Source organism: Alligator mississippiensis, chromosome 14 (genome assembly GCF_030867095.1).
Source record: "Alligator mississippiensis isolate rAllMis1 chromosome 14, rAllMis1, whole genome shotgun sequence".
Lineage (NCBI taxonomy): Eukaryota > Metazoa > Chordata > Crocodylia > Alligatoridae > Alligator > Alligator mississippiensis.
The window spans coordinates 18,833,647-18,970,397 of record NC_081837.1 but is presented as its reverse complement, the minus strand read 5'-3'; the positions used below and the strand labels follow the sequence as shown (position 1 = coordinate 18,970,397).

The following is a 136,751-nucleotide window of genomic DNA, read 5'->3' as shown; positions in this document are numbered from 1 at the left end:
GGGAAAGTTCAGTGTGCGGCTCCTCCGCTCACCCCCGGGAACAACCACGGGGTAAAGGAGCATCTCCCCAGCAGGGAGCAGGATGTGGCTCTGAACGTGGCTCAGCGGGGTTTCTGTCCCAGCAGGCCTGGCCTGGACCATAGCGCTGAGCTCAAACCTTAGGGCCCAGAGGTGGGCAATGAGGGGCCAACTCAGGAGATAGCCGGTCTGTCCGGGGCACTAGGGCCCTGGCGGAGGCAGGACAGGTCATCCTGAGCGGCCTGGAGGCAGGGGGCACCCGGTCATCATGTGGGCTGGTGGAGGGGCAGCCCCTCAGGCCTGGGGCTGGCTGGGGTGCAGGGGGGACACTCAGCTTCTGGCTGCCCCCGACCTTCCCCTCCTCCCCTCCGCCAGTGTCAGGCCTGGGGGTGGGAGGCAGAGACACTGGTCACCTCGCATTCACCCCAAACCACCAGGCTCCGGCCACTGCCGCCACCCCATGCCCAGGCCTCCCCTCTCTCCATCGCTGCCTCCGCACCAGGGACCAGCCCTGGGCGTCCTATCACATCCATCTCCCTTCCTCCCTATGCTGCCTGCGCCTAGCCCTGGTTCCTGCCTGCCATCTGCATAGACACAACTGGACTAACTCTTGGATCTGGCTCATATGTCTTGGAACAGAAAACATTTTTTAAAAAAGGCAAAACAAACTAGGGAAAGCATCGTACCTTTCACGCTGTCCCGGTTTTTTTGGACCTTGAAATTCAATTGTCTTCACTGACAAGTGTGGCGGGGGGTCACAGCCCACATCTACCAGGCAGAGGGCCCTACACTGGGTGGAGGTGTCCCCGTGTCTAGGTGTCCTCTGCCTGGGTGCTGGCCTCCATTGTAGGGGGAAGAGGAGCGGTCTGTGTCCCCTGCTCCATGATCTTGGAGGGGCGTTTCCACCTGATTGCACAAGAAGCAACTGCTCAGAGATGGGTCATGGACTGAATTCAAGACCAACAGGCCCTCCCCGACCTGCAAACACCCTGGATCCCAGCCCCGCCAGCCTGCCCTGCAGTGGAAACACTGTGTGTGACACCCCCAGTGCCCCCATACCCTGACAACATGAAAAGCACCATACCTCTCCCTGTGTCCTCCTGGATTTGGACAGCGAGCCTCTGTGCACCCACATCACCCAGGCAGAGGGCCCTGGTTTGGGTGCTGGTGTGCACCAGGTGGGGGCCCTCTGCCTGGGTGCTGGCTTCTGGTCTTGGGGGAAGGATGGTCTGGGTCCCAGCATGCACTTGGGACCCTGCCCCCTTGTCCTGGTGGGTGCTAATGCTCCTGATTGCACAGAAAGGAACTGGTCAGAAATGGATCCCAGACTGAATTCATCCCCGCCAGCACCCGGGAAGGAACAAGCCCCCAAGATGTGAGAAGCACCACTTGCAGCACTGCAGAGCCTGCCCCACCGCCCATGAGTTACCCATGAGGGCCCCGCACCTCACACTCCCCTCTCTGTGCCCCACTTATGCCTCCCAGGCTGGGCAGCACACCTCCGCTGTCCCCTCCACGGGAGGCTGTTGCAAAGGAGAAAGCATACGGCAGTGAGGACAAAATGCAAGCCCCTGGCCCAGAGCTGGCCCCTGGCAGAGGATGGGGGGCGGCTATGGCAGGGGACAGCCATCCATGAAGCAGGGGAGGTCGGTGCAGCACAGACCTATCACCCCACCAGTCCTACAGTGTGACACCCGCAAGGCTCACATGGTGCCCAGCACTGCACACACAAGACCTCCACCCACAGAGCCAGGGCAGCACCCGGCCCCTCGAGTGCAGGCCTGGTACAGTGGGGCACAGCCTTCCCTGGGCACACACAGGCACACACACACTCCCCCTCTCCCTGGGCAGGGGCATACAGGGCAGGCTCACCTCCATGGGGCGGTCCTCCATGTCATGGCCCTACTTCCTCTGCCCCTGGAGGGCCAGCACCAGGGCGCAATTCTCCCTCCTGAGCTCCTCCACTTGAGTCTGCACCAGAATCGCCCCAGCCCATCACATCATGCCCATGGCTGCACCGAGCATATCAGGCCTCAGCACCCAACAGCGACACAGCCTGAGGCACCAGCCAGGCCCCACCTGTCCCCACATGCAAGGTGCCAGGACTCTGTTCCCTGCTTTCACATCCTCTTGGATTTACCCAGCTGGCCAAGCTCAGCCTCAGCCTGCTCCCTCCCTTGCCCCACGGCCCTGCCGGCCTCAGCCCCACCAAACTCACCAGGAGCTCCTCTTCCCTTTGCCAAGCACTGTGGTGACAAAACACATTTTTGGGCTCAGGGAGACTGACGACGCCGTCCCACAAAACAGCCCTTCCCCAAAGAGAGAGTCGCGCAGAAGCAGGGACGGGCCCTGGGTTCAGCCCCAAGCCCTGCGCCACACCCCGGGAACAGCCCGGTCCCTCCCAGCCCCACACCTACCGGGACAGGAGTACCTCTGTGTCCTGTTCCTGGGCTGCCAGGTGGGCCCGCAGCACCTTCAGCTCCAGCTGCAGCAAAGGAGACCGTGCAGGTTAGAGAGGCCTCACGCCACTGCCCATCTGTCTGCGATGGAGCCACCTCTTGCCCCATCTGTCCCTCTGTCCCTGCCTTTGTCCTCCATCCCCCAACCCCAGGATTGTCCCTCTGGTCCACCCCGCCATGCAGCCATCACCTAGCCCACATGGTCTCCTCACAGCCCCCCGCCCCACTGGAACCCACTCACCTGCTGGTGCCGGTACCCGCAGGGGCCTTTCAGCTCCTGGGGAAAGAAAGAGCGTCTGGGGCGATGGGCTCCCTTGGGCAGTGTAGGGGAAAACTTCGTCCCCTGGTTCGTTGGGTGGAGGCTCAAATGAACCAGCCGATTGAAATTTAAAGACTTAGTTTAATAAAGAAAGCATTCCTGGTCAGTGTCATACACGAATTCAGAATTTTGCCATGAGGTCTGACTCTGAGCATAGGCAGTGAGGCGGTAATATAGAAAACGTGACGTCATAAGCATAGCAACAGTATAAACCAATCAACATTAGCCATCACTCAGACAAGTCTGCACATGTCTTCAACTTGTTACTGGAGAAAAAAAAAAACTAGTTTAAACCAGTCTGTAACAGCAAGGTCATGACCTGGCTACATGACTTGCTCACAAACAAAATGGCAGACTGGAACCATTTTGTTTTTCCCCTTCATTTCACCCATTTGATCCTTCCGAAGGAGGATCACTCTATTTCTATTTGGCACAGGTCTGTCCATAGTTTCTCTTGCTTTATTTGATTATTTCTTAGTTCTAACACCATGTTTTTAACCATTTCTTTAGATAGTTTGTTCAGCCTTTTTAAGACACAACTTTGTGCAACATAAAACTAGCTGCACAATCACATACAAACTTAACCCTAAAATTAAAACCATACACAAAGCAGACATTATTTTCCCAAGCAGACCTTTGAATAATCCCCTAGGATCTAACCAAGCAAACCAATCTACTGAAGAAACTTTGGGAACGAAGGCTGCTTCAGCGGCTTTTGCAGCATGAACCATCGCATTATTAACTTGGTTTTCTACTAAGTCAAAGGTACTATTTACATAAGTGCAACACTCTTGGCCTATTACAGCACAGGCACCCCCTTCAGATGCTAAAACATAGTCAAGGGCTAATCGGTTCTGCATAACCATTAGTCGTAAATTATCTTGATTTCGGGCTATGATCTTTATAGCGTTTCCCAGACTGGTTATGGCAGTTTCAGTTTCTAGGGCCAATATTTCAACTACCGCTTGTAGTTGCAGGGTATATCTTCCCAAACAGGAGACAGCTGGACCGGTAACTAGTGGAAATATTCCTGCTACAGAACACCCTATTCATTTTCCCACGGTTGAAGGATTTTTATAAGTTTCAAGGGTAGCTATCGCATCTCGTTCTCAATCTGCTCTCTCGGGGCTTTCTCTTTTATTTCGGTGATGCCCTGGAGGCAGAACTTTTGTAACTCTGACTGGAGGGGTTAGCCAGGCTAGATAACAAGATGCGAACCAATTTGGTGGTAGCTGATGGTAGGCTTTAGTCCCGCATACCCAATAGGTTCCTTGCAGGGCCTGGTTATTACTAAAGGAGCCTTCATACCAGTCTAGGGTAAACCGACCTCCAATAGGAGATGGCCTTCCCAAACTGTCAGGAGATGCTGACTTTATGGTGCCATCTCTATAGCAATGGCCTCCTAAAATAAAACATTCCCATATGGTGATACGTGACCACTTCATTGGTTTGCAGGATATTGCTCCAGTTCCGCTAATCTGGTTATTTGGGCTATACCATCCATTAAAACTTTGGCACCATGTTCTCTCTTTAGTATGATTGTTCATCCACACTCCTTTTCCCATATCATAATGTTTACAACTACTATTTCCCACTGAATAAAAATTTTGTTGGGAGTAGTTGTGTACCCAACACATTTCTCCCTGTAAAGGAATCACCGTAAGGTACCTTGCATCAGTCCAAGTGGCATTATTTGGGTCTGCCCACCGCACAGTTAAACTTTCTAAACTCAAGGGACGAGGTATCATAAGAAATCCTTCGCTATGAGCCCTAGGACTAAGACCACACACCCAGCAATCTGAGACGTTTAGGGCTATTGATACCTTTTGTAGCAGACCAAGGTATGTGTTAGGGGCACCTAATACGGCTACATTAAGTAGCACTGTAGCCATAATAAACTTAACAGTCATGTTGGCAAGTATTGTTTGGTTTGCCTCTGCAGGCAATTCTTCTGGGTTTCGTTGTCTGAGTTCACCTTGGTGTTAATAACACTGATTAGTTACCTTTTCTTGGCTTGTCTTCTAGGACGAAGGTTATAGTTGTGAGGGGGTGCAACAAGGTGAGGGGTATCTGCACTCGTTTCTTGAAGACCTTCTTCCTCAGTTTCCTTTTGAGTGGGATCTAATTCCAGCTGGGCTGGTTCTGGGTTGATTTGTTCTTCTTTCTTTGGTGTTAATGTCCTTTTGCAATGAGATGTGTGTATCCAGGCAGATCTTCCATCAACCTTTACGGCAGTATGGGTTGCAGGCAGTCTTTTCGGCAAAATTCCTTTACTAGAACCCATTCACCAGGTCTCAAAGCATGGCAGGGAACATCAGTTGGAATGGGTAAAGCTGCACTGACCTGTGGAAATAAAGCTTTGAAAGTCTTCATGAGTCCTTTGCAATAACTTAACACACTTTCATGACCTTCTAACAGATCTACTGCTTTAATCTCTATGATAGGGTTTAAACCCACGTTCATAGGTCTACCAAATAAAATTTCATATGGCGTAAGTCCATGTTTTCTATTAGGCATGTTCCTGAGGTGCATTAGCACAATCAGAAGAATGTCAGGCCAAGAAAGTCCAGTTTGTTTACAAAGTTTGGGTAATTTTGATTTAATATCTTGGTTAATGCGTTCTACCTTCCCTGAGCTTGCTGGATGATAGGGTGTATGAAATTTCCATGAAAATCCTAAAGCTTTACTAAGAACCTTTTGGATTTGAGAAGTAAAATGCGGTCCCTGATCTGAATCTAATGTAAGTGGTATGCCAAATTGTGGAATCAATTCGGTCATTAATTCCTTTGCTACAGAGACTGCATCTGCTCTTCTAGTGGGGTAAGCTTCTGTCCACCCACTGAAGTGACACACGATAACAAGGACATGCTTGAACCCTTTGCTAGGCAGTAAATCAATGAAATCTACTTGTAAGTTTTGAAATGGTCCATAAGACCAGGGAGTGGCACTAGCCTGGACATATGTGGGTTTGCTAATTCCATGTTGCAAGCATATCGCACAAGTTTGTGAGATCCTTTTCGCTACTGCATGTATAGTGGGTGCGTACCAGTATCTTAAAATGTTTTCTGCTACCCCCCTTTTGCACACATGTCCCATTTCATGGGATGCGCGTGCAAGATGAGGGACAAGGGTTTTAGGGGCAATGATGCTCCCGTCAGGAGACTTCCACAAGGTATCAGAATGTAAGATACAGCCGGCAGAAAGCCACGCATGTTTTTCGGATTCTGGAGCTGCATCCTGGAGAAGAGAAATGTTAGAGGTTGAAAGATCAAGGACTAAACAAAAGGGACTGGCAAGTGGGGTACCATCAAGGGCTGCATGCTGCGTATGTTTATCTGCACAAGCATTTCCTTGGCTCACATCATCAGAACCTCCTGTATGAGCTTTACAGTGCATAACGGAAATCTGTTTAGGGAGTAAAATAGCATCCAGCAAGGCATTAATTAAAGGAGCATGAGAAATAGGAGACCCAGAAGAGGTAAGGAATCCACAATGCTTGTTGCGCGCTCCGGATACCAGGAAGACTGTGAGCTTCAATGACTGCATGTGGTGAACATACGGCAAACCCAGCACGAAGTTGCCCAGTCACGTCTCTTTTGCATGAGCCGTCTACAAAAAAAAATACAATCAGGGTTAACTAGAGGTGTATCTCTGGGATGTGGACGCGGGGTAAATACCTGATCTGTCTGAGTAATGCAGTAGTATCTCCATCGTGCGGTAAAGGTAAAAGAGAAGCAGGGTTTAAAACATTACAACGAACAATAGTAACATTATTAGCAGCTAGAATAGTGCGTTCATAAGAAGATAACCTTGGAGAGGACAAGTGTTGAGTTTTCCTGCAATTTAACAAGGCAGAGACAGCATGGGGAACAGCAAGGGTAAGGGGAGACCCTAACACTATAGCTGCTGATTTTTCTAAAAGTGATGCACCAGCAGCTACAGCACGCAAACAAGGTGGAAATCCTTAAGCAACAGGGTCAAGCAAGGAAGAAAAGTAAGCAATTGGTTTGTAAGAAGAACCAAAAGGTTGGGTTAGGACTCCAGTAGCAACACCTTCTCTTTCATGACAGTATAGTGTAAAGGGTTTATCATAGTCAGGGCGTCCCAATGCTGGTGCAGAGGCTAGTGCAGTTTTTAGGTTAACAAAGGCTTGTTCATGGTGCTCAGTCCACGGGAGAGGGTTATTAGGAGAACCATCCTTTGTAAGCTCATTTAAGGGTTTAGCTAGTAAAGAAAAGTTAGGTATCCATTGCCGACAATAAGATGCAGAGCCTAAAAATCCTTTGAGCTGCTTCTTAGTAGTGGGTCTGGGGAGAGAAAGAACAGCAGAAATACGATCTGCAGTTAGATGTCTATGTCCTTTGGAGATTTCGTGCCCTAGATATATAACTTTTGGCTGACAAAACTGCAACTTAGCTTTAGAAGCTTTATGACCTTGTTGGGCTAAACATTTCAGGAGCTGAATTGTATCTGTAACACAGGCAATTTCAGTTTCCGAGGCAACTATAAGATCATCAATATACTGAATAAGTACTGAGTTACAAGGCAAAATTATAGTATCTAAATCCTTTTTTAACGCTTTAGAAAATATAGAAGGGCTTTCAGTAAACCTTTGAGGCAAACATGTCTACGTATATTGCCTTCCTTTGTAGGTAAATGCAAGAAGAAATTGGGAGTCAGGGTGTACTGGGATGGAGAAAAAAGCAGAACGTAAATCAACAACAGAAAAAAAAGTAGCAGAGGTGGGAATCATGCTAAGGATGGTAGAGGGATTAGGCACAACAGGATGAGAAGGGACAACAAATTGATTAATTTTTCTTAAATCTTGTACAAAATGATAAACAGGTTTTCCATGCTCATCTGTTTTCCCTGGCTTTTTCACGGGTAGGATAGGAGTGTTACAGGGAGAGCGAGTTGGGATTAAAACACCCTGTTGCAAAAGAGCATCAATGACCGGGGCGATACCTTCTTCAGCTTTGCGGGAAAGGGGATACTGTTCTATTGCAGGAAAAGGTTTGCATGCATTGTATGTTAACTGAACTGGCTCAATGTTCAAGAGTTTCCCCGTTTCATTGAGGTGGGAAGCCCACAAGGACTCTGGAACGTCCAAAAGAGATGGAGAGTTGGAGGAGTCTCCATCTATTTGGTTATTCTCAGGGTCTGTAGAGAACAAGAGCATTAAATTTGGGGTCTGATCAGAAGGCAGATCTAAATATATACCCTCAGGGGAACAGTAGATTGTGGCACCTAATTTACACAGCAAATCTCTTCCTAACAAGTTTACCAGAGCAGTAGGACTTAACAAAAAGGCATGTTCAGCAGACAGAGGTCCTATTTTAACTAGAGCAGGGTTAGCGTATACATGTGGAATGACCTGACCCCCTAGTCCAATTGCATTAACTATTTTAGTTGTAGGCACAAGTTCCTTAGCTTCCTCACACTTTATAGTGGACATAGAGGCTCCCGTATCTACTAAGAAATCATGAGGTTGTTCATTGACCACTATGGTTACACTAGCGTCTTCAGAGGCTTTTACAAGAGAATTTAGCAAGGCACAATCAGGAGATACAGAAGTCTCTGAAAACCGTCATTGGGGGGGGTTTGGAGAGTGGAAAGCTAGAGAGCGGACTGGTTGAGGCCGGTTTGGGCAGTTTGTTTTCCAATGTCCTCTTTGCTTGCAATAATTGCAAATATCATCTGGACGCAGTCCATGTTGGGAACGCAGCTGAAAAGGAGGTGCACTTGGTCTGAAGCTAAAATTTGGGTGAGAGCTCTGATTGGACGTTGGGGCCCCAGGATAAAAGTCTTTGTGAGGTTGGGCGTATGGGCGAGGATCAGTACGCCGTTTTTGTTCTAAATTTTGAATTTTCAAAGCCATTAGGTTAGTCTTAAGTTCTTTTCTTTTTTCCTTTTCCGCCTGCTGTTGTTCCCATAAATCGATACATGCCTGAACAATTTCAGTCATTTGTTTTCCTTTCCAGCCTAGAACCAACTGCTGTAATTTTTCTTGTAACTTCGGCTGTAAATTCTTTACATAGGTGGTAACAATCAACCCTCGCATGTTGTCTGCAGCAGGATCAATGCTGGTATGTCTTTGGATTGCTGCACAAAGTCGAGTTTGAAAATCTGCTGGATGCTCGTCAGGATTTTGTTTGCCAATTTCTACTTTTGTCCAATCTACATGAGTCTGAGCTACTCTGGTAATGGCGTTTAGCAAAGTAGCTCTAGCATTTTGCAAATTTTGCAGTCCTTGATTTTCTTCATAATTGTAATCATTTTGTGGCCAAAGGGTGCCATCCGGAATATTCCTAGTTTCTGCAATTCGGAGTCATTTTTGTTCTGGATTTAACAGACTATTTAAGAGCCAGTTTACATCAGACACAGTGGGACTGTAAATACTAAAGACCTGCTGCAATTTATCTTTAAAATCAGTAGGGCTTTCTCTGAGTTTTGGAAAGGTATTACAAAAGGTAGTGATATCACTAGCAGTCCAAGGGACATGAACTACAGTCCATTGGCCTCCTGGTATTTGAGGCGGGTATTGTCGCAATGGGCAGAGAACAGTTGACTTAAAATACTGCGGGTCTCCGAAGGTGGTCACAATCAATCTTCCTCCCTCTTGGGCATATAGGGTTATTACAGTCTGCCCATTTGAACCTCTTTGGATATTCTTCACCTTGTATAAGGGTCTTAATTCAGCCTTTAAATTTTTCTTAACTTCTCGCATACTAGGTAGGCCATCATCATCGGAGTCTAAATTAATTGAAGCTGGGGGAGAAAGCAGGCTTGCTGGCGGCTCTGTGGGTGAACAGCTAGCTGCAGCAGCAGGAGGAGCAGGGTTGACTATTTGGGCAGGAGGAGGAGGAACAGGACTAGGTACCTAGGAATCTAGTAGGTCTTCTGTATCTTCTTGGGTGCGGGTAAAGTTGGGCGCCGGCATAATAGGGTAAAGGTTTTTATATGTTGGAGGGCCATTTGGAGCTGGTGGAACACTAGGGTTTTTCTCTTTTATAGGAGGCTGAGCCAATTTTTCCTCCTTTAATGTAGCCAATTGCCTTTTTAATTTATCATTAGAGTCTCTGAGACTAGTCTCAATAGATTTTTGTTTTCTTTTTGAAGCTTCATTATCCCATAGGTACCAATATTTCATCTGCTTTGGCTTAGGTATCTCTAAGAATCCCCTCAGGTAATTTAATTTATCGGGATCAAAGGTTCCTTTATCAGGAAACTGTAACCCAGGGTTTTCATAGGTATAACCATTCCAAGCATGTGCCAATTTAACTAAGCGCTTTTGCTTCTTTGGACCCAATTTAGTTCCATACTCCTTACACATATACCCCAAAGGTGTTTTTGGGTCTGGGCAAGAGGATCTTTGATCCATTGCCAGGATAATATAACAGAACCAGGAGAGATTTACCTGAGACACAAGAGGAAGGGGAAACGGGTTCATCAGAGCGATGCCCGGTGCCAGAGACACAAAAGGATGCACAAACTGGAACACGAGCCCTTGCTTTCAAGATTGGCTCGCAAGCGGCCAACTTGGGGTGGCTGCCCATGAACCAGACACAAGGGAAGGACACAAGACAATCTCTCAAATATAAATCAGAGTTATCAGGACAGACTGTTAGAGGCCAGTAGCAAAGGGATAAACAGAGAAAAGTCTAGGCGTCCCCAGACAAAATCAGAACAGTCTACCTGTCAGGATCCCAAGTCAGTCAGATTCAAATCTTTAAGTCAGTTTCAAATAAAGTATCTTTCAGTCAGTCAGATAAAATAAACTAAGTCTTATACTTATAAAAGTAACGTAGGGAGCGCTTACCGCCGAGAAGACATTACTTGTCCAGACTAGGGAACACTGAGACCCGTTAAGTGAGATTTTTTTAATTAGGATCTCTTATCTCTGAGTTTTGGTGCCACGGGTGTCAGTTGTATCACCAGACTGTTCAAGCTGCCAACCCGGTGTTCCGCCGCAATCGCACTGCTGACACCAGAAAACTGTAGGGGAAAACTTCGTCCCCGGGTTCGTTGAGCGGAGGCTCAGATGAACAGGCCAACTGAAGTTTTAAGACTTAGTTTAATAAAGAAAGCATTCCTGGTCAGCGTCATACACGAATTCAGAATTTTGCCATGAGGTCTGACTCTGAACATAGGCAGTGAGGGGGTAATATAGAAAATGTGACATCATAAGCATAGCAATAGTATAAACCAATCAACATTAGCCATGACGCAGACAAGTCTGCACATGTCTTCAACTTGTTACTGGAGAAAAAAACTAGTTTAAACCAGTCTGTAACAGCAAGGTCATGACCTGGCTACATGACTCGCTCACAAACAAAATGGCAGACTGGAACCATTTTGTTTTTCCCCTTCACTTTCTTGCACAAGTAGGTGTATCACAAGTAGGTCCCGGGAGCTGATACTTCCGCTCTATGTTACATTGGTCAGGCCCCAGCTGGAGTACTGCATCCAGTTTTGGGCACCGCACTTCAGGAGGGATGTGGATGGCCTGGAGAGGGTTCAGATGAGGGCCACTTGTCTGGTTAAAGGTCTACAGAAAAAACCCTATGTGGACCGATTGGGAGACCTGAATCTCTTCAGCCTTTGCCAGATGAAGCTGAGAGGTGATCTCGTGGCTGCCTACAAACTCATCGGTGAGCGGGGCTGTGGCGGCCCAGTAAGGAGTGCTCCTGCATTGAGCCACCCACCTCCCTTCACCCCACCACCTTCCAGGCTCCGAGTGCCTCCCTGGGAGTGCGTCACGTCTGGCCAACCCCCTTCCTGGAGCACACCCGCTAGCCTGGGGTTTCTGCTGCCACCACCCAGAGCTCTGGACTTAATTCGGGCTCTGCGCACTCTGGGAAACACAGGCCTAGTAGCCCTCAAGGGGACCTGATTCACTTCAAGAAGTTGGGATGCTTCCCTCAGTCAGAAGCACAAGTAGTGGTCTCCCTTAGTCAGCCGAACCAAGGGGACCCAAGGCATAATCTAGACCCACTCCCAATAAGTCTCCCACCCTAGGAACAAAGGAGAACTTTATTGGTTACAGGGGTAGGGTTAGATTAGGGTACAGGGTAGAGCATTGACAGAGAAATCCCATTGAGCAAACTCCTGTGGCTGGGGTAGCCTTTGATCTCGCATCTGAGTTACAGCAAACTATATATCTTGGTGGAGCTCAGGTAGCTTACTCACGAGTGTGCAGGCCGGGAGCAGTCTGAGGCCCTCGGGGGCGCGCGGCAGGCTGTGGCCAGCAGCCCTGGCATGCGGGTTGGGGAATGCAGGCCGGCGGACTAGAATTAGGCACGGATGCATAGCGGTTGATTAAAGATTATTTTACTTACACCGTAGATGGTCACGGTGCAGGCAGGAAAACTTGCTTGAGTTGCAGTTACAAATAGGAAAGAAGAGTGGACAAGAGTTCTAACCTCGTGAACTCTAGCCCAATCCGGCTGAAGGCTCTAAAATCACGAGCCCATTGACTCAACCGGAGAAAACAACTCGGAGAAGAGCTCTGGATACACACACACACGAAGTTTGCTAGGCTCCGTGGAATAAGTGCGCAGGGAAGGGGTTCATCGAGGGATCGCGCTCGGCGACGGGGAGAGGCCAGAGGTTGATCAGACCCCTATAGCCTTCTTAAGGCACACGCTGGGTCCGTTAGGCTCTGCAGCGCTTAGAGTTCTTCACGAGACGTGAAGTCCTCCTCCTCCACGAGATGGTTGTGGAGTCCTCCAACTTGGGTGGAAACCGCTCAAGCCTCTTATACGGCTAGCAAGCCAATCGCTAGCCACCACGTGGGAATAATTTAGAACTGGCCAATAGTGGGACACAAATTTGCATGCGGGTGGCGGGAACTCCTTTGCACCGTGCACTTCTCCTTGCAACCGAGAAATGCACCCTGCAAAGAAAGCTCCTCATGGTGGGAAATAATTTACCAGTGCCGAAGAGCACACACACAAAATCACACCCTTGGGTTGTGACAACGAGTATCATCCAGGGGCAGTTGGAGAATCCCTCTGGAGGCAGGCGGTTCCTTCATCATGACTATTGAGAGAGAGAGCAAGTTTCAGGTGGTACAGCTCTTCTTTGTTCCTGAGTATCCCTCAGGGCTGCTGCTCTCTTCCTCCCAGGCAGTCCTTAACTTGTGACCTCATTTACCTGGTCCAATGGAGGTCAGCACCTGTTGGCCATCAGCCAACCAATTTGAAATACATCACTAGTTGCCGGGCAGACTCTAGCACACCAGGAGGGAAGCCCCTTACCCAGGTATGTGATACTAGTCACACAGGCAGAGAGAGGTTCCCCCCTCCCTCAGGAATGTATCCAGCTTGGGTTACCTAAAGAGATAAGGTAAGGATGTGTCTCTCTGCTGGGTCCATCTTAATTAAAATTGTCACAGAGCTGAGTTTCTGGGAGGGAAACAAAGGTGGCTTTCTGCCATAGAGGCCAGCAAGAAATAGTGGATCCAATATTTTCCATGGCACCTATTGGGTTTACTACAAATAATGGCCACAAACTGGAAGACACAAAATTCAGATTGGACATCAGGAAAAAAGTCTTCACCGAGAGGGTTGTCAAAATATGGAATACGCTTCCAAGGGAGGTGGTGCTGTCCCCTTCCTTGGAGGTGTTTAAAAGCAGATTGGACACACACCTGGCTGGGGTCACCTGACCCAGCACTCATTCCTCCCCGGGGAAGGGGGTCGGACTCGATGATCTAATAGGTCCCTTCTGACCCTAACATCGACGAAACATCTATGAAACTATGAGAATCATGAGAAAATGACCTTCTGCCAATTGTCTTTTCCATGACAAAGCTCCACCAATATGTGTGTGGCACCCAGGTACAGGTCCAGGCAGACCACAAATCCCTGGCAGCGATTTCTGCCAAGCCCGTAGGACAGGCTCCGGCACGGCTCCACAGGATGCTGGTGCAGCTCCAAAAATATGACCTCTAGATTCACTGTACCAAAGGCAAAGACATGTTAGTGGCTGACATGCTTTCTAGAGCCACAACACACACTCCTCCTCCTGAACCTGATCTTTTCCACTCAGGAAAGGTGATTCACGGTCTGATGGAAATGGAGCCACTCAGTGAGCAGTGACTCCAGCTCTTACAGGAGCACGCGCAGCCTTGCAAGGACCTCCAAGCCCTTACAGCGCAGCATCTTAATGGATGGCCGAGCAGGCAAAAACGAGTCAAACCTGAACTAAAGCCCTACTGGCCTCTCAGAGACCAAATCCGAGTCAGGATGATTTGCTTAAGATTGGTCCAAATATAATAATTCTAAGTGGTGTGAGGACTCATATGTTAACATTGCTTCACCGGCCCCATCAAGGCATAGAAAGGTCAAAAGCGCGAGCTGAGCAAATCATGTATTGGGCTAAAATGAATGCCCGCATCGAGCAATGGATTGTGAGCTGTGCACCTTGTCACGAGCTCCAACCCAGGAATCAGAAAGAGCCTGGGATCTCACAGCAGACATTTTTGACCTATGGGGAGAGTTTTATTTGATCCTAGTCGACTATTACTCCAACTATCCTGAAGTTTTGCACCTGCCAGACAAACCAGCTGGCATAGTGGTAGGCAAAATAAAGTCTGTTTGCTCGTCATGGCTTAACTAAAGGAATTGTCTGTGATCACCTGCCATTTGCCAGTCACACGATGAAACAATTCGCCTCCGACTGGGGCAGAACCATCGTGCAACAGTCAGAGTCAGGCCAAACGCACAGTTCAGAACATCAAATCAAAGTTTCCAAAGACTTTGTAGGACGGCTCTGATCCATGTGGGGGGCTCCTGTAAGAGTGTAAGGAATGGGAGCTTTTTCTCTCTGACAGAAGCAGGGGTGGAGGGTTCAGAGGCCTTTGTAACTCTGCATTTGCAGATGGGGCAGGGCGCATGTGTTTGTGTGTGCACCTGGGTGTTACTGCTCTGTGTGTGTGCACGCAAGTGTGACTGGAGGGGTGTAGTGGGGCGGTGTGCATGTATGTAAGCTCTATATGTGTCACTGCTATGTACAGCACGGGGTATTGTCCACATTCTCCACTGGGACCAGGCCCAGCAGCGCTGGGCAGGGGAGGCCGCATCAGAGGTAGGTGCATGCTGACCCTTGCTCCGGCCGGCCTGTTCTTCCCGGGATCCTGTCATCCTGCTGTGCATAGAAAGGGGCTCGAGCCAAGCTGGGCCCTGTGTTCCCAGCCCCAGGCACTGCCCTGGTGTGCCCTGACCCCACAGGGCAGTGATCAGAGAGGGGCTGAGATCTGGCACCAGGGGCTACTGTTTAACCACGACCCCCTTGTCCAGGCTGCATTCACCCGCCAGCCAGGGCGGTCACTGCTTGGGCCACACGCACAAGGACGGACAATGCGCCCAAAGAGTTTAGGGGCTCAGGTCATCGCGGGCTGGGAGCACCCCCAGGCCAGGCCAGGCCAAAGGCGCCCGCAGCCCTCGCACTCAGCACCTTGCCCAGGGGCCCTCTGGTTGCCATGGCAAAAGAGCTGTTATGCCTCGTGACATCACAATGCCCAGCCTCGCTCTCAGGTACCGGCTCCTCCCAGTGCTCTCCTGCCCTTCGCCCACGCCACTCGCCCGTCCTCGTGCCCTTAGTTCCTGCGTTGTTTAGAGATAGGTCGTTAGTGCAGTGGTAGGTTTATTAGGTAGTTTGTGTTTTCATTAGGTAGTTTGTTAGCTTCTTAGGTGATTAGTTGGTTAGTTTCTTAGGTGATTAGTTTGTTATTTCATTAGGTAGTTAGTTTCTTAGTTTGATAGGTATTTAGTTTCATTAGTTAGTGTGTTATTTCTTTAGTTAGTTCTTAGTTGGTTCAATAGTTCCGTAGTTAGCTAGTAATTTCCTTTATTCATTAGTTAGATTCTTTGTTGTTTAGTTAGTTGATTAGGTTTTTAGATAGTTAGTTATTTAGGTAGCTGTTGTCCAGTTACATCTCCGGGTGTCAGATGCCAGCGCCGGTTGGGGCTGTGAGTGCCCTTTCTCACTCAGCCATGGGGGCAGCACTGGGGACATGGCGCGGGCCCGGTATGGGGACTTTTGGGAGATGTGGCAAGCTGTGAGCAGGGGCTCAGGCTGCGCCAGGGCCCAGCACTCGGCCCCGGGTGTCGTCCCTGCTCTCGGCAGTCCGGCTCCTCTTTCCCTCCAGCTCAGGGCTGTGTTTCTTTGCAAATGCTCCAGCGGGAGAACCTGCCCCTGATACAACGGCGCTCTAGCAACATGTTTGAGACCTGGGGACCGTGCACCCATGGGAGCGACGAGGGCTGGGCAGCGCGAGAGGCTACAGGGCTGTGTGGCCTCCCGTCCCGGCAGGGTTTGGCTTGCAGGCCAAGCCCACGCTGTCCCACCTCCAATCTGGACACCCCTGACCCGTGCCTCCTGCTCCATCTGTCACCCCCTGCTCTTCACCAGCAAATTCCCTGGGGATGGGCAACAGGACCGTGCCCCATGGGCTCCTCATGCTGGGCCAGGTCCTGGCCCTGCAGCCCCTGCCCATGCCCCAGCCCTGGGAGTCTTCCCCCTGCCAATGGCCCTGCTGCCCTCTGCTCCCTTGCAAGGTGGGGCCCACACGGGCTCTGGGATCCCCATCCTAAAAGTGGTGCTCAGTCCCACCCAGCCTGATGCTCAGCCCTCATGTCTCCTCAGCACCAGATGCCAGCTTGGGTGCAAAATAGGTTCTGCCCCCCATTAAAGGATCCCCACCTTCCCCTCCATTGGGGAGACCCTGCACCCGGTGAGTTTGGGTCCGGCATAAGCTGTGGAGGGACTTGGGCGCTTGCATGGGGAGTGCGTAAGGTCTCTGCATGAAGGCACCTCGCGCTCCCTCCTCACCTCCTTTCCCAGGGCACCGAGCTGATCCAGCCAGCAGACCCCTCCCCAGCCTTACTGCTTTGCATCCCCTTGCCCCCAGCACCCACCCCCTGCCAGGGGCATTTGCATCCCAGGGGACCTGCCACGTCCATGGGGTCTGTCCCCACCCTGCTCCCTGGAGGGACTCCCACCCGACCCCAATGGAGGAAGGCCCTGCCCTTGCAGCGCGCAGGACTCCTGGCAGGTGCCCCCACATGTTACATCGCAGAGGGGCTGGTTGCCCTGCTCCGTGGCTGATGTGTGGCCCCTTGTCTCCCCACAGGGCTGGGAGCTGTGCTGGGGGCAAGCGACGTGAGGGGCCAGACGTGGCCACCGCACCTCCCCGCTGCCGTGAGTCTTTCCCCTGCCTGGGGAGTGGGACGGGTGGGTCTGTGGGTGGGGGTCTCGCCACAGGTGCCCTGTGCCCCTCCCAGCCCCACGCAGCACACAGGACCCTGGGGACAGTCTCCGTCTCCTGCCAACTCCAGGGGCCCTCCAAGGAGAAGGGAGGGTGTTGGGGTCATCCCTCAATCACAGGGACAGTCCTTCTCCAGTCCAAGTGTCTGGGGGGACCTGGGACCTGGAGGTGGGAGGTGGGGACTCCCCTGGGACAGGGGGGAACAACCAAGCCCTGGGATCCCCAGGGCCCAGCTCTAGGAGCCCTGCCCGGCCCCGGGGCTCGGGAGGCCACCAGCCCTGCATCATGGGGAGATGGGACCTCACTGCCCAAGGGAGCCCATCGCCCCAGACGCACTTTCTTTCCCCAGGAGCTGAAAGGCCCCTGCGGGTACCGGCACCAGCAGGTGAGTGGGTTCCAGTGGGGCGGGGGGCTGTGAGGAGACCATGTGGGCTAGGTGATGGCTGCATGGCGGGGTGGACCAGAGGGACAATCCTGGGGTTGGGGGATGGAGGACAAAGGCAGGGACAGAGGGACAGATGGGGCAAGAGGTGGCTCCATCGCAGACAGATGGGCAGTGGCGTGAGGCCTCTCTAACCTGCACGGTCTCCTTTGCTGCAGCTGGAGCTGAAGGTGCTGCGGGCCCACCTGGCAGCCCAGGAACAGGACACAGAGGTACTCCTGTCCCGGTAGGTGTGGGGCTGGGAGGGACCGGGCTGTTCCCGGGGTGTGGCGCAGGGCTTGGGGCTGAACCCAGGGCCCGTCCCTGCTTCTGCGCGACTCTCTCTTTGGGGAAGGGCTGTTTTGTGGGACGGCGTCGTCAGTCTCCCTGAGCCCAAAAATGTGTTTTGTCACCACAGTGCTTGGCAAAGGGAAGAGGAGCTCCTGGTGAGTTTGGTGGGGCTGAGGCCGGCAGGGCCGTGGGGCAAGGGAGGGAGCAGGCTGAGGCTGAGCTTGGCCAGCTGGGTAAATCCAAGAGGATGTGAAAGCAGGGAACAGAGTCCTGGCACCTTGCATGTGGGGACAGGTGGGGCCTGGCTGGTGCCTCAGGCTGTGTCGCTGTTGGGTGCTGAGGCCTGATATGCTCGGTGCAGCCATGGGCATGATGTGATGGGCTGGGGCGATTCTGGTGCAGACTCAAGTGGAGGAGCTCAGGAGGGAGAATTGCGCCCTGGTGCTGGCCCTCCAGGGGCAGAGGAAGTAGGGCCATGACATGGAGGACCGCCCCATGGAGGTGAGCCTGCCCTGTATGCCCCTGCCCAGGGAGAGGGGGAGTGTGTGTGTGCCTGTGTGTGCCCAGGGAAGGCTGTGCCCCACTGTACCAGGCCTGCACTCGAGGGGCCGGGTGCTGCCCTGGCTCTGTGGGTGGAGGTCTTGTGTGTGCAGTGCTGGGCACCATGTGAGCCTTGCGGGTGTCACACTGTAGGACTGGTGGGGTGATAGGTCTGTGCTGCACCGACCTCCCCTGCTTCATGGATGGCTGTCCCCTGCCATAGCCGCCCCCCATCCTCTGCCAGGGGCCAGCTCTGGGCCAGGGGCTTGCATTTTGTCCTCACTGCCGTATGCTTTCTCCTTTGCAACAGCCTCCCGTGGAGGGGACAGCGGAGGTGTGCTGCCCAGCCTGGGAGGCATAAGTGGGGCACAGAGAGGGGAGTGTGAGGTGCGGGGCCCTCATGGGTAACTCATGGGCGGTGGGGCAGGCTCTGCAGTGCTGCAAGTGGTGCTTCTCACATCTTGGGGGCTTGTTCCTTCCCGGGTGCTGGCGGGGATGAATTCAGTCTGGGATCCATTTCTGACCAGTTCCTTTCTGTGCAATCAGGAGCATTAGCACCCACCAGGACAAGGGGGCAGGGTCCCAAGTGCATGCTGGGACCCAGACCATCCTTCCCCCAAGACCAGAAGCCAGCACCCAGGCAGAGGGCCCCCACCTGGTGCACACCAGCACCCAAACCAGGGCCCTCTGCCTGGGTGATGTGGGTGCACAGAGGCTCGCTGTCCAAATCCAGGAGGACACAGGGAGAGGTATGGTGCTTTTCATGTTGTCAGGGTATGGGGGCACTGGGGGTGTCACACACAGTGTTTCCACTGCAGGGCAGGCTGGCGGGGCTGGGATCCAGGGTGTTTGCAGGTCGGGGAGGGCCTGTTGGTCTTGAATTCAGTCCATGACCCATCTCTGAGCAGTTGCTTCTTGTGCAATCAGGTGGAAACGCCCCTCCAAGATCATGGAGCAGGGGACACAGACCGCTCCTCTTCCCCCTACAATGGAGGCCAGCACCCAGGCAGAGGGCCCTAGACACGGGGACACCTCCACCCAGTGTAGGGCCCTCTGCCTGGTAGATGTGGGCTGTGACCCCCCGCCACACTTGTCAGTGAAGACAATTGAATTTCAAGGTCCAAAAAAACCGGGACAGCGTGAAAGGTACGATGCTTTCCCTAGTTTGTTTTGCCTTTTTTAAAAAATGTTTTCTGTTCCAAGACATATGAGCCAGATCCAAGAGTTAGTCCAGTTGTGTCTATGCAGATGGCAGGCAGGAACCAGGGCTAGGCGCAGGCAGCATAGGGAGGAAGGGAGATGGATGTGATAGGACGCCCAGGGCTGGTCCCTGGTGCGGAGGCAGCGATGGAGAGAGGGGAGGCCTGGGCATGGGGTGGCGGCAGTGGCCGGAGCCTGGTGGTTTGGGGTGAATGCGAGGTGACCAGTGTCTCTGCCTCCCACCCCCAGGCCTGACACTGGCGGAGGGGAGGAGGGGAAGGTCGGGGGCAGCCAGAAGCTGAGTGTCCCCCCTGCACCCCAGCCAGCCCCAGGCCTGAGGGGCTGCCCCTCCACCAGCCCACATGATGACCGGGTGCCCCCTGCCTCCAGGCCGCTCAGGATGACCTGTCCTGCCTCCGCCAGGGCCCTAGTGCCCCGGACAGACCGGCTATCTCCTGAGTTGGCCCCTCATTGCCCACCTCTGGGCCCTAAGGTTTGAGCTCAGCGCTATGGTCCAGGCCAGGCCTGCTGGGACAGAAACCCCGCTGAGCCACGTTCAGAGCCACATCCTGCTCCCTGCTGGGGAGATGCTCCTTTACCCCGTGGTTGTTCCCGGGGGTGAGCGGAGGAGCCGCACACTGAACTTTCCCTGACTCTGCCCTTCTCCCGCAGGTTCCAGCTCACCTGGCTGCTCCCCTGCTGCTTCACCCAACGGAGGTGAAGCCCTGCACTCCTCCCCTCCCCGCCCACCCCTGTTGTCCCCTCCCTACGTCCATCGTCCCCTGCCTGATCTGGGATGGGCCCAACTGGACTGGCTGACGTGTGGAAGAGAGACGTATTGGTTCTGTGACATGATTCTCTTCTCCTGATGCCAAGAGGAACCCCTCTCCAGGAAACCTCTGGATTGCAGGGTCTGACCCAAGACTGGGAGGAGATGGCTGCTCTCCACAGTATGCTCTCCCTGCACAATAAGCAGGGCGAGGGACTGGAGTCTCCAGTAACTTGCATAGGTTGTCTCACTGCACCAGGGCAGCTTTGGCTTTCACAAGCAGCTTTGAAGGTCCAGTCATCAGTTGGGATGCCTCTGTCCCTGCAGATAGCCCTTGACATTCCGAGCGCTTTCGAAGCCAAGCCCCAAGTGTCTTCCATGGGAGAAAGACGCAAAATCGCCCCAAGCCTTCCAACAGATGAATGAGTCTGAAATGTGGTGTTGCACTTCCATGGTACTTGTAAGATCCTAGAAAGACCAGCAATGAACTGCAGCATACCACAAGTACCTGAAGACTGGGGTTGTGAAGGGAGCAAGAAAATGGCAGGTTTTGTGACATGCACAAGGGAGAACCCAGATGTGATTTACTTGCCTAGTGTGCTGGTGTGGGAAATATGCTAAGATGCATGCCAGCTGTGGGGTTCCCTCCTGGGGAGCTGCCTTTCCTTCAGGAACCTGTGCAAAACACCAGCCTGCCAAGAACAAGACTACCCAGCTAATCTGTCATCGTTACGGCGGTGCCAAACTCTGCCTGCAAATGCGTGCGAGTAGTTCCCGTCACTTGTCTCTAATTGTGATCTAGTCATCTTTCCCATTTATAGCTGTTTCCACTGTTTTCAGATGCCTGTTTTCTTGCTGGGCTTGCCAGTTTTTGGAGGATGGCCTGCAGCTTTAGACCATTTGTCTGATGGTGTTGTGACATAACATCAGTACATTAGGCCAAATTTAGTGCTGCTGTGCAAGACCACCATCACGTCCCAGGACAGGTGTGCCTGCGTGACATTCTTTGGCCCTGAAATCATTCTGCAGTTGGTAAAATCCTCAGGGCTGTTCAGAACAGGATGAGCAAGCCTCTGTTTTCATAATCCTTGTATGCTTCTGGCATCCCATGGGTACAGCCTGGAAGTCTGTAGAGCTCCTTAGCTCAAGTGTCTTCTCACAGTTACAATCCACCTCTATTTGTCTCTCACCTGAGATGCTAGTACTGTCCAGTAGAAAGATGATGTCATTATCCATAAGAGTCTGCCATAGTTTAAGTCACAAGTGCTAGCTGTACTATCAATTATTATCTGATCTGTACATGCTAGTTGTAGACATGGATGCGCCACATTACATCAGATATATTCTAACCCTATGTTTCTATTCAGCGATATGCCTTCATCTAATACTGCAATTTCTGTCAGGCCTTGTGAGCTGAGCAGTCACTTTTTGGGTGGGAGCCCAAGGATGCCTATATACTGTAGGAAGCAGTCTTGGTAATTCAGTCGGCGGCAGTCCTAGTAAGCAGGGTTGACCTAGGTGCCCTTCATGGTGCCAGGGGGCATTGAGCTGCTGTTGTGAATTGTGGAGCTGAGCTACCACCTGTGTGGCCATTAAAGAGCTTTTGCCGGTTTACGTGAGAGTAACCCCCATGCCATGGCCAGGCTCTGCTTTGGGTAACTACAGTCTGAAACCTGGGTCCCCCAGGAGTTTCAGTTTGATGCAACATCCTTTTTCCCTTATTGTCCCTTGTCGCTGAGCTTTGTATCATTGCAGTTGGCTGCATCCACAGGGGCAATGGTAGCTCGCCAGTAGGTGATGCGATTCATGTCTGAAGTTGGTGAGCCCATATCATCCTGAAAATGATTTGGGATGAACAACAGCTGTTTAATTGTAAAGCTCTGCCCAGTGCCCCGAGTTTTCAAGATGACTTCCTCTGGGATTCGTGCACAGAACCCACATCTCGCGTCAGAGACAAACTGCAGGCCTATAATGACACTGCCATGGAAGAGGTTTACCCTTTTGTGTTTTTCAGCTCAGTTATAAGTATAAAAAGATCCAGGCAAGCATTGTGTCCTTTTACCACAGATAACTGTCCCCTTAGTCAGGGAATGCGTCACACACTCAGCTGAAAAAAAAGAGTACTGTTTAAAATGATATCCAGTAGATTTGAATTAGAAAAATAGATTTGTACTAGAAAACCCAATAGATTTTTATTAGAAAAATGCACCCCAGAAAGTTAACTTGTTTTCCCTCTATTTTTATGCTTTTATGCCTTTGTTTATGTAAAGGGTCCTTGGCATAGGTGAAGGTTGCTGGCTTGAGAAGTTGGGGGCCAGGAGAGGCGGGCTGGTCAGCTGAGCAGCCACGTTTCACTTTTGGCTTGGAATGGTTTTTATTTGACAAGGCAAAAATATGCTGTCGCAGGGCACCTCGGTGCCTGCTCCTAGAGAGTGGAAACTGCCAGGGAGAGAGAGAGCGAGCCCTGGCAGGACATAACGAGCCCAGCTGTGGGTTGTCAGGGATAGAGCACCGCTGCGGGTTGCCGGGGCATCTAGGGAGGGCCAGCTGTCTGCAGGAGGCAGGGCCTGGTCCTTATAAAGCCCAGGGCTGAGGCCAGGCTGAGCAGCCGGAGGGGCAGGGGCAGGGGCAGGGGCAGGGGCTGGGGCTGGGGCTGGGGCTGGGGCTGGGGCTGGGGCTGGGGCTGGGGCAGGGGCAGGGGCAGGGGCTGGGGCTCCTGGAGCTAGGATGCGAGCATTACAGGAACCGCTCTAGCTGGGTGAAGGATGGCAGCCTGGAGAGGTTTGAGCACCATGGTTCTGCCAGGAGGCTTTGTGTTTGAGTTATAGCCAGGAGGCTCGAGTTTATGTTCGGCTTTGATATTACACCGGTGGTTTGGGTGAGGCTATAGTAGTAGGAGGAGGCTTCATAGGGACCCACAGGGGGTGGGACCCTGGCGCCAGTGAGGGCGCAGTATTCTAAGGGGGAACCCCAGTGGTATGGGAACCCCGGCACCAGTGAGGGCACAACTTGCGGGGTGCGTAGACCCCAGCCCCAGAGAGGGGCGGCTTTGAGAAGCCCCAGCACGGGCACGACAAGCCCCAGAGGGGGGGCAGTGTTATTAGGAAGCCCAATAGGGGCCCAGCGAGCCCTAGAGAGGGGGCAATATTATTAGGAAGCCCAGTGCGGGCGCAGGGAGCCTCTGAAGAAGGACTAGTGCGGCAATAAACCCCGGAGCAGGGTGGTGCGCTGCGGTTGCCCCCAGCGAGAGGGGGTAGTGGCGCGGTGAGCCCTGGGAGAAGGGGGTAGCAGTGCGGTGGGCCCGAGAGTCAGGGGGTGTTGCCGAGAAGTCCCCAGAGTGGGCGCAGAGAGCCCCAGACAGGGGGCTGTATTTTAGAAGTCCGAGTTCGGGCGACATTGCAGGGAAAGCCCCAGGAGGGGGCACTATTGTAAAGGCCCCAGACAGGGGGCAACACTATAGAGAAGGCCCCAGAAAGGGGCAACATTACAGGGAGGCCCCGAGTGGGCTCAGAGAGCCCAAGAGAGGGCAGTACAGCAGAGGAGGCCCCAGAGAGCGGGCGAGAGTACGTAGAGGAGGCCCGAGAGACAGGCAGTATATATAGAGAGAGAGACATACCAGCGTCTATCCCATCAGCGAGGCTTGGGGCGTGGTATTAGGGGTTGGTAGGAGCCACGCGTAGCCCATAAGGCTAGGGTGCCTGGACAGCACCCAGTATACACGGAGACCCCTGGTGGGTCCAGGAGAACGCAGGGACGGAGGTCCCAGCTAACCGTGCCTAGGAGATGTAAGGCAGCCTCCCAATATATACTGAACATGAAAGACGTGGTGGGCGAGAATAGAGGGTGCCCTTGGGCCAAATAGGCATGGAGAGGGGGCCTTAAGGAGACCACAGCCCTCCTGGAGGACCCCGCCGTGACATATGCGATGAATAAAATAAAGGCACATGTGGTGCTGTCGAGGGGATCTGATGGGGCAGTTGTTTTTATTTCAGTAGGCTGCAGTCCTGCCTCAGACCCTGCCCGTCATTGCCTCTCCAAGCTCCTGGGATAAGGGCAAAGTCAGTGAAGTGTATAGGAGTGCATCTTGGTCCCCCTAACCTCTATGGGAAATTTTCTTTTGACTCTGTAAAAACATGACCTTTGGGTTTGTCCTCAAACAAAATCAGTCCCTTCTCCAGTTCCTGCCCAGGATTGTCTCTGAACCCTCCTGCAGATAACCTGGGCCTTCCTGCGCTGTTGCATGTGAGGGCAGGCTGGGCAGCTTGCTGGGAAAACCTGCAAGGCCAGACACTGGGCACAGCACAGGTAAGTGAAGGAAGACCTGCTGTTCTGGATCAGCACATGAGAGCTCAGGTGGCTCTGCTTGTACGTGCTGGGCCGATATACCGCACATCCGGTCCTTCTCAGCTGGTTGATATGATCACTGCACATCTGCCATAATAAACTCCTGCAAGTGTTTGCAGCCATGTCATTTGCACCCGTGTCGTTTTATTGGCTGGTGGAGGGCCTGGGGGCAGAAACAGGTAATCTGGTGGCCACGCCAGACAAGAAAGCAGATATTTTCAACAGTTTCTTTGCCTCTGTTTTCCTGAACAGGGACCAGGATATCCCACCTACCAGATGTAGGGACAATCTTGGGGATAGCTTTATCAAGCCTTCAGTCAGTGCAGATGTAGTTAGGGATCTTCTGGAAGGGCTTAAATCTGCAGGTCCAGATGCCCTCCACCCAACGGTGTTGAGGGAGTTGTCATCGCGGAGCCTTTGGCCTGGCTGTTTGAGCATTCATGGTCATCTGGCCAGGTGCCGAGGGATTGGGAAATGGCTAATGTTGTCCTATTTTTAAGAAGGGGAGGAAGGAGGACCCAAGTAATTATAGGCCAGTAAGCCTCACCTTGGTGCTCGGGAAGCTCTTGGAGAGAATCATCAAGGAGCACATCTGTGGGGGCCAGCAGGGGAGATCATGCTCAGGGGCAATCAGCATGGCTTCACCAAAGGCAGGTCCTGCCAGACCAACCCTGATTGCCTTTTATGACCAAGTAACTAAATCCTTGGATGATGGTGTCATTGTGGACGTAGTCTTTCTGGACTTGAAGAAGGTCTTTGACACTCTCTCACCCCATTCTCATCTATAAATTAAGTGACTGTGCATTGATGCATGCACAGTTGGATGGGTAAAACATTGGCTGATGGGGCGCACCTAGAGAGTAGTGGTGGACGAGTTGTACTCAAACTGGTAGATGTGAGCAGTGGGGTACCCCAGGGCTTGGTCTTTGGGCCCGCACTGATGGGGTAATAAGTAAAGGGCCTATGTGGTTCTTACTTTCAGGAAGCAGAAGGAGGAACGGGGTAATTATAGGCTGGTTAGTCTCACCTCTCTCCTTGGCAAGACCTTTGAGAATATTGTTAAGAATCCCATTTGTGAGGGACCAGCAGGTAAAATAATGGTAAGGGGCAATCACCATGGGTTTATAGCAGGGAGATCCTGCCTGACTAGCCTGGTTTCATTTTATGACCAGGTCACAAAATGCTTGGCTGAAGGAAGAGAGGTAGATGTTATTTACTTAGATTTTAAAAAGGCCTTTGACACAGTGTCACAGCCAATTCTGATAAATAAACTAAACAGTTGCACTGTAGGTTATTACACAGTTCGGTGGGTAGAAAATTGGCTTATGGGACACCCCCAGAGAGCGGTGGTGGCCGGGTCAGTTTCTACCTGGAGAAATGTGGGCAACGGAGCCCCCAAGGCACTGTCCTGGGACCAGTACTGGGGCCCAGACCATCCTGCCCCCAAGACCAGAAGCCAGCATCCAGGCAGAGGGCCCCCACCTGGTGCACGCCAGCACCCAAACCAGGGCCCTCTGCCTGGGTGACGTGGGCACGCAGACAGAGGCTCGCCGCTGTCCAATTCCGGGAGGACACAGGGAGAGGTATGGTGCTTTTCATACTGTCAGTGTGTGGGGGAACTGGGGGTGTCGCACGCAGCGTTCCTGCTGCAGGACAGGCTGGCAGGGCTGGGAGCAGGGGTGCAGAGAGGCTGCTCCTGGCAGGGGAAACATCATGTATCTGGGTCCAGGAAGGCAGTTTTCCTTAAGTGTTTCAGGGGGAAACTGTTCTTCTGGTGTGGTTTAGTACCTGCCAAGGTGTTGGGGCTTAAAGCCCACTTTATAGAAATGGGAGGCTCCTCCCTTGCATGCTTCTGTGGTCATATGGCTGAGGGCAGGCAAAACTTGGGGGCATCCAACCCCCAAGCCTCTGGGCTTGGGCCTGCACGTAGGATAACTGCCAAAAGACTTTGGAAATATCTGAAGCCCTTGGTGAGGGTGGAGGATGTTTGCCGGTGTAGGGCCACTAATGGGTCTGGGCTGACTCGCTGATCTGTACTTCATTTGGCTGATTTGGCTTGGAATATAAAAACATTCTTTAAAAAAGAAAGTGTGCCTCAAAGAATGCTAAAGCGGTTTTGTTGACATGGCCTTTTGCCACAGCTAGCCAGCGCGGCAATGGCTTTTCTCATGCTAAACGCTTCCTGCCATTTTTGTTGGGATCTTTCTGCTTTGTAAAGAAATGGACCATATCTACATCCTAAGTTAGGCCTAGGGCCAGGGAGCCAAGGTGCTGTGGAATTGTCCACATATAGACAGGCCCCCAACCAAAAATATTAAGACAACTGTGTCCTAGAGAAGGCAGGCAGCCTGAGTCTCATTTCCTCCCTTACTGTGTTCCCTGTATCATGGAGCCATGCAGGTGCTTTCCCTAGCCTTGGTGTAAGGCAGAGCAATATCCAAGCTATAGTAAGTGAATGAGCTGCTTCCAAAGGCTCCCCTAGACCCAGGACAGAAGGTCTTGCCTACAGCATAGGAGATTCAGTGGGAGCGTCTACACGTGCCTTTCGGGGGCAAAACTCCTGGGTGCATGTGTGCAAGCACATCCAGATGACAGCACACTGAGCCAAGTCACAGCAGCACTAGCTGGCAGGGCCAACCCGGCTCTGGGGCACCTGGCACTGGGCACCAGGGCCCTGACTCTACCCCTGCTGCCAGCCCCAGCCCTACCCCAAGCACTCATGTGTGAGCAGGGCCAGGAGGAGCAGGGCCCAGACCAGGGCGGTCATGGTGCACTGGTTCTGAGCACCCTAGTGTTGCACAAATGCTAGTTTCGTGCCCCTGGAGGCTTGTCCAATTTACCTCAAGGAGAGAGTCACACACTCAGGCTGGGTCCAACTCGAGTTTATTGTTTGCAAACAAGTTCGACAGAGGAGCTCAGCTGCTCAAAGCAAAGTCGACCCCGAGCCGTGCCCGAGGTTCCATTTTTATAGCTAACATGAACAATAGATTCCAGCGTGGCAATTTGTAATTGGTTACATTTTTCTGCAAAGTTTAGTACATGCGTAGTCCTAACACGGAACTGCGGCAAAAAGGCCTGCCGCATGCGCAGTTCAAAGAGGAACTGCAGCAAAATTAATGCCTTTTAGTAACCTTGTATCTTGGTGTAACTCTAGGGCAATGAGCAAGTATGATGGTTGTAACATGAGTTATGTGCAGAGCAAGAGTTAATTTGTGTGTTCCAACAGGAGGCCTTGAGACTTATCATAAGCGAGCGTTTAGCCAGACTGTTCCTTATTATGACACTGCTTTTCTACTGTAGGAAAAAAAGCAGTTCACAGTTTAACCATTAGACCTTGTGCAGTTTGCACAAAGGATCATGAAACATTTTTACCACACTAGGGCAGGATCGAACTAAGCAGGATCAAACTGGGATTTTCCTAGAGGGAGTGTGCCAGGGCCAGGCCAGGGGAGGCTGGGACAGGTGAGAGGGCACGTGTACCTATCTGTCCCTGGGCTTACCCTCCCTGTCCCTGCTGGGGAAGCCTGGGCAAGTTCTTTTGGATTCGCCATCACGCTCCTTTGGATGTGAGCACAGTTTGTGGTATATGGCATGTACCTTCAAGGGGCAGCAATGGGACCACCCAGTCTCTCGCTGTGATGCCCTGCGGGTGCAGTTTGTGGTGGTGGGTAGTTGTAGTTCTCCCTACATGATGTAAGCATGTGAGTTGATGACTCCTGTTGCTAATCAAGACAAAGCTGTTTCCCACCCCACCAGTCTCTGCTGAATGGTTACTTGAGCAGGACCCCAAAGGCATGGAGGTCTGAGTGAGTCCCCCATCCCTGGGAGCCAATGGCATATAACAAACCACTGGGAATGAGTGGTCATTCCTTAAGAAGATGATCCTCCAAGCCCAAAGGGTGACAGCCCCAATGCGAATCAAAGGGGGCAAGAGTGCTCAAAAGCCCCCATGGCTCACCAAAGGCATTCAGGAGCATCTGAAAGCTAAAAAGGAGGGCTACACCCAGTGGAAGGGAGGGGCCATCACCAAGGAGGATTACACCTCCATTGCTCGATACTGTAGCGGGGCTGTTAGGAAGGCCAAGACGGAGACAGAACTAGCAAACCCAGATCAAAGATAAGAATTAGTCCTCTTTTAAATACATACTGGGTAGAAGACGGTACCAGGTAACGTGGGGCCCCTGCAGGACACGCTTGGCAATCTGGTGCTTGCACCAGATGATAAAGCTGACCTCTTTAACAAATTCTTTGCCTCCATTTCTCTGAGCAGGGACTGGGACATCCCCCCACTGGGATCCCGGGTGGACTCAGGAGAGGCACTGCCAGGCCTAGGGTCAGGGAGGACCAAGTTAGGGAATTTCTGGAGGGGCTGCACATGTTCAAAGCAGCAGGTCCAGAAGATCTCTGCCCCAGAGTGCTGAGGGAATTAGCAGGGGTCATTGCGGGAGCCCTGGCACAGCTTTACGAGCACTCGTGGTGCTCTGGCCAGGTGCCAGAGGATTGGAAAAGGGCCAATGTGGTCCCCATTTTCAAAAAAGGAAGGAAGGAGGACCCAGGAAACTAGAGGCCCATTAGTCTTACCTTGGTCCTCAGGACGCTCTTATCCAGGAGCACATCTGTGAGGGACCAGTAGGGGAGATTATGCTTAAGGGCAACCAACATGGGTTCATTACAGGTAGATGCTGTCAGACCAACCTGGTTGCCTTCTATGTCCAAGTCACAAAATCCTTGGACGCAGGTGTCATAGTGGACATAGTCTTTCTGGACTTTAGGAAGGCCTTCGACACTGACTCTCACCCCATTCTCATCCAAAAATTAAGCGACTGTGGCATTGATGCCTGCACAGTCAGGTGGGTCGCAAATTGGCTAGAGGGACCGCACCCAGAGAGTGGTGGAGGACGGGTCATTTTCAACCTGGAGGGACGTGGGCAGTGGGGTCCCCCAGGACTCGGTCCTCAGGCCCGCACTGTTCAACATCTTCATCAGCAACTTGGACAAGGGGGTGAAAAGCACCTTGTTCAAATTTGCAGAGGAGACCTGGGACCTGGAGCTGGGAGGTGGGGACTTACCTGAGACAGGTGGTAACAACCAACCGCTGGGATCCCCAGGGCCCAGCTCTAGGAGCCCTGCCTGGCCCCAGGGCTTGGGGGGCCGCCAGCCCTGCATCATGGGGAGATGGGAACTCACTGCACAGAGGTCTGAGTCAGTCCCCCATCCCGGGGACCCAGTGGCATAGAGCAAACACTATAAGGTGTCACAAGTGACTTGTCTCTTGGAGGAGTCATCAGCAGCCTGATTAAGGGGCTTAAGCTTGTCGTTCAAAGAGAAAAAATGGAGCATTTCAAACCTCCCCCAGATTTTTCCTTTGCTGGAAATCTTGGGGAGAATTGGAGGAGATGGGAACAGAAGCTTAGGTTACACCTTGCAGTCACAAAGGCTGAGGAAGAGGCAGAGGATTATAAAATTGCAGCCAGGCTTCACTGCATTGGGATAAAGTCCTAGGTATTTACGACAGTATACAGGGCGTGTTTGCAGACTCTAATAACAAAACCCTTCCAGAGGTGATGGCAGCATTCGAGAACTACTGCCAACCTGGGAAAAACCCTGTCTTTGAAAGGTAGCAGTTCTGGCAACTTAGGTACAATGGGATGCGGAAGGATAGATGATTTTGTTTCAGAGCTCAGAAGCAGAGCACAGCATTGTGAATTTGCACTTGCTGAGGATGTTACGTTGAGGGACTAAATTATCTTCAGCATAACTTCCTGCAAACTCAAAGAAAAGCTGCTGGAAACCCCTCCATCACCCTACCCCTGGCTGTGGATATCTGCAGAGCAAAGGCTCTCACAAGTGCTCAGGCCCGAGTTATGTCTGCAGAAGCAAGTGTGCACACAGTGGAGCAAAAGCCAAGCTGCCAGAGCACTTTGCAAAAATGAAGCAAGCCATCAGTGAAGTTTGCCGCACAGGTGCTGTTGTGTCTTCTTGTGTTTTTGTTGTACTGTCCCTTGAAGGCCAAAGCCCTGCTGTTCAGCACTGTAGGATTCAGTGACTTTGGGGCAGTTTTGCAGCTCTGGGGACTCCCTGCTCTCTGCCATGAGGAGCCAGAGGCTTTCTTGGTGCCTCTCCCTGCACAGGACTGGGCTGGGTCATGTCAGCGGCAGAGCAAGTATACGTTATGCATATATCTACTGAGGGCAATTGTTGGATCCATCTGGATATGATTCAAGATAGTTATCATAATAAATTACTATTAGTTCAACCCAGAAGTGTCCAGAGCATTGACGCTGAACTCACAACATAGCATCTGGCAATGAGCATGGGATCCTTTGCTGAAAAGGCCCCCCTAGATTGTGGGATGACGTTCTGAGACCAGGCTGTGTTTTGTGATGAGAGGGAAGTTTTCTTCTTCTTCTTCTTTTCTCCCTATTATGGCTGATGTTAATTAAAATGGTCACACTGGGGCCCGTACAATTGATGTGAGCAGCCAGCTCCTTGGGGCTGTCCAGCGGGAAGGCTATCCGATTACCTGGAAGCCAACGTACTGGAAAATCCAGCACAGAAGCGCACGATCCTCCGGAGAGTCTGCGGTGCCAAAATATTTGCCATTGTCCGTTCCCCCCCAGTACCTGCCTTACCAAACACTAAGTCTTATGCTGAACTAACTGCCCCACTAAAGGCCCATTTTTGCCCACGATCATCTGTTACCCTGCAGAGATTTCATTTATTAAATGGGACCAAAGGGCAAGCGAAGGCATAGCAGATCACATGGCTGAGCTCCACCCCCTTGCCGAATTTTGGGAGAGTGGGGGTCTCCTGGATGACTGCTTCATGACTGTCTTGTCTGTGGGGTTCAAGATAAAGCAATCCAACGTTTCCTGCTCAAATTTGACTTTGGCTACTGAACAAGAAAAAACCTTGGCAGCTGAAGCAGCATCCCATAATGTGAGAGAAATTGGCCAGGTGTTCTCCAGTCATGTCCGCTTCCTCCAAAAAGATCAAGAATCAGATCACCACCAGCAAAATCAGTGCATCATACCCTCACCAACTGCATCACGTAAGCAGATTAATCCACAGACATGTTTCAGTTGTGGCGGCCAACATAGACGAAGGGAGCCAGCATCAGGAAGACGGAGTATCGTGCCTGCAAGAAGAAGGGCCACGCAGAGAGGGTTTGCTGCTCGAGGGCCAGTTCCAGGAGACAAAAACACTGCGGCAAAAGTATTCACTGCAAAACCACTCACACATTAGACTTGTCCCCGCTAAATGAATGGAAAGGCAAGCAAAATAGAAGTGGACTCGGGTTCAGGAGTATCCCTTATAGGTGAAAACACATTCTTCCAGTTGTTTCGACACCTCTCCCCAAGTTACTGAAACCTGAGCGTCACCTGCGTGACTGTAATGGAGAGAGCGTGGAAACGTTGGGGAGCTGCAGTGTCAATGCCCACTACGGATCTGTTCGACAGCATCTACCCGTCATTGTCAACAAGAGTTTAAAGGGGAAAAAGTAAATGGTTCCAGTCTGCCATTACCTGTAAGTGAGCGAGTCACGTAGCCAGGTCATGACCTTGTGGTTACAGACTAGTTCAAACCAGCCTCATCAGGCAGTCAACAAGTTATAGACATGTGCAAATGTACTTGTATCGTGGCCAGTGCTGATTGGTATATACTGTTGCTCAGCTTATGATGTAACGTTTCTTATACTAACCTGCTTTGTTCAATGTACAGGGTCAGACTCCTGCACAATTTTTGAAACTAGTGCATAACTCTGTCCAGAATGCATTCTTCAATACACTAAGTCTACAAGTTCATATTCGACTGGCCTGTTTCAGCCTCCGCCCAACGAACCAGGAAAAAATGTCCCCAACAGTGAGACAAAACAGCTGGTGCGTCTCCTTTTTCAGATAGGCGTTACTCGAGCTGGGCGGGGCTCTGGCAGGATGTGGAGGGCAAGCCAGGTGGAAACTGAGGAGGCCTGGTCGGCGGGACAGGTCTTGGCGGTGAGTGGGGCCTCTGGGGAAAGCCAAGAGGGGAGTGTAAGGGCAGAAGCAGGACGCCCAGCCGCAGCCCTGGTTTGGGGTGGAGTGGGGTGGGGTAGGGTGCGGTGAGCAGCACAGTGGGGCATATGACCTGGTGGGCCCTACACATGGCCTTCCTGGAGCTGGTGGATGTAGCGGGTGGTAGTTGGGGGAGAGCAGCGCAAGGCTGGCAGGTGCGAGTGCCAAAGAGACCAGGGCTCACCGGGTGGCAGGGCAAGGAGCAGAGGGCCGAGCGGGAGGGGACGGTGATGGTGGCAGGAGTGCTGGGTCCTGGGTGGGTGAGCCAGGTACTTTTGGGCGTGTGTTACCTGATGCTGCAAGAGCGAGGGGGTGTTTTTCTTTCGGTAGCTCAGCTGGTAGAGCAGAGGACTGTAGAGCGTTGGGCAAGACATCCTTAGGTGGCTGATTCGAGTCCGGCTCGAAGGAACGCCTCCCTTTTGGGGCTTGCATAGGAAAGCTCTGCACCTGAGGGTGGCAGGGGCAGCTTGCGTGGAAGGTGAGCGCTGCTGAGTTGTGCAAGGGCACACCAAAAGGGCCTACTGCCTGCCTGGGAGGCGCTGCCCCTGCGAAAAAGTCTTCCTCTCTGCGAGCGCAAGGGGATTAGGCAGCAGGGGTGAGGCTGGCCCACGGGTGGCCAGGAAGCAAAGGGGGAGCAGGCTTGGGTAGCCAGCAGCAGCCAAAGGAAGACCCGAGGGCTGCCGAAGCCCGGGATCGATCCAGGGACCTTTAGATCTTCAGTCTAACGCTCTCCCAACTGAGCTACTCCGGCTGCCAGGGGGCCTGTGGTGGCTCTGGCTGGGCCTTCCTCCCCAGGCCCTGAGCCCAAGGTGGAAGGCTGGGCTTGGGGCTCTGGGCTGCAGGCGCCTGGGCCTCTTGCCTGGCTCCGGGACCTGCGGCTGTTTGGCCAGTGCCCGTGCTTGACAAGGGGAGCCAAGAAGTGGCAAGGCCTGTGGCACAATTGCCACCGTCTGTGTCCCTCTCCAGAAATCTGTCTCTGCCAGCGTGAGAGGCTGGTGTTGAATTCCTCAGGGCGGGGGATCACAAAAGCCTGGTGCCTCCCAAGAGGATTCTCTGGTCGGTGGGGAGGGGGAGGGAAAAAGCCCCTTCAGGGGCCCAGGTGACCCGTGATGCTTTGTAAGTTGGTTGGCTAGTGGCCAGCACTGGCAGCTTCGATTGGCCCGGGCTGCTGAGGTCAGAAAGGTTATTTAAAGGCCCGGTCCAGGAAGAAGGCAGCCATTAGCCATGCGGTCATCGAGATGCATCTGAAACTGGCAGAGGAGCTTCACCATCTGAAACTGGCTTTCTCCTCAAAGAGTGACCTGCCTCCAGAGCAAAACTGCAACCAGCTCTGGATGATGCGGGTGAGTAAGCTACTCGAGATCCAACTAGATCCGTAGCTTACAGTAACTCAGATGCGTGATCAAAAGGCTACCTCAGCCGTGCTGGTTTGCTCTATGGGATTGATCCCTGTGATATTTCCATGACGCTGCTCTACCTTTTACCCTGTTTTCACCCTACCCCCTGTAATCAATAACGTTCTCCTTTGTGACCGGTGTGGGAGACTTGTTGAGGGGTGGGTCTAAGTTATGCCGAGGTGGCCCCTTAGGTCTGTGGACTAAGGGACACTTTCCTATTAAGGCCCTGACTTGGGAAAGTGCCCCAAGTGCCTGTATTGGGTGTAGTGCCAAGTGGACGATCAGGCCTGTGTTTTCCAAGGTGCGCAGAGCCAGAATTGAGTCCAGAGCCTTGGGTGGGTGGTGGCAGCGGGAAGCCCAGGCTAGCGGGTGTGCTGCAGGGAAGGGGTCGGCCGGACGTGAGGCACCCCAGGGAGGCACTCGGAGCCTGGAAGGTGGTCGGGCGCAGTGAGGAGGGCGGCTCAAGGCAGGAGCGCCCCCTACTGGCCCGCCACACGGCCTGGGGAGCCTGCGGCTGCCAGACTCCAGGCCGGCTACATGGCAGGGGCTGGGCTTGATGGCCAGCAGCTGTGGCCTCCTTTGGGAGGGCACTGGCTGGCCTTGTGTGGGATGTGCGACCTGGCGGGCCCTGCACCTGGCCTTCCTGGGGCTGGTGCATGTGGCGGGTGGTAGTTGGGCGAGAGCAGCGCGAGGCTGGCAGGCGCGAGTGCCAAAGAGCCCAGGGCTCGCCGGGAGGCAGGGCAGGGAGCAGAGGGCCGAGCGGGAGGGGACGGTGATGGTGGCAGGAGTGCTGGGTCCCTGGTGGGTGAGCCAGGTGCTTTTGGGTGAGTGTTACCTGACGCTACAAAAGAAGGGGGCTGCGTTTCCTTCGGTAGCTCAGCTGGTAGAGCGGAGGACTGTAGAGGGTTGGGCAAGACATCCTTAGGTGGCTGGTTCGAGTCCGGCTCGAAGGAGCGCCTCCCTTTTGGGGCTTGTACAGGAAAGCTCTGCACCTGGGGGTGGCAGGGACAGCTTGTGTGCAAGGTGAGCACTGGAGAGTTGTGCAAGGGCACACCAAAAGGGCCTACTGCCTGCCTGGGAGGCGCTGCCCATGGCAAAAAGAACCTGTCTCTGGGAGCGCAAGTGGGTTAGGCGGCAGGGGTGAGGCTGGCCCACAGGTGGCCAGGAAGCAAAGAAGGGGCAGGCTGGAGTAGGCAGCGACAGCCAAAGGAAGACCTGAGAGCTGCCGAAACCCGGGATTGATCCAGGGACCTTTAGATCTTCAGTCTAACGCTCTCCCAACTGAGCTACTCCGGCTGGGCCTATCTCCCCAGGCCCTGAGCCCAAGGTGGAAGGCTGGGCTTGGGGCTCTGGGCGTCTTGCTTGGCTCCCGGACCTGCGGTTGCTTGGCCAGCACCCGTGCTTGACAAGGGAGGCCCAAGAAGTGGCACGGCGTGGGCAGCCTGCGGCTGCCAGGCTCCGGGCCGGCTACAGGGCAGGGGCTGGGCTTGATGGCCAGCAGCTGTGGCCTCCTTTGGGAGGGCACTGGCTGGCCTTGTGTGGCCAGGGCTGGAGGCAATGCAGCCGTGCCAGGCAGGCGAGACCAAGCCTAGACGGCTAAGCCCAGCCAAACCCTGCCCAGGTCGGCTGCGGGCGAGACCCGTTTGGGGTGGGCAGCGAGCGCGTTCCCTGCGCGCTCAGGCCGTGGGACGCGGCAGCTGGTGCGTCTCCTTCTTCAGACAGGCGTCTCTGGAGCCGGGCTGGTGTCAGGCAGGCTGTCGAAGGCAAGGCATGTGGAACCTGTGGAGGCCTGACCCAGAGGGACAGGCGTGTGGTCTTGGCGGTGAGTGGGGCCTGCGGGGAAAGCCGAATGGGGAATGTAAGGGGAGAGGTAGGCGGCCCAGCCGCAGCCCTGGGTTGGGTTGGGGTGGGGTGGGGTGGGGTGGGGTGGGCCGCCCAGTGGGATGTGCAACCTGGCGGGCCCTCACCTGGCCTTCCTGGGGCTGGTGCATGTGGCGGGTGTTAGCTGGGCGAGAGCAGCGCCTGGCTGGCAGGTGCGAGTGCCAAAGAGCTCAGGGCTCACCGGGTGGCAGGGCAAGGAGCAGAGGGCCGAGCGGGAGGGGACGGTGATGGTGGCAGGAGTGCTGGGTCCTGGGTGGGTGAGCCAGGTACTTTTGGGCGTGTGTTACCTGATGCTGCAAGAGCGAGGGGGTGTTTTTCTTTCGGTAGCTCAGCTGGTAGAGCAGAGGACTGTAGAGCGTTGGGCAAGACATCCTTAGGTGGCTGATTCGAGTCCGGCTCGAAGGAACGCCTCCCTTTTGGGGCTTGCATAGGAAAGCTCTGCACCTGAGGGTGGCAGGGGCAGCTTGCGTGGAAGGTGAGCGCTGCTGAGTTGTGCAAGGGCACACCAAAAGGGCCTACTGCCTGCCTGGGAGGCGCTGCCCCTGCGAAAAAGTCTTCCTCTCTGCGAGCGCAAGGGGATTAGGCAGCAGGGGTGAGGCTGGCCCACGGGTGGCCAGGAAGCAAAGGGGGAGCAGGCTTGGGTAGCCAGCAGCAGCCAAAGGAAGACCCGAGGGCTGCCGAAGCCCGGGATCGATCCAGGGACCTTTAGATCTTCAGTCTAACGCTCTCCCAACTGAGCTACTCCGGCTGCCAGGGGGCCTGTGGTGGCTCTGGCTGGGCCTTCCTCCCCAGGCCCTGAGCCCAAGGTGGAAGGCTGGGCTTGGGGCTCTGGGCTGCAGGCGCCTGGGCCTCTTGCCTGGCTCCGGGACCTGCGGCTGCTTGGCCAGTGCCCGTGCTTGACAAGGGGAGCCAAGAAGTGGCAAGGCCTGTGGCACAATTGCCACCGTCTGTGTCCCTCTCCAGAAATCTGTCTCTGCCAGCGTGAGAGGCTGGTGTTGAATTCCTCAGGGCGGGGGATCACAAAAGCCTGGTGCCTCCGAAGAGGATTCTCTGGTCTGGTCGGTGGGGAGGGGGAGGGAAAAAGCCCCTTCAGGGGCCCAGGTGACCCGTGATGCTTTGTAAGTTGGTTGGCTAGTGGCCAGCACTGGCAGCTTCGATTGGCCCGGGCTGCTGAGGTCAGAAAGGTTATTTAAAGGCCCGGTCCAGGAAGAAGGCAGCCATTAGCCATGCGGTCATCGAGATGCATCTGAAACTGGCTTTCTCCTCAAAGAGTGACCTGCCTCCAGAGCAAAACTGCAACCAGCTCTGGATGATGCGGGTGAGTAAGCTACTCGAGATCCAACTAGATCCGTAGCTTACAGTAACTCAGATGCGTGATCAAAAGGCTACCTCAGCCGTGCTGGTTTGCTCTATGGGATTGATCCCTGTGATATTTCCATGACGCTGCTCTACCTTTTACCCTGTTTTCACCCTACCCCCTGTAATCAATAACGTTCTCCTTTGTGACCGGTGTGGGAGACTTGTTGAGGGGTGGGTCTAAGTTATGCCGAGGTGGCCCCTTAGGTCTGTGGACTAAGGGACACTTTCCTATTAAGGCCCTGACTTGGGAAAGTGCCCCAAGTGCCTGTATTGGGTGTAGTGCCAAGTGGACGATCAGGCCTGTGTTTTCCAAGGTGCGCAGAGCCAGAATTGAGTCCAGAGCCTTGGGTGGGTGGTGGCAGCGGGAAGCCCAGGCTAGCGGGTGTGCTGCAGGGAAGGGGTCGGCCGGACGTGAGGCACCCCAGGGAGGCACTCGGAGCCTGGAAGGTGGTCGGGCGCAGTGAGGAGGGCGGCTCAAGGCAGGAGCGCCCCCTACTGGCCCGCCACACGGCCTGGGGAGCCTGCGGCTGCCAGACTCCAGGCCGGCTACATGGCAGGGGCTGGGCTTGATGGCCAGCAGCTGTGGCCTCCTTTGGGAGGGCACTGGCTGGCCTTGTGTGGGATGTGCGACCTGGCGGGCCCTGCACCTGGCCTTCCTGGGGCTGGTGCATGTGGCGGGTGGTAGTTGGGCGAGAGCAGCGCGAGGCTGGCAGGCGCGAGTGCCAAAGAGCCCAGGGCTCGCCGGGAGGCAGGGCAGGGAGCAGAGGGCCGAGCGGGAGGGGACGGTGATGGTGGCAGGAGTGCTGGGTCCCTGGTGGGTGAGCCAGGTGCTTTTGGGTGAGTGTTACCTGACGCTACAAAAGAAGGGGGCTGCGTTTCCTTCGGTAGCTCAGCTGGTAGAGCGGAGGACTGTAGAGGGTTGGGCAAGACATCCTTAGGTGGCTGGTTCGAGTCCGGCTCGAAGGAGCGCCTCCCTTTTGGGGCTTGTACAGGAAAGCTCTGCACCTGGGGGTGGCAGGGACAGCTTGTGTGCAAGGTGAGCACTGGAGAGTTGTGCAAGGGCACACCAAAAGGGCCTACTGCCTGCCTGGGAGGCGCTGCCCATGGCAAAAAGAACCTGTCTCTGGGAGCGCAAGTGGGTTAGGCGGCAGGGGTGAGGCTGGCCCACAGGTGGCCAGGAAGCAAAGAAGGGGCAGGCTGGAGTAGGCAGCGACAGCCAAAGGAAGACCTGAGAGCTGCCGAAACCCGGGATTGATCCAGGGACCTTTAGATTTTCATTCTAACGCTCTCCCAACTGAGCTACTCCGGCTGGGCCTATCTCCCCAGGCCCTGAGCCCAAGGTGGAAGGCTGGGCTTGGGGCTCTGGGCGTCTTGCTTGGCTCCCGGACCTGCGGTTGCTTGGCCAGCACCCGTGCTTGACAAGGGAGGCCCAAGAAGTGGCACGGCGTGGGCAGCCTGCGGCTGCCAGGCTCCGGGCCGGCTACAGGGCAGGGGCTGGGCTTGATGGCCAGCAGCTGTGGCCTCCTTTGGGAGGGCACTGGCTGGCCTTGTGTGGCCAGGGCTGGAGGCAATGCAGCCGTGCCAGGCAGGCGAGACCAAGCCTAGACGGCTAAGCCCAGCCAAACCCTGCCCAGGTCGGCTGCGGGCGAGACCCGTTTGGGGTGGGCAGCGAGCGCGTTCCCTGCGCGCTCAGGCCGTGGGACGCGGCAGCTGGTGCGTCTCCTTCTTCAGACAGGCGTCTCTGGAGCCGGGCTGGTGTCAGGCAGGCTGTCGAAGGCAAGGCATGTGGAACCTGTGGAGGCCTGACCCAGAGGGACAGGCGTGTGGTCTTGGCGGTGAGTGGGGCCTGCGGGGAAAGCCGAATGGGGAATGTAAGGGGAGAGGTAGGCGGCCCAGCCGCAGCCCTGGGTTGGGTTGGGGTGGGGTGGGGTGGGGTGGGGTGGGCCGCCCAGTGGGATGTGCAACCTGGCGGGCCCTCACCTGGCCTTCCTGGGGCTGGTGCATGTGGCGGGTGTTAGCTGGGCGAGAGCAGCGCCTGGCTGGCAGGTGCGAGTGCCAAAGAGCTCAGGGCTCACCGGGTGGCAGGGCAAGGAGCAGAGGGCCGAGCGGGAGGGGACGGTGATGGTGGCAGGAGTGCTGGGTCCCTGGTGGGTGAGCCAGGTGCTTTTGGGTGAGTGTTACCTGACGCTACAAAAGAAGGGGGCTGCGTTTCCTTCGGTAGCTCAGCTGGTAGAGCGGAGGACTGTAGAGGGTTGGGCAAGACATCCTTAGGTGGCTGGTTCGAGTCCGGCTCGAAGGAGCGCCTCCCTTTTGGGGCTTGTACAGGAAAGCTCTGCACCTGGGGGTGGCAGGGACAGCTTGTGTGCAAGGTGAGCACTGGAGAGTTGTGCAAGGGCACACCAAAAGGGCCTACTGCCTGCCTGGGAGGCGCTGCCCATGGCAAAAAGAACCTGTCTCTGGGAGCGCAAGTGGGTTAGGCGGCAGGGGTGAGGCTGGCCCACAGGTGGCCAGGAAGCAAAGAAGGGGCAGGCTGGAGTAGGCAGCGACAGCCAAAGGAAGACCTGAGAGCTGCCGAAACCCGGGATTGATCCAGGGACCTTTAGATCTTCAGTCTAACGCTCTCCCAACTGAGCTACTCCGGCTGGGCCTATCTCCCCAGGCCCTGAGCCCAAGGTGGAAGGCTGGGCTTGGGGCTCTGGGCGTCTTGCTTGGCTCCCGGACCTGCGGTTGCTTGGCCAGCACCCGTGCTTGACAAGGGAGGCCCAAGAAGTGGCACGGCGTGGGCAGCCTGCGGCTGCCAGGCTCCGGGCCGGCTACAGGGCAGGGGCTGGGCTTGATGGCCAGCAGCTGTGGCCTCCTTTGGGAGGGCACTGGCTGGCCTTGTGTGGCCAGGGCTGGAGGCAATGCAGCCGTGCCAGGCAGGCGAGACCAAGCCTAGACGGCTAAGCCCAGCCAAACCCTGCCCAGGTCGGCTGCGGGCGAGACCCGTTTGGGGTGGGCAGCGAGCGCGTTCCCTGCGCGCTCAGGCCGTGGGACGCGGCAGCTGGTGCGTCTCCTTCTTCAGACAGGCGTCTCTGGAGCCGGGCTGGTGTCAGGCAGGCTGTCGAAGGCAAGGCATGTGGAACCTGTGGAGGCCTGACCCAGAGGGACAGGCGTGTGGTCTTGGCGGTGAGTGGGGCCTGCGGGGAAAGCCGAATGGGGAATGTAAGGGGAGAGGTAGGCGGCCCAGCCGCAGCCCTGGGTTGGGTTGGGTTGGGGTGGGGTGGGGTGGGGTGGGCCGCCCAGTGGGATGTGCAACCTGGCGGGCCCTCACCTGGCCTTCCTGGGGCTGGTGCATGTGGCGGGTGTTAGCTGGGCGAGAGCAGCGCCTGGCTGGCAGGTGCGAGTGCCAAAGAGCTCAGGGCTCACCGGGTGGCAGGGCAAGGAGCAGAGGGCCGAGCGGGAGGGGACGGTGATGGTGGCAGGAGTGCTGGGTCCTGGGTGGGTGAGCCAGGTACTTTTGGGCGTGTGTTACCTGATGCTGCAAGAGCGAGGGGGTGTTTTTCTTTCGGTAGCTCAGCTGGTAGAGCAGAGGACTGTAGAGCGTTGGGCAAGACATCCTTAGGTGGCTGATTCGAGTCCGGCTCGAAGGAACGCCTCCCTTTTGGGGCTTGCATAGGAAAGCTCTGCACCTGAGGGTGGCAGGGGCAGCTTGCGTGGAAGGTGAGCGCTGCTGAGTTGTGCAAGGGCACACCAAAAGGGCCTACTGCCTGCCTGGGAGGCGCTGCCCCTGCGAAAAAGTCTTCCTCTCTGCGAGCGCAAGGGGATTAGGCAGCAGGGGTGAGGCTGGCCCACGGGTGGCCAGGAAGCAAAGGGGGAGCAGGCTTGGGTAGCCAGCAGCAGCCAAAGGAAGACCCGAGGGCTGCCGAAGCCCGGGATCGATCCAGGGACCTTTAGATCTTCAGTCTAACGCTCTCCCAACTGAGCTACTCCGGCTGCCGGGGGGCCTGTGGTGGCTCTGGCTGGGCCTTCCTCCCCAGGCCCTGAGCCCAAGGTGGAAGGCTGGGCTTGGGGCTCTGGGCTGCAGGCGCCTGGGCCTCTTGCCTGGCTCCGGGACCTGCGGCTGCTTGGCCAGTGCCCGTGCTTGACAAGGGGAGCCAAGAAGTGGCAAGGCCTGTGGCACAATTGCCACCGTCTGTGTCCCTCTCCAGAAATCTGTCTCTGCCAGCGTGAGAGGCTGGTGTTGAATTCCTCAGGGCGGGGGATCACAAAAGCCTGGTGCCTCCGAAGAGGATTCTCTGGTCGGTGGGGAGGGGGAGGGAAAAAGCCCCTTCAGGGGCCCAGGTGACCCGTGATGCTTTGTAAGTTGGTTGGCTAGTGGCCAGCACTGGCAGCTTCGATTGGCCCGGGCTGCTGAGGTCAGAAAGGTTATTTAAAGGCCCGGTCCAGGAAGAAGGCAGCCATTAGCCATGCGGTCATCGAGATGCATCTGAAACTGGCTTTCTCCTCAAAGAGTGACCTGCCTCCAGAGCAAAACTGCAACCAGCTCTGGATGATGCGGGTGAGTAAGCTACTCGAGATCCAACTAGATCCGTAGCTTAAAGTAACTCAGATGCGTGATCAAAAGGCTACCTCAGCCGTGCTGGTTTGCTCTATGGGATTGATCCCTGTGATATTTCCATGACGCTGCTCTACCTTTTACCCTGTTTTCACCCTACCCCCTGTAATCAATAACGTTCTCCTTTGTGACCGGTGTGGGAGACTTGTTGAGGGGTGGGTCTAAGTTATGCCGAGGTGGCCCCTTAGGTCTGTGGACTAAGGGACACTTTCCTATTAAGGCCCTGACTTGGGAAAGTGCCCCAAGTGCCTGTATTGGGTGTAGTGCCAAGTGGACGATCAGGCCTGTGTTTTCCAAGGTGCGCAGAGCCAGAATTGAGTCCAGAGCCTTGGGTGGGTGGTGGCAGCGGGAAGCCCAGGCTAGCGGGTGTGCTGCAGGGAAGGGGTCGGCCGGACGTGAGGCACCCCAGGGAGGCACTCGGAGCCTGGAAGGTGGTCGGGCGCAGTGAGGAGGGCGGCTCAAGGCAGGAGCGCCCCCTACTGGCCCGCCACACGGCCTGGGGAGCCTGCGGCTGCCAGACTCCAGGCCGGCTACATGGCAGGGGCTGGGCTTGATGGCCAGCAGCTGTGGCCTCCTTTGGGAGGGCACTGGCTGGCCTTGTGTGGGATGTGCGACCTGGCGGGCCCTGCACCTGGCCTTCCTGGGGCTGGTGCATGTGGCGGGTGGTAGTTGGGCGAGAGCAGCGCGAGGCTGGCAGGCGCGAGTGCCAAAGAGCCCAGGGCTCGCCGGGAGGCAGGGCAGGGAGCAGAGGGCCGAGCGGGAGGGGACGGTGATGGTGGCAGGAGTGCTGGGTCCCTGGTGGGTGAGCCAGGTGCTTTTGGGTGAGTGTTACCTGACGCTACAAAAGAAGGGGGCTGCGTTTCCTTCGGTAGCTCAGCTGGTAGAGCGGAGGACTGTAGAGGGTTGGGCAAGACATCCTTAGGTGGCTGGTTCGAGTCCGGCTCGAAGGAGCGCCTCCCTTTTGGGGCTTGTACAGGAAAGCTCTGCACCTGGGGGTGGCAGGGACAGCTTGTGTGCAAGGTGAGCACTGGAGAGTTGTGCAAGGGCACACCAAAAGGGCCTACTGCCTGCCTGGGAGGCGCTGCCCATGGCAAAAAGAACCTGTCTCTGGGAGCGCAAGTGGGTTAGGCGGCAGGGGTGAGGCTGGCCCACAGGTGGCCAGGAAGCAAAGAAGGGGCAGGCTGGAGTAGGCAGCGACAGCCAAAGGAAGACCTGAGAGCTGCCGAAACCCGGGATTGATCCAGGGACCTTTAGATCTTCAGTCTAACGCTCTCCCAACTGAGCTACTCCGGCTGGGCCTATCTCCCCAGGCCCTGAGCCCAAGGTGGAAGGCTGGGCTTGGGGCTCTGGGCGTCTTGCTTGGCTCCCGGACCTGCGGTTGCTTGGCCAGCACCCGTGCTTGACAAGGGAGGCCCAAGAAGTGGCACGGCGTGGGCAGCCTGCGGCTGCCAGGCTCCGGGCCGGCTACAGGGCAGGGGCTGGGCTTGATGGCCAGCAGCTGTGGCCTCCTTTGGGAGGGCACTGGCTGGCCTTGTGTGGCCAGGGCTGGAGGCAATGCAGCCGTGCCAGGCAGGCGAGACCAAGCCTAGACGGCTAAGCCCAGCCAAACCCTGCCCAGGTCGGCTGCGGGCGAGACCCGTTTGGGGTGGGCAGCGAGCGCGTTCCCTGCGCGCTCAGGCCGTGGGACGCGGCAGCTGGTGCGTCTCCTTCTTCAGACAGGCGTCTCTGGAGCCGGGCTGGTGTCAGGCAGGCTGTCGAAGGCAAGGCATGTGGAACCTGTGGAGGCCTGACCCAGAGGGACAGGCGTGTGGTCTTGGCGGTGAGTGGGGCCTGCGGGGAAAGCCGAATGGGGAATGTAAGGGGAGAGGTAGGCGGCCCAGCCGCAGCCCTGGGTTGGGTTGGGGTGGGGTGGGGTGGGGTGGGGTGGGGTGGGGTGGGCCGCCCAGTGGGATGTGCAACCTGGCGGGCCCTCACCTGGCCTTCCTGGGGCTGGTGCATGTGGCGGGTGTTAGCTGGGCGAGAGCAGCGCCTGGCTGGCAGGTGCGAGTGCCAAAGAGCTCAGGGCTCACCGGGTGGCAGGGCAAGGAGCAGAGGGCCGAGCGGGAGGGGACGGTGATGGTGGCAGGAGTGCTGGGTCCTGGGTGGGTGAGCCAGGTACTTTTGGGCGTGTGTTACCTGATGCTGCAAGAGCGAGGGGGTGTTTTTCTTTCGGTAGCTCAGCTGGTAGAGCAGAGGACTGTAGAGCGTTGGGCAAGACATCCTTAGGTGGCTGATTCGAGTCCGGCTCGAAGGAACGCCTCCCTTTTGGGGCTTGCATAGGAAAGCTCTGCACCTGAGGGTGGCAGGGGCAGCTTGCGTGGAAGGTGAGCGCTGCTGAGTTGTGCAAGGGCACACCAAAAGGACCTACTGCCTGCCTGGGAGGCGCTGCCCCTGCGAAAAAGTCTTCCTCTCTGCGAGCGCAAGGGGATTAGGCAGCAGGGGTGAGGCTGGCCCACGGGTGGCCAGGAAGCAAAGGGGGAGCAGGCTTGGGTAGCCAGCAGCAGCCAAAGGAAGACCCGAGGGCTGCCGAAGCCCGGGATCGATCCAGGGACCTTTAGATCTTCAGTCTAACGCTCTCCCAACTGAGCTACTCCGGCTGCCAGGGGGCCTGTGGTGGCTCTGGCTGGGCCTTCCTCCCCAGGCCCTGAGCCCAAGGTGGAAGGCTGGGCTTGGGGCTCTGGGCTGCAGGCGCCTGGGCCTCTTGCCTGGCTCCGGGACCTGCGGCTGCTTGGCCAGTGCCCGTGCTTGACAAGGGGAGCCAAGAAGTGGCAAGGCCTGTGGCACAATTGCCACCGTCTGTGTCCCTCTCCAGAAATCTGTCTCTGCCAGCGTGAGAGGCTGGTGTTGAATTCCTCAGGGCGGGGGATCACAAAAGCCTGGTGCCTCCGAAGAGGATTCTCTGGTCGGTGGGGAGGGGGAGGGAAAAAGCCCCTTCAGGGGCCCAGGTGACCCGTGATGCTTTGTAAGTTGGTTGGCTAGTGGCCAGCACTGGCAGCTTCGATTGGCCCGGGCTGCTGAGGTCAGAAAGGTTATTTAAAGGCCCGGTCCAGGAAGAAGGCAGCCATTAGCCATGCGGTCATCGAGATGCATCTGAAACTGGCTTTCTCCTCAAAGAGTGACCTGCCTCCAGAGCAAAACTGCAACCAGCTCTGGATGATGCGGGTGAGTAAGCTACTCGAGATCCAACTAGATCCGTAGCTTACAGTAACTCAGATGCGTGATCAAAAGGCTACCTCAGCCGTGCTGGTTTGCTCTATGGGATTGATCCCTGTGATATTTCCATGACGCTGCTCTACCTTTTACCCTGTTTTCACCCTACCCCCTGTAATCAATAACGTTCTCCTTTGTGACCGGTGTGGGAGACTTGTTGAGGGGTGGGTCTAAGTTATGCCGAGGTGGCCCCTTAGGTCTGTGGACTAAGGGACACTTTCCTATTAAGGCCCTGACTTGGGAAAGTGCCCCAAGTGCCTGTATTGGGTGTAGTGCCAAGTGGACGATCAGGCCTGTGTTTTCCAAGGTGCGCAGAGCCAGAATTGAGTCCAGAGCCTTGGGTGGGTGGTGGCAGCGGGAAGCCCAGGCTAGCGGGTGTGCTGCAGGGAAGGGGTCGGCCGGACGTGAGGCACCCCAGGGAGGCACTCGGAGCCTGGAAGGTGGTCGGGCGCAGTGAGGAGGGCGGCTCAAGGCAGGAGCGCCCCCTACTGGCCCGCCACACGGCCTGGGGAGCCTGCGGCTGCCAGGCTCCAGGCCGGCTACATGGCAGGGGCTGGGCTTGATGGCCAGCAGCTGTGGCCTCCTTTGGGAGGGCACTGGCTGGCCTTGTGTGGGATGTGCGACCTGGCGGGCCCTGCACCTGGCCTTCCTGGGGCTGGTGCATGTGGCGGGTGGTAGTTGGGCGAGAGCAGCGCGAGGCTGGCAGGTGCGAGTGCCAAAGAGCCCAGGGCTCGCCGGGAGGCAGGGCAGGGAGCAGAGGGCCGAGCGGGAGGGGACGGTGATGGTGGCAGGAGTGCTGGGTCCCTGGTGGGTGAGCCAGGTGCTTTTGGGTGAGTGTTACCTGACGCTACAAAAGAAGGGGGCTGCGTTTCCTTCGGTAGCTCAGCTGGTAGAGCGGAGGACTGTAGAGGGTTGGGCAAGACATCCTTAGGTGGCTGGTTCGAGTCCGGCTCGAAGGAGCGCCTCCCTTTTGGGGCTTGTACAGGAAAGCTCTGCACCTGGGGGTGGCAGGGACAGCTTGTGTGCAAGGTGAGCACTGGAGAGTTGTGCAAGGGCACACCAAAAGGGCCTACTGCCTGCCTGGGAGGCGCTGCCCATGGCAAAAAGAACCTGTCTCTGGGAGTGCAAGTGGGTTAGGCGGCAGGGGTGAGGCTGGCCCACAGGTGGCCAGGAAGCAAAGAAGGGGCAGGCTGGAGTAGGCAGCGACAGCCAAAGGAAGACCTGAGAGCTGCCGAAACCCGGGATTGATCCAGGGACCTTTAGATCTTCAGTCTAACGCTCTCCCAACTGAGCTACTCCGGCTGGGCCTATCTCCCCAGGCCCTGAGCCCAAGGTGGAAGGCTGGGCTTGGGGCTCTGGGCGTCTTGCTTGGCTCCCGGACCTGCGGTTGCTTGGCCAGCACCCGTGCTTGACAAGGGAGGCCCAAGAAGTGGCACGGCGTGGGCAGCCTGCGGCTGCCAGGCTCCGGGCCGGCTACAGGGCAGGGGCTGGGCTTGATGGCCAGCAGCTGTGGCCTCCTTTGGGAGGGCACTGGCTGGCCTTGTGTGGCCAGGGCTGGAGGCAATGCAGCCGTGCCAGGCAGGCGAGACCAAGCCTAGACGGCTAAGCCCAGCCAAACCCTGCCCAGGTCGGCTGCGGGCGAGACCCGTTTGGGGTGGGCAGCGAGCGCGTTCCCTGCGCGCTCAGGCCGTGGGACGCGGCAGCTGGTGCGTCTCCTTCTTCAGACAGGCGTCTCTGGAGCCGGGCTGGTGTCAGGCAGGCTGTCGAAGGCAAGGCATGTGGAACCTGTGGAGGCCTGACCCAGAGGGACAGGCGTGTGGTCTTGGCGGTGAGTGGGGCCTGCGGGGAAAGCCGAATGGGGAATGTAAGGGGAGAGGTAGGCGGCCCAGCCGCAGCCCTGGGTTGGGTTGGGTTGGGGTGGGGTGGGGTGGGGTGGGCCGCCCAGTGGGATGTGCAACCTGGCGGGCCCTCACCTGGCCTTCCTGGGGCTGGTGCATGTGGCGGGTGTTAGCTGGGCGAGAGCAGCGCCTGGCTGGCAGGTGCGAGTGCCAAAGAGCTCAGGGCTCACCGGGTGGCAGGGCAAGGAGCAGAGGGCCGAGCGGGAGGGGACGGTGATGGTGGCAGGAGTGCTGGGTCCTGGGTGGGTGAGCCAGGTACTTTTGGGCGTGTGTTACCTGATGCTGCAAGAGCGAGGGGGTGTTTTTCTTTCGGTAGCTCAGCTGGTAGAGCAGAGGACTGTAGAGCGTTGGGCAAGACATCCTTAGGTGGCTGATTCGAGTCCGGCTCGAAGGAACGCCTCCCTTTTGGGGCTTGCATAGGAAAGCTCTGCACCTGAGGGTGGCAGGGGCAGCTTGCGTGGAAGGTGAGCGCTGCTGAGTTGTGCAAGGGCACACCAAAAGGGCCTACTGCCTGCCTGGGAGGCGCTGCCCCTGCGAAAAAGTCTTCCTCTCTGCGAGCGCAAGGGGATTAGGCAGCAGGGGTGAGGCTGGCCCACGGGTGGCCAGGAAGCAAAGGGGGAGCAGGCTTGGGTAGCCAGCAGCAGCCAAAGGAAGACCCGAGGGCTGCCGAAGCCCGGGATCGATCCAGGGACCTTTAGATCTTCAGTCTAACGCTCTCCCAACTGAGCTACTCCGGCTGCCAGGGGGCCTGTGGTGGCTCTGGCTGGGCCTTCCTCCCCAGGCCCTGAGCCCAAGGTGGAAGGCTGGGCTTGGGGCTCTGGGCTGCAGGCGCCTGGGCCTCTTGCCTGGCTCCGGGACCTGCGGCTGCTTGGCCAGTGCCCGTGCTTGACAAGGGGAGCCAAGAAGTGGCAAGGCCTGTGGCACAATTGCCACCGTCTGTGTCCCTCTCCAGAAATCTGTCTCTGCCAGCGTGAGAGGCTGGTGTTGAATTCCTCAGGGCGGGGGATCACAAAAGCCTGGTGCCTCCGAAGAGGATTCTCTGGTCTGGTCGGTGGGGAGGGGGAGGGAAAAAGCCCCTTCAGGGGCCCAGGTGACCCGTGATGCTTTGTAAGTTGGTTGGCTAGTGGCCAGCACTGGCAGCTTCGATTGGCCCGGGCTGCTGAGGTCAGAAAGGTTATTTAAAGGCCCGGTCCAGGAAGAAGGCAGCCATTAGCCATGCGGTCATCGAGATGCATCTGAAACTGGCTTTCTCCTCAAAGAGTGACCTGCCTCCAGAGCAAAACTGCAACCAGCTCTGGATGATGCGGGTGAGTAAGCTACTCGAGATCCAACTAGATCCGTAGCTTACAGTAACTCAGATGCGTGATCAAAAGGCTACCTCAGCCGTGCTGGTTTGCTCTATGGGATTGATCCCTGTGATATTTCCATGACGCTGCTCTACCTTTTACCCTGTTTTCACCCTACCCCCTGTAATCAATAACGTTCTCCTTTGTGACCGGTGTGGGAGACTTGTTGAGGGGTGGGTCTAAGTTATGCCGAGGTGGCCCCTTAGGTCTGTGGACTAAGGGACACTTTCCTATTAAGGCCCTGACTTGGGAAAGTGCCCCAAGTGCCTGTATTGGGTGTAGTGCCAAGTGGACGATCAGGCCTGTGTTTTCCAAGGTGCGCAGAGCCAGAATTGAGTCCAGAGCCTTGGGTGGGTGGTGGCAGCGGGAAGCCCAGGCTAGCGGGTGTGCTGCAGGGAAGGGGTCGGCCGGACGTGAGGCACCCCAGGGAGGCACTCGGAGCCTGGAAGGTGGTCGGGCGCAGTGAGGAGGGCGGCTCAAGGCAGGAGCGCCCCCTACTGGCCCGCCACACGGCCTGGGGAGCCTGCGGCTGCCAGACTCCAGGCCGGCTACATGGCAGGGGCTGGGCTTGATGGCCAGCAGCTGTGGCCTCCTTTGGGAGGGCACTGGCTGGCCTTGTGTGGGATGTGCGACCTGGCGGGCCCTGCACCTGGCCTTCCTGGGGCTGGTGCATGTGGCGGGTGGTAGTTGGGCGAGAGCAGCGCGAGGCTGGCAGGCGCGAGTGCCAAAGAGCCCAGGGCTCGCCGGGAGTCAGGGCAGGGAGCAGAGGGCCGAGCGGGAGGGGACGGTGATGGTGGCAGGAGTGCTGGGTCCCTGGTGGGTGAGCCAGGTGCTTTTGGGTGAGTGTTACCTGACGCTACAAAAGAAGGGGGCTGCGTTTCCTTCGGTAGCTCAGCTGGTAGAGCGGAGGACTGTAGAGGGTTGGGCAAGACATCCTTAGGTGGCTGGTTCGAGTCCGGCTCGAAGGAGCGCCTCCCTTTTGGGGCTTGTACAGGAAAGCTCTGCACCTGGGGGTGGCAGGGACAGCTTGTGTGCAAGGTGAGCACTGGAGAGTTGTGCAAGGGCACACCAAAAGGGCCTACTGCCTGCCTGGGAGGCGCTGCCCATGGCAAAAAGAACCTGTCTCTGGGAGCGCAAGTGGGTTAGGCGGCAGGGGTGAGGCTGGCCCACAGGTGGCCAGGAAGCAAAGAAGGGGCAGGCTGGAGTAGGCAGCGACAGCCAAAGGAAGACCTGAGAGCTGCCGAAACCCGAGATTGATCCAGGGACCTTTAGATCTTCAGTCTAACGCTCTCCCAACTGAGCTACTCCGGCTGGGCCTATCTCCCCAGGCCCTGAGCCCAAGGTGGAAGGCTGGGCTTGGGGCTCTGGGCGTCTTGCTTGGCTCCCGGACCTGCGGTTGCTTGGCCAGCACCCGTGCTTGACAAGGGAGGCCCAAGAAGTGGCACGGCGTGGGCAGCCTGCGGCTGCCAGGCTCCGGGCCGGCTACAGGGCAGGGGCTGGGCTTGATGGCCAGCAGCTGTGGCCTCCTTTGGGAGGGCACTGGCTGGCCTTGTGTGGCCAGGGCTGGAGGCAATGCAGCCGTGCCAGGCAGGCGAGACCAAGCCTAGACGGCTAAGCCCAGCCAAACCCTGCCCAGGTCGGCTGCGGGCGAGACCCGTTTGGGGTGGGCAGCGAGCGCGTTCCCTGCGCGCTCAGGCCGTGGGACGCGGCAGCTGGTGCGTCTCCTTCTTCAGACAGGCGTCTCTGGAGCCGGGCTGGTGTCAGGCAGGCTGTCGAAGGCAAGGCATGTGGAACCTGTGGAGGCCTGACCCAGAGGGACAGGCGTGTGGTCTTGGCGGTGAGTGGGGCCTGCGGGGAAAGCCGAATGGGGAATGTAAGGGGAGAGGTAGGCGGCCCAGCCGCAGCCCTGGGTTGGGTTGGGGTGGGGTGGGGTGGGGTGGGGTGGGCCGCCCAGTGGGATGTGCAACCTGGCGGGCCCTCACCTGGCCTTCCTGGGGCTGGTGCATGTGGCGGGTGTTAGCTGGGCGAGAGCAGCGCCTGGCTGGCAGGTGCGAGTGCCAAAGAGCTCAGGGCTCACCGGGTGGCAGGGCAAGGAGCAGAGGGCCGAGCGGGAGGGGACGGTGATGGTGGCAGGAGTGCTGGGTCCTGGGTGGGTGAGCCAGGTACTTTTGGGCGTGTGTTACCTGATGCTGCAAGAGCGAGGGGGTGTTTTTCTTTCGGTAGCTCAGCTGGTAGAGCAGAGGACTGTAGAGCGTTGGGCAAGACATCCTTAGGTGGCTGATTCGAGTCCGGCTCGAAGGAACGCCTCCCTTTTGGGGCTTGCATAGGAAAGCTCTGCACCTGAGGGTGGCAGGGGCAGCTTGCGTGGAAGGTGAGCGCTGCTGAGTTGTGCAAGGGCACACCAAAAGGGCCTACTGCCTGCCTGGGAGGCGCTGCCCCTGCGAAAAAGTCTTCCTCTCTGCGAGCGCAAGGGGATTAGGCAGCAGGGGTGAGGCTGGCCCACGGGTGGCCAGGAAGCAAAGGGGGAGCAGGCTTGGGTAGCCAGCAGCAGCCAAAGGAAGACCCGAGGGCTGCCGAAGCCCGGGATCGATCCAGGGACCTTTAGATCTTCAGTCTAACGCTCTCCCAACTGAGCTACTCCGGCTGCCAGGGGGCCTGTGGTGGCTCTGGCTGGGCCTTCCTCCCCAGGCCCTGAGCCCAAGGTGGAAGGCTGGGCTTGGGGCTCTGGGCTGCAGGCGCCTGGGCCTCTTGCCTGGCTCCGGGACCTGCGGCTGCTTGGCCAGTGCCCGTGCTTGACAAGGGGAGCCAAGAAGTGGCAAGGCCTGTGGCACAATTGCCACCGTCTGTGTCCCTCTCCAGAAATCTGTCTCTGCCAGCGTGAGAGGCTGGTGTTGAATTCCTCAGGGCGGGGGATCACAAAAGCCTGGTGCCTCCGAAGAGGATTCTCTGGTCTGGTCGGTGGGGAGGGGGAGGGAAAAAGCCCCTTCAGGGGCCCAGGTGACCCGTGATGCTTTGTAAGTTGGTTGGCTAGTGGCCAGCACTGGCAGCTTCGATTGGCCCGGGCTGCTGAGGTCAGAAAGGTTATTTAAAGGCCCGGTCCAGGAAGAAGGCAGCCATTAGCCATGCGGTCATCGAGATGCATCTGAAACTGGCTTTCTCCTCAAAGAGTGACCTGCCTCCAGAGCAAAACTGCAACCAGCTCTGGATGATGCGGGTGAGTAAGCTACTCGAGATCCAACTAGATCCGTAGCTTACAGTAACTCAGATGCGTGATCAAAAGGCTACCTCAGCCGTGCTGGTTTGCTCTATGGGATTGATCCCTGTGATATTTCCATGACGCTGCTCTACCTTTTACCCTGTTTTCACCCTACCCCCTGTAATCAATAACGTTCTCCTTTGTGACCGGTGTGGGAGACTTGTTGAGGGGTGGGTCTAAGTTATGCCGAGGTGGCCCCTTAGGTCTGTGGACTAAGGGACACTTTCCTATTAAGGCCCTGACTTGGGAAAGTGCCCCAAGTGCCTGTATTGGGTGTAGTGCCAAGTGGACGATCAGGCCTGTGTTTTCCAAGGTGCGCAGAGCCAGAATTGAGTCCAGAGCCTTGGGTGGGTGGTGGCAGCGGGAAGCCCAGGCTAGCGGGTGTGCTGCAGGGAAGGGGTCGGCCGGACGTGAGGCACCCCAGGGAGGCACTCGGAGCCTGGAAGGTGGTCGGGCGCAGTGAGGAGGGCGGCTCAAGGCAGGAGCGCCCCCTACTGGCCCGCCACACGGCCTGGGGAGCCTGCGGCTGCCAGACTCCAGGCCGGCTACATGGCAGGGGCTGGGCTTGATGGCCAGCAGCTGTGGCCTCCTTTGGGAGGGCACTGGCTGGCCTTGTGTGGGATGTGCGACCTGGCGGGCCCTGCACCTGGCCTTCCTGGGGCTGGTGCATGTGGCGGGTGGTAGTTGGGCGAGAGCAGCGCGAGGCTGGCAGGCGCGAGTGCCAAAGAGCCCAGGGCTCGCCGGGAGGCAGGGCAGGGAGCAGAGGGCCGAGCGGGAGGGGACGGTGATGGTGGCAGGAGTGCTGGGTCCCTGGTGGGTGAGCCAGGTGCTTTTGGGTGAGTGTTACCTGACGCTACAAAAGAAGGGGGCTGCGTTTCCTTCGGTAGCTCAGCTGGTAGAGCGGAGGACTGTAGAGGGTTGGGCAAGACATCCTTAGGTGGCTGGTTCGAGTCCGGCTCGAAGGAGCGCCTCCCTTTTGGGGCTTGTACAGGAAAGCTCTGCACCTGGGGGTGGCAGGGACAGCTTGTGTGCAAGGTGAGCACTGGAGAGTTGTGCAAGGGCACACCAAAAGGGCCTACTGCCTGCCTGGGAGGCGCTGCCCATGGCAAAAAGAACCTGTCTCTGGGAGCGCAAGTGGGTTAGGCGGCAGGGGTGAGGCTGGCCCACAGGTGGCCAGGAAGCAAAGAAGGGGCAGGCTGGAGTAGGCAGCGACAGCCAAAGGAAGACCTGAGAGCTGCCGAAACCCGGGATTGATCCAGGGACCTTTAGATCTTCAGTCTAACGCTCTCCCAACTGAGCTACTCCGGCTGGGCCTATCTCCCCAGGCCCTGAGCCCAAGGTGGAAGGCTGGGCTTGGGGCTCTGGGCGTCTTGCTTGGCTCCCGGACCTGCGGTTGCTTGGCCAGCACCCGTGCTTGACAAGGGAGGCCCAAGAAGTGGCACGGCGTGGGCAGCCTGCGGCTGCCAGGCTCCGGGCCGGCTACAGGGCAGGGGCTGGGCTTGATGGCCAGCAGCTGTGGCCTCCTTTGGGAGGGCACTGGCTGGCCTTGTGTGGCCAGGGCTGGAGGCAATGCAGCCGTGCCAGGCAGGCGAGACCAAGCCTAGACGGCTAAGCCCAGCCAAACCCTGCCCAGGTCGGCTGCGGGCGAGACCCGTTTGGGGTGGGCAGCGAGCGCGTTCCCTGCGCGCTCAGGCCGTGGGACGCGGCAGCTGGTGCGTCTCCTTCTTCAGACAGGCGTCTCTGGAGCCGGGCTGGTGTCAGGCAGGCTGTCGAAGGCAAGGCATGTGGAACCTGTGGAGGCCTGACCCAGAGGGACAGGCGTGTGGTCTTGGCGGTGAGTGGGGCCTGCGGGGAAAGCCGAATGGGGAATGTAAGGGGAGAGGTAGGCGGCCCAGCCGCAGCCCTGGGTTGGGTTGGGGTGGGGTGGGGTGGGGTGGGGTGGGCCGCCCAGTGGGATGTGCAACCTGGCGGGCCCTCACCTGGCCTTCCTGGGGCTGGTGCATGTGGCGGGTGTTAGCTGGGCGAGAGCAGCGCCTGGCTGGCAGGTGCGAGTGCCAAAGAGCTCAGGGCTCACCGGGTGGCAGGGCAAGGAGCAGAGGGCCGAGCGGGAGGGGACGGTGATGGTGGCAGGAGTGCTGGGTCCTGGGTGGGTGAGCCAGGTACTTTTGGGCGTGTGTTACCTGATGCTGCAAGAGCGAGGGGGTGTTTTTCTTTCGGTAGCTCAGCTGGTAGAGCAGAGGACTGTAGAGCGTTGGGCAAGACATCCTTAGGTGGCTGATTCGAGTCCGGCTCGAAGGAACGCCTCCCTTTTGGGGCTTGCATAGGAAAGCTCTGCACCTGAGGGTGGCAGGGGCAGCTTGCGTGGAAGGTGAGCGCTGCTGAGTTGTGCAAGGGCACACCAAAAGGGCCTACTGCCTGCCTGGGAGGCGCTGCCCCTGCGAAAAAGTCTTCCTCTCTGCGAGCGCAAGGGGATTAGGCAGCAGGGGTGAGGCTGGCCCACGGGTGGCCAGGAAGCAAAGGGGGAGCAGGCTTGGGTAGCCAGCAGCAGCCAAAGGAAGACCCGAGGGCTGCCGAAGCCCGGGATCGATCCAGGGACCTTTAGATCTTCAGTCTAACGCTCTCCCAACTGAGCTACTCCGGCTGCCAGGGGGCCTGTGGTGGCTCTGGCTGGGCCTTCCTCCCCAGGCCCTGAGCCCAAGGTGGAAGGCTGGGCTTGGGGCTCTGGGCTGCAGGCGCCTGGGCCTCTTGCCTGGCTCCGGGACCTGCGGCTGCTTGGCCAGTGCCCGTGCTTGACAAGGGGAGCCAAGAAGTGGCAAGGCCTGTGGCACAATTGCCACCGTCTGTGTCCCTCTCCAGAAATCTGTCTCTGCCAGCGTGAGAGGCTGGTGTTGAATTCCTCAGGGCGGGGGATCACAAAAGCCTGGTGCCTCCGAAGAGGATTCTCTGGTCTGGTCGGTGGGGAGGGGGAGGGAAAAAGCCCCTTCAGGGGCCCAGGTGACCCGTGATGCTTTGTAAGTTGGTTGGCTAGTGGCCAGCACTGGCAGCTTCGATTGGCCCGGGCTGCTGAGGTCAGAAAGGTTATTTAAAGGCCCGGTCCAGGAAGAAGGCAGCCATTAGCCATGCGGTCATCGAGATGCATCTGAAACTGGCTTTCTCCTCAAAGAGTGACCTGCCTCCAGAGCAAAACTGCAACCAGCTCTGGATGATGCGGGTGAGTAAGCTACTCGAGATCCAACTAGATCCGTAGCTTACAGTAACTCAGATGCGTGATCAAAAGGCTACCTCAGCCGTGCTGGTTTGCTCTATGGGATTGATCCCTGTGATATTTCCATGACGCTGCTCTACCTTTTACCCTGTTTTCACCCTACCCCCTGTAATCAATAACGTTCTCCTTTGTGACCGGTGTGGGAGACTTGTTGAGGGGTGGGTCTAAGTTATGCCGAGGTGGCCCCTTAGGTCTGTGGACTAAGGGACACTTTCCTATTAAGGCCCTGACTTGGGAAAGTGCCCCAAGTGCCTGTATTGGGTGTAGTGCCAAGTGGACGATCAGGCCTGTGTTTTCCAAGGTGCGCAGAGCCAGAATTGAGTCCAGAGCCTTGGGTGGGTGGTGGCAGCGGGAAGCCCAGGCTAGCGGGTGTGCTGCAGGGAAGGGGTCGGCCGGACGTGAGGCACCCCAGGGAGGCACTCGGAGCCTGGAAGGTGGTCGGGCGCAGTGAGGAGGGCGGCTCAAGGCAGGAGCGCCCCCTACTGGCCCGCCACACGGCCTGGGGAGCCTGCGGCTGCCAGACTCCAGGCCGGCTACATGGCAGGGGCTGGGCTTGATGGCCAGCAGCTGTGGCCTCCTTTGGGAGGGCACTGGCTGGCCTTGTGTGGGATGTGCGACCTGGCGGGCCCTGCACCTGGCCTTCCTGGGGCTGGTGCATGTGGCGGGTGGTAGTTGGGCGAGAGCAGCGCGAGGCTGGCAGGCGCGAGTGCCAAAGAGCCCAGGGCTCGCCGGGAGGCAGGGCAGGGAGCAGAGGGCCGAGCGGGAGGGGACGGTGATGGTGGCAGGAGTGCTGGGTCCCTGGTGGGTGAGCCAGGTGCTTTTGGGTGAGTGTTACCTGACGCTACAAAAGAAGGGGGCTGCGTTTCCTTCGGTAGCTCAGCTGGTAGAGCGGAGGACTGTAGAGGGTTGGGCAAGACATCCTTAGGTGGCTGGTTCGAGTCCGGCTCGAAGGAGCGCCTCCCTTTTGGGGCTTGTACAGGAAAGCTCTGCACCTGGGGGTGGCAGGGACAGCTTGTGTGCAAGGTGAGCACTGGAGAGTTGTGCAAGGGCACACCAAAAGGGCCTACTGCCTGCCTGGGAGGCGCTGCCCATGGCAAAAAGAACCTGTCTCTGGGAGCGCAAGTGGGTTAGGCGGCAGGGGTGAGGCTGGCCCACAGGTGGCCAGGAAGCAAAGAAGGGGCAGGCTGGAGTAGGCAGCGACAGCCAAAGGAAGACCTGAGAGCTGCCGAAACCCGGGATTGATCCAGGGACCTTTAGATCTTCAGTCTAACGCTCTCCCAACTGAGCTACTCCGGCTGGGCCTATCTCCCCAGGCCCTGAGCCCAAGGTGGAAGGCTGGGCTTGGGGCTCTGGGCGTCTTGCTTGGCTCCCGGACCTGCGGTTGCTTGGCCAGCACCCGTGCTTGACAAGGGAGGCCCAAGAAGTGGCACGGCGTGGGCAGCCTGCGGCTGCCAGGCTCCGGGCCGGCTACAGGGCAGGGGCTGGGCTTGATGGCCAGCAGCTGTGGCCTCCTTTGGGAGGGCACTGGCTGGCCTTGTGTGGCCAGGGCTGGAGGCAATGCAGCCGTGCCAGGCAGGCGAGACCAAGCCTAGACGGCTAAGCCCAGCCAAACCCTGCCCAGGTCGGCTGCGGGCGAGACCCGTTTGGGGTGGGCAGCGAGCGCGTTCCCTGCGCGCTCAGGCCGTGGGACGCGGCAGCTGGTGCGTCTCCTTCTTCAGACAGGCGTCTCTGGAGCCGGGCTGGTGTCAGGCAGGCTGTCGAAGGCAAGGCATGTGGAACCTGTGGAGGCCTGACCCAGAGGGACAGGCGTGTGGTCTTGGCGGTGAGTGGGGCCTGCGGGGAAAGCCGAATGGGGAATGTAAGGGGAGAGGTAGGCGGCCCAGCCGCAGCCCTGGGTTGGGTTGGGGTGGGGTGGGGTGGGGTGGGCCGCCCAGTGGGATGTGCAACCTGGCGGGCCCTCACCTGGCCTTCCTGGGGCTGGTGCATGTGGCGGGTGTTAGCTGGGCGAGAGCAGCGCCTGGCTGGCAGGTGCGAGTGCCAAAGAGCTCAGGGCTCACCGGGTGGCAGGGCAAGGAGCAGAGGGCCGAGCGGGAGGGGACGGTGATGGTGGCAGGAGTGCTGGGTCCTGGGTGGGTGAGCCAGGTACTTTTGGGCGTGTGTTACCTGATGCTGCAAGAGCGAGGGGGTGTTTTTCTTTCGGTAGCTCAGCTGGTAGAGCAGAGGACTGTAGAGCGTTGGGCAAGACATCCTTAGGTGGCTGATTCGAGTCCGGCTCGAAGGAACGCCTCCCTTTTGGGGCTTGCATAGGAAAGCTCTGCACCTGAGGGTGGCAGGGGCAGCTTGCGTGGAAGGTGAGCGCTGCTGAGTTGTGCAAGGGCACACCAAAAGGGCCTACTGCCTGCCTGGGAGGCGCTGCCCCTGCGAAAAAGTCTTCCTCTCTGCGAGCGCAAGGGGATTAGGCAGCAGGGGTGAGGCTGGCCCACGGGTGGCCAGGAAGCAAAGGGGGAGCAGGCTTGGGTAGCCAGCAGCAGCCAAAGGAAGACCCGAGGGCTGCCGAAGCCCGGGATCGATCCAGGGACCTTTAGATCTTCAGTCTAACGCTCTCCCAACTGAGCTACTCCGGCTGCCAGGGGGCCTGTGGTGGCTCTGGCTGGGCCTTCCTCCCCAGGCCCTGAGCCCAAGGTGGAAGGCTGGGCTTGGGGCTCTGGGCTGCAGGCGCCTGGGCCTCTTGCCTGGCTCCGGGACCTGCGGCTGCTTGGCCAGTGCCCGTGCTTGACAAGGGGAGCCAAGAAGTGGCAAGGCCTGTGGCACAATTGCCACCGTCTGTGTCCCTCTCCAGAAATCTGTCTCTGCCAGCGTGAGAGGCTGGTGTTGAATTCCTCAGGGCGGGGGATCACAAAAGCCTGGTGCCTCCGAAGAGGATTCTCTGGTCGGTGGGGAGGGGGAGGGAAAAAGCCCCTTCAGGGGCCCAGGTGACCCGTGATGCTTTGTAAGTTGGTTGGCTAGTGGCCAGCACTGGCAGCTTCGATTGGCCCGGGCTGCTGAGGTCAGAAAGGTTATTTAAAGGCCCGGTCCAGGAAGAAGGCAGCCATTAGCCATGCAGTCATCGAGATGCATCTGAAACTGGCAGAGGAGCTTCACCATCTGAAACTGACTTTCTCCTCAAAGAGTGACCTGCCTCCAGAGCAAAACTGCAACCAGCTCTGGATGATGCGGGTGAGTAAGCTACTCGAGATCCAACTAGATCCGTAGCTTACAGTAACTCAGATGCGTGATCAAAAGGCTACCTCAGCCGTGCTGGTTTGCTCTATGGGATTGATCCCTGTGATATTTCCATGACGCTGCTCTACCTTTTACCCTGTTTTCACCCTACCCCCTGTAATCAATAACGTTCTCCTTTGTGACCGGTGTGGGAGACTTGTTGAGGGGTGGGTCTAAGTTATGCCGAGGTGGCCCCTTAGGTCTGTGGACTAAGGGACACTTTCCTATTAAGGCCCTGACTTGGGAAAGTGCCCCAAGTGCCTGTATTGGGTGTAGTGCCAAGTGGACGATCAGGCCTGTGTTTTCCAAGGTGCGCAGAGCCAGAATTGAGTCCAGAGCCTTGGGTGGGTGGTGGCAGCGGGAAGCCCAGGCTAGCGGGTGTGCTGCAGGGAAGGGGTCGGCCGGACGTGAGGCACCCCAGGGAGGCACTCGGAGCCTGGAAGGTGGTCGGGCGCAGTGAGGAGGGCGGCTCAAGGCAGGAGCGCCCCCTACTGGCCCGCCACACGGCCTGGGGAGCCTGCGGCTGCCAGACTCCAGGCCGGCTACATGGCAGGGGCTGGGCTTGATGGCCAGCAGCTGTGGCCTCCTTTGGGAGGGCACTGGCTGGCCTTGTGTGGGATGTGCGACCTGGCGGGCCCTGCACCTGGCCTTCCTGGGGCTGGTGCATGTGGCGGGTGGTAGTTGGGCGAGAGCAGCGCGAGGCTGGCAGGCGCGAGTGCCAAAGAGCCCAGGGCTCGCCGGGAGGCAGGGCAGGGAGCAGAGGGCCGAGCGGGAGGGGACGGTGATGGTGGCAGGAGTGCTGGGTCCCTGGTGGGTGAGCCAGGTGCTTTTGGGTGAGTGTTACCTGACGCTACAAAAGAAGGGGGCTGCGTTTCCTTCGGTAGCTCAGCTGGTAGAGCGGAGGACTGTAGAGGGTTGGGCAAGACATCCTTAGGTGGCTGGTTTGAGTCCGGCTCGAAGGAGCGCCTCCCTTTTGGGGCTTGTACAGGAAAGCTCTGCACCTGGGGGTGGCAGGGACAGCTTGTGTGCAAGGTGAGCACTGGAGAGTTGTGCAAGGGCACACCAAAAGGGCCTACTGCCTGCCTGGGAGGCGCTGCCCATGGCAAAAAGAACCTGTCTCTGGGAGCGCAAGTGGGTTAGGCGGCAGGGGTGAGGCTGGCCCACAGGTGGCCAGGAAGCAAAGAAGGGGCAGGCTGGAGTAGGCAGCGACAGCCAAAGGAAGACCTGAGAGCTGCCGAAACCCGGGATTGATCCAGGGACCTTTAGATCTTCAGTCTAACGCTCTCCCAACTGAGCTACTCCGGCTGGGCCTATCTCCCCAGGCCCTGAGCCCAAGGTGGAAGGCTGGGCTTGGGGCTCTGGGCGTCTTGCTTGGCTCCCGGACCTGCGGTTGCTTGGCCAGCACCCGTGCTTGACAAGGGAGGCCCAAGAAGTGGCACGGCGTGGGCAGCCTGCGGCTGCCAGGCTCCGGGCCGGCTACAGGGCAGGGGCTGGGCTTGATGGCCAGCAGCTGTGGCCTCCTTTGGGAGGGCACTGGCTGGCCTTGTGTGGCCAGGGCTGGAGGCAATGCAGCCGTGCCAGGCAGGCGAGACCAAGCCTAGACGGCTAAGCCCAGCCAAACCCTGCCCAGGTCGGCTGCGGGCGAGACCCGTTTGGGGTGGGCAGCGAGCGCGTTCCCTGCGCGCTCAGGCCGTGGGACGCGGCAGCTGGTGCGTCTCCTTCTTCAGACAGGCGTCTCTGGAGCCGGGCTGGTGTCAGGCAGGCTGTCGAAGGCAAGGCATGTGGAACCTGTGGAGGCCTGACCCAGAGGGACAGGCGTGTGGTCTTGGCGGTGAGTGGGGCCTGCGGGGAAAGCCGAATGGGGAATGTAAGGGGAGAGGTAGGCGGCCCAGCCGCAGCCCTGGGTTGGGTTGGGGTGGGGTGGGGTGGGGTGGGCCGCCCAGTGGGATGTGCAACCTGGCGGGCCCTCACCTGGCCTTCCTGGGGCTGGTGCATGTGGCGGGTGTTAGCTGGGCGAGAGCAGCGCCTGGCTGGCAGGTGCGAGTGCCAAAGAGCTCAGGGCTCACCGGGTGGCAGGGCAAGGAGCAGAGGGCCGAGCGGGAGGGGACGGTGATGGTGGCAGGAGTGCTGGGTCCTGGGTGGGTGAGCCAGGTACTTTTGGGCGTGTGTTACCTGATGCTGCAAGAGCGAGGGGGTGTTTTTCTTTCGGTAGCTCAGCTGGTAGAGCAGAGGACTGTAGAGCGTTGGGCAAGACATCCTTAGGTGGCTGATTCGAGTCCGGCTCGAAGGAACGCCTCCCTTTTGGGGCTTGCATAGGAAAGCTCTGCACCTGAGGGTGGCAGGGGCAGCTTGCGTGGAAGGTGAGCGCTGCTGAGTTGTGCAAGGGCACACCAAAAGGGCCTACTGCCTGCCTGGGAGGCGCTGCCCCTGCGAAAAAGTCTTCCTCTCTGCGAGCGCAAGGGGATTAGGCAGCAGGGGTGAGGCTGGCCCATGGGTGGCCAGGAAGCAAAGGGGGAGCAGGCTTGGGTAGCCAGCAGCAGCCAAAGGAAGACCCGAGGGCTGCCGAAGCCCGGGATCGATCCAGGGACCTTTAGATCTTCAGTCTAACGCTCTCCCAACTGAGCTACTCCGGCTGCCAGGGGGCCTGTGGTGGCTCTGGCTGGGCCTTCCTCCCCAGGCCCTGAGCCCAAGGTGGAAGGCTGGGCTTGGGGCTCTGGGCTGCAGGCGCCTGGGCCTCTTGCCTGGCTCCGGGACCTGCGGCTGCTTGGCCAGTGCCCGTGCTTGACAAGGGGAGCCAAGAAGTGGCAAGGCCTGTGGCACAATTGCCACCGTCTGTGTCCCTCTCCAGAAATCTGTCTCTGCCAGCGTGAGAGGCTGGTGTTGAATTCCTCAGGGCGGGGGATCACAAAAGCCTGGTGCCTCCGAAGAGGATTCTCTGGTCGGTGGGGAGGGGGAGGGAAAAAGCCCCTTCAGGGGCCCAGGTGACCCGTGATGCTTTGTAAGTTGGTTGGCTAGTGGCCAGCACTGGCAGCTTCGATTGGCCCGGGCTGCTGAGGTCAGAAAGGTTATTTAAAGGCCCGGTCCAGGAAGAAGGCAGCCATTAGCCATGCGGTCATCGAGATGCATCTGAAACTGGCAGAGGAGCTTCACCATCTGAAACTGGCTTTCTCCTCAAAGAGTGACCTGCCTCCAGAGCAAAACTGCAACCAGCTCTGGATGATGCGGGTGAGTAAGCTACTCGAGATCCAACTAGATCCGTAGCTTACAGTAACTCAGATGCGTGATCAAAAGGCTACCTCAGCCGTGCTGGTTTGCTCTATGGGATTGATCCCTGTGATATTTCCATGACGCTGCTCTACCTTTTACCCTGTTTTCACCCTACCCCCTGTAATCAATAACGTTCTCCTTTGTGACCGGTGTGGGAGACTTGTTGAGGGGTGGGTCTAAGTTATGCCGAGGTGGCCCCTTAGGTCTGTGGACTAAGGGACACTTTCCTATTAAGGCCCTGACTTGGGAAAGTGCCCCAAGTGCCTGTATTGGGTGTAGTGCCAAGTGGACGATCAGGCCTGTGTTTTCCAAGGTGCGCAGAGCCAGAATTGAGTCCAGAGCCTTGGGTGGGTGGTGGCAGCGGGAAGCCCAGGCTAGCGGGTGTGCTGCAGGGAAGGGGTCGGCCGGACGTGAGGCACCCCAGGGAGGCACTCGGAGCCTGGAAGGTGGTCGGGCGCAGTGAGGAGGGCGGCTCAAGGCAGGAGCGCCCCCTACTGGCCCGCCACACGGCCTGGGGAGCCTGCGGCTGCCAGACTCCAGGCCGGCTACATGGCAGGGGCTGGGCTTGATGGCCAGCAGCTGTGGCCTCCTTTGGGAGGGCACTGGCTGGCCTTGTGTGGGATGTGCGACCTGGCGGGCCCTGCACCTGGCCTTCCTGGGGCTGGTGCATGTGGCGGGTGGTAGTTGGGCGAGAGCAGCGCGAGGCTGGCAGGTGCGAGTGCCAAAGAGCCCAGGGCTCGCCGGGAGGCAGGGCAGGGAGCAGAGGGCCGAGCGGGAGGGGACGGTGATGGTGGCAGGAGTGCTGGGTCCCTGGTGGGTGAGCCAGGTGCTTTTGGGTGAGTGTTACCTGACGCTACAAAAGAAGGGGGCTGCGTTTCCTTCGGTAGCTCAGCTGGTAGAGCGGAGGACTGTAGAGGGTTGGGCAAGACATCCTTAGGTGGCTGGTTCGAGTCCGGCTCGAAGGAGCGCCTCCCTTTTGGGGCTTGTACAGGAAAGCTCTGCACCTGGGGGTGGCAGGGACAGCTTGTGTGCAAGGTGAGCACTGGAGAGTTGTGCAAGGGCACACCAAAAGGGCCTACTGCCTGCCTGGGAGGCGCTGCCCATGGCAAAAAGAACCTGTCTCTGGGAGCGCAAGTGGGTTAGGCGGCAGGGGTGAGGCTGGCCCACAGGTGGCCAGGAAGCAAAGAAGGGGCAGGCTGGAGTAGGCAGCGACAGCCAAAGGAAGACCTGAGAGCTGCCGAAACCCGGGATTGATCCAGGGACCTTTAGATCTTCAGTCTAACGCTCTCCCAACTGAGCTACTCCGGCTGGGCCTATCTCCCCAGGCCCTGAGCCCAAGGTGGAAGGCTGGGCTTGGGGCTCTGGGCGTCTTGCTTGGCTCCCGGACCTGCGGTTGCTTGGCCAGCACCCGTGCTTGACAAGGGAGGCCCAAGAAGTGGCACGGCGTGGGCAGCCTGCGGCTGCCAGGCTCCGGGCCGGCTACAGGGCAGGGGCTGGGCTTGATGGCCAGCAGCTGTGGCCTCCTTTGGGAGGGCACTGGCTGGCCTTGTGTGGCCAGGGCTGGAGGCAATGCAGCCGTGCCAGGCAGGCGAGACCAAGCCTAGACGGCTAAGCCCAGCCAAACCCTGCCCAGGTCGGCTGCGGGCGAGACCCGTTTGGGGTGGGCAGCGAGCGCGTTCCCTGCGCGCTCAGGCCGTGGGACGCGGCAGCTGGTGCGTCTCCTTCTTCAGACAGGCGTCTCTGGAGCCGGGCTGGTGTCAGGCAGGCTGTCGAAGGCAAGGCATGTGGAACCTGTGGAGGCCTGACCCAGAGGGACAGGCGTGTGGTCTTGGCGGTGAGTGGGGCCTGCGGGGAAAGCCGAATGGGGAATGTAAGGGGAGAGGTAGGCGGCCCAGCCGCAGCCCTGGGTTGGGTTGGGGTGGGGTGGGGTGGGGTGGGGTGGGCCGCCCAGTGGGATGTGCAACCTGGCGGGCCCTCACCTGGCCTTCCTGGGGCTGGTGCATGTGGCGGGTGTTAGCTGGGCGAGAGCAGCGCCTGGCTGGCAGGTGCGAGTGCCAAAGAGCTCAGGGCTCACCGGGTGGCAGGGCAAGGAGCAGAGGGCCGAGCGGGAGGGGACGGTGATGGTGGCAGGAGTGCTGGGTCCTGGGTGGGTGAGCCAGGTACTTTTGGGCGTGTGTTACCTGATGCTGCAAGAGCGAGGGGGTGTTTTTCTTTCGGTAGCTCAGCTGGTAGAGCAGAGGACTGTAGAGCGTTGGGCAAGACATCCTTAGGTGGCTGATTCGAGTCCGGCTCGAAGGAACGCCTCCCTTTTGGGGCTTGCATAGGAAAGCTCTGCACCTGAGGGTGGCAGGGGCAGCTTGCGTGGAAGGTGAGCGCTGCTGAGTTGTGCAAGGGCACACCAAAAGGGCCTACTGCCTGCCTGGGAGGCGCTGCCCCTGCGAAAAAGTCTTCCTCTCTGCGAGCGCAAGGGGATTAGGCAGCAGGGGTGAGGCTGGCCCACGGGTGGCCAGGAAGCAAAGGGGGAGCAGGCTTGGGTAGCCAGCAGCAGCCAAAGGAAGACCCGAGGGCTGCCGAAGCCCGGGATCGATCCAGGGACCTTTAGATCTTCAGTCTAACGCTCTCCCAACTGAGCTACTCCGGCTGCCAGGGGGCCTGTGGTGGCTCTGGCTGGGCCTTCCTCCCCAGGCCCTGAGCCCAAGGTGGAAGGCTGGGCTTGGGGCTCTGGGCTGCAGGCGCCTGGGCCTCTTGCCTGGCTCCGGGACCTGCGGCTGCTTGGCCAGTGCCCGTGCTTGACAAGGGGAGCCAAGAAGTGGCAAGGCCTGTGGCACAATTGCCACCGTCTGTGTCCCTCTCCAGAAATCTGTCTCTGCCAGCGTGAGAGGCTGGTGTTGAATTCCTCAGGGCGGGGGATCACAAAAGCCTGGTGCCTCCGAAGAGGATTCTCTGGTCTGGTCGGTGGGGAGGGGGAGGGAAAAAGCCCCTTCAGGGGCCCAGGTGACCCGTGATGCTTTGTAAGTTGGTTGGCTAGTGGCCAGCACTGGCAGCTTCGATTGGCCCGGGCTGCTGAGGTCAGAAAGGTTATTTAAAGGCCCGGTCCAGGAAGAAGGCAGCCATTAGCCATGCGGTCATCGAGATGCATCTGAAACTGGCAGAGGAGCTTCACCATCTGAAACTGGCTTTCTCCTCAAAGAGTGACCTGCCTCCAGAGCAAAACTGCAACCAGCTCTGGATGATGCGGGTGAGTAAGCTACTCGACATCCAACTAGATCCGTAGCTTACAGTAACTCAGATGCGTGATCAAAAGGCTACCTCAGCCGTGCTGGTTTGCTCTATGGGATTGATCCCTGTGATATTTCCATGACGCTGCTCTACCTTTTACCCTGTTTTCACCCTACCCCCTGTAATCAATAACGTTCTCCTTTGTGACCGGTGTGGGAGACTTGTTGAGGGGTGGGTCTAAGTTATGCCGAGGTGGCCCCTTAGGTCTGTGGACTAAGGGACACTTTCCTATTAAGGCCCTGACTTGGGAAAGTGCCCCAAGTGCCTGTATTGGGTGTAGTGCCAAGTGGACGATCAGGCCTGTGTTTTCCAAGGTGCGCAGAGCCAGAATTGAGTCCAGAGCCTTGGGTGGGTGGTGGCAGCGGGAAGCCCAGGCTAGCGGGTGTGCTGCAGGGAAGGGGTCGGCCGGACGTGAGGCACCCCAGGGAGGCACTCGGAGCCTGGAAGGTGGTCGGGCGCAGTGAGGAGGGCGGCTCAAGGCAGGAGCGCCCCCTACTGGCCCGCCACACGGCCTGGGGAGCCTGCGGCTGCCAGACTCCAGGCCGGCTACATGGCAGGGGCTGGGCTTGATGGCCAGCAGCTGTGGCCTCCTTTGGGAGGGCACTGGCTGGCCTTGTGTGGGATGTGCGACCTGGCGGGCCCTGCACCTGGCCTTCCTGGGGCTGGTGCATGTGGCGGGTGGTAGTTGGGCGAGAGCAGCGCGAGGCTGGCAGGCGCGAGTGCCAAAGAGCCCAGGGCTCGCCGGGAGGCAGGGCAGGGAGCAGAGGGCCGAGCGGGAGGGGACGGTGATGGTGGCAGGAGTGCTGGGTCCCTGGTGGGTGAGCCAGGTGCTTTTGGGTGAGTGTTACCTGACGCTACAAAAGAAGGGGGCTGCGTTTCCTTCGGTAGCTCAGCTGGTAGAGCGGAGGACTGTAGAGGGTTGGGCAAGACATCCTTAGGTGGCTGGTTCGAGTCTGGCTCGAAGGAGCGCCTCCCTTTTGGGGCTTGTACAGGAAAGCTCTGCACCTGGGGGTGGCAGGGACAGCTTGTGTGCAAGGTGAGCACTGGAGAGTTGTGCAAGGGCACACCAAAAGGGCCTACTGCCTGCCTGGGAGGCGCTGCCCATGGCAAAAAGAACCTGTCTCTGGGAGTGCAAGTGGGTTAGGCGGCAGGGGTGAGGCTGGCCCACGGGTGGCCAGGAAGCAAAGAAGGGGCAGGCTGGAGTAGGCAGTGACAGCCAAAGGAAGACCCGAGAGCTGCCGAAACCCGGGATTGATCCAGGGACCTTTAGATCTTCACTCAATGCTCTCCCAACTGAGCTACTCCGGCTATTAGAGGGGGAGTGGTGGCTCTGGCTGGGCTTTCCTCTCCAGGAACACATGCTTTTGGGCATGTGTTATCTGAAGGTCCAAGAGGGGGTGGGTGTTTTGCCTTTGGTAGCTCAGCTGGTAGAGTGGAGTTATCTGGTTGCTTTTGCTTTTGCTATGTGAATTGCTGGAGTCTGTGTGTCCTGGACCATGGGATTCCCCAAGGATCCAAATTTGGTGGTTAGGGAGTACTGGCAATAAACTGCATGGGACAAGGGGTATTGATCTCAAAGAACAGGAGGTCACAGTGATCGGGTATCAGACCCTTAAGGAAGCTTTCTCCTTTGGAACAATGGATGTCTGTGTCCTGTCGTGGAAACACACACAGAGTACTTTTGGGTCAGGTCAGCAGAAGCTTTTATTCAAAAGAAACTACAGCTGTAGGGGGAGTTCCAAAGTGACATGGATTTCCCAAGCACTTGGAAGGGGTCCCCCCCCAAGAGCAAAATCAGGAGGCTTATATACTTTTTAACAGTCGCTTACAACTCACGTGATCATATAGTGAAATTAGCATGAAAAGCGGCTATAATATTACTTCATTATTTCTTTGCTGTTATCAGGATGGGAATTATGGGGGAGATAGGGTTAGTTCACAGACCTCCTTCTTGCACCTGGAAATCTACTTTGTACATACTTTTTTTTTTTTTCTACCTTCAAGGCCGCGGTGAGCGAAGCATTTGCAGAAGAGTTACAAAGAACAAACACTTGCCCTTATCTGTTCTACTGTACTGAGCCAGCAATTCTACACAAAGCGGTTATGTCATCTTATAACTAAAATAATCAAAGTTTAAGGCATATATTTTTTCTGATTCCACAGTCCCACAAAAAAACCAGTGGTAGAAAAAAAGAAAACTCTCATAGGCTCCTTCCCAGTGGTCAAGCTAGCATACTTGTATCCTCTCTTAAGGAGCAACTGTGGCCTTTGGCTCAATCTTCTCCCAAAAAAATAAGCTGCAAGAGAACTAACAGGGATTATCTGGAGAAGGAAGGGAACAAGCTGAGGGAGGAGATAAAAAAAAATAGGCTTTCAGAGAGCTTTTGTTGGGTCTGATCAAGCCAGCAGGGCCAGATCAATTTAATCTCAGGACACTGCAGGAATGGGCAGAGGAGATTTCGGGTTCCTTGGCAATGATCTTTATGAAGTTGGGGAAGTTTGGTCAGGGACCAGAGGAGTGGAAAAGAGGCAGTGTAGGTGAGGAATAAGATATGCTAATACTTTCTCCTAGGCCATTATGAATTCTGTCTGTATAATTGTCCTTGCATAGCATCCCAGGGCAAGCCGGCCCTGCAGTCCTCCAGGCATCCCACAGTGTCCTGTTCCTGCCCCAGCCTCAGCCGCTCTTGTACTTGCCAGTCTAGCATGGGAGGAAGACATCTAATACCCCAAGCTAACTAGTCACAGGTGGCTTTTCCCACCTATTTATGGCCTACCCTGACAACTTCCCAGTCATGATGTGCTCACCAGCCACACCCTTGAAATCAGTATTGGAACTGAGTTGTGAAAGTGAGCCACTCCCAGGACATCCATCAGGGACATCAGAAACACAAGCCATGGCCCCACTATCCATGTTTACTGTTGTTTCCAAGTGGAGAAACAGCTGGAACCGAAAGGAGGTTTGGGGTGGGGGCGGCGGTGTGGTGCTCTGCGAAGCTGGAAGTGAGTGCTGACTGCTGAGTGACTGTTCATTGTTGATTGCTGTGTGATTGCTGCCTGGGCCTGAGTTAGCCCAGGCCTAGAAGGGTATGAATGGAGACTCCCCAGGTGACCAGGGAGCTAGTGAACAGGGACTGCCAACAGGGGAGCAGTTTGCAGGCCAGTTCATAGGTAGTAGTACACACCATGTAGGAGTAAATGGGAGCTTGGCAGAGACTTCAGTTAAGTGAATGAGGAGAGGGGCTACTACGGGGGGGGGGGCGGGGGGTGACACAGCCAAGGACCCTGCCCTGCTGCTGCCTCTGGCCTGGAGCTTCTGCGAGGCCTCCACCCAGACAGACCCCTTGGATGGGTTGGCAGTGCCCTAGCCCCCTGTCTGTGGGGGTTGCCTGGTAGGACCTCTGAGGCCTGGGGGGTAACATAGGGGGTGGGGGTCCCCACACTTGTTCCACATGTGCCTGGATTGAGGCCCTGGAAGGGCAGGTGAGGGAACTTAAGGCAGAGGTGAGCAGGCTGCGGGGGATCAGGGCTGCAGAGGATGAGCGGGCAGTGGGGTCCTGCATGGCTCGGTCCTTGGACCGATACTCTTCAATGTCTTCATCAGAGACTTGGACAAGGGACTGAAGTGTACTCTGTCCAAGTTTGTGGATGACACAAAACTGTGGGGAGAAGTGGACACGCTGGAAGACAGGGAACATCTACAAGCAGACCTGGACAGGTTGGACATATGGGCAGAAAACAACAGAATGCAATTCAACAAGGAGAAATGCAAAGTGCTGCACCTAGGGAGGAAAAATGTCCAGCATACCTACTGCCTAGGAAATGACCTGCTTGGTGGCATGGAAGCGGAAAGGATCTTGGAGTCCCAGTGGACTCCAAGATGAGCATGAATCGTCAGTGTGACAAAGTTATCAGAAAAGCTAATGGCACTTTATCGTGCATCAGCAGATGCATGACGAACAGAACCAAGGACGTGATACTTCCCCTCTAGCGGGTGCTGGTCAGACCGCAGTTGGAATACTGCGTACAGTTTTGGGCGCCGCACTTCAAGAGGGATGTGGATAACCTGGAGAGGGTCCAAAGAAGGGCCACACGTATGGTTAAGGGCTTGCAGGCCAAGCCCTATGAGGAGAGACTAGGGCACCTGGACCTCTTCAGCCTCCGCAAGAGAAGGTTGAGAGGCGACCTTGTGGCTGCCTATAAGTTCGTTATGGGGGCACAGAAGGGAATTGGTGAGGCTTTACTCACCAAGGTGCCCCTGGGGGTTACAAGAAATAATGGCCACAAGCTAGCAGAGAGCAGAATTAGACTAGACATTAGGAAGAACTTCACAGCTAGAGTGGCCAAAGTCTGGAATGGGCTCCCAAGGGAGGTGGTGCTCTCCCCTACCCTGGGGGTCTTCAAGAGGAGGTTAGATAGGCATCTAGCTGGGGTCATCTATACCCAGCACTCTTTCCTGCCTATGCAGGGGGCGGACTTGATGATCTATTGAGGTCCCTTCCGACCCTAACATCTCTGACAGCTGAATGGAGGACGGTCACCTCCAGAGCTAGGCAGCGTGCGGCTGTGACTGCTTCCCCAATGCAACTGGGGAACAGAAACAAAGCCCTGGCAGCACTGGAGGATGATGCAGTAGAGGAGCACAGGTGGTCTTCTCATCCATCCATCCTTCCAGGTCAGCAGTCGCCGTCAGCAGTTGCCATCAGCAGTAGGATGCCTGCATCAGGGAAGTCAAGTAGTATGAGGATGTCTCTCTCAACTTCCTGGTTCATGTCATAGTGCAGCCCCCTATATTATGGACATCACCTGCATCATCCACTTTAATGGCACTGGTTCTTGTTTGGCTGTACACAGCTATCCCAACTCACCCCCATACAGACCCAAGAAATAGACAAAGCTGGAGCTGGTCCAAGTTGAAGACTCCTTGCCTCTCCTGGACATGGACAGCAGCCATCCCCAGAAAGTAACATCCCAGATGCCACTAGTCAGCATCCCAGTGCTGGGAACTGTGCCCAGCAGTGGGAAGCGCTTCCCCCAGCCGGCCTCGGTTCCCCAGCACTGGGTCCCAGGCAGCAGAAGCAGCCTCCTGTGATCCAGCAGGCAAATTGGGGGCCCACCTGCACCCCTGGGAGGGCTGCGGGGGCTCTGCCAGACTCCTTCCGAGAGTGCAGGCCCCCGATCTGCCTGCTGGATCACAGGATGCTGCTCCTGCTTGTCAGCAGCTTGAGGTGCAGTTTCCTAGAAACCCCTGCACCTATGTCCTTGAAGCTTGGCAAGCTTCATGCCCTCAGAAGGGGCTACCACCCCTGCAAGTTTCATCAGAATCAGGCAAGAAATGACAAAGTTATAGGCTGTTTTGTGCTTCCTCATTATAGCCTATGGCAAAATGTCAAAACAGCGAAACCATTGCAAGGAAACGGAATGGAACAGTCCTTCTGAAATGAAATGAAACTCGAAACAAAACACTGTTCCATAGAAATGGAAGTTGAAGCAGAACGCTGCTGTTCTGCACAGCACTAACATGCATCACTACAGACTAACTAAATAAGTGCAGGGTGAGAGAGATCACATACAAGTCTGTTTTGCAGTCTTGGCAGTAGGAGCAGACTAGTAGTGGTAGGAACAGTAAGTTATGGTAACAATGGAACTGATGGGCATTCACTCCTAGTCACTCCCACCCAGCTGACCACCCAGTCAGTGCTTTCTGCCATGATGGGGAAACCCTGGGAATTCCCAGACACTGGACCATTATAAATAGGGATTCAGTTTTCTATTTGCCATGGAAAAATCTGGAAAAACACCTATTTTCTCATTTTGAGGAGAAACGTGCATTTTCTTCTTTAAAGGAGCAAAACAGGAAATAGAAGGAGGAATGTGATCAAGCAAGGGGTGCTACATGTATGTGCTCATGCTCACATGCACATGGCAGCCAGCCAGCATGGAGAGCAGTTCCCACAGCTCCCCACAGGTAGGTTTGGGTGTGGAGGGATTAATGCCCTTGCCATGAGGGAGGGAGGGATTTCGGCAGTCCTGGAGGCGCTGCCCAGCCGGGTTGGTTTACATGGGGCCTGGGCCTTGGGGTGTAAATGCAGAGCCCCAGGACCCTGGGCAGGAAGTGGGACAGAGTTGCAGGTGGCAGCCTGACTCCCTCACTGCTGCACACGCCCCCAAGGGAAGGCATGGGGGGCACATGCTCCCCATATTTTTGCATGGAGTAGATATGAGTTGCCTGCTGTGGGCTCAGGGCTGCCCCGCCAGGGGGCCTCCATGGGAGAGAAGGTGGGACCCAGCATGGTGGCAAGGCAGAGTGGGGTAGTGAGGCTCTGCTTCCACTGGGACTTGTGCACTGCCATAGCAAGGTACCCCAGTCTGCCCAGCAGCAGCGGGGTGGCAGCATGGAGTTGTGCCCGCTGCTGCTGCAGGGCAAGCAGGAGGCGTCGGGCTCCAGACAGTGGCACTAAGCCTCCCTACCCAGCCCACTCTACCCTCCCATGCTGGGTCTTCCCTGCTGTACCACAGAGGCCCCCGGGGGAAGGCAGCAGGGTGGGGCACCAGAATGGCAGGGCTGCTCAGCACCACAAAGTGGGGGGACAGCCACAGCTGGACCCATGTCCGAGTGAGCAAAGGGGACAGGGTGAGCTCTGATTATTCCATGGTAAAACCCCTCAAACGACCAAAACGCTGCCTTGCATCCATAGATGCTTCTCAAGCAAATCCCGGGACGTCATTCTCCCCTTGTACTCGGCCTTGGTGAGGCAGCAGCTGGAGCACTGCGTCCAGTTTTGGGCTCCACAATTCAAAAAGGATGTGGAAAAGCTTGAGAGAGTCCAGAGAAGAGCCACACGCATGATCAGAGGTCAGGGAAGCAGACCCTACGATGACAGGTTGAGAGCCATGGGGCTCTTTAGCATGGAAAAGCTCAGGCTCAGGGGTGACCTGATGGCCACCTATAAGTTTATCAGGGGTGACCACCAGTATCTGGGGGAACGTTTGTTCACCAGAGCTCCCCAAGTGATGACGACGAGGTCAAACGGTCATAAACTACTACAAGACCGTTTCAGGCTGGACATAAGGAAGAATTTCTTTACTGTCTGAGCCCCCAAGGTCTGGAACAGCCTGCCACCAGAGGTGGTTCAAGCACCTACATTGAACACCTTGAAGAGCAAACTGGATGCTTATCTTGCTGGGATCCTATGACCCCAGCTGACTTCCTGCCCTTTGGGCAGGGGGCTGGACTTGATGATCTTCCAAGGTCCCTTCCAGCCCTAATGTCTATGAAATCTATGAAATTCAGTGCCAAAATGTAAAGGTACTTAGAATCTATTTCCTTATAGTGGTTGAGGCACTGGTAGGCTTCCAAAGTACTTTAAAATTGTAAAGGGGTGTAGGTTGTAGCGGTGTTGGTCTAAGGACATAGGCAGACAAGGTTCCTTGGGTGAATTTGATATCTTTTATTAGACCAACCCAAATAGTTGGAGAATAGTTATTAAGCAAGCTTTCGGGTTCAAAAACCTTTTGTCAGGCTAAGGAAGTTTCAGCAGTTGGTGTGTGCTCTTCCTTGATGGAATGAAAAGTAAAGAAGCCAGGGGCTGGGTTGGGCAGGGGAGTCAGTTGCCAGGCAGATTATAATGTGTCAAAAATCCAATGTCTATATTTAGTCCATGATCTCTAGTATCCAGGAGGTTGATGAAATGGAGCTCACAGGCTCGTCTCTGGGAAGTGTTGTGTAAATTTCCCTTGAGGATCAGGACTGAGAGATTGGAGAGAGAGTGGCCCTCCCATGAGAAATGTGCCCCCACCGGTAATTGGGTGTTTCTGTCTTCGATAGATTTCCAGTGTGCATTCATTCTGGTGCGCAGTTGTTGTTTGGTCTCTCCTACGTATTTTCCATCAGGGCATTTGGTGCATTGGATGAGGTATATTACATTTCTGGAGGTGCAGCTGTAAGATCCTGGGATGCTGATGGCTTTGTTGTGGGTGTAGTAATAGCGGGGGTGGTGGAGATGTGTTGGCAGGTTTTGCATTTCTTGTCCTGGCACGGTCTGGATCCTTTTGGTGTGTTCTGGGCTTGAGGAAGTTTGCTTCTGGTGATGAGGTTGGCGAGGTTCGGTGCTTTTTTGAAGGCTAGGATGGGTGGCTCTGGGAAGATCTTTTTAAGAATAGGGTCTCTTTGTAGTATGGGTTGCAGTTGTTTGAGGATTTTTCATATAGGTTCAAGAGAGGGGTGATATGTCATAACCAGCGGTGTGCGATTTGTGGGGTGGGGCTGTACTGCAGCAGTTCTTCACGTGGTATCCGGGTGGCTCTTTCAAACGTGTGATCTGTCTCTCTGGAGGAGTGTCCTTGCTGGGTGAAAGCCTTTTTAAGATTGGTGAGGTGGCGATCCCAGGTGTTCTCTTCAGTACCAATGCGGTGGTATCTGAAGGCTTGGCTGTATATCACAGCTTTTTTGGTTTGTTTGGGGTGATTGCTGGTTCTGCGCAGATATGTATGTTGGTCTGTGGGTTTCTTGTATAACGTGGTCTGTATTTTATCATTCTGGATACTGATCATCGTGTCTAAAAAGGAGATGCTGGTGTTGGAGTATTCTAGAGAAAGTTGGATGGAGGGATGTTGATTGTTGAATTTCTGATGGAACTCAATCAGAGATTGTAGGTTTTCAGTCCAAATGATGAAGATGTCATCGATATATCTGAAGTATAGCAAGGGTTTGATGGGGCAGTTCTTGAGGAAGTCTTCTTCCAGGTGGCTCATAAAAAGGTTAGCATACTGTGGGGCCATTTTAGTGCCCATAGCTGTTCCCATCATCTGGAGGAAGTGTTGATTATTAAAAGTGCCATTGTTGTGTATGAGGATGAAGTGTATAAGGTCAGTAATATCTTTGGGTCTGTATTCTGAGTTGTAATCTTGTTCCTGTAGATATGTAAGGCAGGCTTGGATGCCATCCTGGTGTGGGATGTTGGTATATAGGCTGGTAACGTCCATGGTGGCTAGGAGTGTGTTGCTGGGAAGGTGGCCTATGTTTTTAAGTTTCTGTAGAAAGTCTGCAGTGTTTTGTACAAAACTTGCTCTGTGGGTGACGAGCGGTTTTAGGATTGATTCAACGAAACCTGATATTTCCTCAGTTAGGGTCCCATGGTTGGATATGATAGGTCTGCCAGGGTTCCCTTGTTTGTGGATTTTAAGAAGCATGTAAAAAGTCCCCGGGTTAGGTAGTGTGGGGATCAAGGTCTGTAGTTTCTCTTGTAGTCTTGATGGAAATGATTTGATGGTATTGTTGAGTTTTTTGGTGAAAAAGGATCTTCTTGTACTTCTTTATAGTAGGTGGTGTCAGAGAGCTGTCTTTTGGAGTCCTTTATGTAATCCTCAGAGTTTAGGATAACTATGGCTCTTCCTTTATCTGCTGGTTTTATTACTATTTGGTGGTTACATCTTAGAGATTCTATGGCCTTTTTCTCTGGTAGAGAGAGGTTGTTGTTGTGGCGTGTGTTGCCGATTATTTCACTATTCATTCTTTCCCTGAAGCAGTCAATGTAGCGGTCAAGGTTAGGGTTTCGTCTACTGTGAGGTGTCCAATCTGATGTTTTTTTGGACTTTTTGGCGTTGATCTTTTCCTGAATGTTGTCAGAGGTATATTTAAAATTGTAATTATGTCTATAAAACATTATGTTCAACTGAAACCTACATATATAGTGGTGTTTCATTGAAATAATGGAAAAACACAGATCTGGGGGAGTTTCATCAGAGAATTTGCAAATTTGAAACAGTTTGAGAAAACCAGGATCCCTGAATGAGGCATGCTGGAATTTGTGCTCTCACTGTCTACCTACTAATGGAGAAGCAGCAATGCTGTGGGACGATGCTTGGAAGAGTGATGTGTGTACACAATGGTGCCACAACTTATTTGATCCAGGACAAATACCAGGATAATCTGGACCACGTCAGATGCTACTTTTGTTCATGCCCTAGGTTTTTCCCAGGACAATGCTTTCCCTGCTCAGCCTTGGGTCCTTTCTTAATGACAGAGACCTTATTGACTAGGAGCTGAAGCCTTGTGGAGGTAACAGTTTGAGATTTCTCCATGGCAGGCACTTGATGTTCTGCTTCTTTCATACAACACCATAACCCCAACAGCTTTAAAAAGGAGATGTTTACTGGCAGAGCTGACCCTAGCGGGGTGCAGGGCCTGGGGTAAATCTAGTGCTGTAGCACTGCCCTGCATGCCCTGGACAGCACACAATCTTTAGCATGGGAGGGGGTTGAGTGGCTGGATGCGAAGCTGGCAGTGCGGGGAAATGGTGTGCGGTGGCGGCGCAGAGTGGGGCTAGGAGGGGCTGTGGCCACTGCACCCGGCTCTGTGGGGTCCCCCGAAGTGCAGGGCCTGGGATGGTTGCCCTGATTCCCCCTCCCACCCCCCCACCCCCCCGGGATGGCTCTGTTAACTGGTATAGTAAACTTCAGAGGCAGTACAGCAGGGTTCCCAGGTTCTTATAAACATAGAAAAGTAGAGAACATGTAGTTCAACCCCTTGCTTGAACCAGGATCATCCCTATCTAAGCCATTTTAGGTAAGTCTTTTCCTAAACTATTCTTGAAGACTTAAGAAACAACCCTCACACACAACTGTCAGGCATAATCATTCTTTCACCTATCCTAGGGAAAGCTGAGGGCAAGGGTACTGTAAGTGTCTTGTTACTACAAGGACAGAAAGTAGTTTCTTAAACAATTTTTAAGTTATCCAAGGAAGAGGATCATTCCCCCGATACAGAAGAAGGCCAAACCCCTCATATTCCATTCAATATGACCAAGGGCTAGAAGTCCTTTCTGATCCTAATTGTGATGATTGGTCTGACCCTGAGTACAGTAGCAAGAGTCTCAGAGCATCAACTTCAGCTCCAGAAGAAGCATCAGCACAACCAAGTCAAAACCCACAACCCAGGTTGTAGATAACACCCATTGCTTCTGAGGAAAGTGACATAAAAAATTAAGAAACTGACACCTGTAGCCAGACAAGAAAAAAAATCCTTCTTAACTCCATGTGGCAGCCAGAAACATGAGAAAACCAAACAAGTTCATTCTGCATTGCAACCTGCAGACTGCAACTACCCCCTCACCCCGCCAATATATCACACACCCAAACTCAGGAGTGGGCAAAATATGGCCCATGGACCAGATCCAACCTCCCAAGAGATGGTATCTGTTGCAGGGATGTGCAGAGAATGGATCATGGGTCTTTCCCGGGACCTGGACCCCAGGCCCAGGCTGTCACCATCCTATGGCCCTGGCCCTGGCTCTGAATGCCCGACCTGCTCCCAGATGCCACTCCCCACCTTCCCATAACCCCATCCCATCCTCCCAGCTGAGCACGCTCTGCCCGTGAGACTCCTAGGCCAGTCTGCATTGAGATGCTGCCCACCGGGTCTGTCTGGTACCCCTGGTGGTGGGTGCCAGACGAATAGCCCCAGGGCCTCATAGGATCAATTGGCATCTCCCGGACCCCAGACTCCCCCCTTCTGCTAGGCTGGACAGTGTGATGGGGGTCCAAGTCCTCACCCCCCCACCATGGCCCTCAGCAGCTCACCAAAACTCCTGAAGTGGCCCTCTAGCCCAAATAATGATCAGCCCTGCTCTAACTGGAAACTCATTTTTATCTTCCTATTCCATAAACGTATACTGTCTCCTTTTTCCCAGCCAATCTGGTTGTGGAGCTTTGCTTCATTCTCCTAGTGCTGAACATCATCTTCAGTTTTTATCTGCTCTGGACTGCAGAGACATTCTCGTGGTCCCAGAGAGATGTGTGTGTGGATCACCTGGGATTCCCTTCAGAACGTAATCCAGGCATTGCTACTCCTCAGCCGGCGCTCATCTAACCCTTCCTGAGCACTTCCTATGAAGGAGATTCTACAACATCACTAGGCAGTCTATTCCACTAGGAAGTATTTTCCTGATACACACTCTAAACCTAATTTGCTGCACTTTAAAGTCATGGCTACCTTCCCTACTCTCTGCACTGTGGGAGAAAGTTCTTCTCCCTCCTCTTTAGGGTAGCACTTCAAATATTTGAAGACTGTTATCATACCCCCACCTTACTCATCTTTTTCTGCAAGAAAAATATGCCCATTTCTTTCAGCTTCTCCTCATCTAAGTTGCCTTCCTTTTATCATTTGTGTTGCTCACCTTTAGCCCATCTCTCATTTCTCCCCATCCCTTTTAAATTGAAGTGGCCAGATCTCAGGGTAATTTTGAACTACTCACAGAGCTTTATGGTCAGAAGGCTCCAAATACTTTTAATGAATTACATGTTAGGGATTATTTTCCTGGTCTTAGAAGAAAATAACAAATATCTGAGTCTTCCCCTGGTAACTCAGCACTAACCCCATGCTCAGCTGAGCAGCGTTGAGACTCCCAAGGGATAGAGGTTTACAATTCTTACCCAGCCGTCCAAAGGACGGTGCTTCTCCATGGGAGGGATCGCTTTCAGAATGCCAGCTAAGTCACCGACTATGACCCACACTCAAAGCTGGAGAGCAGGCCCATAGGATCCATGCTGGTGTTTGGATTCTGTGTCTCATCTCCTTGTTTTAACACCTATACAATGCATGTCAACACTTTTGGTTGACATGCATTGTATAGGACGGACCACGTTCGGCTGCTATCCAGCCAAACTCAGGATGGCAGCCAAAGTCTTTCTTCGTCCTCTGGGCTCAGGTTACCTAAAGGACTGATAACATTGGCTCTTGGTCTTGATCGAGGTGGTGATCTTCCGAATGGGAGCATTTACTTTCTTTGAGGCCGGAGATGATATCTTTGTTCTTTAACTGATGAATCCGGCTGGGCTGAGGTGTTGGGTGCAGGGGAGAGGTTACTAGCACTTGCACCCTGATGCTCCTCACTTGCCTGAGTGAGGTCCTGAGGGTCTTTGTCCTTGGCCTCAGGGAAAGGCCCCAACCTTGGTTGGAATTCAGCTGCTTTGGGGTCCAATGGAGGTGATACCTTCTTGCAGTGCAAGGCGTGAGTTCACGTTTGGTGACCTTGGCAACGAACAGCAGTATTAGTTGTCAGAAGTACCTGGAAAGGTCCCTTCCATCTGGGTTGAAGTGCGTTTTTCTGTTGATGGACCTTTACATAGACTTAATCTCCTGGTTCGAGGTTGTGACAGGGAACATCCGGTGGTTGAGGTAAGGCTTCTTGGACCTGTGAATGAACAGACCTGGCATACTTCATTAATGCCTTGCAATAATTTAGTACAGTTTCATCAGTTAATTGTAGGTCTGTTTGGTGTGGGGCAACAGGTGGTGTGGCTGGCATCCTCATGGGTCGTGCCATGAGTATTTCATAAGGGGTTAGGCCATGTTTTCTGTTAACAGTGTTTCTAATGTCCATAAGAGCAATGGGCAGGGCATCAGGCCATTTGAGGCCTGTTTCAGCACAAATTTTCAAAATGCGCATTTTTAAATCAGAGTTCTTACGTTCTACAGCACCACTTGATTGTGGATGATAACTACCGTGTAGGTGTTGCTGTATGTTGAGTGCTTGGCAAATGTTTTTTACTATCTGTCCTGTGAAATGGGTGCCTCAGTTGCTATCTATTGTGAGGGGCAATCTAAATCTAGAGATTAATTCTTTGAGCAATTTCTTTGCTACAGTGATGGAATCAGCATGTACACGTGGGTAGGCTTCTACCCATCCAGAGAACACATCAATAATAACAAGAATGTACTCATAAGAACAGCACTTAGGTAGCTGCACAAAATCAATTTGCAGATTTAGAAACAGTCCCCGTGGAGGGGGATGGGCTGCGGGTGTCGTTTTTACCCGTTGCTCAATATTGTGAGCTAGACAGATGGGACAGGAGCTACAGTACTGTTGTGCCATGGAAGGAAAATTTGGGGCAAACCAATCTCTTTGTACTGTAGCAATCATTCCCCCTTTGCTCATATGGGCCACAGAGTGGGTTAAACGAGCAAGATGTGGCAAAAGCTCTCCAGGCACCACCAGGCGGCCATCCGGGGAGCGCCAGAGAGAGTCGGGGTGCAGTGAACATCCTGCATGCAGCCAGTCATCCTTTCCTTTTTTTAGGGCCTGTTTTTGAAGAAGGGCCAGACTTGAAAGGCTAGCCAAAGGAGACTGGTCTGCTGAAAAACAAACAAGACCAGAGTTAGGAGCCTGTGGGCCAGAAAGGGCCGCGTTTCTGGCAGAACGGTCTGCCCGATCATTTTCTCGTGTGACATCATCAAAGGGTTTCTCATGAGCTTTACATTTAACAATAGCAATAGCAGAAGGCAATTGAACAGCTTCTAAGAGCGCTTTTACATAACAACCATGACTGATTTGGGTCCCTGATGAAGTGAGGAACCCTCTTTGTTTCCAGATTTGTCCAAAATCATGAACAACACCAAAAGCACACTTAGAGTCAGTATAAATGGTTGTGGTTTGATTTTTTGCAAGAATGCAAGCTCGTGTTAAAGCAATGAGTTCAGCAACTTGAGCAGAACAAGCTTGGGGTAAAGAATAGGCTTCTAAAACAGCATACTGACTGCATACTGCATATCCCCCAACTAATTTGCCTGCATAATTTTTAAGACCAGAACCATCAACAAACAAAACAAGGTCAGAGTTTGGGATAGGCATGTCCTTGTGGTCAGTTCGAGGGGTTAACAATTGAGTTGTGACAGACAGGCAATCATGAGGCTCACCATCATAAGCGATTGGCAGAAGTGAGGCAGGATTCAGAATTGAACAGCGATTTAAGGTTACATTTGCAGCTGACAGTAGAAGTTTTCATATTTAGTAAGACGGGAATCGGAAATGTGCTTAGTTTTTCTCTAAATAGTGTACTTTAGAATTACAGAGCTGCAGTTTAGATTTTGAGGCCCTGTGGCTTTTTTTTTTTTTTTTTTTTTTTTTTTGAGCTAAAGCTGTGAGGAGTGTCAAAGTATCTTGCTTAGAGGCCTCTAAAGTGGGTGAGGCCAACAACAGATCATCATTATACTGAACAAGGGTGGACCCCACCTTTGAACATGATAGGATCCAAATCCTTCTTCAGGATCTGGGAAAACAGAGTGGGGGACTCTGCATATCCCTGAGGGAGTCTTGTCCAGGTATATTGGAATCCCTGATAAGTAAATGCAAACAGATACTGGCTATCCTCATGAACGGGGATAGAGGAAAAGGAGAACAAAGGTCCACTACTGTGAAATATGTAGCATCTGAAGGGATACAGGAAAGAAAAGTGGTGGGGTTAGGGACCACGGGGAAAAGCGGGTAAAACAGCAGCATTTACAGCTCGATGGTCTTGCACAAAGCGATTGTCATAACCCAAAGGTATGATTTTGTGTGTGCTTCGGCACTAGAATTATCCCCGTTAAATTACAGCTTCATTGCGCGGTAGAGTTTTGCTGCATAGAGAACCCACGTGCAAGAGAAAAGTTCCCGCCAATTTGCAACTCTATTTGCGGGGTGCATTTCTCAAGTTGCAACAGAAATGCACGGTGCAAAGGAGTTCCCGCCACCCGTATGCAAGTTTGTTCCCCGCTATTGGCTAGTTCTAAAATTATTCCCACGTGGTGGCTAGCGATTGGGCCGCTAGCCCTATAAGAGGCTTGAGCGGTTTCCGCCCAAACCGAGGAGGACTCCACACCGATCTCGTGGGGACTCTGGGTACACGGCAGGGCAATAGAAACCTTGTGTGAGATTCAGAGGAGTCTGGTGGCCTGATCCACTGCCCACCTCTTCCCATCTTCGAACGATAAAATTTTATAAGACGTATCTACAAGTTTCCATTTCGGTGGTGCGCTTGTCCAAGGCATCCGGAGCTCTGTTTACGTGGAGCCTAGCAAACTCCACATGATTGTTCGTGTCGTGTTGTCTTTAACCGCAACTCAAGCAAGTTTTCCAGCCTGCACCGCGACCATCTCCGGTGTAAGTAAACAATCTTCAAATCTACCATTACGCGTCTGTGCCTAATCCTAGCTCGTCGCCCGTCCTCTCCAACCCGACATGCCCGGGCTGCTGGCAACAGCCCGCGTGCAGCATGAAAAGGGCCCGGATCACAGCCGGCCCGCACAGCGATAAGTATCTTTACCAGGTTTCTTGACAGGTAGGATAGGTGTGTTACAAGGGGAGCATGTTGGGACAATAATCCCTTGCTCAAGGTGTGAGGAAATGACAGGCTTGATCCTTTCCTCAGCTTCCTTTGAGATGAGGTACTGTGGGACACGAGGAAGTGGCTTGGCAGGGTTCAGGGTGATACGCACTGGTTCAGCACTTAGCATGTGCCCCACTTCATTCGCATGGGTGGACCACAGCTGTGGAGGTACTCGTGCCAACAGTTCCTCTTGCAAGTAGGAAGTGTCAGGATCAGAGTACTCCTGGGTTAGCAAAGCCACAAGCTCGGTTTCCCTCTGTTCTGGTACCTCAAGGTAAACACCATCTGGGCTACAATAAATCACGCATCCCAGTTTACACAGCAAATCCTTTCCAAGAAGGTTGACAGGTGCACAAGGGCTAAGAAGGAAGGCATGATTTTCAGACAAAGGGCCAATAGAGATGGAGACAGGTTCAGAGACGGGATGTGGGATAGGCTGTCCGCCTATACCGACAGCATTTACAGATTCAGGGGAATGAGGTAGGAAAGGAAATTCAGTAGCCTTTAGCATGGAGCGGGAAGCTTCAGTATCAACAAGACGGGAGACAGGTTTACCAGAAATAAGGCATTCAACAAAGGGACCAGATTGGTCAGTAGCAAGCAAAGGAGCGATGATGTCACTGTCCCTCAGGCTGTCCTATTCAACACTGGGAAAACTGACAGGAAGAGGAGGTGGGGGCTGGGGGCTGGGTCCTTGGCCGGGGCGGTTGGGGCATTCTGATTTCCAATGTCCTTCTTGCTTGCAATAATGACATTGGTTCCCATAGCCTGGGTTTTGTGGGCCTGAGGATCTATCTCTTCCCCTGAATCTACTGGGGCCTCTCCTTCCCTGTCCTCATCCCCTTCCTGTACCTGGACCCTGCAACTGAGAAATCTGTAAGGCCATTAACTTAAACTCAGCATTGTCTTTGAACCATTCCAATTTGTTATGAAAATGGTTAGCTGCAGCAAGGACGTCAGTCAAATCTTTAGTTTCCCAGCCAATAATAACTGTTTGAATTTTCTCAGCAATTTTAGGGTTAAGTCCCTGGACGAATGCTGCCACTATTGCTTGTTTAGCATTTTCGACCCGGTCATCCATTCCTGAATATCGTTCAAATGCCTGTTTGAGGAGTTCCAAATAGTCACTGGGGTGTTCATTTTTGTTTTGTTTACAGGTATTTATTTTGGTTCAGTCTGCCTTTTTTGGGCAAATTGTGAGAACTGCCCGAACCAAAGCATTTCTCTTGTCAATAAAGTCTTGGCCAGTCCCTGGGTTTTGATCTGGCCAAGTACTGGCAGCGTACAGACTCAGCATAGTTTCCTTGGGCAAAATGGATCGCATGAGCTGATTAATGTCAGCCCATGTTGGATTATAACAATTTATAACAGTCTGCAATTCTTCCTGAAATTTTTCTGGGTCTTCCCTGATTTTGGGGAATTTTTGAGTTAAATTGTAGAGATCACCTGAAGTCCAGGGTGCATGCATGGTTACTATATTTTGTCCATTGGTGCCAATGCCTGGCATTTGTCTTAGGGGGAGAATTTGTACATCCCGGGATCTAAGATTAATGGCAGATCTTTCCGTGCCTATTCTCATTCTTCTAAATACACCTGTAGTGGGTTGTGACCCAGGAGTAAATTGCCACACTGGTGATGATTGAGTGGCAGGTATGGTGGATGAGTTTGGACTATTAAGCTCCGTAGATGAGTTTACCAAAGGAGCTTCAGCTAATGGGTTACTAGCCTGGGCTGCAGCCTGATGTTGAACCGGTTGTTGCTGATGTGGGAGTTTCAGGAGAGCAGGGTTCGAACAAAAGTTAAGGATATTCTTTGCTGGCTTTGGCAGTGGGGGCACCCCTGGCAATGCTGGATACATTGGTGCGGTGGCTGGCGTGTAATTTGGGGGAGCAGCCAATTTTTCCCGAACAGCTTTTAACTGCTGTTTTAATTTTTTTTGAGAGTCTTTTAGACTTTTAGTTTGAGATTTTGTTCGCCTTTTGGACATCTCATCATACTAATAAAGGAACACGTCCCACTGGTTTTATGGTGTTTTGGATTCACGCCAGGTTTCAACCTTGGCCAGTTTGCTGCAGGGATTGATGTCCCTCACACAGCTTCATCCCACTCAAAAACCCAGAAAGCAGAGGGAGAGAACAGAGGTCTCAAGCCCTGAGAGATTTTCTCTTGCTGTTCCTGAGGCTTGTCCTGCACATTGTTTCAGTTTGCTTCATCGGTGAAGAGCATGGGTGCCCCCCTGCCGCCCCCCGCCCATGGGTATCAGGCTTTCCTGGCTCCCAAATCAGCATTCAGACTTCAGCACCCCAGGAACAAGAAGAGGGATCAGGCCAAGTGGCCGCAACTTTAAATAACTTTTCTGACCTCATCCAGGGCCCCAGCCAGAAAGCAGCTTCATTGCACCACCGTTAATGCCATCCAAGGCGGTCGGCCCTCCAGGACTTGGCCAGAGTCACTGAGCTGGGTTCTAAATAGAGCGGGTCAGAGCAGGTGCATAGGCACCCAGTGGGTGACACTCCCAAACAGCGAGGAGGCTTTTGTCGGCTGGGTAAAGCTGTAGAGGTGGCTGGAATTGTTTCTAGTGAATCCCCTTGGTTTAATGGCACAATCTCACCTGAGTTGATGGAGCAGAGATGGAGCCATTCCTGTGGGAGCAGGTTTTGGAAACTGCTTGACCAGTTACAACCCCCCTGAGGGAAACAGCCTGGGGAACGTGCTGTGCCCACAGAGGCGTTCCCTAGGAAGGACTGACATCTGGCTGTGCCCGCTCTTTACTGCTGGCTTACTCCTTCTCTCCTTACAGAGCAAACAGAACCAACTGTCTCTGGCTTTGCTTCAGTGTATTATGTGTGATTTACTTGTGTTCTGTGTTTGACTGATGCTGAGTTTTGCTGGAGCCACAAAACCCTTGGAAGACTGTCTGACTACCTGGGTTTCCTTTTTTCAGACTCTGGCAAAACAAGAGCCTGCTTCCAAAGATGGCCAGGCCACTCCATCAACTCCTTCCCAGGTATCCCGGCCGCCCTTTCAGGCGACAGCTGCCTGCTGCTCTCACTTAGTCGGCAGAATCTCTTTCTGCCCGTGGGGACTGCTTGTCTCCAGGCGTACGGAGAATCCATAGTGTGGCGAGCTCCCTTTTTAACTATGCCCCTCCTTTCAGGGTGCGATGCACAATCCCTTATTTGTGGGCATCATCTGATTTTTAGCCCCTACCTGGGCTGTTCTCTTCCTTAGCATTTCGACTGGTCTTCTGGGAATGTTGCCTGGAAAGGAAGCTGAGCAGCAGGTGTCTGGGGATATGGAGACCTTGAACTAGAGGAGATGCTACTTCCTCTGAGGGAAATAATCCCATTTCTGTTCAGCTGTGAAGTGAAATCTCACCCCTGTGACCATGGCAAGTGTCTGAGGATTTGGTTTTTCAGGCAGTAGCCAAGGCAAGCTAAGAAGGCAACGAATGTTTTGCTTGAAGGAGGCAGACAAGGTTCCTTGAGTGAATTTGATATCTTTTATTAGACCAACCCAAATAGTTGGAGAATAGTTATTAAGCAAGCTTTCAAGTTCAAAAACCCTTCGTCAGGCTAAGGAAGTTTCAGCAGTTGGTGTGTACTTGAAGCATTTCATTTGAATTTGGGGAGATGCATTTCAAAACAAATACATTCAGGTAAAGACTGAAACAGAAATATAGTTTGCAGGTATAGTGTGAACCATCTCACTTCAAAAATACCAAAGGGAGGCTTTACTTCTGTTTTTTCCTTTTCCCCAGTTTCTTAGGCCATGCAAGTGGAGGATTTCGAAATGCCATCGCAAACTGCTTTGCTTAGCCCTAATAGGCACTGTTTGGCAACAAAGCTTAGTGCCAAGAAATCGGTCATGCCATCCTGCCTGTAACAGCCTTGATTTCACATGCACGTGACAATTAGCTCCATCTCCATGTGAAAGCATTGACTTGCAACTCTAGTAGTCTGAAATACAGACCCCTGCGCTGCCTTCTGCCGGAGTCCAGTCTCACACAGCTAACCCCCTCTCTCCACTCAGGGCCTGCCAGTGGCACAGGAGACGAGCTCGGAGAGCAATTTGTTTGCTACCTTGTGGGCGTTTTGGATCAGCCCTGAGAGGGAGCCTGGCTGAGTCCCCCAAAACATCTGCTGAGGTAAGAGAAATGTTTAGGGAAAATACCACGTTACATTTTTCCAGAGAGAGCAGTGAGAGAAATGTGGGGCTTTTCCTACCTTCGCTGCCTCTCCTTAGAGGTGGACGGCTGGGACTGTTTTCCATGGGGCCCCAGGCAGCCGTGTCCAGGACCCCTGGGCTTCTGGTCAGTACGATTCACAGAAGAGAGACCACCACTGGCAAAACAGTTGCTTCGCAGAGTGCAGCTGAATTCACGTGGTAGTAGTGGAGACCTCCTCGGCTTGGGTATGGGAATAAGAAGGGCCCATCGCTGGCAGTGCTGGACCCCAGGGCTGTGTGACCCTCTGCTGAGAGGCGGCCAGCCCTCCTCTCCTCTCCTCTCTTCTCCTCTCCTCTCCTCTCCTCTCCTCTGTGTTCCCAACATTTTGCTCCTCCATTGTCAGACTGGATCTTTCTCCAGCTCATCTTCCTGGTCAGAGAATAAATCATCAGGTCAGAGGGAACGCCCTCGGCACCCGTTTCCTGTGTGAATCAATGGCGTGGCAGGAAGCCAGAGGCTCCTGTCACTTTAATGAGGGTGCAGCGGGCCAAGTGGGCTGTGTGCAGCTGCAGCAGGAGAGCACGTGCTGGCCATGGGGAAAAGGGGAAACCCCTGTGTGTGGCTGGTGAGCCACATGACCGGAAGGGGTGCGGCTTAGAGGTATATAAGCCCAGGGCCTGTGGCAAAAGGGGCAGTCTTGCCCTGCATGCTGGGGAGAAGGAGCTCCTGGAAGAGAGAGGCCTCATGGAACAGTGCCATGGACACCCGAGCTACCCAGGGGTGCTAGACAGAGCAGCTAAAGGAAGGGTGACCACCTGGCCTGGTTTGCCGAGACAGTCCCAGATTAAAGAGGTCAGCCTGGCTGGCTGAGAAGAATTATAATGGGTGCCTCGGAAATGCAGGGGTGCAGGGTAGGGAGTCAGAACAGCACTGAGTGGCACAACCCAGCTAGCAGGCAGCAGCCAGGAACGGCTGCCCACCTAAAAGCGACCCAGCCCCCTGCCAGCTTGTGAGAGTGCGGGAGGAGAGGTTTGGGGCAATGTCCCGGATGTCCATGATCTTGTTATGGTCAGCCTAGCTAAAGGGAGGTATGCCTTGTGGTGGGGCATTGACCCAGAGTGAGGGTAAAGTTTAGCTTGGGAAGCTGCTTGCTTATACTTGTGTTACACTGAAGTCTAAGACTGGAGGACTGGATTGTGGCTATGGGGGTGGTATGGAAGTCACGGGGGCACCTGCAAGACACCCAGCATAGAGCTGTGCTGAGGGGAGAGACCTTAAAGGGCCTGAGCAGCATGAGAGCAGCCCAGCCTGGGTCAGGGACCCTGGGGGTGGGGATGCAAGGCAGCAGCTTTGCCAGGTCTAGGGCCAGGGGACCAAGCAGCTCAAGGTGGTTGAGAGCAGGGCCAGGGGCCCAAGTAGCCCAAGATGGGCAAGACCAGGGTCAGGGGCCTAAGGAGCCTGAGAAGGACAGGACGGGATTGAAGTCCAGAACCTGAAGTCCAAGGCCATGGACCTTGGCTGACGGAGCACAGCCAGAGAAAAGGGACCAAAGCCAGGAAAGCTGAAGCCCCAACAAAGATTTGAGGCCTGAGCAGTCCAAGTGTTGTGATGGAGCCAGGGACCCCCTGAAGTGATATGAAGTACCACCTGCAAGGCATGGGTATGGCTACAGGGACAGATGGAGCCACTTATGCCTCTCAGGAGATATAGTGGCTAAGGACAAGACTGGTAGCAGTTGGGCGCATGTAGCACTAGACAGCTGAGGACTGAGGCTCACTCTGGGTGTCAGGGGCAGCCTTCTGCAATACTATCAATCCAAACAAGACATAACTGGTTTTAAATAGCCTCTGTCCTACTCCTTAAATCCCATGCATCAGGTGAGTGACAAGGTTTTTCCTCAGGTGAGTGGGACGCAGCCCCGTGGCCAGGATTGCAGGGTCTAAACAGAAATGCTTTGTTTGTGAAGTTACAAAATGCAGCAAATGAGCACCCTGCAGGCTAAGTACCCCCACTTCAGGCTGGAAAGGTGCCATGAATACATCCCATGGCATCTCGCTAGCAGGTAGGAAAACACTTTGGAGCTAGGAGTTATCCTTGTCTAAGGGCTTTGCTGAATCTGACCTGTAAGATCCCCTCAGAGCTATTCCCAGTGAAAGGGCACAGGGCTCTTCCTGCCTGGGGTGGCTGTGGCCTGGATCAGGAGCATCAGTAACCTTGAGGTGGTGGGAGACGTACTTGAGGTACTGATAGCAGATGCATGAGGTTTAGGAGGACCAGGAAGTGAAGGACTGGATGGAAATGCTCATTAGCAACAGTCAGCAGCTTTGACTACGTTTTACTTGAGAGCTGTCTCAGTGCTCACCCAGGCGCATCCAGGGGCATTGCTAGGGGTGCCTGTCACTGGGAGTGGGGTTGTGGCTTGGGCATTGCATTGGTTTTAATCAAATGCTTCATCTTCTCCGTCACTGACATCATGTCACCATGTCTTTCACTGCAGATACTTAAGATGCTTCTGGGGGCTGTACCATGGCAGTACCCACGTCCTCCCAGGAAAAGGATTTTGGACAGACGACCTCCCGGTGCCCTCCCGGTAAGACACAATAACAGTAAGACATCAACAGCTGCTTGGTGGCAGAGCACAGGTTCAAGAGGACCTAGGGGCTTGGTGTGTGCCTCCTTTTTGCATCTTGGGAAATCTTTGCTGTCGCGTCGGATACCTTTCTGTCTCACTACTTTGAGATTGCAATGTCTCAAGGTCCAACTAGTAATACAATGTTCAAGGTGCATCTGGCAGCGTCCAGCAGGGCCAACCCGCTGCAGGGGAGCGTGGCAGGGTGGAACAGGTGTTTTGGCACCCTTCAAAAGTGAGCAGCTGTGGCAGCTGGAGACACCAGCACTGGTTAGTTCTTTTCGTCCTCCATCCCAACCTGAAAGGGCTGGTGTGGTCCTAGTGTCTGCCCTCAGACTAGGCTTGTGTTGCTCCTCAGCCAGATCTCTTGGTACTTAGAAGCTGCACTGCTTCCAGCAAATGAGCCCTTTGCACGGATGTGCTGCTGTTCTGCTGCTGGGACAGCTGCTGCCTGAGCACCCAGTTTCCCCCCAGACACCATGTGTGCGTAAGCCCTCTCTTGTGCTGAGAGAGGTAGGGCTGGGGCTCCCTTGCCGTGCTGAGGACCTGGGCTGAGCTCAGGTGGAGACCAAGGCAGAACCAGAAGATCACTTGGCCCTGGGCAGAATCTGCAAACTCAAGGGGTATTCCTCAGGGAAAAGCGGAAGGCCTGGAGGTGGAGGGACCCCTTGTTTAATCAGCAATCACCTTAGCTTGTGGAAAGTACCTTTTGCTTATGGCCTTGATCTTTTCAGAGGGCATGGACCAAGGATGATGCCATGTCTGGGAAGAAGCCAGGGCAGGCAGAGGTGAGTTTTTCTCCCAGCTGTCCACTTGTGCCTTTGAACCCAGGCTAGGATCCCTTCAGGCCACTACCCATGGGGACACTTCACACTGCTTGAAGCTAGATTTCCAACATGTGTCTCTAGCAGGCAGCACCTATCAGTGCTGTGGGAACAGAAACCCAAGCGACCCACCCTGTCTCTCTGAGAGGAGTTTCTGATTCTTGGGATGCTTATAGTATCCCAAGTATCAACTTCTAGCCAAATGGACAGGATGGACAGAGAGAGAAGGTGATGGAAATACAATGTGCCCTCCAATTCCCATATGACACCATGCCAGTGCTATCACTCACCCTGGCCCCACTGCCAGGGAAGCCAACCTTGTGATGCAAGATCAGACGTTTGGTACTGCTGGAAGCAGAGGTTTGTGCCCCAGCCTCCTCTAGACTCATGATGCAGGAACCTTTGTCCATGAATGTCTCTTTGCAGCCTTTTTGCCTTTCTCAGAGGTTCCCACTGAGATAATTCATGTTTTGTACAGACATGTAGAAAACCCCATTCTGCCTAGGGGCTATTGGCCAATGTCTCCAAGCCTGGAACCTGCAAGATCAGGTGGCAGAGCATGGCAGCCTTAATGGGTAGGCGAGACTGCCGAGCAACTGGGAGGCTTTTGTCAGCTGTTTATCATACAATTGGAACAGAAATCCTAAAGCTCCTGTGGAGAAGTTCTTCATGCAGTAGCTCCTGTATTTTTCCACCTTTCCCAATTGCATCCCTTGGAAGTGGAAGTGCTGGGTTGCTGCACAGTCTTCTCTTGCCCGAGTCCTAACACAGCAGGCCTCCTGGGCACCTCTTGGACTTCACAGTTCTGCCAGTAACATCATGCTAAACTTTCCAGACAGGAAAAACTTGGAGTCCTGGTCAGCTTTGACCCACTGGGAAGGGGAGGATCCAGCATGTCTTGGAGCCAATGCAAAAGGTATCATGTCTGTTAGTGGTAACAGATTTTCCAGTTCTGCACTCCAGTAATGGCCCGTGTGGTAAGGATGTATTTGAAATTGCCCTTTCATGTGCTGGGCTGGAATATGTTTACATGTCATCTCAGCTTCAAGTGTATTGCAAGGGAATTGAATTAGCTTGAGGCCACTCAGATTGTTCTTCCTCTTTATGACGTCAGGGGAGACAGGCCGGTGAAGGTGTTATGTTTTTGGGACATATGTGCCTTGAGGGTGTTATGGCTGGGGACCTTGACTGTGCTGTGCCAATGCTTCTGCTGGGACCAAAGCCAGAGGCTCCTGGCTAGAGGGTCTTACCCATCTGCCTAGGATCAGACCAACGCCACATTTGGGGTCAGGAAAGAATTTTACCCCATGGTGAGATTGGTATGGTCTGTCGGGGTGCGGGGTTCCTTCCTCTGTAGTGGGGAGTGTGACTTGTATGCAAGATCTCTCAAGTGTATATTGATAACATTTCATAGAAGCAGGACGTTGGCTGCCATGGTTCTCCTGCTTCACCTGTGGCAGGTGAGGGTGTTAGGTCTTGCGTCATGTCAGGGTTGAGGGCAGTCTGATGTAGAGTTTAGAAGATGGATTGTATGGGATGGTTTGGATAGGGATGTTCCTCTCTCAGGCAGGGGCTGGACTGGCTGTGACCTCTGGTGGTCCCTTCTTCCAGCCCCACTTCTCTACGATTTTATGTTTTAAGTTGTTCACGTGAAGTTACTAGTGAATGTTTCTTTTCACTTTTGAGAACTGGTAGTCCATCGGAAATAATTTGTATTTTATTTCCAGATTCCAGGCAAGAACTGTGCAGCTTGGTGCAGCATCCGAAATCTGCTTTCTATGGTTGGTCTCCTCTTAAGTTTCCCAGTATCCCCTTACAGCAACTGCTTTGTGCAGCCTCTGGCCTGTACAGAGATTATCTCCAGAAGCGCATGCATTGGGGGCTTCCAAGCCCTGAAATTATTTACAGTGATGGGAACTTTGTGTAAAGCAGAAGTGGCTGCGCTCACACAAGATGGCTGAGTTTTGGAGGCAGCTCCATCACCTCTCCCCTCAGACATGTCTTGTGTTACTCACCAGAGATATCTCTTGACACCTAGGAGCCCCACAGCTGGGACTCAGAGGAAGTCTTCTAGGACACATCTTCTAGGGAAGGGGCCCTGGGCAGGAATTGATAGCAGCAGTGAGAGGTTTAGGGAGACTAACCCTGGAATAGGGACCGGGAACGAATAGCTGGATGGAAGTGAGGGTTAGCAACAGACAGCAGCTTTCACTGGCAGCAGTGCAGTCACCCAGGCACAGCCATGGGCATTGCCGGGGGTGCCGCCCCGTTGGGATCAGGGTGTGGCCATGGTTTTGTATTGGTTTTAATCCCATGAGTTTTCTTCTCTCTCACTGATGCCATGTCACGATGCCTTTCACTGCAGCCACTGAAGATGATTCTACGGCTGTACTATGGCAGTTCCCACGCCTCTCTGGGAACACGGACTGTGACCCGCGGCCCCCAGCTCCCTCCTGGTAAGATGCGAGAACAGTAGAGCCCCAGTGGCTGCTGGGTAGAGCTCAGTGGGGAGAGGGCCTAGGGTTTGGTGCCTGCCTCTTCTTGGCACCGTGGGCAAGCTTCCTCACTGCATGGGGGCATTGTTTGCCCTACCCCTGGGGACAGTTCCCACTGCTAGAGACTGGATTTCCAACATATGTCCCACGCAAGCAGCAGGTGTCAGTGCTGTGGGAACCCCAGCACACTGTGGGGTCCACCCTGTCTCCTTGGTAGAAGTTTCTACTCTTGTGACTCAGCTGATGTTAGTCAGGACGAACTTCTAGGCAGCTGGGCAGGATGGATGGGTGAAGACAGCTCTGATGAGCTGGTGCCCTGTGGGACAGCAAGGCTGTGCTCAGAGTATTTGCTAAGGGTCCTGACAATTGATTCCAGCTGTGTGGTGGTCTCTGCACACCCCTATAAATCACCCTTTCTTTTTTCTCCTTCCTCTGCCACCTGGGAAGTTGCTGAAAGTTTCTCTGTTGCCTTTTTGTATTTCAGGACCTGGTCTGCAGGACATCAAGCATGAAGGAGTGGATGTGGGGGCTGTATGATGTAGGGCAGAAAATCAGCACCAGAAAGCTACTCCCTCTGTTCTGCCCCTTCCCTCTCCAGCCCTCACCACCCTCCCTGCCTCTCCTTTCCCCCTATATATGATGTTAGGTTAGGCTAGGTTAAGTTATATTATATTGTTTTATTTCCTATTATATTGTATTGTGGTGAACTGCCTTGTAGTATATATTAGATGCTGGTTATTTATGTGCCTCGGTGCTTCTTTAGACAGAAGCAGCTATTTGTTGTAGCCTGCCCATAACATGCAACTGTGCTGACATCCATCTGGGACAACTGGGTACAAAGCAGCAGTTGTTCCATCCTGCTCCCTCTGTGTTGGGCTGTGCAGTGCATGTAGCTACACTGGACAAGCCTTGATTCCCTGTCCCACCCCAGTGCTGGTGCACAGCTCCTTCAGGCCTGGGCACATTCTGGAAGGCAGGAGGGGAAATACACTGGGAACAAGCAGACCAGAGGCACAGCCTGTGCGTGGTCATGCAGGGGAGGACGCTGCCCTGCTTTCCTGCTTTGTAGACCTAAAAAAGCTCCTGGTGGGTGCTACCCTGGCATGGTCTGATCTCAATTCCTGCCCGGATTCAGAAGAAGACCAAGGCATCTGGGCAGCAGGGAACCAGTGTCACCAGCCTGTGAGCTATGTGACCACACAACGGCACCCCCCGGAAGACCCGAGAGTGTCTGCAGCAACGAGAGGCCAGGCTCCTCTCCTAACCCTGCAGCACCCGCCATACTGTTGTCTCTCTCCCCTGGCTCCCTCTTATCTCTCAGCACCGGGGCTGAGCCCCATAGCATAGCAAAGCCAGGTCATACAGCTCTCCCTGCTGCTCTGTGGAGCTGGCCTGGGAGAGGGCTTCTTTCCTGGCTGATTGCTGCTCCCCTGCAGTGAGTGCTGAGAAAACCTACGTGAGTGGAGTGGAAACTCCTGTCTCTTGAGCTTTCATTTTCCCAAAGACTCCCTGGGTCCCCAGTCCAAGGTATTGGGGTAACCCCTCTGCTTTAGTTGTGGCCGGTTTGCGTGTTATGTCCAGTGTAGTGTCAGGGTTGACTGTAGTGTTGCTAAGAGGCCAGTCAGTGGATGTGCCTGGCATGGGTTGGCCAGGGCTGGTCCTGCCTCAGGCAGGGGTTAGATGTGAGCTCTGGAGGTCCCTCCCAGCCCCACTGCTCTGGGATCCTGTCATCTGACTGGATCAGTGCTCAGCCCTGCTGCCTGGGGCTGTGCCTGGGCTGCCCAGGGGGACTGCAGCGTGAGGGGAGCAGCGGGTGCTTAGCTTTTGGGGTAGTCAAGGCCGAAGTGAAACCTGGCTTTTCCTTCCAGTGAGTCCCCAGGAGCTGGGACGAAGAGACGCGGTCTGTTCTGCTCTCAGCATCAAGAAAGGAAGCAGGGCTGAGTGATACAAGAGCTGTGCCTGGCTGGAGAGGCAGGAGGGGTTTAGCACAGTGGTGGATGAGGTGATGTGCTGAGTTTTCACAAAAGGGCTTTTGCTCCCCTGGTCTGTGACTTTCTCAGTCAAATAAGAGCCAGGAGCCGCTGGCAGCTCCGTGTGTGCAGGGGTAGCAGGGAGACACCAGGCTGCTGAGGAGACACGTTCTTTTGCGGGGAGATTTGCGGCACCTGGCCCCGGTACTGCACAAGCTCCAACAGGAGACACAGTGCGCCTCTTCCGCACAGTCACGTCCCTCCCAGCACACAGATGCAGCCACTGCTGGGTGGGCGGCTGTGTTTACAGACCGGTCAGGCAGGACAGACAAGATATGGGGACACCCCACGCACAGATCCCCTAATGAGATTTACATGGCCACCTGCAGTTTTAAATATGGATATTTCAAATGTTTGCATTTCTGGACCTGAGAATTGAACTGACTAAATCAGGGGGCTGAGTTCAAGCCAGGAGGTTCCTGCTCCCATTGCAGGTGATGTGGGGCTACCTTGTGCGATGCGTGGTGCATTAGCCCTTCTGTATCATCTCTTCCCTTAACCACTGTGATGCTGTGCGCCTCCTTAGGCACCTTGGGCATTTATCCACATATATTTGTCTGCTGTAATGGGCCAGAGATGCCGTGTGTTGGAGCAGACTCAATTAATCGAGTCTTCTCCATACACGAGCTGATGTGTCCGGTGCTGCGTCGCCTGCATTCATATAAACAGTGAAATGTGCATCAGTGCTGAGAAAATGGCAGCCGTGTGGTTTTGAACTAAAACGTTTTTGATGTGTTTTACTTCGAAAGTGCACCACCACTGTTTTCTCAGCGCTGACATGCGTTTCACTGTTTATACAAATGTACGTAATGCAGCACTGGGTGCTTTTAAAAGTGCCTGGCACTGCAGCACAAACATATGTAAAAAGTGTCCCATGTCTGCTCATAGCTCAGAACAAAGTTCCTGCCCCGTGAGCTGTGTGGGGCCCTCTCTCCGGGCTAGTCTGATCTCCTCAGCATTTCAGAGTCACGCCATGTAACACCTCGGCCTGGGATTTCCTATTTTGCTGCTGAAGTGCAGCAGGAAACAGTGGAGCTGCCTGTGCACCAAGTGCTGCTCAGCAGCCCCGGTCACGACTCCTCCGTGGGGTTTCAACCTTGGCTCTCAGCAGTACAAGCAGAGGGCTCAGCTGTCCCACCGGTCAGAGCAAGACCGTTTGCTGTGGTCAGAGCAGGCTCCATCCTCCCTGGGATCCAGCCAGTTGAGCCAGCTTGGCCCACTACCCCACGCATGGGACAACACTGGGGAAGCACAGCCTCTTCACCCAGCACCTTGCAGGGTTTAACCCCTCAGCCTTTCCTCACAGCTATGGTAGCTCTAACACAGCAGAGAAGTGTCACCTGCATGTCAGAAGTGCTCTCCCCAGCAGCGGGGAAGGCTGAGCTGGATAAATCCCCAGGGCTCGTGATTTGGAAGCTTTTCGAATCTCTTGGGGCTACGAACCGTGGTTCGAAATGGCCCCTGAGGTTTCTGGCTCCCCGGGTGCCTGGCTCAGCCTGGAGCATTGCAAGGATGGTGTGTGCGGGGATATCTGTGCTTGGGGCCTCTGTTCCAGGTCGCAGAGGCATAGGCAGGCTGGGGAAAGGATGGGAAATCACTGGTTTGCAGGGAGGCTCTGGCATCTGGGACCCTTCCTGCTTCACGTTCAGGTTAGTGGATGTTCGTCCCAGGTGGGCCATCAGCGCTGGGCCTCATGCACATCCTGGAGCTGGTTGGGTAAGTGCTGGGGGCTGGAGCAAGGCCCAGAGTGACACATTAGAGTCTGGACTTGATTCCTTTGCATATCTCTCAGACAGACCCACGGGAACCCCCTGCAAAGAGATAGCAGAAATGTAACCCCCCAACCTTGCTGCTCCTGCACTCAAGGGCCCTCTGCCCATCCCTGCCCACCCCACTCACTGCCCCTGCATGTTCTGCAGCAGCGATACCTTCTCCCCTGTGCTGTGCTCCCCAGCCCCAAGGTCCTCTGGTGACTGAATTCCAGGTGAAGGGCCACGTGCCCTCTTTGACCAACCCTAAGAGCAATGCTTATGGGAACGTTCCCCTCTTGTGACCTGTGTGTGACTCAGGCACAATCTCTTGACACCTGGCACAGCCCAGGCTGCTCAGCCACACGTCACTGCCGCTGGCCTGTGGCACCAAGTGCAGGGCAGGAGGGAGCTGGTACCCTCTGCGCTGTGAAGCACTGCTCGTGTTGAAGAAGGGCTCAGGAGAGCAAACCAGCGCAGCCCAATGAGTTTGCTGCTGAGATCTCTAGGACCGCCACCTCGGTAAGGCCTGGGGTCCTGCACAGCTCCCCTCAAAGGATGGCAACGGCCCCCGGGGGGAAGGAGCGAGCACATCCCACAACCATCGTCCCTCACTTCAGACTCTGCTTGTTTCTCACCTCCGGAACCTGCCTTGAGTTGGCGCATTTCTGATCTAGGTCACATACAGCTGCACCCCGGGGGCAGACAGACTTCACTGGCGCGGGAACACCATCCCCTTGTCTGTGGATACCAGGAACTGGCTTTTGGGCTGGGACTAGATATGGAAATGCTTCTTGGGCCATCCCACGCCATGCTTCTGTGGCACCAGAGGACTCTCCCGGACACCCCTGATCAGAGTTTAGCCTGGCCCAGAGCGCGGTTTCTTCATGCCAGGCTGTTAACTGGCAGCCCCCCATGCCCACTGCACTAAGTATACAGGCTTGAGTAAGGAATTTCTTTTGGACTGCAGGTGGTCCCTGGATGGCAGCCGTGGGTGAGACTCGCTTCCCCAGTGACTCAGCTAGGCGGGAGCTCCCTAGGTTGGTTTTCCACTGACTGTGACTGTGATCCATTTTTAGTTACAATTGAAGGCTAATAGTTAAGGTTTTGCTCTGGGAGTACCACTGTTCCCCTTCTCCCTTGTAATAAACTTGTTCTAATTTAATGTTTGCTAGTGAGTGAGCAGGTTGCTTTAAATTTCAACACCCAGCTTTAAGTTACTTTACCAAGCTTCTGGGTGGCAGCTGGAGGTAAGTGTGAAAAGCTGTTGAAAAATCCCTAGGGGCCTCTATATACATGCTCTGGGGTGGAGAGAGGGCCTGCTTTAAACAGAACGGCTCTGAGAGCCACTCTAATTAAGTCGGCTGCAGCGTTACATGTATTCAGCGTCCTGTGCTTCAAAATGGCGGCAGGGGCGCTTTAACAAAGCTTGTTAGAAGAGCTTTAGTTAAAGTGCTGGCGCTGCCATTTTAAACCACGGGGACAGTCAACTGAATACACGATGCAGAGGCTGCTGGAGTGCACTAATTAGCATGCTTCAGCAGACTGGCAGCAAACTCATTTAATCAGGTCTACTCTGACTATGCATCAGAGCGAGTTGCATCACATGTACCGGTGCCCTCTATTTGCATGCAGGCAGTTGTCCTACCATCCCAAGCCTGTTGGAACAGCAACACAAAGGTCTTAAGGGTTGGGTGTCAACTGGCAGGCGTACACTCAAAAAGCGAGGCAGGGACATGCCCAGATTCCTTTCGGAGGCTCCCTTGGTAGTGGGGACATGTTTTGGGATGATTCCATGAGGGTTTTGCCCCAGGATCCCAGCATAAGGGCAGCTCCTTATTGGTAGAAATGTAAATAGCACATGGGGATGGGGAGTAAATTGGTGCCTGGCATGGCCAAAGTGCTCTTTCTATCAGGTAAAACGTTGGTCAGCGGTGTCTGGGAGAGTCTTCCAGTGCCACGGAGTCATGGCAGGGGGTGGCCCAAAGAGGATTGCTTGTTGTCATCCCAGCCCAAAACCCAGTTCCTTATTCAGGCCCATATACTTAGTACAATGTCTCAGGGGGCGGGGGGTGGTGTCAGTTGGTAGCCTAGCACAGCCAAACTGGGTCTTGGGCCAGGCAGGACTCTGACCAGAGATGACCAGGACAGTCCCCTGGTGCCACAGAGGCATGCTGTGAGGTGGCCCAAAATGGATTTCCAACCATTATTCCAGCCCAAGATCCAGTTCCTTACTCAAACACATGTAGTTAGTAGTGTGTGTGGGTTGGGAGTGGGGGCAGGGCCAAGCCATGCTTTGAGCCATGCAAGACTCTGGTCAGAGATGTCCAGGAGTGTGCCCCAGTGCCAGAGACATGGTGTTGGGTGGGCCAAGAACCATTTCCGTCTCTAATCCCTGCCCAGAAACCAGTTCCTAATTCAAACCCATATATTTAGTACAGTGGCTGTGGGTGTTGGGGGTTCAGTTGTCAGCCTGGCACGGCCAAACCGTGTTTTGGGCCGGGCAAGTCTCTGGTCAGAGAGGTCCAGGAGAGCTGACCTATGGCACAGAGGTATGCCATGGGGTGGCCCAAGAGGATTTCTAGCTGTAATCCCAGCCCAAATTCCAGTTCCTTATTCTGGTCCATATACTTAGCACAGTGGCTGGGATGCTGCCAGTTACTAGCCTGGCATGGCCAAGGGCCTGGCATCTCTAGTCAGAGATGTCCATCAGATTCTCCTGTGGCACAGAGCCATGGCGTGGGGTGGCCCAAAAAAGATTTCCAACCAGAAACCCAGGCAAAACTGGTTGCTTATTGGAGCCCATGTACTCAGAACAGTGGGCATGGGGGGACTGGTCAATTGGCACCCTGACGTGCATAAACCATGCTTTGGGCCAGGCAATACCCTGGACAGAGATGTCCAGGAGAGTCCTACAGTGACAGAGAGACACGGCATGGGATGGCCCCAAAAGAATTGCCAATCATAATCTCAGCCCAAAAGCCAGGTCCTTATTGAAGCCATTGTCTTTAGTACAGTGGGCATGGGGACTGGCAGCCTGGCATGGCCAGACCATGCTTTGGGCTGGGTAGGACTGTGATCAGGATTTCTTGGGACAGTCCCCCAGTGGCATGAAGAGAAAATTTTGGGCGGCCCAAGATGTATTTTGCCCCATAATCCCATCCTCATCTGACCTTCATTTAGGGCTCTATGCTAGATGCAGGATACTGTTTTACATATTAATTAGTATATCTGCATAGCCAATAAAACTCTCTTTCTCTAGGATATGTAATTCATTAATAACAAGCTTTTTATTGGGTATAGATTAGGTGTGAAAAAGAAACTGGGAACAAGAAATAAGGAACTGAGAATAAACAACCAACTTCAGCCTCATCCACTACCCCACCATGTGCTCTCTGGGCAGAGCTGAAAAAAACTGAGGGAAGGTGGGGGTGGGAAGGAAAAAGAAGAGAATAACAATAATAGATTGAATCCAGAATAAACAGCCCCCAACATCAGGTGGGAAAGAGGCAGATTTTCTCAAAACGAGGGTTTCTGTCCTCTTGCACTCCCTGACTGCCAGCTGGAAGAAATCAGTTATCCACCCAGACGGTGGTGTCTTTTTGTCCCAGACAGAATCAGTGGCACTACAACCCACTTACAACTGAAGTTAAAAATAAATGAAGACCCATCCTGCCAGCAACGCCAACTCAGGACAGAGGAGTGCAGAGGAGTGGGAGCCCACATGCAACTTCCCCCCGCCCAAACACCAGCCTTAGGTAGATTTATAATTTTTTTTTTTAAATGGAAAAAAAAAGGATTCCCCCTGCAAAAAAACTCTCCCCCAAACACAAGGGAGAAATTTATGATGGGCAAATTGCAGTGAGCGACCCAGATTGAGAGTTAACTGAAGAAAAGGGGAGGCGGAAAAAAAAGGAAGTTGCTCATCTCCACTGAGTGTACAAAACAAGCCGTCTTATAATAATATAGAATAACAATAATAAAAACAGTAATATATCATCAACCACAATAAAAACGATTAGCTCATGCACAGTGAGGGTTTCTAGCCCTCATTTAGGCAGAAAAAACCTTTTGCGAGTCCAGATTTTAAAACCCATCTTATTGCAATAATAACCCCGCGCCGCGGGAATGAGAAACCATTAGACCAGCAAACGCTGATTAAAGTCAATCCCCGGCATCTGGGAAACGACACGAGGGACCACACCGAGCATCCCGGGCGGGCGCAGGGGTGTCCCCACCTGGGCCAGGGAGGGGCCCGGCCCCGGGGCTGCTCCGTGCCGGCCGGGGGATGCGCAGCGCCAGGGACCGCGATGACACGGCAGGCGCGGAGCTCCGCGCTCTCCGCCTCGGGCGCCCGGGTTCACAGCTGCACCTGCGTGTCCACGCGGCGTCCATGGCCGCCCCACCCCCACCGGGCCAAGCTCCGTCCCGCTCCACGGCCGCTCGCACACTAAGCCTGCGGGACATGAGCATGCGCAGGGCGCCCGGCGCCCAGGCCAAGCCCCCCAGCGGGGAGGGGCGAGGCCAGGGAAGGGGCGAACGGGTCCTCCTGCCATGGCAGCACCCATTGGAGGAGTGGTGCTGGATCAGGTGGGGGCTGATTGGCTACGTTGGATGCCCGTCGCGGCTGAGAGCCTTTAAATACGACCGTTGGTGGCGTTCAGCCATTTTTATGCGCCACGCGGCGGGGGGGTGGTGAGCGGAGGTGTTGTGCTGAGAAGCGGGTCCCGGCGTTTTGGGGCCTGAAGCACTGCGTTGCAAGGGCAGATACTGAAAGGAGGGTGCTTTCATTAATCACCTGCTAAAGATAATTAATGAATTAAACTGCAGCAATGAGACATGAAAGCTGCCAGGGGATTGAAATAGGATCAGGAGTCAGGACCTAAAGGTAGCAGGTCCCAAAATGACTGAAGCAAACCTTTGTACTTCAGTTGGATGCTGGGGCAGGGTGCACAGCGCCCTCGGGTGCTGCTTTTCAGGCTGCTGTGAGGTGCCAGACAACATTGCCCGTGTTAGCTGCGCAGCCATGACGTACAAGATGGGATTTCATAGAGGAGTTCAGGGAGTTGAAATCACTCTGAGCTCTTCGGGGTCTACTCAGTGCTTTGCAATAAGAGAGTTGTTTTATTTTTTTTTCCTCTAGTGAAAAGCAATGAATTTAGCATTTTTCTGGGTGGAAAATGGTTCATTGGTTTAGTTCACTGCTGTGGAAATATCTAGGCTCTGGGGTGCACAAGGTCAACAACTGCTCAAGCTTAAGACTTGCCAAATTTTAAGAGCTGTTGAAATGCTAGCTCCTGCCAAATGTCTGGCCTCTCACCCTCTCCAAACTATAGAGTTCATTGCCTAAGTGGGTAGGAAGTGAAGTATTGAGAAGAGCATGATCCAGAGCCAGCCTGGCCTGGTGCAAGAAGGCTGCAAAGCAACACTTCCAACAGCTGGGTGCTGCCAGTTCTGTTGTCTCGGCCCCAACATGTCAATATAGGCGCTAAAACATGCCTCCACTGGAGCTAACTAGCTAACTAATGGGGGGGGGGGGGGCGGGGGGGGTGGAAATATTGCCATTATACTGCACTTGTTATAGTCAAGGTTTGCCCTTTGGTTCTCTGAGTTGGAAAGAGAACTTGATGGCTCTTAACCTTGTCACCCCAGCTTCTGGGTGCCAGTACACCTCAGTGGTATGGGGGGTGTTCTGAGTGTGCACTGCTTAGGGGAAAGCTGCATTTTAAGGGAATTAAGTTACTATCTCTAATACTAGGCCTTGCTGTTAATGAACTTGAAGTCGCCACCATAAGGCAAATCATAGATAATACAGTACACTCTGAGAAGATTGATTTATATTTAAGCATTTGTTTTCAAAGTACGATTTGGAAGTTTTACTGAACAAGACAGAGGTCAAAAATTCCCATTTTCCCCACAGGCCCAGCTGTTGAGGAATAAAGAGCAGCCAGGAGAAAAATGACACTGTGGGGCGGGGATGGGCAATGGAGACTGGCATTCTGGCTAGTGGTATGATAAGAACCTAAATGATAACTGCCTTAAAGGGAAAGGGACTGCAATTTTGTGTTGAGTGTAATGGTGAAACAATGTGAAGCCTCTAAGAGAGTGAATAATATGGTTGGCTTAAGTGAGCAGCGGAGATTTGGCTTCACCTGTCAAGAAGGCCAGAAATTAGGAGGCTGCAGTAGGTATTGAGCCATGAAGACCTAGACAGCAGTTAATAGCGTGGGTTTAATGAGAGAGAGAAAAAAAAAATAGGTCTTCGTGACCTAGAGAAGGCATCAGATGTTGAAAAGAGTATAGAACTTGATTCCCAACGGGGGGCCACAGCAAACCTGAGTCGCAAGAAAAAACTAGAAATTTCAAATGGAAATCAGTAGTACTAAAAACAGCTCTGTCCTGTCTGTGGTGATTGGTCTTTCTGAGTTCTTGGCAACAGAAGAATTGCTCATAATATTTTTACTTAAGTTAAAAAAGTGAGTGAAAACTAAAGAACTGGCATCTTCTGGGGTGGGGGGCCCTTGAGTCTAATAAAGGGTGCTGTGGGTGAAGATTGAAGCCACTGGTTTAGAGAGAGGGGAGAGGCCAGGATGGTTCCTAGCCTTGCATTATCCAATGGAGGTGCTGTGAAACACTGATTGAAACCAAGGCTTGGGAATAATTAAGAACCCTGGCCCTTGCTTGCTCACTCAGATTGTGTTTGGAAATGTCTTTGGCAAGGTGTTAAGCTGCTTGCTTTGTCCGTGCGCTGTTCCAGTCTCATTGTGGCAGAGATTTCTTAGACGTAGAAGAGCTGCAAGCAATGATTTTGACTGGGAGTATAAATCTTGGGCCTTTATGGTAGGAATCATCAACCTTACGAGATCTCAGACTTTAAAGCAAATGATTCATTCTTCAAAGAAATGCACTGCTGCTAATTTTGGCCCTTGTAAATGTTACATCTCTCCTGTTACCACATCACAAAAATCGCCATTAAGCTAGCTATATCGCGTCTGTATATCCACGTTACCTGCTGATTTTTTTTTTATTTAAATTTTTTTTATTGTTTTAGTTATTTTCTGTATGGTAATTTTAAAATACCTCCATATTTTATTTTTAGCTCCTAAATTTCTTCCATGAGGGTTATTTTGATCCTTTGAAATGTGTAACATGAATCTGATATGCCTGAAGATGTGATTTTTTTTTTTTTTTGACTGCTTTGCAACTATTGCACTGCCAGGTGCCACTTGCGTTCACTTGAAAATCAATGGAAGTTCATTTAATTTGTCCTGCACTGATTTTTGTGGGCACCAGGCGCTAATCTTGCAAATTTTTACTGATTATTGCTTATATTAGATAAATGAAAACGAGATTTCCAAAAAACATGATATGTCTTTTCGTACGTATCTTGCTTCTGACTTCACTTACCAGCCTCCGCTGCGATCCCCTTCTCACAGCGAGCCAGCTGCCCAGCCTGTTTCCACCTGGACCCCAAACTTTTTTTCCCCGTTTGTTTCTGCTAGGACATGGGGGTGGGGGGGAAGGAGGGGGACGGGCACCTAGTTTTTCCTCAGTTCCAGCAAACGCAAGGAAGGCTGCATTGTATTAAAAAAAAAAAAAATGTAGTAACCTAAATTCATAGTTTCATAGCTATTAGGGTCGGAAGGGACCTATTAGATTAATGAGTCTGACCCCCTGCCCTGTGCAGGAAAGAGAACTGGGGTCAGATGACCACAGCCAGGTGTCTATCCAATCTCCTGAATATTTCCAAGGAAGGCGACACCACCACCTCTCTTGGAAGCCTATTCCATATTTTGGCGATCTCACCATAAAGGACTTTTTCCTGATGTCCAGCCTGAAATTGCTCTCTTTCAACTTGTGTGCATTGTTTCTAGTTACCCCGACCGTCACCCTGGTAAACATTGTATCCCCCACTTCCTGGTGACCCCCCAGTTAACTTAAATATTATATTAAGTTAACTTAAAAATTAACAAATATACCTTTATTTAAAAACATAATTTAATCTGTACCAAAATAAAAGATTAATTTTCTTTTTTCTTCTGTTGTCATACTCCACTGCCAGGTTTCACTCCTTCCAAAAATTTTTGAAATTTGTGTTGTACAATGTGTAGCGTCTCTGGTTGCTAAATATGAGAATCCAAGTACTTGAACTTTCTTATGAGAGTGCATAACTGTATTTAACAATTCTTTCTGTTATATACCTAAGGAATTAATCTCTATCCCCATTGACACCAGTCCTCATCCATCTGTGTTGCTGCATCTCTGCTGTCAGGCCTTTAAAGAGCTGTTGGGATATGATTGAGCAGTTACCTCATACCAAAAATTCAACTCCAAATTGCTGTACTTTTGCAAGTTACCCCACCATCCGCCAGCTTACCGCTGTCCCGGACTCTCCTTTGTCCCCAAAGCACAGGTGTCCGCAGCATTCCTACTGGTCCTGTGCTGGGAAGGTGGTTGTGCCGCAGCATGTACACAGTAGTGTGCACTGCAATTTGGGGGGAGGTAAAGGGGGGATTATCCATATTACCTATGGAGTGGGTAGGGAAGAACCCCAAGTGGCTGCACGTGCCTGACGTGAAGGTCACTACACTGGGTAGCGCAAAGGCATCTTGCAGCTGCCTGTCTTCCTGCTGTGCCCCATAACAAATTTATGCAACAGTATGTAGCATATTTCCCTTAATGCCTCTGTAAAGGCCTAATGGCTGGTGACCTACTTGATAACTGCCCTCAGCTGCGAGACACTAGCCTTGATCATGCTGGCCCCAAGCTGGCTGTCACCAGCTTTGGGATTCATATTATCGGGTGCCTCCCTGTATCACCCCGCCCAGCATCAAAAGGTTTTCACCCAGCCTCTTGTATGGAAACTAAAAAGACAGGACAGCTTTCAAAGTCCTTTTGTGATACTTCAGTTCTATCAGAAATTTTTAAAAAGTTCTTAAAGTAGGTAGAGAGATGGCACTGTGACACTCAGGTTACGTTCACAATCTGCTTTGCAAATACTGGTTTGGCAGTACACGAAAAAGGGAAGGAGAAGCACACCAATCCTGGGGGGGGGTCATAGAAAACCAGTCAAGAGAACCTACTCCCCCATGAGATGCCCCCTCCCTGCACCCTCCTCATCATCATCCCTGAAGCGCCTTGGGGCTCTCTTCTTGTAGCTACATGAGGCACGGCTTGCCTTTGCAAGAGATTGGAGAGGTTTTTTTTGGATGGGCTACTCTGGATGCTTCTACCAGTACATGGGCATTCATGAAATGCTGTTACAAACTCCTGTTTCAACCTTTGATTCCTGCTCAAAATGAGATCAAGCTTCTGATTTAATTGCTTAAAACTTTGTATCATGTAGTTACTAGTGGATTTCATAATCTCCAAATTGGCTTGGTCACTCTGCTTTAACACATTGAACGCATTTTTCAATGTAGATGTAATTTCTGCGCTGGGCTTAGTAGCCATGTTTTCAGTCAGTAGCCGAAGAATTCTTTCTTTAGCTTCTCATTGATTTTTTTTTTTCAAAATTTTTTTATAATTATGTTGATGTTGAGCGTTAGCAACTGCTCTTGAAGATGGAGTGCCTGTTCATAGCAAGAAAAATCTTGTTAGTTCTTGACCATTTATGAAGAAAAGCAAGTCATTCTTAAATTGCTTTAACAGGACTGCCACTTCAAGAACTACCACTGACAGCCTACTATCTCTCACCCAATCATCATCATAAGTCTCTACCCCCAAAATTTGTTCCAGCACCACAGCATGCACCCTGCTTCTCAGGGTGTGTGTTAAAGCAAGATCCACGCTCCCCACCCCACCCCCTGACAGCTGCGTGCATGTCCCACAGCAAAAATCAGCTACTTCTGCAGGTGGCGGAAGCAGGCAGCCCCATCAGGCATGAGAGCCTGGAGCTCTGCTCCTCCTGGAAGTGGCTACAGTCCCACATGCACGTGCTGAGTGCCCAGGTGCAGCATCTGCCACAGAGAGTGGTACCGTGTTCTCCCTCCGCCCCCCCGAATTATGAGTGTAAATCTGAAAAACCAAAAATCCCTAACAGTATTAATACCAGTACTGTTATTCACAAGTCACCCTTTGTGAAGATAGCAGGGTCTCTGTCTCGGGACTCTGCCGCTGCCTCCGTGACACAATACTCTCTTTGGAACCTGATGAGTCCTGCGACACAAGGACGGTTGAGTCGGAGCCCCCTTCGTCATCATGAACAGGAGAGCTCTTTCGAGCCTCTGTTGAGCCTCCTGGGTGTCTGGTACCACAAAGCATGGGTTGGGTTGAGTAGAGTAGAGGGGGAGCTCATTTCTGACTGCGTGCTGAAGAGGTCCCTTGAGCAGTCCCAAGCAAGGTTGTTGGTCTATGGCCGATTCTGTTCTGGAGGAGGAGGCTGATTGCGGTGGAACTTGAAAAGTAGCTGTGTCTTGACAAGTATTTTGGCGCCAGGGAGTTTCTGGTTCCTTGTGATGCATATCTCTTGTCCCAAACTCGGTTACACAAGCTTCTGAAGCATCTCTTTTAAGAATGATAGACAGCTTGTTGTAAAATTGAATTGTTCTACGTGAGGCACTGGACCGAGAATTATTGCCTTTGACACGATGGAAGGCACGTTTTAACGTCTTCATTTTATTGCGTCACTGTTCCCAGTCGCATTTGATGCCAAGTTGCTCTACCTGTTCAGAAATAGAGATGTAAACAGGATTATTGCTGTGGTTCCCTGTTGTCACGACGCTCCCTTCACTCCAAATGTCAGTGAGTGCCTCACCTTCTGCATAAGTCCAGCGTGGTCTCCATCCTTGCGTAGAATCCATCATGTCTTCCAAAATTTGACTTTTGTTGCTCCCCTCCGTGGCCAACAAAACGTTAAGCAGAGCAGATCATACACACTACAGTCTGCGCCTCCTAGGACCTGTTCTGGGACATGTGGGTCTTTTATGAAGAGATGCATAAAAGAAGTGTGACTTGTCCAATCTCTAGACATTTGAGGCAATTCTTCACTTTCGATAGTCTAGCCCAGCAGTTCTGAACCTTTTTCAGTCGACGTTCCCCTTGGTCTCAGAGTGAGACTTCACGTACCCCCTTTCAATGGGAAGTTAATTTTTATGTCAAACTACGTGTAATTGTGTACTATAAAAACAGCAAGATACTCGTACAAAGACTTTTTCATTTTTAACAAACTTTATTTATTCCACGCACAGAAGAAGTTGTGCAAAAAACCACCACTTCATGTCAAATGCCAAAACTTATTAGTGCAAACACTGCTGCTGCTTACTATCAAGCAGCATTTTAATTCTAGGTGACGTTTTTGAGAGAGCCAGACACATGTCATGTTCAGCTTTCAGTTTGTTCCTCGCTTTGGTTTTTATTGTAAAAAGCACTGAAAATCCCGACTCGCAGAGAGAGGCTGTGACAAACGGAACTAGAACTTGCTTGCTTGGTCAGAACGGGATATGCCACCCCCAGTCTGCACCAGAATTGATCCAATTTCATTGATTCAAAATCAGCACGAAGTTTCTGATTATTGCGCAAATCAAGTAGCTCGTCTTTTGCCAGGTTGGCATCACTGATTTGTTCAAGAGAAATGGTAAAGGGGCTCCTTACCCAAATGTCAGCTACCTGAATAGTCGGGATAATTCCTTCAATGGTGACTTCCAGATTTTCGATAGGCATAATAATACTCTCACGAAGTCTTGGTTCCACTGGATGCGCCTGATCTAAAGTAATTTAATCAAAGAGGAAAATTGGCGAAGTTACTGGAATTCACTCTTCTTCCCCAGAGAGCCAGCTTCTCTTGAAAGGATTTGACCTTTTCTTCGGCCTCCAAGACGGTCACTCTCTACCTTGGAGTGAAATGTTCACCGCGTTTAGAATTCCCAACACGTCTGCAAGGTATGCCAAAGAAACCATAAAGTTCGGATCTATGAAACACTGAAGTAGAATTGATCCCTTTTCACGCAGAAACATTTCAATTAAACCTCGAAGTTCAAAAACCCTAGTCAGCACTTGTCCTCTGGATAACCAGTGTACTTCTGTGTGAAGCAGAAGTACAGTGTGTTCAGACCCAACCTCTTTGCACAGCGCTTTGAACACGCTGTGATTCAATGCCCTTGCTCGGATCAAGTTGACGGCCTGGATGACAACATCCCTCTTATTTGAAAGAAGTGTTGGAAGAGTCTTCAATGCCAAAGCATGTCGATGAAGAATGCAACGACTAGAGATCACATTTGGCTTCACATGTTTTGACGAGCAATGAAGCCTGACTTTTTCTTGAATGTAGCAGGAGCACCATCAGTACAAACAGCTCCTACAAGGTCCCAGGAAAGGCTGTTAGAATGGAAAAATTGATTCATCATAGCTATAATGTCTGCTGCCTTCGTTGTTTCTTTCAGTGGCTCACAAAAGAGAAATTCTTTGACATAGTTCTCGTGCACATATTGAGCAAAAATGAGAAGTTGTGTGCAATTTGAGACATGAGTTAATTCATCCAACTGCAAGCCAATTTTTGCCAGACTTTCCTTGATTTGTTCCACTCCTTGTTTGTGTAAGTGTTCTGACATGTCCTTGATTCGGTCGTGAGTGGTATCGTTTGACAATGGGATCTGTGCTGTTTTTAGTTTTGCATCTTTACCACACATCAGCTCGGCCATCTCCATGGCACACGGTTTCACCAGGGTCTTTGTAATGGTATGTGGCGGCTTTTCATTGGCGATCCTTAATGCCATGTGATAACTTGCCTCCAGCGCTGGCTTCTTCTGGTGAGTAAATCCATGATTGGAGAATGTGCCCCTTGTTTCAAATCGTACTAGCTTGATTTTTAATAAAGCTTCTGGGTCTTCAGCTTTCTCAGGGTGAACAGCCTGAAGGTGCTCTTTAAGTTTAGATGGCTTCATGTATCCATTGCAAAGTGCCTTTTGAGCAATGGAAGCATTGTGGCTTTTGCAAACAATCTGTATCAAGCATAATGTAAAGCCATACTGCACATACAAATCCTGGTATCAATGCTCTTTGACATGATAAATGGATGGGCAAAGCAAGAATTCGATCCTTGAAAAATAGTACAAAGTAAAAAAATAATTAAAATATACATCTTAGGTTGGTAATAATGTAAAATTGAACATAGGTACTTACCAAAATGAAAGGAAAAAGCAGATGTATACTGTTACTTGTGTGGAACTGCCATGTGTATAAAAAAAACGACGTAAGAAACTCAAATGCAAACGCAACAACTTTGAACACACAACTGTGTTCAAAAACTGACTACATGACTGAGTGATGGGTGTTTGGAGCGACATTTCCGTGTGAAGTTGAGGCATGGAGCAGGAGTAGGATATCTGGTTTCCACACGCATGTGTGTTTTACTTCAGTAAAACCCTGGCAATTTCAAATTTGTCAAGAGGTTTTTTAAGGCCCTTCAACCTGTGTTAGACAATGTATGAAATATATCTCGTACCCCTTGATGATGCTTCACATACCCCCCAGGGGTACATGTACCCGTTTCAGAACAGCTGAAGCAGATACAGCTGGAAAGACCTGTTGGGTTCACTCTGTTTTCCCTGGACCTGCTCACACATCTGTTCACACCAGGATTGCAGTGTGTGGCCATTTGCAGGTTGCTGGCGAATGTGTAGAAGAAGAGCCCTCCGCCCATGTTCCCCCAGGGGTGAAACCAATGTCCAAGTATGTTCTCCAGACCGCACTGGATCCATGCTCTATGCCCACAACCCCCCCCCCCACCTGGACTGAGTGCGGGAAGCCCATCTTCAGCCCTCCCTCCCCCCCCCCACACTTTCCATCCCTCCTGGTTTCCCCTCCCCCCCCATCACCCACTGCAACCCCCATTGTGATGTCACTGGTGTTCACGGAGACAGAGGAACATAAGTTGCCCTGTGGCTGGCAGGGCTCAGTGTGGATGCAGCAGTGGTCGGAGGTGGCTGCATCTGTGCTCGTGCTGTTCAGGGTATAGCGTTTTATCCGCAGCATCGGGATCTCTGCTGTGCCACTGTGAGTGGAAGGGACCTTCTGGGCTTGGGGATAAGGGTCACCCCTTCCCCTCCCCACCCCACCCCAGCTGCCAAATGATGGCATCAAGAGGAAATATTTTCCATCGGCTGCAGAAGATAGGAGATGGTGTCAGGAGGGTGGAATTTGAGTTGGCAAAAAGAAATGGGGAGGGATAGGCTATGTGACAGCTTGCAGAGAGGAGGGAGTATGGAGATGGCCTGTTGAGAAGGGAAAGATGGCAGAAGAACTCGATGGGGGCAGAGTGGGGAGGAAGGACAGATGAGAAAGGAAAAGGAGGCCTCAGGACAGAGGATGGTGAGAACGAGCGGCCAGAGCTGAGGCTACATGTGGGGAAGTTTCAGGGTCAGTGGACTTAAAGGCATCATCCAGTCCATTCATCCGCTTGGAGGCAGGATCAGTGACATCTAGATTACCACAGACAGAGGTATCACCTGATCTTAAACCCCCCCACAGTGCAGGTGATTTAACAATCCTCCCTCTTCCAGTCTACAGATATCCTTACAGCTAGGTAGTTCTTCCCAATTTCCAACTTCCTTTAAGATGGTTTGTTCTCGTGCTTCTCGAAGGACACAAAGAATCACGGTCTTCTTTAGAAATCCTTTTTTCATGCCTTTAAAGGCTAGGAATGGTTTTCCCCCTCCATCCTAGCCTGCTCTGGGGAGGAAATGTACCCCCGGTTCAGAACCGCTGGTCTAGCCTGGTGCATTCAGAAGCATACTCACACTACTATTATGCTGGAAATGACTGAAAACCTTGGGTGCTCATTTTTAGGTGAGAAACCGTGAAGCTGTCTGAGTGGCTCAATGCCACTCATTTCCTCTAGATACGTGGACCAAAACAAATCCTTTCTGTGCATCCTGGACATTGAAACTGAGGACTATATTTCAGTTCAGCGCTGTTGTTATTGCAAATAGAATGTGTGCATGTGTGTGCGCGTGCGCCGCCCACCACACTGGCAGGCAGCACTTTGTTCAGACCCTCCACGTAGTCTTGGTCCCTTCACTTTTTTAGGAAAAACCCTTTTTTCTTTTATTCTTTTTTACCCAGGAAAACAAGCTAGAATCGGCATTCTTAAAGAAGCTGCACTATAGCAAGAGAGAGTAGCGAAAACCTGGCTGAAAACCGCTTTTTTTAATAATACAAAAGGGGGGAAGGTGCATGGTGTGTGGAAGGACTATTCTTAGACGTGGAAAGCCTTAAAAAGATATTTTTAGATTTTGCATGAGGATGACCATTGAGTCATATTTTGATTACAGCAGAAAGTGCACTATGCTAGATGTAATGAAACATGAAAGCATGAATGTTGTTATGTTAAAGCCTGTAGCTGTGGGGCCTTCAGGGATGGTGGGGGAAAGACTGTTTTGCCCCAGCAGGGTAGAATACCACAGCCAACAAGCTGCCCAGCTTGAAATCCTACATCAGTGGGACTGGCTGGTTTTATCAAGACTTTTGCAAAAAAACCATGGGTTTTGTCTAAAAAAGCCACCACATTGCAGGAAAGACTAAGGGAGAGTGAGAGGGCAGGCTGGAGTATATGTGGATGTAGAGCAGGGATGGGCAAAATGTAGCCTGGGGGCTGGATGCGACCCGCCAGGCCATTCTACCTGGCCCGTGGGGCCCCTAAAATTTAGAGAATTGGTATTAATCTGCCCTGGGCTGCCTGTCGTGTGGCCCTTGATGGCTTGCTGAAACTCAGTAAGTGGCCCTCTCCCCAAAGTGATTGCCTGCTCTGATGTAGAGTTTACAAGTAAGGTTTAAAAAATTGGGACTAAGTTAAAAAAAAAAATGGGGTTACACGGACAAAGACAAAGAAAAAGGGTGGTGTGTGTGTGATGCCCTTGGTAGTGAAAAGCTAGCTGAAAAACTTTTTTTGTGTGTGAAAAGAATAACATTATATCACGAAGTTTACTTTCAGCCAACACTTCAGATCTGCAGGTAGTCTTGGTCTTGACTTTTAGAGAGAACTTTTTTTAACCCAAGAAAACAGGCTAGAATGGGTGTTCAAGAAGCAAGAGTGAGAGGAGGCATGCAGGCCACCACCAACCAGGGGTGCTGTGAGTGAGTCACCAGTCATGTAGAAAGCATAATTACTTGGGATTGTGGCAGAAATGCCACCGTCGGTGCCCCTCTCCAGAGACATCTGGACGATGCGAGTGAGTAAGCTACTAAAGATCCGATTAGATATTTAGCTTCAGTAACTCAGATGCGCATTTAAACGGCTACCTCAGCCACCCTGGTTTGCTCTATGGGATTCCTTTGATATTCCTGTAATATTTCTATGATATTGCTCTACCTTTTACCCTGTTTCCGCCCTACCCCCTGTAATCAATAAAGTTCTCCTTGTGACCGGTGTGGGAGACTTATTGAGGGGTGGGTCTAAATTATGCCAAGGAGGCCCCTTAGGTCTGTGGACTAAGGGAGGCTTCCTAATAAGCCCCTGACTTGGGGAAGTGCTCAAGTGCTGGTATTGGGTCTAGGACCCATTGGACGATCAGGCCTGTGTTTTCCAAGGTGCGCAGAGCCAGAAGTGAGTCCAGAGCCTTGGATGGTGGCAGTGGAAACCCCAGGCTAGCGGGTGTGCTCCAGGGAAGGGGTCGTCCGGACGTGAGGCACCCCAGGGAAGCACTCAGAGCCTGGGAGGTGGGCAGCTCAACGCAGTAGCGCCCCCTACTGGCCTGCCACACGTGGTGGCAGTGGTGGGATCCGAATACCCTGCTGTATTGGAGGCATAATTTGGGAAAAGGACTAGAGTCACTGAAATCCCTTCAGCAAACAATTTCTAATTTGACATCGGGTCGACTGGATAGTGTAGAGAGTCAGGATGGAAGACGAGTATGTCCGGATGACTGTGCCCGAACTGAAGGAACTGGCAAAAGAGAGAGGCCTTCACGCAACAGGAAGGCTAAAGAAGGATGAGCTGGTTAAACTCTTGTGCACCAGCGAGTCAAGACCAGCGTCAGCTTCACGCTCATCAAGTCCTAGGCCTGACCCAGGACCACACTCCCGCTCGCCAAGCCCAGAGGCTGCCGGGAGATCACTCTCCAAGAGCGAGCAACAGCAACTCCATGAGAGAGAGATGAAAAGGATGGAGCTGGAAGAGAGGAAGTTGGAGTGGGAAGAAAAGAAGGAACAACGACGGCTGGAGGAGAAACAGCTGGAGGCCCAGCACGAGAAGGAGCAGCTGGCATTGAAAAGGCTGGAGCTCGAGGCCCAGCGTGAGAGGGAACAGCGGGAAGAGAGGAGGATGGAGAGGGAAGCCCAGTTGGAGGCACAAAAGATAGAGCATGAACAGAAAAAGCTCGATGCTCAACTCCGTCTGCAGACCAACGGGGGAAACGCGGACCCTCCGCAAGTGTCTGGGAAACAGCTCAAACTGGACGTCTCCGCCTTCGCTCGCTACCGAGAAGGAGACGATTCTGCGGTGTTCCTAAGCAACTTCGAAAGACAAGCCCAGCGGTGTAAGGTGCCGGAGGAAAAGATCATGATGTACTTGTCTGCTCTGGTAGAAGGTGACATGGCGGTGATCCTGAACAGCCTGCCCCCAGGTGCAGCTGATGACTATAATGCCTTCAAAGCTGCTGTGTCCAAACGGTTCAAGTTAGGACCGGATTATTTTCGGAAAAAATTCCGGAATACGTGCCCACAACCCGAAAAGTCATTGAATGATTATGTGGTCATGTTGTACGACACATGAAGTAAATGGTTAGCTGAAGCCAAGGTTGACAATTTAGATAAGGCAAGCCATCTCCTGGTGCTGGAACAATTCTATTTTTGCTGTCCAAGAGAGGTTAAGACCCTGGTCAGGGACAGGGACACCAAAGATGTTTACGAGGCCGCAGACATTGCAGACCGACTGTTCCTAAACCGTGAGAAGCCTCCCTACTCTGGGAAGGAGCAAAAAGGGTTCCAAAGAGGGGGGAAGGGAGGCCCAGGTCAAAAAGGGGAAAGAGGGCCACCTCCTGCCGAGCGCAAGGCGGCCCCAGATTCGGACAAACCACCCAATTCGGAAAAGAGGGGGTGCTATAACTGCGGGGAGCAGGGCCACATCAAGCCCAACTGCCCAAAGCTGAGCACTAGACCCAGGCCTGTCAGGCGTGCAACAGCCGTGAGCAGTGAGGGGGAGGGCCAGAGCCCCTCTGAGGAGAGTGTCTGTTGCTACAGGATCACAAACTCAGAGGAGGTGATGGCCCCCCACCGGACCATGATCACGGTGAAGGAGAGGACCCTTGTGGGGGAACTGGACACGGGGGCCAGTGTGACACTGATTAGTTCCAGCCTGGTCTCACCTGCAGACATAATCCCGGGGAAGACCCTCACTATTCACGGAGTGGGGTCCACACCCCTGAAGGTACCGGAGACCCAGGAAGTCCCTGTGGGTGAGTGTGCACTCCCTGCTGATTGCCTAGCTGGGCAAGAGGAGTTCAAGCGGGAGGTTTGGGAGGACTCCAGCTTGGAGGGACTCCGGCAGATGGCTCAGGAGCAAGAGACAGAGTTCACTCCGGACAAGAGGGAACAGGTGGTCTGGGATAAGGGGCTTCTCTATCGGTTGTGGGTGCCAAAGAACCATGCCGAGACCAGGGTGCCCCAGCGCCAGCTCATAGTACCCCGAAAATACAGACAGCAATTGCTTGCCCTGGCTCATGATCTACCGTGTGCTGGTCACATGGTCAGGGAACGGACACGCCAGCGGTTGCAGGTGAACTTTTTTTGGCCCAGAATTGCCCAGAATGTGACGGACTGTTGCAAATCCTGCGAGACATGCCAGCGGACGGGCAAAAGCGGGGACAAGAGAAGGGCTCCCCTGCAGCCCCTCCCGATCATAGACCAACCCTTCCACAGGGTGGCAGTGGACATTGTGGGACCGCTGAAGCATAGGACTCGTAGAGGAAAGAAATACATACTGACTCTGGTGGATTATGCAACGCGGTACCCGGAGGCAGTTGCCTTGACCTCCATCGAGGCACCCGTGGTTGCTGATGCCCTCATCAAGGTCTTCTGCCAGCTGGGTTTTCCCTCCAAGATCCTGACGGACCGGGGCGGGAACTTCATGGCGGAGATAATGGAGTGCCTGTGGGACTGCTGTGGGGTGCAACACCTTAAGACCACAGCCTACCACCCTCAGACAAATGGGCTGGTGGAAAGGTTCAACGGGACATTGAAAGGGATGCTCAAGGCCTATGTGTACTCCAACCCCAATGACTGGGATGAGAAACTGCCGCATCTGCTCTTTGCCTACCGGGAGGTGCCCCAGGAGTCCACTGGGTTCTCGCCCTTCGAGCTGATGTTCGGGAGGCGAGTGCGAGGTCCTCTCGATTTGGTGAGAGAGGAGTGGGAAGGGAAGATCGCTTCCACCAAGACCTCCGTGGTGGAGTATGTGCTTGATTTCTGTCAGAAACTGACTGACATGATGAAGGTGGCATGGGACTCCCTGGGACAGGCCCAGGAGAAGCAAAGGTCCTGGTATGATGAGAAGGCCCGCTTACGTACCTTTGAGTGGGGTGAGAATGTGATGGTTTTCCTGCCACTAAAAACAGACAAGCTGCAAGCTGCTTGGGAAGGTCCCGATGCTGTCCTGGACAGACTGGATGATGTGACCTATGTAGTGGGTATTAAGGGTAGGAAACCTAAGACAATTCACGTGAACATGCTTAAACCCTACTACAACAGAAAGGAGATGGTATTCTGGGTCCCCTCCGTTGAGGGAACTCCGGAGGACCCCGAGGAGCCGGTCATGTATGGAGACTGGGATGGCGAGGCAGGGATCGAGGAACTCCGCCTGCCGGACCATCTGCCCTCCCAGGACAAGGACCAGCTGCTCGCAGCGCTCAAGGACTTTGAGACTGTGTTCTCTAATAAACCAGGTAGAACGGACCTGGCGGTACACTCGATAGAGACGGGCAGCCATCGCCCTATATACTCCCGACATTACCCAGTCAATGAGAAGGTGAGGCAAGAAATAAAACGGGAGATCGCAGAGATGGAGGAGTTGGGGGTAATTCGGCCTTCGACGAGTCCCTGGGCCAGTCCGGTGGTACTCGTCCGGAAGCAGGATGGGACCATCCGGTTCTGTGTGGACTACCGGAAGCTGAATGCCATTACCACCCCTGATGCGTACCCTATGCCCAGGATGGACACGTTGCTGGATCGCCTGGGCCCAGCCAAGGTGATCTCAACTCTCGATCTGTCCAAAGGATTTTGGCAGATGGCCCTGGACCCGGATGCCATAGCCAAGTCTGCCTTTACTACACCTACGGGGCTATACGAGTTCACAGTTTTACCTTTCGGTTTGCGCAACTCGCCTGCCTCTTTCCAGAGGCTGATCAATAATCTGCTGCAAGGTTGTGAGCAGTTTGCCATGGCTTACATCGATGACATCGCCATCTTCAGTCCGGATTTCGGGTCGCACCTGACTCACCTGACCACCGTGCTAGGTAAGATCAAGCAAGCTGGTCTTACGGTGAAAGTCAAGAAGTGCCAGTGGGCACTATCGGAGGTAGTCTACTTGGGTCATCGTGTGGGCGGAGGTCAGATTGCTCCCTTGTGGGACAAGATGAGGCCATCAAAGACTGGCCGCCTCCACAGACCAAGAAGCAAGTCAGAGCCTTCCTCGGCCTGGCGGGTTACTACCGAAGATTTGTCCCGGGGTTTGGAGCAACCGCAGCCCCGCTGCACGAGCTGACCAAGAAGGGCAGCCCGGACCCGGTGGTCTGGAAGCAGGGGAGCCAGGAAGCGTTTGACACCCTCAAGGCGGCCCTGGTCAAACAACTGATCCTGAAGGCACCGCTCCAGGATAAACCCTTCTACGTGGCAACGGATGCCTCCGACGTAGGACTGGGAGCTGTGCTCTTACAGGACCACCAGGAGACACGGCACCCCGTGGCGTACCTCAGCCGGAAGCTAATCCCTCGGGAGCGAAACCTGTCCTCCATCGAGAAGGAGTGCTTGGCCATCGTCTGGGCCCTGAACAAGCTGAAGCCCTACTTGTGGGGACAACAGTTCACCGTCCTGTCGGACCATGCCCCACTGCAGTGGCTGCAGACCATGCACAACACCAATGCCAAGCTGCAACGTTGGTCTTGGCAGCTGCAGGAATTTAATTTTACGGTCCAACACATAAAAGGAAGCCAGAACGTGATAGCAGACGCCTTGTCACGAAAGGACTCTGGGTAGTGGGTCCTTGGGACTCGGGACTAGTGAGGAGATCACTAGTGTAAGACTGCCATCAAGTTTTATGGTTTCTGTATGTTATTGTCTTAACTTGTTTCGTGTTCCAGGTTTTTCCCTTTTCCTTCTTCTGGCATCCCGTGGGAACTCCCTGACCCAACACGCCCGGACCCACGGCCCTGAGAGGCCCCGTGTCCGAGCTTGTAAAGGAGAGGGGGGAAGTGTGGCAGAAATGCCACCGTCGGTGCCCCTCTCCAGAGACCTGTCTCAGCCAGCCTGGGAGGCTGGTGTTTCATTCCTCAGGGTGGGGATCTCCCACCTTGTCTACATGACAAAAGCCTGGCGCCTGGGAGGCGGATGCTCTAGTCACCTGGGCAGGGGGGAAAGACCCGGCCCTGAGCGGGCCCAGGTAGCCAGGGATGCTTGGGAGATTGGTCGGCTTGTGGCCAGTATTGGCAGCTTCGATTGGACCGGGCTGCTGAGGTCAGAGAGGTTATTTAAGGGCTTGGTCCAAGAAGAAGGGGGGAGTCAGCCATTAGCCATGCGGTCATCCAGGTGAATCTGAAACTGGCTCTCTCCTCATCATCATATGCTCCAAGAGTGCCCTACCTCCAGAGGAAACAACAACCACCTCTGGACGATGCGAGTGAGTAAGCTACTAAAGATCCGATTAGATATTTAGCTTCAGTAACTCAGATGCGCATTTAAACGGCTACCTCAGCCACCCTGGTTTGCTCTATGGGATTCGTTTGATATTCCTGTAATATTTCTATGATATTGCTCTACCTTTTACCCTGTTTCCGCCCTACCCCCTGTAATCAATAAAGTTCTCCTTGTGACCGGTATGGGAGACTTATTGAGGGGTGGGTCTAAATTATGCCAAGGAGGCCCCTTAGGTCTGTAGACTAAGGGAGGCTTCCTAATAAGCCCCTGACTTGGGGAAGTGCCCAAGTGCTGGTATTGGGTCTAGGACCCATTGGACGATCAGGCCTGTGTTTTCCAAGGTGTGCAGAGCCAGAAGTGAGTCCAGAGCCTTGGATGGTGGCAGCGGAAACCCCAGGCTAGTGGGTGTGCTCCAGGGAAGGGGTCAGCCGGACGGGAGGCACCCCAGGGAAGCACTCGGAGCCTGGAAGGTGGTCGGGCGCAGGGAGGTGGGCGGCTCAACGCAGTAGCGCCCCCTACTGGCCCGCCACAGGGATCGTTATCTGCACTACATGAAAAGACAAAGAAAAGGACATTATATTGCATTTTTACTGGAGGCAGAAATGGCGCCAGGCAAGTGTCTGAGGCTTCTGTTCTTTTCTGCCTGCTGTGCACAGCGAGAGCAGCATATGAAACAGCATTCGGGAACTAGAAATAGGAGGAAGGGGGAAGTTAAGAACATAAGACTTTGTATTGTAAAACCACCATGCAGTCATTCCAGCCCTGAAATGGTTGTACTCTTCCTGTACGTAAGCGGGGGGGCTGGCGGGAGTGAGAAGACCAGGAGAGTGTATCCCTCACCTCGCCTCGAAACCTTGCCCTGCAACTGCAGGACTTCATGCTGTGGGATAGCTTACACCAAAATTCATGGCAATTAAACCCTGTTTACGTGAACATTTAAATAATCCAAGCCATGCTCCCTGAGGGCATAGCCAGGTGTCTTACCTTTGCCTTGTTTGGGTGTTCAAGTGTTGCAAAAGCCCAGCAGCCAGCATTGCTGTTGAATTGTTCTTGAGGGGGCAAGGATCCTGCTGGACTGAGTCCTATCTGCCTCAAAATTGTGGATACGCTGCACTGTGCCAGATATCAGCAGCAAGTGTTGAACTGGTGGAACTGGTTTGTACCACCAGGACAAGTGTCCCACCGGGCTGAGTCCCATTCTCTGTTCGTGGATACAGCTTATGCACCCCTATCCCTGCTCTATGAATTTAAAGATCCTCAGGGGGCAGCTTCCGCCTGCCAACTGGCCTTTTTCTGGTGTCAAAAACAAAACCCAGACAGTCTGGTGCCGGCATGAAAAGCAACATGGGCTGCAAAAGCGTGTGAAAAGCACAGCCTCAAAACCTCAATAAAACAACTGTTCTCTGTGTTGGAGCTAGCTTTGTAAAGTGGGTGTGTGGGAAATGTAACGCTTGTGTACGCTGCAGCCCTAAAGTACCCCGCACCTAGCGCCTGGTGCAGAAAGTGTGCAGAAAAAGAGGCTGTTGCAACAAGCACCAAAAAAATGAGGGGAAGTAGGACAAAGCAGAAGGCGTTAAAAACAAAAGACACTTGCAATGTGGGTGAGCCCAAAAACGTGTCGCTGCTGGGGGAGGGAAGAAGGTAGAGCGTTTGTGCGTTGGGGAACGAGAAGTTTGCAACCCCTTTTTAAGCTGCTTGCGCCCCCCCCCTCCCCCGGGGGGTCACAACCCGCAGTTTGAGAACCCCTGTACTCATGTATTCACACAATACGATGCCTTTGTCTCTGCTTAGAAACTGTCTACATCGTGGCAGAGAGAGGCTTACATTTTATACATACACTGCTAATGGATGAATTCTCAATTGCTTATTCAGTATTATGTATGTAAGGATATTATGAATAGCAAATAGGCACCTGGCAGTGACATTGCTAGCATTGACACTTGAGACAGAAGTGGTGTCAGACATCCCTCTCGGGCTTTGTGAGGGGGTTGTTCTCTTCCACCTGTTGTGACGGGTGGGAGCAAGAGGGAGTGTAGCAATCGGGAGATAAAATATAGGAGGGAGGGAAGGAATGGGGCAGGGGGAAGGGGCAAAGTTTAAGAGCAAGCATAAGAATTTGTATTGGAAAACCACCATGCAGTGCAAAATGCCCTGAACTTGGGTACCCCTCCTGTACAAAGCGGGTGGGGCACAGGGAGGTGAGGTGGAGAAACTAGCCCCATCACTGCTCATTGAACTCAAAACCCCCCAGAAAGGGGTCTCAAGAAAAGTCACTGGCAGTCCCTCCCAACGAAACTTTGCAGGAATGGTAGCCCCTGCTGAGGCCGTGAAGCCTGCCAGCTTTCAAGGAGATAGGTGTAGGGTGAGTCTGGGTTCTGGGGCCCTGCACTTCTAGCTGCTGACAGGCAAAACTCGTGTCATGGGTGCTTGTGGAACTGTGTGTGTTAAGGTGCAGCCTCAGTGGTGCTGGGGTATCTACACAACATGGTAGTGTGCCCCAATGAGGTCGTCTCCTCCCATACAGCCTCATCTTGGTCCACCACTGTAAACAGCAGCAGGTATAAAATAACTTAGTGAGTGAGCAGCACTAGCACAGTTCATAGATTCATAGACGTTAGGGTCGGAAGGGACCTCAATAGATCATCAAGTCCGACCCCCTGCATAGGCAGGAAAGAGTGCTGGGTTTAGATGACCCCATCTAGATGCCTATCTAACCTCCTCTTGAAGACCCCCAGGGTAGGAGAGAGCACCACCTCCCTTGGGAGCCCATTCCAGACCCTGGCCACTCTAACTGTGAAGAAGTTCTTCCTAATGTCCAGTCTAAATCTGCTCCCTGCTAGCTTATGGCCATTATTTGTTGTAACCCCCAGGGGCACCTTGGTGAGTAAAACCTCACCAATTCCCTTTTCTGCCCCCATGATGAACTTATAGGCAGCCACAAGGTCACCTCTCAACCTTCTCTTGCAGAGGCTGAAGAGGTCCAGGTGCCCTAGTCTCTCCTCATAGGGCTTGGCCTGCAAGTCCTTAACCATACGTGTGGCCCTTGTCTGGATCCTCTCCAGGTTATCCGCATCCGTCTTGAAGTGCGGCGCCCAGAATTGCACACGGTATTCCAACTGCGGTCTGACCAGCGCCCGACAGAGGGGAAGTATCACCTCTTTGGTTCTGTTCGTCGTGCATCTGCTGATACACGATAAAGTGCCATTAGCTTTTCTGATGACTTCGTCACACTGACGACTCATGTTCATCTTGGAGTCCGCTAGGACTCCAAGATCCCTTTCTGCTTCCGTGCCACCAAGCAGGTCATTTCCTAGGCAGTAGGTATGCTGGACATTTTTCCTCCCCAGGTGTAGCACTTTGCATTTCTCCTTGTTGAATTGCATTCTGTTGTTTTCTGCCCACTTGTCCAACCTGTCCAGGTCTGCTTGTAGTTGTTCCCTGCCCTCCGGCATGTCCACTTCTCCCCACAGTTTTGTGTCATCTGCAAACTTGGACAGACTACGCTTTACTCCCTCGTCCAAGTCACTGATGAAGATATTGAAGAGTATCGGTCCAAGGACCGAGCCCTGTGGGACTCCACTGCCCACCCCCTTCCAGGTCGATACTGACCCGTCCACTACAACTCTCTGGGTACGATCCTCTAGGCAACTCGCCACCCACCGAACCGTGCAGTCATCCAAGTCACAGCCTCTTAACTTGTTCACCAGTATGGGGTGGGATACCGTATCGAAGGCCTTCCTGAAGTCTAAGTAAACGATGTCAACCCCTACTGCTGCGTCCAGGTGTTTTGTAACCTGGTCATAAAAAGAGACTAGACTAGTCAGGCCTGATCTACCTGTTACGAACCCATGCTGGTTTCCCCTCAGCATAATTTTTCCTGCCGGGCTCTCGCAAATGTGAGCCTTGATAATTTTTTCAAAGACTTTTTCAAGGATGGAGGTGAGACTGACTGGCCTATAGTTTCCAGGGTCCTCCTTTCTCCCCTTCTTGAAAATGGCGACCACATTGGCCCTTTCCAGTCCTCCGAGACCTGGCCCGTGTGCCATGAGTGTTCAAATATTCCCGCCAGTGGCTGTGCAATGACGTCAGCCAGTGCCTTTAGTACCCTCGGATGGAGCTCATCCGGGCCTGCCGACTTAAACGCATCCAGTTCCTCCAAGTGCCTCTGCACCATCTCAGGGTCTACGCATGGAAGTCTGGCACCTTGCTGCTGCCTCTCTACAATCTCAGTGAGAGCCTTGTCTTGCCCCTCATTTAGGAACACTGAGGCAAAGAACTCGTTGAGGAGTTCAGCCTTGTCCCCCCTGTCCGTCACCAATTGCTTATGCCCATTTAGTAGAGGTCCTATTCTACCCTGGGCCTTCCTTTTACTCCCTAAAAAACAATGTTTTGTTATCCTTAACTTGGGATGCCATCCTCAGCTCCACGGTAGCTTTGGCCTGTCTAACTGCCTCCCTGCAAGCGCGAGCAGAGGAGATATACTCCTCTTTAGTAATCTCTCCCTGTTTCCACTTTTTATATGCCCCCTTTTAGCCCGTAGGCTGCTCTGGATTTCTCTGGTCAGCCAAGGAAGCCTCTTGGCCCCTTACCCCCTTTTCCCCCGCATCGGAATCGTCTCCCTTTGTGCCCGAAGGATCATTTCCTTAAGGCACAACCTCCCTTCCTGAGCTCCCATCTCTTCAAAACTCCTACTCTGCAGTGCGTCCTTGACTAAACGCCTGAGTTAATTGAAATCAGCTTTCCTAAAGTCTAGCACTTTCACCCTACTAGTTACCTTACCCACTCGACATCTTATGATGAATTCTATTGTTTGGTGATCACTGTCCCCCAGGTGACCACCGATCTGTAGGTCCCCTACCATGTCATCCCCCATTCCCAATACCAGGTCCAGTAAGGCATTCCCCCTAGTGGGACCATGTACTTCCTGTCAGGTGGAGGTCCTGTACACAGGATAGGAACCTGCGTGAATGGTGGGACTTTGGTGTCTGCGTCTCCCAGCAGATGTCTGGGTAGTTTAGGTCCCCCATGACTACCGCCTCCCTAGTTTTTATGGTCTCCGAGAGCTGCCTCAGGAGCCCCAAATCTCATTCTTCCCCTTGGTGTGGGGGTCTGCATCTTGTGTTTTTATGTGTGTTATGGAAAAAAAATGGAAATAGTTACAGAAATACATTTTAAGGAGCTTTCGGGTTGAAAAACCTTTTGTCAGGCTGAGGAAGCACCTGCAGTTTGTAAGTCTGCTGGTCCTGGATGGAAGGAATAGTAAAGAAGCCAGAGGCTGGCCAGGCACGCACTGCAGGCAAGAAAGGCAGTCAGTGAAAATGGAAATCGAGGCGTTGGGGGGTGAGGGACAGGCTGGGTGGGGAGTGGGGATGTAGCAGTGCAGGCAAAAGTGCAGATGTACCTGGGAAGTCAGCTCTTCGGCAGGTTGCAGCGTGTCAGAATTGCACTCTCTCTGCAGGCAGTCCTTGGACTTACAACACAATTGGTTCCTGAAAACCACATCTTAAGTCAAAATGTTGTAACTTAGTACCAATTTTCTCATAAGAAACAATGTTATAAATGAGGGATTCATTCCTGAACCAAGGCCTGATACCCTATTTTCACCAAAAATACCCCAGAATATTGTATTAGAACAATTATAGCAATCGTTTTGATTTGGAAGGATTTCTTTGAGGTGACTTTGCTGGACTTTTTGAAGGGCTCCTGGCTGGAGTCTTCTCGGGAGTCTTGGCTGCAGGTTTTTCTGGAGTCTTGTCTGCTTTCTTAAAGAAAGTGTCCAAGCAAGTTTGAACAGATGTTCTCCAGGGAGATGAGCGACACAGCGAACTTGTTTGCCGGCATGGCATCACATCAGATCAAACGTTGTAAGTTGAAACTGATGTCACAAAGTTGAAACAGGGTGTCAGTTTATAAACGTAAGTCAAGGACTGCCTGTATTGAGTCCATGAGTTTCTATACCTACTACCTAGGAGGCTGAAGAAGTGAAGTTCATAGGCCCAGCTCTGAAAAGTGGTTTGTAAATCCAAACAAGCACCTAACCATCACCAGAACTGAAGCCAACTTCCTACAGCTCAAAACACAAAACCTGTCAGCTACCTCCAGTACCCCGACAAACTGCACACCAGAATCTCTCAAAGACAACGAAACCTAACTACCTGTGGGGGCACGGTCCTCACCAAGAAAACACTCTGCCTCCAGTCTCTCAGGCCTGGTTGGTGGACAGGACAGGTGCTCGTGGGCAACTGTGGCCAGATCCAGCCACATCAGGCTGTGGCTTGCCCAGTAGGCCAAGGGGTCACACAGCAGCGGCTCCACGTCCACGGCAAGATAGGCAGTTACCAAGGCACGAGTGCTACCTGCCTGATGGTTATCTGGTGCTCTGGACCCCACCATAGAAGCCATGCCCTTGGCCCACATTGGCAGCACCTGTGGTGGAGGAAGAGACTTGCTGGTGGATGGCATGCTAGCATGGGACAGTGGATCCCCCTGTTCCACGTCCGCTGTTCTGCCTCCCTGACCTTCTTTACCAGCACCTCTGTCCACTGATTCAGCGTTTGGCTGCTGCATACGGTGCCCTTCACCTTTGGGTCACACAGACCACCTTCACCATATTGGCCCCATTGTCGGTGACTGAACCCACGAGTGAGCTCGTCCTGCCTAGCGAGCCACCCCTGCACCAAGCGATTCATGGTTCCCATTATCTCTGTTGCCATGTGAGACTCATCCATCACCTCGGTTGGAAAGAAAGCCCATCAACGGTCTGACTGGTCACGCCAGTGCCCTGTGAGGCAGAGGTAGGCATGATCTCCACCCTGGCTGCTCCAGATGTCTGAGGTGAAGTGTACGGCTACCTGTGGACCTGCCTTGGCAGTTTCTCCCTTAAGTACTCCCTGCAGGCCTCATACAGGGATGGCACCACTGTCCTACTGAAGGTGGTGTGTGTGGGCACCTGGTAAAATGGGGCCATGAGCGCCATGAGTTGCCTGAACCCTGGCCGCTCAGCTAGGGAGAAGGGCCGGCCATGGACAGCAAGCATCTCCCCAACGCTCTGGGTGATATCGCTCACCTTTGGAACGCACCCCTCCTTTCTGTCCACCTTTCCCCCGCGGGTCCAGGTTGCCTGCCCCTGCTGTGGGGGGACGGGGGCTTTGGAGCAAGTGGGGACCTTCCCTTTGGGCACGCTCGTGCTGGTGCCAGGCTGAGAAGGAGCAAGGGCAAGGGCATGGTGCCTGCAGAGGTGCATCAGCATCCCCGTGGTGTTCACATGTTTTGTTCCCTTGCCCTGGCTGGTTTTGGCTCAGCAGTGCAGGCAGATAGCGTATGTGGGATCATCTACCAGCTCAAAATGATCCCAGACCTCACTACCTGCTCGATTCTGGGATGTGGGTGCATGTGCATGTGTGGATGCTGCTGCATTTTTCTCCTCAGCAAGCAGAGGCACCGCAAGAGGAGGAGCGGACTCAGCCGAGCCACTCGTTTCCACCTGTACATCAACCTCCTCCCAAGTGCCTTCTGGGGAAGGAGACCTGGCTCTAGGGGAAACTTGAGGGGTGTGGAGCACAAACTCAGCTGATTTCCCATCCTTCCCCAGAATTTCTCTTGCTAGGGCACTGAGCCCCAGATCAAGCGCCAGCTCTTCCTCTGGCAGGGGAAGGCTATGGGAAGTGAAATAGGGGTTGAGTAGGCTGCTGTGCTGGTGCTGCTGCTTGTTGCAGTCTCGGGCAGGGGCAGGGGCACTGCTCCCCTCTCGTTGCTGCTTATAGCAGCTTCATCCCTTTCAGCTGGAGGAAGGAGGCTGCATCTCAGTCTGGGGAGGGGGAACGGGATGGGGCCTTACAGCTTTCCCTCTACACGCTTTTCCGCCCCTCCCTGAAGGCTGGCCAGTTCAAACAATGCTGCCTTTTATGCAGTTTTTCCATCCCTCCCCCAGAGCACTGGGATTGGAAGGGACCTCGGAGAAGAATGATAGTCACTGGCCAGCCACGCAGTCAATAATGAGAGCGCTCCTTTCCTCCCCCACCCGCCTCTTCCCCCTCCCTCTCCTTAGTTTCTGTTTAAGCCCATCTTGAGTTTTGAAACTCAAAATGTTTTGAAATTTTTTAAACGTTTTGACTTGCCTCATTTTGTTTTGAGGCCGTTTTGAAGCTCTCTGTTTCGTTTCGATTTCGCTGTTTCAATCTCAAAAGGAAACTGCCGGCGAAATTTCACAGAGCCCTACTACTTCTCTGTATTTGTTGCTTCCCGTTGGCCTGTGACCCTAATCCCTGGGACACTATATAAAATGAGTAAACCCCTCGGCTGTGTGATTGTGCCTGATACCGCAAGGGGTTCTGCAATACTTTCCTTCCGAAGGGTTTTGGACAACTCTTCTTCAGTGGCTGGCGTATCTCCATCTTCTTAATTCTGAAAGTCCATCGTAGTACTGCCAGCTCCCAGGCTGACCGAGTCTGTGGAAACGCACGCAATGCTTGCCAGTATTGTATGTTACCTCAACTGCTTTGTGGTGGCAATGACAAAACCTTTGTTTTAGTGACTGCAACAGAGAGCCTGGGGCTCTCTGTTCCTTGAAGGCAGAAGCTGCCCAGTGAGGGGGCACTGCAGGCCAGGCAGGGCGCAGCAGTTCCCCGTGGGGCACGTGGTCACCTTGAGCCTGCTAGTGGCAGGTTTAAGGCTTGAGCAACTGTTGAGCCTGGAGTGGGCAGAGAGTGAGGCTATATAACCAGACAGGTTATATGGCCTGGTTTCTGAAATGGCCAAATGAGAGCAAGTGTCTCAAATCCAGGTCTGATACAGTGGGTGTGGGCTAGAGGGCCTAGCTGTAGTAAGGGGGCAGAAGCCAAAGCCCCAACACACTATGGTAAAACCTACAAGGCTTGTGTCATGGTATGGAGGAGGATTGGAGCCACACAATGAACCTTTAAGGCTTTGGGTGCCCTGTAGTGCATGTTGACCAGAAGAGGCCCAGCGGGGGTCCAGTTGGACTGGGGCCACACGAAGGCTCATGGGCAGCCTCCCTATTTATTACTATTCAAGGGCTGCCTAGTGGTTGGGTGAGTGGCCAGTGGCAACCCAGGTGGGCAGCCAGGCCACTGCGGGGCCAGGTCTGTAGGGCCTTGAGCCTTCATGCAGTGCTGCCGGCTGGAACACTGGCCACGATCCTGCATGCGCACTACCATGGTTGTGTTTATGTGCACATTGGCCATGGTGGCCCAGCCAAACTGCTGCTGGATCTTTGCATCACCCAAGATTGCGATGAGGTCTGTGGTATCTGTTCCGTTCAGTTTGGCCCCTGGGCCAGCCATGGGGAAGGCAACAGAGTAGTTGCTGTCAGGGGGCGGGGTGGGGGGAGCTCAGGCCGGAGTTCTGGGTACTGTTGTCAGCTGGCATGTGCCCGCTGGGGTCGGACATGGGGCCTGGGAGGCAGACTGTCCATCTGAAGTCCTGGAGGGCAGAGCCAGGGGCTGCAGGGGCCAGCATCAGCATGTGCCCTCAACCAAAAGTCTGTCCCCTGCTGGTACTGCTTACTATGTGCAGTTTGTGCCTGACATCGGCGTCTACATGTGCACCAATGCTCATTAGGTAATACACCGTTTTTCTAGTATTTGTATGCATAGGTACTAGTAAATGGCACGTTAGACTAATCTAGTGCTCAGCAATTGCCATGCATGTGTAGATGGCAGTGCTTTACTGTGCATTTGATTAGTCTAATGCGCATTAAAGTATCTTGTGTAGATGCACCCCCCTGTGACTTAGTTTGGTGTGTGCTTGGAGCCGGTCTGAGTTTCACCCACCCACCTGAAGAAAAGAGCATAATGACTGTGGTCGGTTCTGATACAGGCTGGGTTTGAACCCTAGACTTACAACTGAGAGCACTCAGTATCCATTACCAAATCCACAAGCCAGCCTGACCCTCTGATAAAGTTTTGAATCTACTTTGCCTTCTGCCTGACTTCAGACTAACATGGCTGTCTTCCCCTCTCTTTTTTAAAGACTCAGTCCCCTCTATATCCATGGTTCTTCAGTTTTAATTCAGAAAAGGCAAATTTAATTTAAAAATGTCACAATGCTTAAGATGGTCCGTATCTAATAGATGTTTCATGGTACGTTGTTAAAGCACATAAAGACTTAATGCAGTATTCTTGGTCTGGGGTCTGTTCTATTCTCTCTCCTATTTTGCATCAGTCTTTTCTTTTAACATCTTACAGCTGTTGTTACAGGAGCTGTCCAGTACCCTGTGTTAGTGCAGTGTAGTGTTGCTTCCTTCTTGCAGGTTGGTAGGAAATACAATATTAATAGCAGGAATAATTAATGAACACTGTCTGTGGCTTGGGTTTCATGCAAATATTTGAATGGTGATTCTCTGTCATCTGCATCTTGGTATTGAAACAGTACTCCACCATGGTGTTCTCATGGCGCCCACAGAAGCTTTTTCTCATGGATAGTTTTTGTAGCTAGTGGAAGCTGAGTGTTATTCTTGGGAGAAGTCATATAACATGGGAGGGATATATTTATACTCCATTTCTGTTGCTCAGCTGGGCTGTCTGCAGGTTGGCTCATACTCTTCCTCTGTTCTAGCCCATATCCACCTCTCGCCGTTCTATCCTGTCCTGCTGCTCTCCTGCTTGCAGTCCACACTTGGTAGGGTCTCCCTTGTGTTTCACTGCTCCATTTTCCCTGCCAGGCCTGATAAAGCTTCCAGCTATATGTAACCCTTGGTGTGCACTGCTACCCACAGCTACGTCCAGATGTTCGGGACCTGGGGTGCCAGGTAGCTTTACCACTGCTCAGCTCACCTAGGAGTGGTCAGAGGGTTCCTGGGAGGAGAGGCTCCCTTTTTACAATGGAAACACCTTGCAGACTCAGAAATAACTATTTACAGAATGTAATTATATACAGGAAATAATTGCTATATGCAAGTGAATATTAAATAATATCAAAAGTTTGAAATACTCTATATACAATACACAAGGATGAGTTCATACAAAAATAACAGTTGATCACTATTTACACAAAAGGCATGATCAAATGAACACATACAAAGCTAACAACTTAGGGTGTGTGTAGACAACATGGGAGTTAATGTAGATCGCTCGGAAATTTTAATGCAGCTTTTTTTGGTGCGGTGCATTTTTGTTCACACGACATGGCGTTTGTGTTTGCACGAACAGCGCTGTCGAGTGAGTTAAGCCCCCATGTGTCATTACTCGTGGATGTCAGTAGGGGGGAGTCAAATACCAATTTACCCCCTAGAATGTCTCTCCTTATGTATTACACAGGAGGTGCATGTAATTCTTCAGGTGGATAATTTTGTTTGTAGTGATCTCCTTAAGCAGCTGGGATACCTCACGAGTTGCTTACCCGACCGTGCAGGCAGCCACACCAAACTGGTTGGCAATGTAGCGGAGGCTGGATGGGCTGGCCAGTTTCATGATGGCCATTGCAACCTTCTTGTCTGGTGGGACTGCCAGATGCATGTTTGTGTCCTGCCTCGTGATGTGTGGTCCCAGCACTGAGACAATATGATAGGACTTGTCCCTTTCCATTTGGAACATCTCCAGCCACTGCTGGTCATTCGGAGGGGTTAGGGTAGAGCGGCTTGAGAGCAGCACGATTTCCTCCAGTCGCCAAAACCTGGCTTATGGAGACAGAACTGCTTCCCCCGCTGCTGGGCTCCTCGCGAAAGGAAAGTCCACATGGAGCACTTGCGTACCAACAAGGAAATGCAGAGGTACAGGGAGCAGCAGCTGGAGCAGGATAGGCTGCCTGACCAACGCATCGTGGAGTACCAGAAACAGATGTAAGCTGGGTGGTGGCCCTATAGCTGCCACCTCTCCCCAAATATCAGGGATGGTGTGGTGAGAGTGGGGCAGGGCTTCTGGCCAGCACCAATTTACTTGCCAGCCAGCCCCTGCTCCCCACAGAGCAGCCCGTGGTCCCAAGAAGGTCTAACACTTAACTGATTTAACTATTTACACTTTATTTGCAAACCAAGAATAATAGGAAAGGTTATTTACAAGTGAACTTAAATGGCAAAACAAACCAGAATGCATTAGTCAGCCCTTGACTCAGGAAGCCCAGGTAGGGTAACTGCCAGCTTTCAGCCACTGCTGAGATGCTACAGCAAGGAAGCAGGGTGCTCGTTTCCAGCAGCTCCAACAGGCTTCCCAAAAAGCGACAGACTGCAACAGTGTAAGCTCTTCTGGTCTTCAGCAATCAACTTGTATCAACCCCCACAAAGAGGCTAAAGGGTGACCCTCCGTGGCAACCAAAAAGGCAAGCAACAGAGTAGGCTCCTGCAGCAATTGGCATGCCCTAAGCACAAAGCTCAGGGACTCCATCTGATGTCAATCAGCTGCAGAATAAGGGACATGACTGAGTCCCCTCTGGGGCAGTCTGTGGCAGAGGGTCAGCAGCACAGGCAGCTCCCAGGGGTCACTGATCTAACCCCCTGCTCCAGATGACTGGCCAGGCACCCCACACGCCTCGCAGCTCACCATTCCTGTTCCAAGCACCGGCCTGCGCCCCGAACTCCTGAGGACTCTTGTCCTAGCGCTCTGCCATGCCTCAGGATCCCAATGCCTTGCCTCCTGCGGTCCTGCTTCCCCCGCGTAGGTAAAAGGTTTCCTAAACTCACCACCCCAGCTCCCTGCTCTGGATAAGGATGCCATCTATGCTCCTGGCCACTGCTTCTCCACAGCAGAGTGGGGGGCTGACTGCCACCCCTAGTCTCTGGGTCTCAGCTCTCTGCCCCAAGCCCAGGCCGCGGCTCCCTCTGCTGCTGATTGAAAACCCCTTCTTTCAGTTGGCTTCTCCTTTTCCACGGGGCAGGGCTCCCCTACTCCAGCCCTGGGGTGGCTCAGAGTTCACCGGCACTTTCTAGCCCAGGACAAGTATTTCAAGCCTATCCGGTGAGCCCACATTGGCAGTCTGTTACACAGAAAATGGTACAGGATGGGCCTGTGGTGCCCGAGTGGTGTCTGAAACTACCCACTCTGGTCTCAGCATCTCTGGGCCTAGAGGAGAGCACTAGAGAGACCCCTGTGTGCTGGTGGGTACTCCATGCTCACATGCAGCCACCACTGATTTCAGTCGTTTCAGTCGCATTTGCAGTAGTTGCCTGAATAGAAGTTTGCGGCTGGCTGGTTATCAACTTTACCAGGCTCGCTTCTCCACAGCTAACTGACACAAGAAATGTGTACATTGTATGTAACTTGATTAGCATTTGGCATTACACCTGGAAGCAGATTTGAAAGGTTTCATGATGTAAAAGTTCCATTGTCGCTAACGAAAGCAGACCCTCGGTTGAAATCTGCACCGTATTTTGAAACGCTTTTAATTATCACTTGATAAACTGTAGTGTAGTTGGCAGCGTTCATGTAAAGGCAGTTGGGAGAGCACTAGTTAACTTTCCTGTCTCCATCTTCAACCTGATCAGAAATACAAATCAAATACAAAACATATACAAAAGAAATACAAAAAGAAATACAAAACATGTGGTACATGATAGTTGTCTTGCTCACTGGTGGACTCATCAGATATAATGGCCAAAGATTTACATGAGTTAATTAGAGACTTTATCTCCTCAAAATTTGTAGCAAAAACCTTTGAAAGGTAGCCCTGTCCTAGCTTATTTGCACTTGGCAAGCAATCGGCATTTTGTACATTGTGTCAAATGAATTCCTGTAGCTTTGCGTGGTCTTTTTCCAAAAGTATATTAGGGCTTGCAAAAGCATCCACAAATCCCATTGTAGCCAAATGACAGGGCTCAGCACTGACCCCAGGATGGATGATGGGAGAGCTGCGCCGGGATGACCGCTGGTGAATGCTGCTTTGGCTCTGGAGTTCTGATTCTCTTCTTGCAGGCCTAACAGTCTAGCACCGTTTGCTACTGTCTGCACTAGTTGAGGCTGGGCATTTCCTGTGTTCATCTCTGCCGACTCCTCATGGGTCATGCCAGGGATCCCATAACCCCTGTTGTAGGTTGCCCAGCAGGATCCAAGCTCCAGGCTCTTCCTCCTCCTGCTGCCCCTTTGCCCCAAGGCTCTGAGTGCTCTCCCCTGAAAGGCGGGTCACTGTTGCACCTGCTTCCATAGGACTCAAGGATGGGCTTAACTAGAGCAAGCAGGGCACGGACCTTGGAGGGCACGTGCAGCACTACTGTGGCGGGCTCAGGTGCAGAGGGAAGCTGGGGGCCAACTCTCCTCAGCCCAGTGCTTTGGCTCTCGGCCGGGGCCCTGTGGTGATTGTGTGGTCCACACAACTGCCAGGAGCTGGACTCTGTGACCTCCCAGCCCATTGCAGAGGGGCCACTCACTAGTGAGGGCTACAGTCCCTTCAGTCCTAGTTGGATCAGGGCTGCCCACCTGCAGGCCGAGACTGTGCGCTAGTGCCCGCCCCTGGTCCATGCCCTGCTCTCCCTTCTGTGCTCAGTGGAGATGTGCAGACACCAAGAAACAGGGTAAGTGACTTTCCCAAGGGCATATACAAAGTCAGTGACAGGCAGGAATAGGTCTGACCCCTTCTCACTACTGGAGTCCTCATGTCCCTGTGTCTCTTCTTCTCTGCCCCCTTCTTGCTCCAAGTCTGGGTCTCTGCTATCACTGAGAGCATCACAGACCAGCCTGGCTCTGCCCTGCAGCTGGTTGTGAATGCCAGGTGCCACATGGTCCTGGATGCCCCGATGTTGGAGAAGTAGAAGATGGCAAAGGAACTGGAGCTGTTGAGGGTGGCTCCTGCTAAATAAGCTAAGTAATAACATGACCCTACCATAAATGCATGGGGGCTGGCTCTCATCAGCTCTAGGTCTACCGCCTGACTCTAAGCTGGTGCAATAATAATACAACCCAAAATAGGAGGGGTAATGAACAACTATATTCAATAATAAACAATACAACAATTAATATTAGTAACAATGTTCAAATATCAATATCAACAATGAAAATATATATACGAGAGCTATTTTAAAGAGCAGCTCTCCACTTCTGTGCACACGCGGCTCAGAGTGGCCGTTGAGAATAGAGGGCTGTTGCTTTTAGTGTATAGTGATTTTTTAAAAAATAAATTTAGTGCTAATTCATAAGAACCACATCTATAAAGACTACCAAAATGTGAAATGTTTACTCTCAATTCTAGGAGCTACTACTGTTGATATTTCTGTCCTTTCCTGGCATCATTCAGAAGTTTTTTGTTCCCCAGGAAGTGAAAGTACATGTCTTTGCATTGTTCTGAAAAATTAATGCAGATCTGGAGCTCGGCTTTCACACTGTCCACTACCAGCCTGTTCCTCTGGTGTCTCCAATCGGTGGTCACCATTGAAAAAACCTGTTCTGTGTGAGCATTGCTGCATGGTATTGAGAATATGTAGGAGCTGATTATCTTCATGTTCTTGGAGGGTATCTGGGCTTTGGGTATGTGGTATCATATACTAGATGCACCCCTATGCTGCACCATGTTGTCCTCTGGCCTCCCCGGCCCTCGGACACAAGGCTGGAAATGTGCACGCACCGGCCACACTGTTGAGAGGAAGCAGGTGCTGATCCGGTGAGCAGAAAGGCTCTGCCCCAGCATGGTCAGGAAGGGGTTTCCTACACTGCACTGGGGATAGTCTAGGACTGCCTCGAACACGAGGCCTCATGCTGTCATAAGGCAAATTTAAGATTTAGACCCTTGTAATGAAATGATGTTCCTGTCAGTGAAAATGGGATCAGGAATTCTCCATTTAAAATGGTGACAACAGAAATCTTTGGGGGTGCAGGAGAGGGTACAATGTCAGGGTTATAAGCATGCTTCGTTGTCCGAAAACTATGTATATCTTGTCCTGGCAAACGACTTTACCATCATCTCTAGTGGCCAAGTGCAGAGTGCAATTCCATGTCCGGAACAGCCATTATGACATGAAACAGTCCAGGTTTTTCACTAAGCGTCCATAGCTCCAGATGTCAACTTTACAGTACTTGATTCACTGACATTCATATCTAAAGATACATTAGCATAAGGCAGATGATGAGCATCAATGGGTAAATCCCCTATCAATATGGTCCTAAGATTTAATCTCCAAACAACAAAACCTGTCTAATTTAAAACACTCTCAGATCCTTACTGCATGGAAATGACAATAGTGGATCCAGACTGGCTTCCTTTTGCTAGATTTCTGATGGTATTGACAGCCATTTTCATCCTTCAGCTCTCATTGATAACACATTCTCCAGCAGCAGCAAGATTAGAATTCCCTTTATTGCTCTTCAAATCTTATATCACCATCTTATGGGTTTGTATTAATTGATTCACTAGTTAATTATAGTCTGCTAACTAGAGCCGGGCCACAGGCTTATGCTTAGTGAGGGTTGAGGCTCTTCCCCTTTCCCCATGGGACCCTTAATTGGGATTAAGAACCCCATTGGTTTAATTAAGAATACTTTCCCCCTCAACAACCCCAGGCCTAATCCCAAAGGTGACAGGTGTCACAACCCAGTGATTTTAGTGCCTCGGCACGATGGAATTTTCCCGCCACATGAGAGTCTCTTGCACAGCAAAAGTTTTCTGCTGCAACAGAAAACCCCGGTGCAAGAGAGTTCCCGCCATTCGCATGCAAATGTGTGTCCCACTATTGGCCAGTTCTAAATTATTCCTACGTGGCGGCTAGCAATTGGCTTGTTAGCCGTATAAAATTTTGTGCGACTTCCACCCAAGTCGGAGAACTGCGAGCATGCTGCAGCATGCCTCTAAAGATATCTGGCTTGCGGCTGAGCTAATCGATAGACTGATCACCTATCGATTCTTCTCCCCGTCGCCGAGCGCAATCCTTCGACGTGCCCTTTCCCTGCCGGCTTAATTTGTGGACAGATTAGCTGGCCTGAGCCTTGCCAGCTGGAGCAGCTCCTAGAGTTGTTTAAGCGACCGGACCACCTGCGTCGTGGCTACTAGCAGCGTAAGTAAAGTTTTTGCAACCAATACGCTTTGTCTGCCTCTCCATTCACCAGCCCGCCCAAACGACCGAGCAATTTGTATATCACCTCGAGTCGGCTCCGGCCGTCCGAGACAACAGGGTGTGCTTTTTTAAACATTGCCTGATACATAGCATGATCTTCCAGCTTCCAGTCAGTGGGATTTGCAAGATGATAAAAGTGCTGCTGTTGATAGTCCATTCACCTCTTGTTAGCCCCAAGGTTCTTGCAACGTGCAAATCAATGTCCTTGATTGTGTTCAATAATTTCTGGATCCATGCATCCGTGATTACGCAGGGCTGCAAATCAGTAGGAAGATGACTCTGCAACCACCACAGCTCCAGCAACGGTATTTTTCTTGTCTTTGTCCTTTTTCTTGTCGTTGCCTTGTGAGGCGTTATACCGCGCAGTGCTGCAGTGCCTTGCAGGGCTGTTAGAACTAGTGGAAGCTTCTGGTTTCAATCTTCCCCTTGAATTAGTAACCTTAAGGCAATTTGGTTTGCTCATTCCACAATCCCTGAACTTTGTGGCTGTGGAAAATCTCTGCCGTATGTTAAAAGTGTGACAGATTCCTTGAGTCACAGCTGATGTGAAATACGGTCCTTGATCAGAATCGATTTTACCTGTGGTGTTCCCCAGCATGAAAATATCTGCTCTACCAGCACTTCTACTGTTGTGCATGCTGTGAGCGCCATGTTATTCCTCATAGGAAATACCTCCATTCTTGTAGCCAAATGATCTATTATGACGAAGGAGTATTAATTTCATTGGGCTGTCCTTGGTAAAAGGTCCAATAAAATCTATTTGCAAGTGTATCCATGAACCCACAGTTGTTTGATTCCTCAACATCCCTTTGATGATATGATGATCTGGATTACTCGCTGCACGTGGAAGATAACTGTGAACATAATTCTTACTACCTTGCTCATGGTTGGCCATCATCCAGCTGCCTTGATATGTGATACAGTCTTGTTAATTCCTGGGCATCCTCCTTCATGCGCTAATGCTATTAGTTCAGCCCTAACTATATCCGGGACTGCCAAACTGGTGTGTCTTCTCCTTTCATGGCAAGAACTAGACAACAGAGTTCTTGCCAAATACATCATTGTTCATGATTTCCCTGTTCTACCAGTTTGGCAATAGACAAATCTTGATCCTGTAAGCCAAGCAGATTGATAGAATTGAGAACTCTTGGCATAATTTGGACACGGTAAATCTTCTCTGGTTTTGGCAGCTATCACTCAGATCTATTTTTGGCATCTTTCTTGGCAGCTTCATGGTCACAGTTATTAAAGGTTGACTTGTGCCACAGCTGTGTGCCTTTACTTTGCCACAGCAATAAGCCAAACCATCAAGCTGGGTAATGTCCATGCATATTGCAACGTCTGCAGGCGTATTATCAGTTTGACATCTGACGTTCTGAGCTTTCTTCTTCTCCGTACCAGAACCCAGTCTATCATTGCATGTACTATCCAGTCACTGTCAGAGAAAATTGATAAGGAGGAGTGTTCTCAATTGCACATACACCAGGTACAAGCTCGGTCACCTGAGCCGAGTGGGGAGTGGAACTTCTGCAAATAACTCGGTCCATTTCTCATGCCCGTATTCATAGACAGACGTGTACCCTGTGTATTGCTAACCACTCTCACAATAGGTGGAGCCATCAGCGAACCAGGTGTCATCACCATCTGTTATTGCTTCATCATGTGGCTAGATCTGCAATCAGAGCAACTGGGTCCCAACTGGATTAATCAACAGTTACATTTAGAATTGGAGCAGGCTGGCGTGGGCCATCTATCAGACCCTTGGTATACTCTGTTGGTTAGGTTCCCAGACAAAACTTCTACACGTTCAAAGGGGAAGGGATATTGATTAACAAGGGACAACCAACAAAGCAACAAGGCAAGAGTGATGATAATAACAGCCAATTAATTAACAATAACAGGAACTACTTTCAAAGTCAGCTATCATCTTCCTGGGTGCTTCAGCCATCACTCTCTGCTGTCTCCGTAGGAGAATGACAGGCTGCCCTCTATCTTTCCCTATGGGAGACACAAACAAGCAAATCTCAATACAAGTAGGTCTTGCACGTACACAAGCACCCTGAGCTGGCCCCCAGCTCTCAGATGCACTCAACATTATTACATTACACCAGCCTCCATCTCTTGGGTGCGAAGGTTCGATCAGTGACTGACCATGAAAAGACAATAAGTAACAGCTCCTTGATGGCAAAGACCCTGATCAACAGTTCCAGACTCTGTTGGCACCTGAAGAGGACTTCATTCAGCTTGGTCAAAGCAGTGCCTGGAAGTCCCCATAGTAATGCATTGGGTTGACCTGGTGTCTGGAATTCCTGCCGCCCAGAGTTTCACTCCCGATCAAGTATGGAGGGTGCAGACACAGCACCCGCACAACCACCAGGGGCTTAAGCCTCCAAAAAGCGCCCCCCCCCGGCTTTAGCCTCCATCTGTCACCACCACCCCGACACTCCCCCAGTTCCCCTTGCCCCCAGGTGCCTCGGGAGATACCTGTGGTCCATCCTGTTGAACGCCTTCTCCTGATCGAGGGAGAGCAGGCCAACCAACAGGCCCTCCCGACGCGCCAGCTCCAGGAGGTCCCACACCAGGTACAGGTTGTCGAAGATGGAGCGACCTTGCACCATGTACGTCTACTCTGGATGGATCACGTCCGCCAGCACGGACCCCAGGCACAGCGAGACAGCCTTCACCACCACCTTGTAGTCCATGCAGAGGAGGGACACGGGATACCAGTTCCTCAGGTCGCGGAGGTCCCCCTTCTTCAGCAGGAGAGTCAAAACTGCCCTCCTGCATGACAGGGGGAGCTCCCTGCAATCCTCGGCCTTGGCCCAGACCGCAGCAAGGTCCGGGTCGAGCACATCCCAGAAGGCCCGGTAGTACTCTGTGGTGAGCCCGTCCTGCCCCGGCGCTTCGCTGCCGGGCATGAGACGGAGGGCAAGCGTGAGCTCGGCCAAGGGGAGGGGCCTCCAGCCAGTCACGGTCGCCCGCACACACCTGCGGCAGTTCCTCCCAGAGTGCGCTGCAGGCTGCGGCCTCGGTCGGCTCCCGAGAAAAGAGCCTTCTGTAGAAGGCCCTCGCGCAATCTCGCAGCTCTCCCGGGGCTGAGAGGGGGGTACCACCATCCGCCAACAGGCAAGTGATGTACTTTTTG

The 136,751-nt window shown here is 53.5% G+C and overlaps 1 protein-coding gene, 2 long non-coding RNA genes and 21 other non-coding genes across 34 annotated transcripts in view; 13 read left to right on the top strand and 11 right to left on the bottom strand.

Annotated features, from left to right (window-relative positions):
• LOC132244771 (uncharacterized) overlaps positions 1 to 10,183 on the bottom strand; it is a 12,918-nt gene extending 2,735 nt beyond the window's left edge. The window contains exons 1-5 of one of the 6 annotated variants that reach the window (XM_059717204.1): positions 2,719 to 10,183; positions 2,436 to 2,503; positions 2,237 to 2,264; positions 1,103 to 1,989; positions 705 to 924 (exon numbers count right to left, since the gene is read on the bottom strand). In XM_059717204.1, coding sequence (XP_059573187.1) covers positions 5,023 to 6,342 — 1,320 coding nt within the window. In that variant the 5' untranslated portion in view covers positions 6,343 to 10,183 and the 3' untranslated portion in view covers positions 705 to 924; positions 1,103 to 1,989; positions 2,237 to 2,264; positions 2,436 to 2,503; positions 2,719 to 5,022. Of the gene's footprint in view, positions 1 to 704; positions 925 to 1,102; positions 2,504 to 2,718 lie in introns of all 6 variants that reach the window. The other 5 variants (XM_059717202.1, XM_059717203.1, XM_059717205.1 and 2 more) reach the window with 5 other exon arrangements.
• Positions 10,184 to 15,886: 5,703 nt separating this feature from the next.
• LOC132244795 (uncharacterized) lies at positions 15,887 to 22,901 on the top strand. Of its 5 annotated transcripts, XR_009456568.1 has the most exons (7): positions 15,887 to 16,534; positions 16,934 to 17,453; positions 17,669 to 17,736; positions 17,908 to 17,935; positions 18,183 to 19,069; positions 19,248 to 19,466; positions 20,193 to 22,901. It is a non-coding gene; the product is annotated as an uncharacterized LOC132244795 (long non-coding RNA). The 5 variants fall into 5 exon arrangements; XR_009456567.1 differs by having other exon boundaries at positions 17,669 to 18,281; positions 18,631 to 19,069; XR_009456565.1 differs by having other exon boundaries at positions 17,669 to 18,707; positions 18,867 to 19,069.
• Positions 22,902 to 33,362: 10,461 nt separating this feature from the next.
• Positions 33,363 to 33,435, bottom strand: TRNAF-GAA (transfer RNA phenylalanine (anticodon GAA)). The gene has a single exon. It is a non-coding gene; the product is annotated as a tRNA-Phe (tRNA).
• A 1,511-nt stretch (positions 33,436 to 34,946) lies between these two features.
• TRNAY-GUA (transfer RNA tyrosine (anticodon GUA)) lies at positions 34,947 to 35,034 on the top strand. Its single transcript is given in 2 exon segments — positions 34,947 to 34,983; positions 34,999 to 35,034. It is a non-coding gene; the product is annotated as a tRNA-Tyr (tRNA).
• Positions 35,035 to 36,637: 1,603 nt separating this feature from the next.
• Positions 36,638 to 36,710, bottom strand: TRNAF-GAA (transfer RNA phenylalanine (anticodon GAA)). Its single transcript has one exon. It is a non-coding gene; the product is annotated as a tRNA-Phe (tRNA).
• Positions 36,711 to 38,199: 1,489 nt separating this feature from the next.
• On the top strand, positions 38,200 to 38,287 carry TRNAY-GUA (transfer RNA tyrosine (anticodon GUA)). Its single transcript is given in 2 exon segments — positions 38,200 to 38,236; positions 38,252 to 38,287. It is a non-coding gene; the product is annotated as a tRNA-Tyr (tRNA).
• A 1,245-nt stretch (positions 38,288 to 39,532) lies between these two features.
• TRNAY-GUA (transfer RNA tyrosine (anticodon GUA)) lies at positions 39,533 to 39,620 on the top strand. Its single transcript is given in 2 exon segments — positions 39,533 to 39,569; positions 39,585 to 39,620. It is a non-coding gene; the product is annotated as a tRNA-Tyr (tRNA).
• Positions 39,621 to 41,223: 1,603 nt separating this feature from the next.
• TRNAF-GAA (transfer RNA phenylalanine (anticodon GAA)) lies at positions 41,224 to 41,296 on the bottom strand. Its single transcript has one exon. It is a non-coding gene; the product is annotated as a tRNA-Phe (tRNA).
• A 1,484-nt stretch (positions 41,297 to 42,780) lies between these two features.
• TRNAY-GUA (transfer RNA tyrosine (anticodon GUA)) lies at positions 42,781 to 42,868 on the top strand. The gene is given in 2 exon segments: positions 42,781 to 42,817; positions 42,833 to 42,868. It is a non-coding gene; the product is annotated as a tRNA-Tyr (tRNA).
• Positions 42,869 to 44,481: 1,613 nt separating this feature from the next.
• On the bottom strand, positions 44,482 to 44,554 carry TRNAF-GAA (transfer RNA phenylalanine (anticodon GAA)). Its single transcript has one exon. It is a non-coding gene; the product is annotated as a tRNA-Phe (tRNA).
• Positions 44,555 to 46,038: 1,484 nt separating this feature from the next.
• On the top strand, positions 46,039 to 46,126 carry TRNAY-GUA (transfer RNA tyrosine (anticodon GUA)). The gene is given in 2 exon segments: positions 46,039 to 46,075; positions 46,091 to 46,126. It is a non-coding gene; the product is annotated as a tRNA-Tyr (tRNA).
• A 1,603-nt stretch (positions 46,127 to 47,729) lies between these two features.
• TRNAF-GAA (transfer RNA phenylalanine (anticodon GAA)) lies at positions 47,730 to 47,802 on the bottom strand. Its single transcript has one exon. It is a non-coding gene; the product is annotated as a tRNA-Phe (tRNA).
• A 1,489-nt stretch (positions 47,803 to 49,291) lies between these two features.
• On the top strand, positions 49,292 to 49,379 carry TRNAY-GUA (transfer RNA tyrosine (anticodon GUA)). The gene is given in 2 exon segments: positions 49,292 to 49,328; positions 49,344 to 49,379. It is a non-coding gene; the product is annotated as a tRNA-Tyr (tRNA).
• Positions 49,380 to 50,982: 1,603 nt separating this feature from the next.
• On the bottom strand, positions 50,983 to 51,055 carry TRNAF-GAA (transfer RNA phenylalanine (anticodon GAA)). Its single transcript has one exon. It is a non-coding gene; the product is annotated as a tRNA-Phe (tRNA).
• Positions 51,056 to 52,544: 1,489 nt separating this feature from the next.
• On the top strand, positions 52,545 to 52,632 carry TRNAY-GUA (transfer RNA tyrosine (anticodon GUA)). The gene is given in 2 exon segments: positions 52,545 to 52,581; positions 52,597 to 52,632. It is a non-coding gene; the product is annotated as a tRNA-Tyr (tRNA).
• A 1,603-nt stretch (positions 52,633 to 54,235) lies between these two features.
• On the bottom strand, positions 54,236 to 54,308 carry TRNAF-GAA (transfer RNA phenylalanine (anticodon GAA)). Its single transcript has one exon. It is a non-coding gene; the product is annotated as a tRNA-Phe (tRNA).
• A 1,489-nt stretch (positions 54,309 to 55,797) lies between these two features.
• On the top strand, positions 55,798 to 55,885 carry TRNAY-GUA (transfer RNA tyrosine (anticodon GUA)). The gene is given in 2 exon segments: positions 55,798 to 55,834; positions 55,850 to 55,885. It is a non-coding gene; the product is annotated as a tRNA-Tyr (tRNA).
• A 1,598-nt stretch (positions 55,886 to 57,483) lies between these two features.
• Positions 57,484 to 57,556, bottom strand: TRNAF-GAA (transfer RNA phenylalanine (anticodon GAA)). Its single transcript has one exon. It is a non-coding gene; the product is annotated as a tRNA-Phe (tRNA).
• Positions 57,557 to 59,067: 1,511 nt separating this feature from the next.
• Positions 59,068 to 59,155, top strand: TRNAY-GUA (transfer RNA tyrosine (anticodon GUA)). The gene is given in 2 exon segments: positions 59,068 to 59,104; positions 59,120 to 59,155. It is a non-coding gene; the product is annotated as a tRNA-Tyr (tRNA).
• A 1,598-nt stretch (positions 59,156 to 60,753) lies between these two features.
• On the bottom strand, positions 60,754 to 60,826 carry TRNAF-GAA (transfer RNA phenylalanine (anticodon GAA)). Its single transcript has one exon. It is a non-coding gene; the product is annotated as a tRNA-Phe (tRNA).
• Positions 60,827 to 62,337: 1,511 nt separating this feature from the next.
• TRNAY-GUA (transfer RNA tyrosine (anticodon GUA)) lies at positions 62,338 to 62,425 on the top strand. Its single transcript is given in 2 exon segments — positions 62,338 to 62,374; positions 62,390 to 62,425. It is a non-coding gene; the product is annotated as a tRNA-Tyr (tRNA).
• Positions 62,426 to 63,442: 1,017 nt separating this feature from the next.
• LOC132244752 (uncharacterized) lies at positions 63,443 to 91,708 on the top strand. 2 transcript variants are annotated; one of them, XR_009456497.1, is made up of 8 exons: positions 63,443 to 64,698; positions 84,918 to 85,032; positions 87,551 to 87,643; positions 88,417 to 88,470; positions 89,342 to 89,422; positions 90,234 to 90,287; positions 90,872 to 90,962; positions 91,486 to 91,708. It is a non-coding gene; the product is annotated as an uncharacterized LOC132244752 (long non-coding RNA). The 2 variants fall into 2 exon arrangements; XR_009456498.1 differs by having other exon boundaries at positions 89,342 to 89,483.
• TRNAF-GAA (transfer RNA phenylalanine (anticodon GAA)) lies at positions 64,029 to 64,101 on the bottom strand. The gene has a single exon. It is a non-coding gene; the product is annotated as a tRNA-Phe (tRNA).
• On the top strand, positions 65,618 to 65,705 carry TRNAY-GUA (transfer RNA tyrosine (anticodon GUA)). The gene is given in 2 exon segments: positions 65,618 to 65,654; positions 65,670 to 65,705. It is a non-coding gene; the product is annotated as a tRNA-Tyr (tRNA).
• Positions 91,709 to 136,751: the final 45,043 nt, after the last annotated feature.